Below are 144,179 nucleotides of genomic sequence, written 5' to 3' on the forward strand. Positions count from 1 at the left end.
TTATTATATTTTTCGCAAAGAAAACTTAATTTTACTTTGTAATTTAAATTAAATTGTTAAATTGCTACTTCTATGATCAAATTGCTACTACATAAAGATGTATACCGCTAGAGATCCAATATTTCAATACCATTGATGTATAAATCTGTAAATAAATTATCTGTTAGGGCTCTACTTTAGTACAAATTAATTTGTCAGCATGCGTCGCACTCCGAGTATAAACATAAGTTGGTACATGATTACAACTCCAGGTTTACTAGTATGGAAGGGCTAGCTGTTCCTAGATATTACAATAAATATGGCAAAAGGACACTGCAATACAGTAAACCTAAAATATTTAACATGTTACCAAACAATATTAAAAATACTGAGTTAAATACAGGAGTGAGACGTTTGCTCAAATTATAGCTAATAGAAAAAAAGTTTTTGGTATTCGTGATAGTTTTTAATTTTTGATAATGTAATATGTAATGTTTTTCAAGTAAAATTATTATTAATCTAGGTTAAGTGTGAATAATCGATGTAATTTATAAGAACCTGTTGACGAGTTGTATGTATGCAACTCAGCAGGACTTTAATTTAAGATTATTTTGTAAATATTTTTGAAAAATAAATTTTAAAAAAAAACTTTATAAAATTGAAGATAAATTTTAACTTCCCATTGTAATACGGGCCCTGGCTCACGCGTTGTCGCTAGCCTACTGCCTCTCATAAAAATAATTGCTACCTTTAAAAAGTCCGTTTGGAATAACATTATTATGTCGTGTAAACAATAAGGAAGTTAGTGTTTTTTTTAAATTGGTAAACTAAGACAAAAAAAAAAATTTCGTTTATCGTATTATCAGCGCTATGATTGTTTAAAGTTTTGTATTTCTGAAATTACTCCGTTCTGCCGATTTGTCCCCTTGACGGTAAGTAAATCGGAAATCTTTTACAACTCTAAAAATCTCTGTTATCATCGGTTGATTTATATGAACTAGTGACGTCGTTCTAAGTAATTAGTTTTTATCAAAATATTTTTTTCATACATTTTCAAGAAACTTTGCCGTTTAATTGAATGCTCTAATTTTTACAGGGCGTAAGAAAACATTTTTTGTATCTAATTTCCCGTAGGGCTCAGCCTCATTCCAAGTCAGCATTGCACTTATGACATGGTCCTTTCGTCACATCTCATTGTACCGTGACGCAATCGTACAACTAAAACTAGAATAACAATAGACTGATGTCTCAACCGAGACGAAGGAAATATGGTCGATAGTTATCTCAAGCGAGATGAAGGAATCATTAGGGAATGTGGTGATCCAGGCATTTATGATAAGTTTTTTCTTACTGAAGGCTCTTGTACATGCTGGAGTGGATGGGCAGACCGTGGCTGTCGTAGCCAGTAGCTTCCGTGTACACCCACGTCCCCCCGAGTTCGGAGGCCCTCTCCAGTACCAGCGGCTGGATCCCCGCAGCCAGGAGGTGGCGAGCTGCGCATAGTCCCGATGCTCCGGCGCCAACTACGCATACCCTCATTCTTGAACTGATAGAAACAAAAATTGGAGACAAATAAATAAATCACAAAAAAATTCATAGGTATTGGGATTGTAGATTGTATGTGTACTTGTGTACCGCCCATATATTGTCGCGCGTCGTTACTTTTTCAAAGCTTTTAGAAAATATTCATTTCAATATTTAGGAAAACAGTAAATATTTTTTTTGTATTTTATAATATTGCATATTTTTGACTCGATGGCTATTCTTAGCAAATAATCCGAAAAATGTGAGAGCAGATAAGATAAATAAGGCTAGTTACTGATTGGCGCATTCGCGCCCCGGGTTCAATTCGCGGTATGTGACATATTAGTTTTAAATATTGCAGTTTAAAACAGGTTGTTTAAACTACAATATTTCATTGTTCTAGACTGGCACCTGATGTTTAAGACTGATCACCTTACCTCCATGTTACAGATAATCGAAATACGCTGCATTTGGTTTACTAATGGAGCGCCCTATGCACTACTGGATGCGGAAAGGGGAATAGTGATGATATTATTCGTCCCAACTTAACGCAGGACTATTAGTCCCATGGAGTTTGTCCTAATAAATGTAAATGAGAAATTAATTTGTGAATGTGCAAATAAATAAATAAAAATTGCGACACAGCAGCGAAAATAATTACATTAGGGGAGACCGAGGTGAGTTGTGACAGAGGAGAGATGAAACAATGGCGATTTCGAGAAATGGTGATGGTGAATCGATGGTGAACTGGAAACATCGTGCATTTATTGTTTTTTTGACGTGCCACTTGATGGAGTCGGCAACAGCAGTCTACAGAGAGTGGTTGTGTGTATACCACATCTGGACGGAAAAAAATACCAAAAGTAAGTTTTTGGCCAGTATTTTGATAGCCTTTTATTCGATACGTATAACGTGAACGCTGACGTGATATTGTATCCAATATGCACTGACTATTCCCATTTCAAAGCGTGATATTGTTGATATAGCTCGCCTCTAGTTCAGAGGTTAAATGCTGTTATTCTGAATAAGGCCCGATTTTTCGGGCCTAGGAGAGTTGAAACAAGCTGTTTCAACTCTCTCTTTTATTTATTTTATTACTATAATGTTTAGTGGTGTGAATTTGGATACCGAATTGTTAATTGTTCTTGTTTCAGAATGCCCAATAAATATCTACGAAAGACTCTTTTGCTATTATTTATGTTTACTGCACGATAAAGCCTAATCAACATATTTTTATTGATATTGACCAACGGTTGATTACAGCAGTTAAATTTGTTTCACGCGTATTTTTCTAAATAAATTTTCTTACTTTAAAAAACAGTGTTGTTTTTATTTTGAAGAAAAATCATAATCCCCAAATACCAAACTGTTACAACTTACCTCGGTACTAGGAGAGTTGTAACGCAGGGAGTTTTTTCAGTTTTAGCCGATTTTCTCATTGAACTCGATTATTTTTTCTTGTTATTTTGTTAAGGATATAAAGTGTATAAAATTGGCTACTTCAAGATATAAAGTTCATTGAGGTAGGTCTATTTTAGGCTGAGTAGGTAATGTAAAAACTGTTTCAACCCTCCTCGGTCTCCCCTACTAAAATGGCCCTTTTGAAAAATGGAAACAAAATTATCCGTAATAATAATGACCTATGTGAGGAATTCAGGCTAATTTATAATATGATTTTAGAATAAAGACGTAATTTGACGATTTCGCATGCGCGCTTTACATAAATAGTACAATATATTTATTTAAACAGCCATAGCGGTTTTCATCATAATCATAATTCTCTTTCCGCACCCAATGGTGCAAACGGCACTGAATTGGTACACCAATCGCAGGCATAGCGGTTTTACATCTTTTTAAATACTGTAATAAAAAATACAAATAAATAGTAAAAAATGTAATAAGCGACAAAAATATAAAAATAAAGTAAAAAAATATACGAGTATACATGAATATTATACAATGAAGCAGTAATTAATTATTTTGTTTTACTTCCTCGATATAAGTAATATAATTACGTTATACAACCTAATTAATTTCACATGCGTTTATACGCTTACACATACGTTTATACGATGCCCTTATGGGCATCGTGAACCTTGTCATTGTTACAGTCGGTAAGCTGTTCTGGTTTACATAAAGAATTCTAGGTCATATTTTTTCTATTCAGTACAAATTTAAAAAAAATAATTTAAAAAAAAATTGCGTTCTTATGATTTACCCAAATATTTAATTTTGAGGGCCATTTTCATCGAGTTGTAAATAACTCACTATTAGAAAATGGAATCGAGTTGGGGTAATGTGGGATTCGAACCACGGAACTTTGGTCCGTGAGTCCGAGACACTAGCCACATGTGGTCCTGTGGCCGAGTTGCTTTGAATTCTTTTACGTTTATCGAAAAAATATCTATTTAAAGTTCAACTCTCTTTAAATGTCGGAGGAGACTATCATCTCACTTTGGATTGTTACAGCTTAAAAATTGTGGTAGTCAATTGGGAATGTTTGTTCCGGAACCCGTAGAAATGGATTAGCTACAGCAGTGAAAAATAAATGTTAAAAATAAAAAGCACCCAGGATTATTCCTATATTATTAGTGGAATGACTTTAAAAAGTAGTTTGAAAAAAAACTAAGAATTTTAAAAAGCAGTTTGACACACACCCGCGCTATAAACATACATTCGCAAAAACAAAGGCTCAACTTTATCTATTTGAAATGTTTTCAGAAATAACAATGGCATAATAAATGATCATAGCTCCGCAATTATTTCTCGGATAGTATAACAACGAAATTTTCGTTTGGCCACGTAAATATTTTTGAGAATCATGTCATTAATTATGCGGATAAGAAAGAAGAATATATTTAAGAACACACACTTAACTCAAAAACGACAAATTCGTTCTTGAAACTTGAATGATCTAGTTTCAAAAACAAAAACCATTCCACTGTTTTCCGCAGGGGTAGGTCGAGATGATAGAGCGCCACTTTAACATGCTGCATACAGACCACGCTTCCTCTACATTTATAAGTCTCCTCATGCACCCACGACGGTTATTCCGACTTTTATGTCTTTCTCAGTCTTCGTCGTTTTCTACATCCATCAACATTCTTTTAGCCGTTCTTTCGGTGTCCACTCGGTCTACAAGTCCAAACCAATGCAGACTTACATAATGCGCGAATTCATCGTTCACAATTTTACCACACTTTCACCCGACAGCATTCAGCCTACTTTTAGTTTACTTTTTTAATAGTTTTTCCAATTCCACGCTTCCTTCCACGCATAAGGGTCGTTACCAGAACTCTGTTGTGAACAGCTAATTTTGAACCCTGCGACCAACATTTATTTGCCAAGGCCTGTTCCGTTACTCACTCTCCCTTCAATATATTTCACTGTCTTTCCATCCATAGTAAACACACTTCCCAGATACACAAATTCTTCTACCTAATTCAGAATATCTCCATATTTAGTCATTAGTTTTGATTTATTTGCATTCATCAGCAAATCGCTCTCATTGACTACATCGTGTATTTTTGTTACCAGGATATGCAGATCATCTTTGTTGCTAGCAAGAAGCCCGGCATTATCAGCACAAACGTACAATAATTGGCAGTTAAATCACTCATTTTTGCTCCCATTCTTAAACATTAGAACCAGTTTCATGTAAGAAAATAGTTTTGTTTATTGATTATTATTTACGCACCAAGTTTATTTATTTATTTACATACATAAGTTTATTGTATATTATTTGAGACATAAGTCCCAACTCCATGGGACTAAAAGTCCTGTGTTGAGGTGGGACTAGCAATTCGTTGAAATTTATTGCACAATTATTTGATAACAGTAGTCATAAATTCTGTACTGATTTAAACAAATAAAACCTAAATCCAATGCAATACAGGAATTTATTTTTATGACTTTTTGCTTCAAAGGTTATCATAATATACGATAAAAATACGATTATGATTATATCATTACAGAATTCCCACTTATTTTAATCGAAGATAGCAAAATTCCCACACTCATTATATCTGCAAAATAACAATGAAATCAATCAGAATAATTATAATTAATAAACAATCGGTTCGTAAAAAAAATATAAAATGCTTGTCAATAAATTTTATCAACAATATTTTGAGTTTGTCCAAATTTTTGTAGACAAGGACTGGATTCAACAGATGAAAGAATTGAAGGAATATAGATGTTCAAATATGGGCGGAATGGTGAATGTTACACAGTGTGTAAAGTGGCCACTTAAACCAGCCATTGACAGGTCATAAGCCCTGTAGATGCCTAGACTTCCATATTACCTTCTCTAAAATGTTCTTCATCTCTATTGTAATATGTTAATAAATTTTATCCATAAATTAAATTCGATGGCGAAACTACTTATTCGGTATTTTTTAAATCGCTGAAACTGATCTACGTTATAATAACGTTAAGAAAAACGGACTGTTTTTCTAAATAATGGAGTCAATTTGTGCAATACATCTTATCAAAATGTCTTCTTAGCATTTAAACTGGACAAAAATAGTTTTATTGGTCTACTTGTTAATTTAATTGTCTTGGAAATAATTGATAACGGAAGACAAGTAAATAGGTCAATGGATAAACAACATATATGAAGAACATTTTATAGAAGGGAATACAGAAGTCTAGGCATTTACAGGACTTATGACCTGTCATTGGCTGGTTTAAGTGGCCACTTTACACACTGTGTAATATTCACCGTTCTGGCTTTGTTTGAGCTCAACTATGAATGGGGTTGAATCCAATTCTTGTCTATAAAAAAAAAACCCCAATATATTGTTGATAAAACCAGCTGGTCCAAGAAGTATAAACATTGAATTTTAGGGGATTGCCAAGTACGCAGGTGAAATAATTCAGCCAGAATCTCACCCGCATCAATAAAGTTTTCAGCTCTACTTCACGAAGATCGACAGATGGAAGAACTTAAGGTATACATACGTTCAAACATAGGCAGAATAGTGAATGTTACACAGTGTGTAAATGACAGGTCAGTAGCCCTGTAAATGTCTAGACTTCCACATTTTCTTCTCTAAAATGATCTCCCTTTTTGTTGTTAGTTATACACTGCAGCTGTCAAAATAACGAAAGAACATTAAAAAATGCAGACAGGTCCTACGTCAGAAAATTATGAAAAAAAAAACATATTTCAATTATTGCCTTGTCCTTGATCGGAACGACGCGACCGGACCCCGCGCCGACTAAAGATTATTTTTTTTAGAGAAAAAAAAAAGCTAGCGTTGTAATAAAGGTGCCTCAAAACCTACTAGGATTTTATTTTTTATTAAAACAAATACTGCAGTTGAATTTTGAGGGTTTTTTCTTTTCAGTGTAAAATATGAACACGGAGGTTGCGTGTGGAACACAACAACAACAATCACAACATCCGACAAATGAATGTCCGCCTCGGCTTTGTTGGCAAACGTTCACCCTTTACACGAAATTTCCGATCATATTTTGTCATAATTGTGGGTGAATTTCGTCAATATTCGTCGAATTTCCGTTTTGAGCTCCGGAATGGGGAAATATAACGTTGTTTAAAAAAAAATAAAGTAGGTATTACGGGTCTATAAAATACTGTAGAGTAAAAAAAAAATTTTTACTACTCATTAGTCGCATAAAAAATATTCTTAAATTTGTAATTTGTAATTTTCGCAAAAACCGTCGTTGCATTGGCCACGCTCCTAACACGTCACGATTCATGTTAATTTTTAACTTTGATCCTAATCGTTTAAATTTTTATAGAACATCGTCACGGATCTTTACATCACAATCAATGCCAAACATGTAACGTTTTTCTAGTGACATATTTATTTATTTATTTATTATTTCTACGGCCTAAGCTAAATTGTGAGAGAAATAATGCGTTGAAAGAATAAAAAAGCTTTAAATGCGATTATCTCAGAACTTGTTTTAATGAATTAATGAATTCTGTTGGTAAAGCCTCGATATGTACGGTCTAAGCCAATTACAACAGTTACACGAAGAAACATATCTACAAGAAACTGAACAAAAAGAACATAAAACTATGTAGCAAAGACAAATAAGGGCTATAAAATAATAGTATAAAATATATTCATAAACACGATAAACATATAAGACTTCGAGCTAAACCATGTCAATTTATCTTCATCCCACACTGTTTTAGTGGCGAAGAGATCTACGAAAAGCCGGAAGATCTATCCCAAAGAATTCCAAGTTAGGTGACAAATTGACTAATCTACACATTCTAGAGATTGGGGCATAAAAACAAAAATTGCTCTTAGAAGATTGAATAAATAACAGATTTGTTGACTTTTGGTGACATGGCTGGGAACGTGAAAAGAAGTTGATTAGAATTTATTTTTTAAAGTTATATATGAAAACATTTCTCCACAATATCCAAATTGATTTTGAAAATGCAATGAATTATTCTAAATCTATTTAATATAATTTTACCGGTATTCGTAGTATGTGATATTTCCCTATTGTCTGTGGATTATTGCATACACTTTTCCCTTCAGAAACCCCTAAAAATAGTCCAGAGGTGTCAGATCACACAATCTTGGTGGCCAGTTAGCTTCTCCCCGCCGCGAGATACCTAACTCGTCCTAGACATTTTGTGTGCAATAACTGCATTGTTTCTGCCGCAGTGTGGCAGGTTGCACCATATTGTTGAAACCAATTGTCATCAATATCAATTTCATCCAACGCAGGCCACTAAAGGTTAATTGACATGTCGCGATAACGAAGGCCATCGACGGTAACTGCATTGCCTGTCGCATTCTCTAAAAAATACGGGACAATGATTTCGCCTGTCCAAAATCCACACCACACGGTCACACGCGGTGGGTGCATAGGCTGCTGATAGATCACTCGTGGGTTTTTGGTCCCCCAAACTCGACAGTTCTGTTTATTGACGTACCCATCAAGTTGGAAGTGCGTCTCATCGCTAAAGATGATTTTTTCTCTATGCTCTATGCTGTTGATGCTCTATTATCTAATTGACGAATGTTCTGCGCTGCTCATGGTCTGCTGGCTTTAGATGCTGTGTTTGTTGAATCTTGTAAGCCTGCATGTCCAAGTCTTTAGCCGAAATTCGCAAAGGGCTTCTGGAGACGTTTAATTGTTGATAACGATGACGGATGGAGGTGGATGGGAGTTCATGTACACTTTCTCTCACTGCCGCAATGTTTTGAAGCGATCGACTGGTACGAGGACGGCCACCTGCTTTTAACATCCTGCACGGAGCCAAGAGTTTAAATTTATTTATTAAATTCTCCACAGTTAGATATGGTGCATGACCGAAAAATGTGCGATATTTTCGAACTGTTTCTGTTCTCTGTTGAAGTTCTCTCCATTTCGGTAGTGAATTTTCACAATTTCTATTCGTCGTTCGACTGAAAAACATTGCACGACTTAACCTCAAACTTTGCTGATGACAACTGCCTGACACAACGAAAAATATTTGAAATTCAAAATTCAAATAGGTTTCGAGACACCAAATTAAATCAAAAAGTCTTATATAAAGTAATCTCTTAACGAAGGCTTCTCAAATAAACCAAAATATACTCATTTATTTACGAAATAGGTGCTCAATACGAGTACCAATGTTAAGATATTCGAATATAAAAAATATACTTTAAAATTACCTAGATCGGTACCGGTCCTATTAGATTTTCTGTCGGTCCGCAGAAATACGTTTCGCCCACTTTAAGTACTAAAGAAAGCGTCATTTGTCATTTCTATACCTGTTATAATATATTTTTAAAACAAATAAACAAAATACTACATAAATAAATGTTTTTATGTCTGCGTTATTGGTCTGCTATTTTTTTCTGCTTTTCACCGGTCCGCTTGCTTAAAAAGGTTGGGAAACGCTGACCTAGATTAGCTACGCAAAATTCAAGGCGTATAGATAATCTATTATTCAATATCATTAAAATATAATCACAATGAAGACAGTTTTTAATTATTTTTCAAAATAATAAAACAGATATATAATCAATAATAATTTGTGTAAAATGTATTTATCTAGATCACGGTTGATCATTTTTCTAGAGCAGATTGAGACATTAAACTTTTATAAAACCGGTGAAAGTAAAAAGATAAATTCCCTATCATAACGAATCTCTTATCAAACCCCGCATGAACCACTTATCCGTAGTAGATGCAGCGTTATCTTATTCGTTAATTACACAAAGGTAAGATGATCGGATCACTTCACCTTCCGTCCAGGGAAGCAAATAAATATTATTAAAATATGTTTTTTCATATTTTTTTTATTACTTATTTTTTAAAGTTGTATATATGCTACAGCGGCATACTCTAATCTTATTTTTCTTTTCTTACTTTATATTTTTGAGTCACGAGTATGATTTCTATTCTATTCTGTCTATTCTTGTTTTTTTTGTTAATCTTTTTTCTGTATTTTTTTTGGTAATTTTTCATTTTTACTTATGAACTACAAAAACTTGGTATTTCTTTTTGAATTGGTTTTCTTATTGGCTTGTTGTATCACATTATATTTATGTACTTTAAATACAGATTAATAAAAATATACAAAAAAGAATGGCCCACGCTCAGACGTTGAAGTATTTGTGGACATTTTTTTTAATTTGCGGTCTCTTTATTAGTTTTAAGATGTATTTTTTATGATGCGGTTTTTTGCTGATAATATTATACTGAATTGAAATTGAAATAAAAATTTGTAATATGTTGTACTTAGGATAAATGAACAAAAAAATTGTAATAAAAAAACTGAAACAACACTTAGACATACGTTATATTGACATATCGTCGCTTTAGTTCGTTTTTATCCAACGTGCCATTTTTAACGAGTTCTTAGAAACGCTTTATTCATAAAATTGAAGGGTTTTTTTTAACGAATTTCGTCTTAAATTGTGGTCATTATTAATGCATATTTCGTAAAAAAAACTTTAAAGCTCATTTCCGCAGTTTTGTGTTTTGGTCTGTTGGATAAAAACGAACTGAAGCGACGATGTATTCAAATGAAAATGTTTATGTGGTCACTCAATAAATTTTAAATTTTTCCTCATTGTCGGCATTTTAAAGGGTTAAATATTATAAAATAAATATATTGAGGTGTCAAGTTGACAATCAAACGGCACCCAACGTGTGAACCACAGATTTTAGGGCATTATCATCACCCCCCTTTCCACACCCAGTGGTGCATAGGGCAGTGCATTGGTAAACCAAATGCATCTTAGTTCGATCATCTGGTATATGAAAGTAAGTTGATCAGTCTTACGTTTCAGGTTCCAATACAGGAACAATCAAATACTGTTGTTTAAAAAACCTAATAAATCAATATTTCACATCGAAATGGACTCATCTCCACTCTATTTCCGTTTTCAGGATTTTAACCCGAGAGCAGCCATCGAACCGAAAACACTCGTCCAGGGTTCTGTGGCCTTATTCTATAACTAATTCGTTTCGTAAATTCATTCGTATCGTATAAGAGGGAAAGAGAGAAAAATGCGAAATTTTTTAGCGACCGACCGAAGTTTCAGATGTGTAATTTATTTAAAACTTATTTTAATAAACTCGTGTAAGGCTAAACAACAAAAACACATAATTTTGCGAGTATTGAAGTGACTTTTAACCTATTTAAACAAGTTTCCGTTTCGGTTTCAGCTAAAAATCTTATTTAGGTCGGTAACTATGATTGCGTAAGAATGAGATGGATATTTGACGAACGAACAAACTTACGAATCGAAATTGTGACAGAATAAGCTTTTTGGTTCTGCTTCACACGCAGAACTGTATTCGTTATCCACCCGGACGCCCTAGACACAGAGAGAAAGGTATAAAATCACCAATAAATAAAAAAAGTAAATTAAGAAAACTCACGTGAATTTTTCAGTTAATACACAAACCGATTTGTTCACTCGAGTGAACGAGCTCACAGCTATATGTATAATGAATTGTTATTTTCTAACACACATATTATTGTAAAAGAGGTCGACGTAATTCCTTATGATTTGTTACCAAGTTGTCGGCAAGTAAAGATAACGATATGATTGTCTAAATTACTTTTACATTGAGTTGTAGATATGAACAAACAGATCTGAATATTCTTAGGCAAATGGTTAGCTGAAAGCAAGTTTTCTTCTTAAATACCGTTCACATTTTTTCTATCGCGTGAATGCAGTTTAACGAGAAAATTAACTAACTAACATTGCAGTAGTTTGTGTAAAAGGTAGCAATAACTTTGATGATTATTACACCATCAAATAAAAATGCAAGTGAATGGATTTTCACACCACAGCAAAAATCCACTCAGACCGATAAAATAACATAGGGCGGATTGACTTTTATCGTATTATAATTAATTGAATTTATTAATTGGGAGGAAACGCACTAACCTATACACCACGCCGACTAATCTCTACTCGATTTTATTTGGCAAAAGTTTCACCCGTGAGTTGAAACTAAAGAAATAAAACAAAAAAATAAAATTAATAATAATTATCCACCTACCATGATTTTATTGGGCCAGGTGGATAAAAAGTAAAATGGGCATAACTCATTTATAATATAAATGAATTATTTAACTAAAAATATTACATGACATAACTTTCGTATTTAAAAGAAGTTGAGTAAACTTATTTGTTGTAGGTAACTTTTTTGACTGCGTTAGGTATTTTTCAAATTTAGCCGTATAATTTTCCAAGGTGACAATATTACGAACAAAACTTGTTTACAATTTATTTTGTTTAAATTGGTAACCTTAAAAGAATGCAAGATGGCCGTTTAAATCCCGCCTGTTCTGTGTTTTAAAGTTTGTGAAAAGTTTTATTTTGTTTATTCTGAATTATAGCGTGAAATTCCAAGCTTTAATTGCTTTCGATAATTTTTTTAAGTCCGTAAATAAACTAAAGCTGTCTAAGTAAGTACGTGCAACGAACAACATAATAAAAAACAGGTTTTGTATATGCAATAAACAATGACGCACAGTTAGCATTTTGTTTTTTGTTTAAAATGTCTAAACATTCGTTACTATTTACACGAATGTCAAAATCATTGAATCGTCTCGAGTGAAATATTGACTAGAATATCAGTTTTAATAATCGTATTTCGCTTGAAGGTTTGTTCTTTTTTATACATTAATATGAAATGGGATTATTATTGTTTACCATGAAAAGATTAAAAATAACTTTAGCGCGATAATGGTTCATTCTTTTGTGAAATTGTAGGCTTTGATAGTTTAAGTGAAAATGTTTTAATAAGTATGAACTTAAAAGTTATAAAACTTGCTTACTGGTCAGTAATCCGACTACAAAATATGTCGTTAAATTCAAAGTTGAAACAAAATTTTTAGCCACTTCGAAAAGTCGCTTACACGATTCATTTATTTTATTTATTCATTTTAGTCACAATGACTGTAATAAATGAAGTTGTTACTATTGATTTCTTGAATTTATTATACTTTGTGTGAAGCGAATTGTTTTATTCACTGGACCAATTTTCCAAGTATCGGGCGTGATGAATATCTTCATTTATACATTTGACGTTGATAATAACACTGTATCAATTCAACGGAGTGGCCTTTCTACTGTCTGTCTCCATGATTCTTAAAAATTCTCATTACATTGAAAATCTTTCCAGGTATTTTCACAATGGCAGAGGAGTACATTTTACGATGGAATAACTTTAACTCCATGCTGACTGCGGGTTGTGTGAGCTTGTTGGAAAATGGCGACTTAGCAGATGTAACTATTTCTGCCGATGGCACATGTATTCCTGCTCACAGATTCATACTATCAATCTTCAGCCCCTATTTTCGGAAGCTGTTTAAGGTATAATGAACTCTGGTATATTTAGAATACAATACAACCTCCGTGATTAAACTTAGTAAATAGTAATCCATAATCATAATAATCTTTTAGTAATTCGCCGCTTGATAATCTGACAACTATCGTAATCTGCAATTTTTTAATTACTTAAAAGCTTCATATCAAGTTAAATATATTATTTGTTGTATTTGTATGATTGTATGTCAAATTTAGTAGTTCGTTGTATGCCTAGACTCGAGGAAGTAATTTATTATTTAATAGTTCTTAAACGTAATTCTTTTAAAAATAATAAGATTATTCTAAAGCGTTTGATAAGGTGGATCACCAAATTCTCATGCGTAAATTAGAATATCTGGGAATACGCGGTGACTTATACAGATGGTTCATCTCTTACTTAGATAATAGACTTCAGTCAATTATGTTTGAAGGATATAAATCTGATTTCATCTTCATTTCTTCTGGTGTACTACAGAGATCACACCTTGGGCTACTTCTATTTATGATACTCACTTATAGTTTTAATAGTAAAACCAATTTATGTATGCATGTTTACTAGATATGAAAATATTTTAAAAGAAGGATGAGTGCTGGAAATAAAGTGAATGGTGCGTTAAAATTAATCTTGCTAATTATGTCGCAGGCAGTGAAATTACCAGTTTACAATAGAGTCCTTGTATTAACGCTAATGTATGAAAGTCAAGTATTAGATTAGAAAAACATGGATAGAAGTAGGTGTAATGCTGTGGAAATACTGTCTCTCAGGCTAATGTCATAATCTGTGCAAAATGCTTGGCTGAGATAAGGATTATCAACAAAATTAAGGGTGCTGCTATGGTTCGGATATGCAAACCAAATGGGCAGTGATGGGATGTCTTAAAAGTTTTACGATGTTGATGGATGCAGAAAACGACAAAAACTGAAAAAGACATGGCATGGTCAAATTAAACAAATCCTCGTAAAGTTCTTCAATTTTGATTATGGTTATGAAAATGTTGGAATATTCGGCGTGTGAGTATGAACATGTATAATTGTAGAGAAAGTGAGGTCTGTATATAAAGATAGGCTAGTATGAAATTCAATGAGAATGCAAATCTGGGACGGGTATAATTAAGCATCATTAGACGGTTTAGTCACGTAGAACGAATGGATGATGAAAAAATAATAAAAAAATATGAATGAAGCGAATGATAATGTAGGAAGAGGATGACCAAGAAACGCTTATCACGAAAGTGGTAGAAACTAAGAATGTACATTAAGATGGACGCATGTGGCGTTCCTTCTCATGCCTACCTCTACGGGGAAAGGGTATGATGCTATCTCGCATTATGTTGTTATTTTAAACAGAGTTAGTTTAGAGACGGTTTTTGGTCCACGTTGAGACTCGAGTTTCATACCTTGCTCTGTCAGAGCTTGTTTCTCATTTCATATGACGGTTGATTAATATGCTCCATCCCTAACCTGCTTTGAGTTGGGCAGTCGAGCCGATGTATAAGCATTATGTAGCCTAATATGCCTACCTGTAAAGTACCAAGCAACAAGTTGCAGGATGAAGCTGGGCATAATAAGACGCATGCTACTAGAAGCCAACACCAACGTACACACAGGTTGAAAACATTGAACCAGAGATAGGTTTCTCAGATCTCGGTCATTTAGTTGGCGAACGAGAAGGGCGCTGAATGTATCTTCAGTCATTCGTATCTTCGTGTCTTTTGTATCTCTAGTTTATTCATTGGTCAATATTGTGTCCTTATCTTTGTGCTTAGTAGATAGATTAGGTACCTATGTATACGCTCTGTATCTGTGGTAGGTACCTACATGCCTATACGCCTCCTCTCTGGGGTTTTATGATGTGTTATTCATTATTTATCTAAGGGAATGGGACTTGAAACTAACTTGTCACTAATTATGAAATGTAAAAGATAAAAGTGATATTTTACAAATTATTATTTACATTGAGAAACATTAAGTATTCACATTTCATTAATGCTCCTAAATGTGAACAAGTGGTTAACTTGTTCCCAAAATTTAAATAAATATTTTTATTAATTCATTTCAAATTACATTTGTTAACATACATATTCACTAACCTATCATGGCTATTTAGGCTGTGCCCGTTGTTAAGCCATAATAATTAACATTAAAAAATATAAACTTAAAATAAATAGTGATTAAAATTAAAGAATAACAATCCAAATAGAAGTAATAACACTAAATATATTAAATAATATTTACGTATGAAACAATGTTAAAAATAACAATCCAATTTTAGAATAACTTTTTAGGTCAGTTATCCATTTTGTTCTAAAAGCCGGTTTTAGATTTTTTGGTTTTATTTATGTATTTTTTTTCCATTTGCATTGGTTCATTTTATATTGTATAACTTCGCAGTTTCTAAATAAAAAAATCCTACTTTGAAAAAAAAGTAAAACCCCCTAAAGGGGTTTAAAATATTTATAATTTTAAAAAATAAACAAAACGACAATTATAAAAGTACCTAGCTTGTGCAAAGTAAATAAACCTTTCTTGAAAAAAAATTTCTGTGCGAATTTGTTCAATAAAAAAATGCCTTAGTATTAAAATGCGGTTTTAAATAAAATAATTTATCTGTTTTCTACAGGCGTGCAATATTATAATATGTTTAGAACATTACTGTAAAATCGATGAGAGAAAATCGAGTTGATAAACCAGCCAAAGCTTATTCATTTTGTTGCACCCGTGCTCTTCTTCACAGCTCGTATACATGTCTTTCAAACAAAAGCACTAAACAAACTAGAGACACGAAAGGCACGAAGATACAAGAGATACAAAAGATACAAAGATGCGAAAGATGCGGAGATATGATGACCTGAATGAGTATATCCGTTCAATTGAACTACTTACTACGATCGTAGTAACGTCTGTACTACGATCCTGCCACTTTGGCGATACAGATCAAGTGATACATATCATCTTGGTGACAGGGTCTTACCTACCTCCAATAGCTTCTAGTAATTTATGTGCAACTACTATGGTGAAGGTGTAGAGTGGGATTTGCGTGTTAGTGTAATTAGTGTCTTGAAAACGAGATGGATACATCTGGAAACCGGTAGGCATAGAAAGTCGTATGTGGTTATCTACAAATATGTGTTTTTAAAGACTCGCCTTCGTGTATCGTGATGATAGGGATATTACGCTGCATTTCGTGTAAAAATAAAGCATTCTATGTTCCATAAGGTGGCAGATAATACTTATCAACATTTTTAACATTCTCAATTCAGGATATTCCATCGAATCATCCCTTCATCGTTCTGAAGGATGTGTCCCACGAAGATTTGAGCGCCCTACTGCAGTTTATGTACACGGGAGAAGTTTGCGTGCAGCCGGAGAAGATCAACAGTCTCATGAAAACGGCCGCCCATTTGGAAATTAAGGGCCTCATGATGAACAACGGAGTGAGTATTTATAGTCTACATATTTATTTTCTTCTAATAGAATCTCGTTTAACCGAATTTCCGGATCAAGGATTACCATATTCTATGTTAATAGCGGGTGAGCTCAGCTCCGGTGATGATGATGGGTCATCCCTTCGAGAAAAGAAAGGGCCAAACCATTCAGAAGCAATAGGATGTTTGAAGACTTCACGGTGTACCTCGAACAACAACAGGAAACATCTCCCGCTGAGCCGTTTCTCGAGCTGCAAAGAAACGTTCTTCTCATATGAAGCAAAAGAAAATATCTCATTCTTTTACTTCCTCGATTTACTTTTGTATTCCATCATGCAGGAATGTTTTATGTGTTTTTAGAAATTTCATATTTTTATTCATTCTATGCTGCACATTTTCGCTATGTAAATATTTTTCGATTTAGTCGAATTTTCATTTAATCGAAACCTCATCGGTCTGATCAAATTCGGTTAAACGTGACTGTAGTGTAATTGTGTTAGATATGAGGCGCCGAGGGCCATGCGACACCTTTTAAACTCTAAGTGCTAATATCAAAGCTGGAAACCAAATTAAAAAAAATAAATCTCGAGTAATAGGGTTGTTGATAGTATAAATAAGCTGCCACAAGAGCTGATCTCAATATGTAGTCTTTTAATGGGTTCAAAAATGGACTAGATTTGTTTCGGAAAAGTTAAAGTGCGCCAAAAACTAATTTTCGTTAAAATAGATTTCAGTGTGTCAGGTTTAAGCTGCTCGCTTAAAATTAATACAATAATAAAACAAAAAAATATGTAAGGTCAGGTCCCCACCAAGAGGAACTAAAGCTCACCTATCAAGATTTATAGAATTAAGGGCCGATTTGATCAGTCGGTCAGACAGAGACATGCGTTGTTGTTCAATAATCGAAACTATCATGTTACTATTACGTTCCATTTTTTTTAAAACAGGAAAAAACTTTGGCAGTGCTTTCGTTTGAAAATCTTGCCCTGAATCAGAAAGAAAGCACTTTTTCTCGCTCATTTGAATGATTGATTAAAGGAGATAGTATCTATATTATGACTATATAAGGAGATTACCTGCTCTGCTACCCCGAGTAACGGGGCATTTTCAACAACAATTTATACATTTATTCAGTACATAGACACTTGTGAACTCGTGACTTGTGTCGAGGCACATACGTTTATAATTGTTGTATTAAAAATGTCAATATCATAGGTAAATTTACTGGCTAGAGAATTTAAGCGGAGAATTGTATGTATGAAAAAGAACGAAGGAGCTCGAGTATTTATTTTTATTAAAAACAAATGTTTGTTTTGTGAAAAGTCATAAAAACCACTAAAGCTGTACATTTAGTCCAAACCTCTATAATAAATTTAAAATTACAATTTGAGTATTAGTATAAGCCAAAAGAAATCTATGAATAGTAAAATGAATCACAAGTGTACTTTTCATTTTAGAGTGTAGACACTGAGCATGATATCGAGATAAAGGACAAAGAAAAAACATCGCCCGAGAAGTGTAAAAAGGAGATAGAGATCGAAACCCCCGCAGAAAATAACAACCAGAAACCAGAAATTGAGATAACGCAAGAAGTTTCTACAACCCTGAAGAGGGCGCGTTCCATTTCAATTACCCCCCAGAAAAAAACCAAGAAAAAAGTTAAATCCAGTACCCAGCCATCTACTGATATTCCAGTTATCGATGTTCACAATGCTTTATCATTGTACAATAAGGAAAATGAGAGGTAAGATGTGCTATTTTTTTTTTATAGATTATGTTCGATATTACAGTTATAAAGTTTTACAATTCATCTTCAAATGACTTTGCGTGGCGTGAAAAATTCTGCTGATTCTGTGATGTTTAAATCAGACATTTAAAGTACTTGAGGGTATTAGAAGCAAACTTAGAAATCCAATTGAAGGAGTGAGTTACGGAGATATTTGCCAAAAACTTTGGAAAAAGAATTGTGAAATTTCTGATTATGCTTCGCTAACTCAATGGAGAATGCTACATTTGCGGTGTCAAGTAGTATAATTGAAATCTGTTTTTGCAAAATTTAGACAGTTTTGAATTACACTATTATTTAGGTACGTAAGTTTTTATGTATAGTTTATTTTGGCATCAATAACTAATTTTCCGTTTTTGGTGGAGATTTCTAAGTTTGCTTCCCATACCCTCATTTGCAGTAGCTCTAGCCAAAGTATAAACGCGAATAAAATTTCATCATTCTTCTATCCTTCATAACTTTTGTTCTTTTCTTGTAAGTTAGTAAAAAAAAATCTCAAAGATCATGAAATCACTGAAAACAGTCAAAGTTCAATCCGGTATTTAGGTATATAAACATTGTACGACTTTAATTTTTAGCTTATCGTAATGCTCAAATCTTCTTCTATCCTTCAATAATGCGTTTTTTTTTTATAAGCCATGTTAGATCATTATATCATCCCATACAAAAAAAAACAGATTACGATCGACGCTTCATTCGCATTCTGCACACCGAGGGAGCTGGTCCACGAAAGTTTTTTTTCAAATAAGAAAGAACGGTATTTTTAATTCATTCATGAAAAATCGCACAATGGGTAATCTCATGGCAACAAAAAAAGGAAAAATAGAAGCAAGCTGCTTTTGAGACTTTGTATGTATGCTATTTCTTTTTAAAATTATTTAGAGCAATATTTGATTTAGCAATATTTAATAACGTATAACGGAATAACATATATATTTTTTGTAGGTCAGTGATCAAATTTAGATTACATCATATATATATTTTTTTATTCAAACATTAGAAAGGTTTTTTGTACTTACTATAACAGTTAAATTCAGTCAGTATTCCCTTTCTGCACCACATCGTGCATAGGGTACTGCATTGGTACATTAATCGCAGCGTATATATTTATGTTTTTCTCCTTTTAAAAATGTTATTACTATTTTTACATCTGAGCATGTTTTTCATTCTTTATTTTAATTCTTAACTTTTAATTACTTTTTCAAATTTTCTTCATTTTGAATATCATTTCCATTTGTAAATACTAACTACATACTTTAAAATAACTTTTTTTACCTAAATTTTAACTAACTTACATTTATGTTTTTTTTTTCCTTCTCTCTTTTTTGTACTTTCATTAATAACCTTACATATAATTACTTCACTGGTCCATTAGAGTTAAGTCTAACTGTGTAAAATATAAAACTTTGTAACTGTACTGTATGTTTCCTAAATAAAGGAAAATAAAAATAATAAAAGTATCTTAATAATTTTTGTTATACATATAAAATTTAGAGAGAAACTAATAACTTTTTTACATATTGTTTTTTAAGAAATGCATCTCATTTGCAGTGCCCTATGTATGATAATAATTTTATGGAAGATTATTTCTGAGCTTAAGTTTTGTCAAAAAAATAATCGACAGATGTATGAACTATTTAGAACTAGACTGGATTCCTGTTCCAAATAGAAAATCTCATTTATGCGGCCTCCGGATAATTCTCGGTGAAAACACAAAATTTATGTGATTTTTCTTAAGCCTGGGGTGATTTGTGCTGTAATTCACCACTGTTATTGGGCCTGCTGGCCCGTCAAGGTAGATTTTTGTATTTAAGTGAAAAATAATAATGTTTTCTATTTCTCATACGCTTCTATTATGTTCCAGTACACACAAGGGGGTTGAATTGCAGTTGGAGACGGCAACTATAGTATCAAGTGACGAGTCTTCCAAGGACACGAGCATTACAGGTAAATCAAATCAAGGTACTTATTCTATTATTGTGATGCAAAAATTTCTTTGAAAAATACTCTTTTTTACTCGAGTTTTTTCTTCCTTTACTAAGTGAATTAGACCGTAATCTTTGACTTACGATTTTAAAGATGGTTATAGGAATTCATTTTTCCAAATTTCTATAAATAGATGACAAAGTGCCAAAAAGCAAAATCCGTGGGCCTACTGCGAGACAATTGAACGTAGTTATGCAGAAAGCAGCCAGCCATAGAAAAGTGAAACTGAGATAATGGCACTTTTGTGAAAAGACTGAATAATCAAATCTACGCAACAGTTAGAATGTTTTTGACTTCTACAAATGATAAACAATGAATGCGTTACTTTTTTTTATATTACAAACAAGAATCTAATTATGTATTTGTCAAGTTTTAATGATTTTTAAAGTACCGTGAGATTTTTCTAGTGCTGTGGGTGTTTTCTGCAAATTAAGAAATGGCAAATTAAGAAATTCCATTTTCAGAATGTGTTTAATACAGTTTTTGGTTTGAAAGCGGTTTGGCTTTTAGCAAAACATAGAATTGACCTTACTGCACCTGATAACATCAATATATCATTTTTCAAAATTGTGGACTGGCAGCTTTCTGCATAACTACGTTCAATTTAAACTATTTGCCACCATCACATGGTTTACTTCTCACCTCTTCTGCTATCCCTATGCAAAAAATTATGTCAATCGGTCGCTCTGTTGAGACGTGAAGGAAATTCAAATTAACAAATTAAAAATATTAGTATGGATTGGCTAAAAACATTTTTTTCCTATTGAGTTTTTCATTACTCCCTTTCCACACCTAACGATGCATAGGGCACTGCATTGGTACACCAACTGCGATGAATCTTAATAATTTTGTTACATGAAGGTAAGGTGATCAGACTTATGCTTCAGGTGCCAGTCCGGGGACTGATCCCGATACCTCTTGCATGTTGGGCAAACGCAGTTTAATTGAATGAATAGTAATAGATATTTTTTGTTGTTGTTGCAATTAATTTTCACAAAGTTCGTTAAACTTTTAATCGGTACCATAAAATGTGCTAGACTGAGTTCACATCTTCATTCTTTGAATTTTAGCCGCGAACAAGAATGTGAAGTGTTCGCAGTGCGACAGGATGTTTGCCAACTCTTACAATCTCAAGATCCACGTACGGGACATGCACAACACAAGCCCGGAGAACCCACTCATATGCCCCATCTGCAACAAGCTGATGAAGAACCAGTCTTGTTTGCGGATGCACGTTTACAATCACAAGAAGCAAATCAACATTGACATGGCCAAGAAAACCCAACCCATCAAGTTTGAAAAGGTTTCTTAATTTGTACTTACCTACATTTGTACAGACAGACTAGAAGGTATTGCGCAAGTATTACATGTGTATGCATAGCCATGACAAAATATATATATATATATATTTTTTTACCATACTCACGAGGATACAAGAATTCCCTTTAATAATCATGAATAATGAACCCATGTATATATAAAGGCAGAAATTCTTTTATTTTTTCCGAAAACAATTTAATATTATGACAAAACTCTACAGCTATTTAACTCAACAAATGTTAATTAATATTGAAATCTCGCCCGAATCTAAGCTATTTTGCTTTTTCGATGAAACTGAACACTAAGTCGTATTAACTGTTTTATTTTTTTTGAACTGCTCGGTAATATTTTACCAAAAATTATATTGACAACTTTTATATCATTTTAAATGTGTGTCTGCTCATTGATTGGGTTCTTGAAGTGTGCTTTTGAACAATAAAACTAGGGGTTTCCAATTCTTTTGAAAATGTAACAATAAAAGGCTGTTTATAGAATTTGTTCCGCTTTTTAGAATGATGTTGACATCCAGCATTTACTTGAAAATATTAGACTTTTCATTTAACAAAAAAAAGGTTAGCTTTAATTTTACTGTAAACTTACCCATTAATTTATTATAATGCTATTTTAAAATGTAGACATTCCATACCTATTAAATTAGATCTAATTTCCCTTTTATTGATCTAGGGTTAGCTAGTAATATAATACTTTGATTCCAAGTAATATAAAATTGTTGGCGTAGAGCTCAGACGATTAACCGTCCAAATTTTATATCAATTTTACTTTAATATATAATTTAATTGTAAGGGTATTTTGTGCCTTTGTCTTTGTAAATAAGTATTTTTTTATCCATTATACACAAATAAACTAATTATACATAACTCAATGTACCTAATTAATAATTGTGATGTCTCAATGATTTTGTGGATTTTTTTCTGCAGGTTGTGAAATAATGAACATGACAATAAATGTATGTGTTTATACAAACTTACATGTAGTTGTTTTTTAAAATGATGCATCCGTTTTGTTTTGCAGCCTTATTTTTTAAATAAGTCCCCTTTGCAGTGTTCTTATGTTTGGTTAGGGGCCAATGAGTAAATTTACAAAAAAGCACTGTAATATTTCAATGAATGCAGTAAAATAAATTACATAATATCGTCAGGTACCTTGAACAAGTTGGTAACTACCTTAGAATAATAACCTAATAGAGTCGTCCGTACGGAGAAAAACCACGATTATTGACCCATGACATTAGCTACAGATTACAGCAATACAACGGGCCGGGCCGTAAGTACTCTGGTAGAGAATTGCAACGCTAACCGAAACCGTCCATTACACGTTTGTTGTCAAGCCAAAAATCAAACCAAAAATTTGGAACGCTTTTGTTCTGTGCAATAGAGCTTAAGGGCTTCTCTAGAGAATTATTACTCTGAGTTAAACTACATTTCACTAGTTGCGAAATATTGCTCTTTTATAATTAAAAGCTCATCCCAAATCAACAATTCAAATAAAACTGTATGTTATAAAATATTATTTTTTGTATTTATAAAATATGAAATATTTTTATTTACTTTTTAAATACAGATTATTTGATGCCATTAATGAAGATGTCTCATTTTTCAAAAAATTGTAATTACCAACTTGTGCCAGAAACCCGACAATATGAGGAGGAATTAAAGTTTTAAAAATAAATTTTTGTACTATAATATAGTATTTTAAAATCCTTGATTTAATTGTAACCTGTGACATCACTTTCCTCCCAGTGCCCTGATAACAACAGGAAAATAGCAAAGTTATTTTCAATTGTTTATTAAGTAAAATAGATTTTAAGTATTTTGGTCGGTAACCTTTTATTGAACATGTTAAAAATATAAATTATATTAATACTCGATTTTTCATGCAGAAAATCCGATTTTGCTTTATAGATAATTCAAGATAACTCTGTTAACTTCCCATTGTAATATGTTTTTTTACTTTGGTCAAATAGGCTTTATGATTAATCAATTAATTTGTAAATTATTACAACATAGAGGTATGTATGTGTATTTGAAATGTGTTCAAATTACTAATTATTTTCCGTACATTTTAGGGAAGTTTTGCCGTATAATAATAATCATGGTTTATTAAAAAATATAACAGTTTCTTTATCTAATATGTACATGTTTTTGGTAATATATTTCTGTCTAACTAGGTACAACCTGTTTTAAGGCAGACATTTTTATGCATAGAGCAAAATAAACAAAACAAGACTACCTACTAGTTAATTTATTATACAATTTAATTATACTACTTATTATTGAAGAATGTGTTTTAATACATTTTCTGATTGAATGTTTGTATTGTAAATACGATTAAAGAAACATTTTGATATAATTTTGGGTTATAAGTTTGAGCACTAAAACTTTGAGAAATTAATTTAGATTTTTTTGTCAAAACAATGCAATCAAGATAAGTCTGCAGTTGATCTGATGATGCAGTGCTCTATGCATCATTAAGTGTGAAAAAAGGTAAGACACATTTAACATTTCTGTTTTATGATGTGAAAATCTGAATTCTGCATTAATAAAAAAACTTTTAAACCATTTTGTGTAGAATTATTGTGCTGACACAACCATTGGTTGCTCTGAAGCAACCATTGCAAACATCATTTAGATTATTCTAAATATTCATAATGAAGACCCTGCAGCCCGCCAAGCATTTATGTATGGCCTAAAACACATTTGTTATTAGAAACGTGATTAAAAAAAATATTTATAGTTTTAAATGTATCTTGATATACGTGCGAACAATCATCGCTCGCTTCGAACTGATGCCAGCTTCCCGGGCCTCGCTCTCAACTCGGATACTGTACTCGTAACTCTTTTTTATTTTTTAACAGGCCGGTTGTTTCAAATAGTTTAAACGAATTCAAAAGACGAACTCTTTGTCCAAAATAGTAAAAAAATGTAAAAAATCACTCATTTTTAAATAAACGCTTAAATACTCATTAGTTTTGAGTTTTATTTTTTTTATCATTGTTCTTTGAGGTATAGTATACGAATATGATGGAAAAAATCATATAGGAGTTGTTGTTAATGTTTGAGCTGGTATTGACTGGTACGTTGATAAGCGATAAGTATTATTATCATTCTGTTAATTGATTTATTAAGTGAGGGCGCCTTAATCTTGAATCAAACTGGTTTCAACCTTTTATGATTTTTTTTCTCGTCATATTATAGTATATTGTTGCGGCCCGCGTACCTTAGCAAACATATCTATGTGGCCCAAAGAAAAAAAAGGTAGAGCATGCCTGCTCTAATCCATTCGTAAAGTCAATAACATTTTCAGTATCTCCAAATTTTTGTACATGAGTGAGCATCAAGATAGAATAAATAGTATAAAAAAATAGGCATACATTTTTAGATTTCTCCTAGATTAGATTCTTAGAAGTTAATTTTTTTTTTCAAATTTCATCCACATAAATAAATTTACCTTTCAGCTAAAATACAACGGTTCAAGAAATATGGATGTTCAAACATAAGCACAGTAAGTTCGAATGGTTAAAAGGCCTATGTTAATGTGTTAGTGTCTATCGGTGAAGCAAGTAAACATACAAATTTCGTTTGTGTTATTTGGCAAAGTAGAATATTTTATTTGAAAACATTTTGTCACGCACACGTAAGTAAAGTTTATTAAAGATTTTAATGGCAGTCCATTCTACAGTTAGAATGATGAATGTTGCACAGTGTATAAAATGATCACACCAGTTAATAACAGTTTATAAGCCCTGTAAATAATTACCTATACTTCTATTTTTTTCCTTCTCGAAAAACTTCTCTATCTGTGTTGAGATATTTGTTTATATTTTGTTTTTAAAATATCAATTTGGTACACGTAGAATCTGTTGCACTGACTAAACAAAAATACATCACTTGTAATGGTCTTCTGATTTGTCAATTATAATTGTACGCATTTAAATATGCTTTCATGTACTAGAATGAAATATAATTTAGCATTTTATTTATTCGCTATTTTTAAGTATTTGTATTCATTTCATATTGGTTAATAAATGTTGGAGAAAGGAAGTTAAGTGTTTTCTTTCAATCTGTACTTTGAAAAGTAATATAACTTTAGTTTTGGAAAGCGCTATAATAATTGCTCAATAATTTTTTAAATGGTACTTTGAATGACAATGTCAAACGATGACCGCGAGATAAAATAATGATGGAACTTTCCTTTAATGATTAGGTAACATTGTAACAATTGGTCTGTTCAATTAATGTAGTCATTTGCCAGGTTTATAATTAGCCAATCAATGACAAACTAAACTGCCCATTCAGCAACAAGTTCAATTTTAAAGATTTTTATTGTATATTATAGAAATTTTTTTGTCATATTAATTATTTGTGTTGTTATTATGTCCAAGAAACATTTTTAAAATCTAATTTTGGGTGCACGGAACTTCCACACATTGCAAAGCATTTATAGATAGATAGATTAGTGAATATCATAACCAGTACCACGTTAATTCTTTTGTATGTATTACATAAAGATATGTATTGTATAAACATATGTATGTTAAGTGCCATTAAAAGGATTTTTTACAAAATACATGAGTTTGTTTATTGCAATATTTACTTAAAATGTCCGGCTGTATCAAACCCTGCCACTCCAATATGCGGCACATATATCGCCTTGTCATTCGCCACAATAAAGTCCCCAGGAGTGTAGCCTTCTCTCATCAGCAAGGTGGCTGTCTTCCTGGGTTGCGTCGCAGTCACACAGGATATCAGAGAGCTATCCCCCGCCTTTGGAGATTATGTTTACATTGTGAAACACCCACCCTTAGTCTTTTGTGGGTGATCTATAGAGAGTAGATGTTAACTTACTTGGATACTCTCGTGTGGATCCATCCACGGTATCATTCCAAGGTCCTGTTGCCACAGTTTCCTGTCTGTTGTGAGGATTTGATAGGAGAGGCGACTTTGATAAAACTGTTTCTAGATCTGACGCAAGGCCATTGGTTGGTGGTGGTATAGGATAGGGAATGTCTAAGATCATGGTTTGTTTGTACCTCACTGCTTCTGCGGCTGTCCTTCGTCGAATGTGTGGTGAAAGCATCATGGTTTTGCGCTACTCCGAGGCCAGGACAAATGCTTGTTGGATGTACTCGCCATAGTGATTCCTTGGAAAAGATGACCGGAGTGGTTTCCCGTTGCCTTCTCTGGTGGATTTTTCTGTCGGGATTACCTTCCCTCAGCTAGTTGGTTCTAGTTTGAAGGCGCCAGAAACTCGCCTTTCATCCTCTGTTATCTGCTGTGATCACACCGTTGTGAGTGTGATCCCATTGTCCAGGGTTCGCGATGTGGACGCTAACGAGTTTGACTAGTTGAAATGATAGTACAAATCTTCAAGAAAGATATCTGCCCTCCCAAATGTAGTGGATTTTTTTTTAAATTTTGGCTAACCCATGAACACATATTTTAATGGCAACACTGTTTGTATCTACTTTTTGATCATTTATGATATGTGACATTTATTGGCAGTCAGTGGTTCATAGTTATTTTTTACAAACTTACCCCTCGGCATCTCATGCCTTCGTTTCTGAAGTTCATTTGTACAAAATAGAATTATCTCACTTTATCACATTAAAATTTCACTACATTCGAACGAACACTTTGCGACTCATGGTTTCAACTTTTAAAGTTTGTAACATCAAGAAAGAAATACGGATGTTCATAGGCAGAATGATGAATGTTACACAGTGTGTAAAGTGGCCACTTGGATCAGCCAAGGACAGGTCATAAGCCATGTAAATGCCCAGACTTCCATATTGCTCTCCATCTCTGTTGATTACGTATTAATGTATTAATATGAATAACACACAATGTTAAAATAATAAAATATCTCTTTTTTAAACTCATCGTTTGAAGTCGCTCAGTTAGAACACAGTCTATATTATTAATCAAAGTTTAAATCTGTTTTCAGACGAAATAACCAAATGTGACTTACAGCCATCTTCCTTATAGTATGTGAACTACTGTATAGTACAATCAAAATACATAATAATATTTCCTAAGTAACTTTCAACCAATATATAGCTAACAGATAAAAACATTTGGAAAAAAAGAATATTTTATTTAAAATAAAGAAATAAGATGTAAAGCATTATCGAATCTGAAGACATAAAATAATGAGAAACATATTAGAAAAATTATGGATATCAGAAATCAGCATATCCTGGCATTCCGAATGTTTTACTAAATGTTTCCACTTCGTTCTTCAAATTTTCTACTAGCGCTTTGATCCCCGCATTCTCATTTAAGACCTTGTTAAAGTCGACGAGTTTGGGGCCCGATACTTTGGACACTTCGAGAGACAGTTTAAGGCCCTTGTCTATGTAGTCCACGACCTTGTCCATGTCTTGTTCTTTAAATCCTCTAGTCGTAAGAGCGGGAGTGCCTAAAAAAGCAAAATATTGTAATGATTTATTTTGTCAATGTGCCTATTTATTTCTTTATTTATGGACATTGTCCATTTATAAAATTCATAGGGATAAATATTACAATATAAGATCAGTTAAAAACACCAAAAAATAATAAAAGAAGCATTGACGAACATAAGGGACATCAATACAAGTCTACAAATGCCTATGTTTATGTAGGAATTGTGTAAAGATCACATAAGCAGTCGGGTTATTGTGTCGAGGACTCACTGAAAATGGTTTAAAAATAAAAATATTTGGTTAAATCACAAGAATACCTCGTTTATGAAAAAAAGGAATAATGTATAAATGAGTCACGTTATAAAAATTTACTAAAAATTAGCAAATCAATCACATTTTATTTTTCATTTCATTTCTAATGGTGTAGGTAAAATATAGAGAAAAACCTATCTATCTGTATATTAAAAATGAGTTAAACATGTTTAGGTCCTACATTTGTTCCAGATATAATTATTCTAATTGTCTAATGACAATTTCGATTTTTTCAAAAAGTTACTTCTCGCCTGAAAAACTGTTATTATAATTACTATTAAAAAAATTATATGGCGCCATTTTTGTAATATAATACTCAAGGACGCTTGAAAGTGATTCAACACTATACACTACTCTTTCAGTAATCTGCCGCTCGATAAAAGATACTGAACATTACTTTGTAATTTTTTAATAATTTTAATATACGCAAGATGAAAGTACAAATTTCTCAAAATAAACTATTTTTACGAAATATCTGTTTAAAAATTTGACCATATTTTGTATGTATGTAATCTGTTTTCACTAATTTATTGGACATGTGCCTGGTTGTTAGGGTAAGGGCTGACTGAGAGAGTACTTTAGAGAGTAATTTATTTTTATTTGATTTAAAATTTAAGTAATACTTTTCAGTTCAATTTTTTCTTTACATGTTACGGATATATTCAAATATTGAGAACAGGTTGGTTTTTTTTTTCCCAAACATTACTTCACTATTACAGTTCGGCACTTTTGTTGGGAGGGCGTTCCGTGCCATAGGCCCTGCGAGCGCAGATGTGCGTATAATGACTTTTCCTATCGCTGTATATGTAGCTCATAAGAGTATGACATCAGCTAGTTCACCTGGAATGCATAATTCTTTAGGATATTACGGATCACCATTGTACGGTGACTTATATGTACATGAGCCGACAGAGTTTGTACTCCTTCCTCTTTGTAAAAGCGAATAATTTTATTCCTTTTAATTTCTGGTTATATGTGATAATACTTCAAGTTTATGGTGCGCTTATACCTAGTCTGAATCCTGATGGATTCAAAGCACTCTTGTCTCCAGGGACTGTGTTCTTGTTGCAAGCGATGGAGACAAGCTCCAGGATCCTCTCAGCCTTGGCTCCGGAGATCCCATTCTGGCGGAGGTCCACAAGCACCAAGTGCACGTCAGTTCCTCCCGTCGCGACCTTGTACCCTCGAGACAGTAGGCCGGAACACAGCCGTTTCGCATTCGCAACAACCTGAGGACATAAAAAACACATTCAAATTATTAAAGATTTTTATGTTATTCAAAATATAACATAACCAACTGAAATTTTATATGAAAAATATTTATAAACGTAATATTGTTCAGATTAGACACCTTTTCCCACCTCGATAAGTGGCATTTAATATTAGCTGCAAATATAACAAATGATTAACAAACACTCGACAAAATCTAGGTCTAATATTCCTATTTTCCTTACTCCAAAACTAAACCGGTTTTAAATTTTTTAAAAGAAAGAATATCAGAAAAAACATTCAAAAATATTTATCATATTTTTATACCATACGTCCGAAGATGGCAGATAAAACTATATGCTTCTAAGGGTTTTTGGATGGTCCTAGTTTCTACAAGACAATTTACCAAAATAAAAACCAATGATGGGTTAAAAAATATAATATCTGTACTCACTTGTTTCTGGTAGTTATGGAATTCAGGAGTTTTGGCTAACTTCATGGCAGTGGCAATACCAGCGATGGCATGGTTGTGTGGTCCCCCCTGAAGTCCAGGGAACACAGCTTGGTTTATTTTGGCTTCTAGATCGTACATCACCTGGTTAAAACAAGGACACAAAATTAGAAATAATAAACATTAAGTGTTACCGGAAATTGTGTTATAAAAAATGTTTTAGACTTAATAAGAATACAAACATATTTTAAATACACACACCTATGTCATCATTCATAAATTAGCTAACCAGTAACAAATGCCTGTTTAAAAAAATCCATGGAAGCTTGCGACTTAAATACTTGGGTAGAAACAAATATTGTAAATATTATTTAGCAGTTTATTGGGACAAAATTGTATGTATATATTGTTTGTAAAATCAGTGTGTATTATTTTTCTTATGTGAATAGACAATAAAAATAAATCATTAGTCTGAACAGTCAGAAAATTCTCCATAGTTTGGAACATGCCTCAAACTACATTTTCAAATGGATTGCCAGCCTACAAAACCTTGTTTTAAAAACCTTAAATGTCACAAACCAACAATTTTCCAGGAGTGTTTAAAGTGAATACTACGGTTTTATTATGGTTTTTGTCTTTTAATGAAATGAAAATCATAGATATACTTTAGTGCACTGTATACAATTTGAAGATTATATAAATATTGTATATATATTTAAACATTAAATATAATTCCAGTGTGACATTTGCTGTTTTTTAGACAATATTTGGACCTTTGTGGACACCCGAGTTGAGAGGTGAAAAGGCCATGAAAAAACGAAGAAGAAGAAGGACCTTTGTGGTTTTCAGTGCAAACTATTAAGAAATTAGTATGAATAGTTGAAAGCGGTTTTACAGAAATTTGTCTAGTAGTGGTGTAATAGTGTCAAAATATTCAGTAAACACTGTTTTAAAACAGCTAAAACAGTTTCACAAAAATAAATTAAATTGTTTAAAAAAAAAACTAAATCGAAATGACCAGGCGCAGAGTAAATAAAAAAAAACATTGCTCGCTCAAAAAAATTCAATGCTCGCTCCACTCCGTACTGCGCTCCGCCCTTCAAACTCAAACTTCAAATCTTTATCCATAATGCCTACCTACTCGTATTATAATCCCCCAAGGAAGAGTACACACACATATACACATGAAATCTCCCCGGTCCGTCTCCGCTCACCCCACACCCGTGCCCTTGTCCATCCGTATCTTGAAAATGAAACTTTAAACAGCCCGAAGTCGTTGTCGTCGCACACTGCACTAAACTGTTATTTTTTAAAAGTCTTCACGGAACAGCTTAATTTGTAAAACGGTAACTGTTACTTATCTTATAAAAAACCGAAATGCCCATCTCTATCGAGAATATCTTCTGAACTGTCAGTGTCGAACCACATGACAAATGATGAGTTATAGTGGCGCCACATAGTGATGGAAGTTCAAACAAATTTATGGGGACAATTGATGTTTTCAAACAACTGATGTGGACAATAAATTACTGTTTTCACAAAAAAAATAAAAATATTTTTAACAGTGAATTTGAGGTGCCTGTGATTTTCTTAGAAGTATTTGGAAAGAACGATTATATGGACTCATAAACAGAATTATAAAATCAAATGTTTTTAGATTGAGGTCTTCAATTAGTAGAAGACACAATCTCTAAAATGATTCATAAAATACTTATTTGCTGATACTGGAAATTTTTATAAATAAATTGCAATCCCTATGGTTTACCTAGTGAGGCAAGTAATTTTACTAACCGACTAAAAATATGAGTATCGAATTAAATAAATAAAAATGAGTGTTAAGGAACTAGTCTGTTTTTTTAATTAAGAGTAAACAAAATAAATACCTTGTCTCCGTTAGCTTTAACACTCCTGACTCCTTTCCTAAAGAAGATGACCCCCGCCCGCGGCCCCCTGAGGGTCTTGTGAGTTGTGGTGCTCACAAAATCACTGTGCTCAAATGGACTAGGAATCACACCTGAAACACATTTACGTAGTAATGTATTTTATCCCTATTATAGAATAATGCTTTTTGTACAACTTTTTTTTTTTTTTTCAGTTCACAAACAGTAAAAGAGATCACAATATATATACAGTTCATAAAATAAACACTAAACATCTTTCACCAATTATATGTGAACACCAATAACAATGAAAAAAATAATTTAAATGTTAAATATACCAAAATTTAAATGAGTGTAGATGTAATTTAAACAATTTAAAATAAGTCTCGTAATAATAATAAGTTTTTTTATGTACCTATAACAATAACGGTAATAATAGTAACAACAATAAAGAACGAAGCAACAATAAATCATTTGCAATTAATTAAGATATTTAATATTTACAAATTAATCTTCCTAAAAATGTGCCTTTTCAAATTGTTACAGAATTACATTTACCAGAACAGAAACTTTTGCGGAATCATAAGTTATCGCGTTATCGGTTATAACACATTTTTGAAATCGTAAAAGTGTTACAACCGTCACATTCTTTGAGTACAATTAAAAACAGGGGTCTCCATGTCTCCAAACTATTTAGCCTAAGGGCCACACTGACTTCTCCACAAAATCCCAAGGGCTATAACCTAGCCAGCTGAAGTTGCTGTAGATAATTTCCACTAGTAAACTTGATCTACAAAAGTACAGCTACATGTATCCCATTGATTATAATATTTAATTTTATACCTATGTATGTACTTATTGTTTATTGTACATAAGTTTTAAGAATAAACCTCATATTAATTACTGTTAAAATGTTTGATTTCATAATGTGTGTTAGTTATTGTGTTTCTCGATTTGTTGTTCATTTTGTAATTTTTGTGGTTCTACATTTCAACATTTCATGTTCCCGGACTGGCACCTGAAGCGTAAGGCTGATCACCATATCTTCCTCTAACAGATGATCAATATACGCTGCATTTAGTGTACCAATGCAGTCCCCTATCACCACGGGGCGGACCAAATTGGTGGTCCTCGCGGGCCAGTGTTGATCCGCGGGTCGTATTTTGAGACCCCTGATTTAAAGTGTGATAGCAAGGGTTGAAAAATAATATTTTAAGTTCTATTTTTATGTACTATATGAACACTGTTTTTTAGTTGATTTTGACTTAGCATTAAAGAGCTTGTTCGATTTACCTGCTGCAACCAATCCAGAAATATGCGCCATATCTGCCATCAAGTATGCTCCGTTCTCATCGGCAATCTGTCGGAACTTCTTATAGTCCAGGCAGCGAGAGTAGCAGCTAACACCGGCAATGATGATGCGCGGCTTGAAGAGTTTAGCCGTCTCCGCTAATTTTTCATAATCAATTAATCCTGTTTCAGCATTCACCTAAAAGTTTTATTGCTTTAAACATTATAATACATAAAAATATAATCTCTTCTTCTTTTAAACTAAGTTCTTTTGTACTAAAGGCAATTTTAAAAAATCAAGTTGCTCTCCTGTGAATGCCGAAAATTGGTAAAATGTCAAAAATTAGTTTTCAACATCGACGCAACTCCATGTGCTAGTCGCCTGTACAGTGCTAGTTTCGAGTTGAGCTGCAGTTTCAATATGTTTTTCAATAAATTCACGCCGTGTCCGAGCAAAAAAACATTAAATTAGTTCAGGAGGTTGAAAAATACCCTTGTACTTATGATTACATGTTTTACGACTATGCACATATTATTATTGTTTTTATTCCAGTAAAATGGCTACATAGTGCAGAGCCAATTCAACCATATAAACATAAAATAAAATTTTATATGTGAAGCACTTATGGTGGTCGAACAACGAGAATGAATCCACCCCGCGGTGGCTTGGAGAAGCGCGTTATTAGAGCATTTCAGGCGTTCCCATAGGCTCCAGGCTCTTTGGCGAAGTAGGGCAGCGAAGGTGTTTACCCGTCCAGCTGTGAACATTTCGGAGGCACTACAGCTTGCCCAACACATACCGCACACCGCATCTGAGGACATAAGTCTCCTTGGCGCTGCCCACATACACGGAAAATTTGTTTGTTGTCAAACGAGAAAAGCTGCCCGAAGGAGCTCTCTGTAATCTGGTAGCCTTAGCATCTTTGTGCTGAAAGAAAGCAATCCAGAAGTACATAATATGTACTTGATTGGATTGAGAAAAGAGGGAAGTGAATTCTTCACTGACTGGGATTAAATTGATTTTATTTCGGAGGCAATGCAGTGCCTAGGCAGTCCGAATAATTGCCTGTATGAATTATTATACGTGACCCTTAATTTATACTGTGCTGCTTGCTTATTTCATAGTTCCGCTGTATACATGGACGTCAAATACGAAGTAAAGATGATTTTTTTCACTTCGTCACTGCACTGAAAGAAGCGTCTTGCTAGCATAGAGGCCCTGACATTGATGGCTCTTCTCTGTCTCTCTATGTCCTGATCATCTTTACAATCATCAGTCAGTATGTGCCCTAGATACTTGACTTTTGGAGTTACCGTTAAACTGTTGTTGTCCAGGAATACAGGTGGTGATGGGTACATTATTATTATTAGATATTTATTTATTATTAAATTATTTATTTATTTACGGACTTATTCAGTCTATTCAACAATAACCAGGTATAAAAATAATATACAAAAGATATAACCCAAAATATTATTTTTAGACAATTACGCCATCATTGAAAACAATAATGAAGAATGGCATCTTCATCATCATTTTATTCTGTACAAATTTTAAACCCAATATGACAGTGACACTGCACTGGGAGATGAGATAGTGACTGAAATCATAAAACTTCAGTAGCGTCTTGAGAAAAGCTCGGTCGCCAACTAGTTTGGATCTACTGTTGCTAACCAGTTTTAGTTTGGTTTCGGTTGCCAGTGTGCGAAGGACCTGAGACTTAATTCTATTTAACATGTGATGATCAAATTCGATTGACAAACAAGTGAAGGCATACCTTGTACGGCATGCTTTCGAAGAAAATGGACGTGGCGGATATTTTCTTGGTGGGAGTAAAGAACCCGTGGCTCAAGTGGCCGCCGTCCGGAAGGTCCAGCCCCATGATGCGGCCATGAGGTTCTGCAATAGCCGTGTAGATGGCAAAGTTGGCCGGAGAACCTGTCAGTGTTTAAGTACAAATGTAGAACAAAAGGAAGAAGGTAGAATGATGAAAACAGATATATTGTATTTCCTCGATTATAAGACACATGTTTTTTTCCCATTTTGTTGTTCTGAATTCGGGGTGCGTCTTATAGTCGATAGCATCACACAATTTATGTAAAACTCTGTCTAGTAAAATTGTAATTACATATAATAATAAAAATACGTATGGGTATAGTTTCATTCGTCAGACTGGTTACAATGTCGGCCACGACAAAACCCTGTAAAAATAAAAAAAAATGGTAAAAAGGTAAAATGTAAGCTGGTAAAAATTATAAATAAAAGTGGAATGAAACTATACATGTATTTGTATTATTATAATTGAAATGCAGTTTCATCAAGAGATGTCAGTAGAAAAACTCAATCTATTAATAAAATGGTCCTTAATTACCGTTTTAAATGTCGGCAAGGAGGCTCCATTGACTTCATTGAAAAGAAAAGTTATTGTGTATGAAAAATGGCATAGAAACCGAACTGCAGGATGTAAATTTGACATAATTGAAGCGAATATTCAATGACATTTTGTGGGAAGATGTAAAAATTTCAGACTCTGATGGTGATGAAAGTACATAAATAATATTATGCCTATTCTTAAATACTTTTTTCTATGATTGTACGACTGCATTTATAATAAGGTTTTAGTGGTATTTATTTTTTACTAAAAAAATAAGGGTGCGTCTTATAATTGATGGCGACTTACAATCAGGAATTTCGGTTTTTTTTCTTTCTGAAAGAACAAAATCCAAAACTTGCTGAAAGAAATGAATGATTTTTAACCTTCCTAAATGCTTGCTGTATTTGGATTATTTTTATTTGTGTAATTTTAAAAAAAGTATTGAATATTTATTATTTATTTCAATTATAATTAGTTAAGTTTAGGTTAAATTAACAAGTACTGTTCAAATGTACCTGAATAAGGTTGAACGTTGACTCCCCATTCTTCAGGATTCAAGTTGAAAGCTTCCAACGATCTTTTTTGGCATAAATATTCTATTTCATCAATGTATTCATTGCCACCGTAATATCTGTAATCAAGTATATTTAGATTTCATAGAAACTTAAACATCATGTAGATATCACCTGAATCAATAAATATTTCAAATGGTTGTGGAAACAGCTTGCGATTGTGTAACACAAACATAAGTACACAATATGTACTAAACATACACTACTTCTGATACGTTGATATGATTGTTTTCAATGCAAAATGCAACGATTGTTTTCAAGACCAAGTTTTTCCAACAGCATGTAAATAACTGGATAAAAATAAATACATTGGGTGAAAAGGTTATCAATTAACAAGTTTTTCTTGAATCATCTTAAAAAATATCATCACCATCAATAACAATCATTGCAGTGTATCTCGTATATATATCTATATTTTTACTACAGTTATATTTAAAATAGTTAACATGGATGTTTTGGACATAAAGAACCAAGAAAAAAAGGTCTTTGGAATTTACTGATGACAGAAATGTAAAATAAACAATGAGTTTACTTCACTTTTAAAATATCAGTTGGTTCACCCGTAATGGACTCATATGATAGGAGATGTTGTGTCCTTATAAAAAAACAGTCTACTACAAAAGTGTCCCAGTATGTTAGTCAAATAAGATTTACTTCAAACTATCAACTACAATAAATAAAAAGAATAATAAAGCTACATATGTGTTTATATGAGTGGATCTAGGAAAAAAAAGGGTCCCTAAATGTGTTAATATTATAGATTTTGAGCAGTTAATTTTTACCTTAATCCGGGCAATCCCTCTGAATACTTATTATGCAGACAGGAACTGAGGCATTGCAATACAGCAAGAGAAGTGAAGTTCTCAGAGGCAATCATCTCGAGGCCAGACTCCTGCCGTCTCTTCTCCTTCTGGATGAGGTCAAAAAGTTCAGGATCCGAATCCCACAGGTCGGCGTTCATTGGGTTCTTCTTATCGGAGGTCATTGTGAATATTGTCCTTGCTTTAGAAGCCTGCGATTGAGCCTACGATAATGAACAATTTCCTTTTAATAATGTGATATTTTAAGATCAATACAGACACTATGCGAGTGAATGTTTTTTAAAGTTGTTACAGTTCTTGTTTTTATTTCTCTTATCAGTGCTGAAGAATATTTGTTCAAACTACAAATGTATCTACAGTGCAGAGTTATTAATTTCCACTTTAAGATAATATTATCTCTTTTCTGTTTACCAAAAATACAATCAAAAATACATTTATCTTAAGTTGTTTATTTTAACCTTTAACATACTGTGTGAAAAACTCCCTCGAGTCTCTGTGTGGTGACCTAAAGTTACCTTAGGTAACCTGAGGTTGCGAAATGATCGCCTGATGATCACTGTCTCTTTTTATCTTATTAAAACTGTATATGTCTCTTGCTTAGTGATGTAATTAGATAACATCTATTTCTCTGAAATGAATGTTTTATATATTTGTCTCAGGGTACTCGATATTTTGTCATTTTTGGAGATCCTGATGGGCAAAATATTTAATTAAAAATTCAACAATAAATGTAGTTAAATATTATTATTATTAATAATAATACACCAGCAGCTGATGCGTGTATATCAAGTGTACATGGTTATTAAACATTATAAACTGATGTGTGCATCTAGGCGGTTTTTGAACACATTAACTGAACTAGCACCAATCACTTTCTCGGGAAGGCCATTCCATTTCTCCACAACTCGGTTTGTCAGCAAGTTCTTCCTGGGGTTGGATGAGGAGTTAGTGTTGAGTTTCAATGAATGATTTATGCGAAAAAAATTGTGGTAATATTTATACTATAAACTAGTAATTGCCGAGATACTCATTAATTAAGCGCAATTTTCAACGCAGGTTACATTACAGGAGCGGGCGGGTTAAGGAAATATGTACTCAAATTCTTAATCTTATTGCATAATTTTTGTTTTTTCATGAAAATTTAATTTGAATGCTATATTATTCCATAATTTTAATTACTTTAATTTGATTTCAATGAGTTTATTTAGATGGCATTTTATTTGTGTAAATTTAAGTATACACATAAAATAAAAACAGATTTTAAATCCTAAGTAGGGGCCTACTTAGTTTTAACTAAAAAATATACAAAAATATTCTGGAACTAAAAGAACATTATGTTTTTAACAATAAAATTCAGTGTTTTACACTATAACTCACCATTGTATTTGGGCCCGTTTGGGCCTGTCATAGTGCAAAAAATAACGAAAATAGAATCCAATTCCGAAATTTAAATTTTTAGATTTTTTTTTAATTGAAAATTTAATTATTAACCCTTACGGATTATTACATTCATTTTACAAAAATAATAAATAATTTTTTATTTTTACTCTGTTGATGATAATAATATTTTTAACATCTTTTGAAAAGTTTGTCTGAGTCTTTTGTTTAGTTTTGTCTGGTAGTTTATTTTAGTCCATGATTTATTAGTCTCGATTGTCCTTGTCTTGTTTTGGAATGTTGTATGTGATATTGTTCTGATATTCTTGTATTATGTCCATGTTTATTACAATTTATTAATAATAAAATATCATAAATATGCAATGAAAAGGTGCTATTGTTATTTTTATTTAGTAAGTACTTATTTTTCTTACCCTTTTTAAAAAATATATTTGTTAATATTTTAATATATAGGCACAAGAGAACTCAATCAGTTAAATAGCAAAATGCTACTGAGTGTGAAGATTGAACTGTTCCTAATTAATAAGCTATTTGCAAATATTTGCAGGGGGTGTTTATGTACTTATCAGCAATATCAAATGCAGAGCTCATTATTTTCATTATAAACATGAACTTAGATAAATAGTAACAAATATATTTAAAAAAACACTTATCTGACGCAATTAACTTGTGTATAAGAAAACAAAAATGATAATAATAAACACTGACTGAGTAACAATAGTTTTGCTATGAAGTTTGAAACTTTATTTATTGAAACGGAAAGTTATTTTTGGCATTGTTGCCACATAAAAAAATTATCAGCTGAAAAAGTTATGGATAACCTGTGCGGGTGAAGACAATGCGGTTTGCAACAATATTTATTTGAACTTATTTATCTAAGAATAAAGCGATGATTAAAAAAAGCTACCATTTATAAAAAGGGCAAAATATCCACATTCATTAATGATGCAAGACTGTAAAAGTACGAAGAGATACCAATAGAAATAGGGAACAAAGGAAACATATTTTTAGTGTGTCTAAATGTCTGTAGACGAGTATTGGATTATTTCCCTTAGGGCAGTGATGGATAACCTATTAACCTATGACAAGCCAAGACATTTTGGGTGACGCTCATAGTTTACGGAGGATTTTACTATGATTACGAAATTAAATGGTTTTGAATGGATGCAATGTGATGATTTGGAGTTGCAACTTTTAAGACAGCATCTGGGCTCAAGAGTTCATCGACTTGAGGTCCAAATCCTTGAATCCAGATAAAATTGGCGTTTTTAGGGCTTGTGACCTGTCATAATCCTGGAAAAGGAATAGAGTGGAGATAAGTCTACCTCGTTGTGAAGTGGTTGGTGCAGACTGACCACCTTACTTTCCACGTAACAAAAATGATCTAGATATGCTGCAATTGGAGTGCTAATGCAGTGCTCTATGCACCAATATGTGTGAATAGGGAAATGATGATGACCTGCCATTGGCTGGTTTAAGAGGCCCAGTAGAATTTTACTTCCACTAATAAAGATTCCAGCGTTTACTTCACAAAAATTGACAGCTGGAAGAATTATTGAAGAAATGTGAATATTCAAATGTAGGCAGAATTACGAATGTCATAGTGTTTAAAGTGGCCACTTAAACTAGCCAATGGCGTGTCATGAGCCCTGTAAATGCCCTGGCTTCTATATTCAATTCTTAAAAATGTTCGCCGTGAAACCGATAATTTCATTTATGCCTAGGCATTGACATATTAAATTAATACTTAATATGTCTGTGTGCCTAAGTCTTACAAATTTTGTTCGACAAAATTGTACAATCAACTTATCTAAAACTTTGAAAATAAAACGACACTTCCACTCTGAATTATTTATCAAAATATTTATTAAGATAAATTGACAAAAAAACATTATGTTCCGCATAATTAAGGTATAGAAATTTTAAACTTTGAATCGGTCATGAATTTTTAAATTACGTTTTTTTACTAAAAACATTAAATTTGTTAAAACTTAACGATAGAAAAAAAATTACAGACTTTTCAAATTAATTCAAAATTTTAAATTCAATGTGGGATTGCCCTGAACTGTTATCTCTCATCAACTTCAGGGTGCCTGGAAGAATGACTAGACAGGTGCCACCGTTTCGTAGCAACAATTCACGGACAGTGTATACTTGTAATGCCGTATTGAATAGACTTCATGAACTCAGCAATAGTTATTCCCACGTATTGGATATATTTAGTGTAGGGTATTGTTCCTATAGAACTTTATCAATGATGGTGGATGATAATTATATTGATTTATTTATACATTTCATAATATATACAATTCTTTGTTCACTTTGCCCAGCTGTATGAAACAGTACTTACGATTTTCTTGTTATATTACTTTTATTATTAAATTTGTTTTTTACATTTATTCTTAAATTGTTTAAACTTTCTACTACCTATGTATAATTTTTAGGTTATTTTTTTTTTATAAATCTTGTATAATTTTTAGGTTTAATTTTTTTATAAATCTTGGGTATAAAAATATTAAGCCAAATATGTTAGTATTATAAATTTGTGTAAAAGGTAGATTTGCCGTTTACGTTAATAAAATAATAAAAAAATTAAAAAAATATCAGCGATAGGGGTAAAATAAATTTAAATAAAAAATAACATTCCATTTAAATAGAAAACAAAATATTCCAATAAGATATCGTGTAAAATATGCTAAATATTCTTCATAGTCAAAGAATATAATCAATATGAAAATGTGAAAATGTTTTTCAAATAAAATAGGTCGCTTACGCTCTGTTATAATTTAGTTTATGTATTAAAATTATAATTCTCCGCTATCGGCAATACAAGCCACGGAGATAATTATTTTGTAGGTAGGTATAAAAATAATTGCTCTTACCAAAAGCGTTAAATAAATTAGCACCTGTGAAAATATTAATTTAATTCACATTGCGCTTTTATTTTTTAATATAATATAATCAGCTACAGATTTGACGATGCTAAAACTAAAAACGGGATACTAAACAAAGTTCAAACCAAAAATGCGGTTTCACAAGCTGTTGAAAACATAATATATCATCTAATCAAAATATCCGTATAGTAATTACATACCAAACAAAACCACAAACGAATTAGATTCAAGAATAGATAAACACAACATAAACGACTCTTGAATAAAGTTTTAAAGAAGTCTAAGAAAGTATTTTTTGACGAAAACTTATATTCAACTCACCAAGTCAAATCTCCGCAAAATAGAGACAGTACCACTATAATTATTTTTTCTCCTTACGTGCTGAAACGAGACAGCAAGAAGTGTCAAACAGCGTCGCTCCATATTTCTCGGCAAGAACCACAGATTACAGATATCTGACTCAGAGAACTGACAGTTTGTGAATACTAAATACGTTTAAAAATCATGGTCTATTGGATTTGGTTAGAAAATTGCTCGTAACGATTGATGGTTAGCATGTTGTACATTCAAAACGAAATATTGTTTAGATTACTGATAAATTTCATGTAAATACATTACACCGAATATTATGATAACCTTCGCTCTTTTCTTTGATAATTTTTTTTTAACATGAACGCTGTATCTGCTATTTGTTTACTGCCTCTTCCACTTTAAAAGAATTGTTTGATTACCAGCTGTTATTATTAATGAGAATATGGTTTGTGTTGATCGTAGAAGTATAAATGAAAGTGAAATGATTTTGATTTGACACTGACACAAGTAGCAAACATAACCTATATCCGCATCTTACATCTTACCTCACGTTGACTTTATCAATATACTCAATACCAACTTAGAAGACAATAAGGACTAATCTGAATCATATTGTAATATTTTAAAAGTTACTTGGAGTTCGTAATTACAAAGTATTTTTCGTAAAAAAGGAAAAAACATTGAAAAACGGAAATCGAAAAAGTACAACAATGTAACATTTGGAGTTTGCCGCCAATCTTTGGAGTTGGCTCAGGGTGGCCATAATAATGAATATTGCGGGTGGTGATATTATTTGATCGTTCCTACCTTTATATAGACTGTTTTTTGTTGCCCTTTAGATTCGACTTTACAACTGAGTACCTCAAGTATATTTTAGATAAGTAGAGCACAGCTTGGATAGGGTGTGTTATTGCAGTTGAATGCGTAAATTATTATCATTTATAAAACAATTTTAAAAATTCAAATATAACTGATAACCTAAATTTTTGTGAATAATATTTTGAGCATGCCCAAACTTTTTACGTTTATTTAAGACAATTTTTATTACGCTTACTATGCATGTATTATACCCATTGATTGTGTCTCTGTGTTGCTTTATTTAGAGCTGTATAAAAACCTAACAAGAATCTAACATTAAAATAAATTATTGTTCTTTTAGGATGCACAAGAATAACTGTTTAGAAGAAAATTGTAAAAGAGCTGCAGGTTTATTGCTACAATTTCGTTTTGTAAGTTTGTTCGTTCATCATATATTCATCACACTCGAACGTAATCAAAATCGTAGTTTGCTCGTAGTAGTTCCTTCTCATATGATATAAATAAACTTATGAAAAGAATTAGCTACAGAATAAAGCCACTAATATGTATAATGAGGAAGTTCAGTGGTTTTAAAAAAAAAAAAATATTTGTTAATAGACTATAAAACTAAGCGAAAAGTTTTTTTCTTTAATTTTTATAGATCGTATTATCAGCGCTTTGATTTTTTAAAGTTTTGCATTTCTGAAATAACTCCGTATGTAACGTCAGAGGTTCATTTCCGCTTATTCTCATTCAGTTCTTCTGCATTGGTTCAGAAACGGCAAGCAGACCAGAAATCTTCCATAGCTCTCAGATCATAGGTTGATTCATATGAACCAGTGATGTCATTCAAAGTGGTGCGTTTTTATTAAAATATTTTTTATTATTTTTTCTGTACATTTTCAAGAAACTTTGATGTACAATTTAATGCTCTAATTTTTACCCCGTGCAAGAAAACATTTTTTGTATCCAATTTCCCGTAGGACTGAAGTTCCGCATTGTAAATCACAAAATATTTTGGAGAAACAATATATAAAACAGTTCATAAAATAAATTCATTTTAATTAAAAGTAAAAATATCACATCATACTTTTTTCACACATTAAAAATAATAATAATGCATACAGTATTAATTTTTCATTATATTAATAACTATTATACTGATTATGAATATTATGGATAATTTTGTGTTTTTACTATCACATGTTGAGTACTTACCTATTAATAATTTTAAAGGTAATCAATTACACATATAAAAAACATAATATATTTTTTAATTCTTGCCACTTTGAATATTCAACAAATTAATTTTTTAACTATTATATTACATAAATAACATTTAATTGTCACTGCTAAAATTAAAATCTTAAAGCATTACTTTAATCGTGAAATTCCTCTTTCACCAAACATTACATTTTTTAACCGGATTCATGGGCGTTCCAGAAGGGCAGTTGAAGACTCTGGCAAAATCCTCAGAATTCGACACTGTTCCGATTACTCTAAACTTTCCCGGACTATGTACTGCTGTTTTGAGTTTGTTTTTCATGGCTTCCGGTCTCATAGCTCCACACCATACCTAAAAAAACAACAAAACAGATGTTAAAGAAATTATAATATTTAAAATGTTGGACAGATATTGTACAACTGGACAAAAAAAAAACCTGACATAAATATGTGCATTGTTTCTTTGTAATAATATTTAGTTTGTTTTAATTATATCTTGTTATTTTTAATAAATTATATATATTTTTAAATTAAAACTTGTAAAACAGTTTAAATTTTGATTATTATTAGTATTGATTTGAATTGTTTTAGCATCATCAAATGAAATAAAATTTCAGATAGAAATTCCTAGCTTGTCAATATGTGAAACAAAGAACCTCTGTACATTGCAAAAAATTAAAAATAACATAAGAAAACGAAGTAAACATTAAACTCTGTTTTTTATTTGCCAAAATTCAATATGTTACTACTTTCGTAAAATATAACAATATTATAATCAAAAAATTACACCTTATAAAAAATACAGTTAGTAAGCTCAATTTGAAAAAATGCCCACAAAGACGTCTGAGTGTGGGCCATTCTATAATTTATTGCATATATTTAGGTAAATAAGAAATAAAATATTGTAACAATCAATAAATAGGATTTCATCATTGCGCCATGAAAATCGGCTGTGTTTTTTGCAAAAATGTTCTGGAGAAACAAAAAACATCGCAGACTAATAGAAATAAATGTCTGGGAATATTGTTTTTTTTAGTGAATATATAATTGAACGTAGTTATGCAAAAAGCAGCCAACCATAGAAAAGTGAAACTGAGATAATATCCCTTTTGTGAATAGAGTGAATAATCAAATCTACGAAATAGTTGGAATGTTTTTGACTTAGAAAAATGATAAACAATGTATGCATTATTTTTTTTATATATTACAAACAAGAATGTAATTATGTATTTGACCAGTTTTATTGATTTTTAAAGTACTGTAAGATTTTTCTAGTGCTGTGGGTGTTTTCTGCAGATTGAGAAACTCCGTTTTTGTGATCGGCCTATCAGGTGATTACACACAATTACCAAATGTTTTTCATTTGGGATAGTGTAGCAAATGAGCTTAAATATATTACTAAAGAGAACATAATATTGTGTAAATAATATTATTGGCCAAATTGTTACCTGTGCAAAATTCAAAAAGAATAGTTGTGTACTTGTAGCATTTAATCCTGGCAATGTTTCATCCTTGTCATCATTTTGTTTCAACCAGTGGTTGTATGCTCTGAAAGCTTGTTTGATTCCACCATTATCAGCTATATTTTCTCCCTAAAGTTCAACGGTGAGTGGTTACAATATTTAAAAAACCATCCAAAGTTAGGGGCAGATTTAACAAAAGAAAAAGTAATATCGGTGTTCATAAATTAATAAACAGTTTTAACTTATTTAATTAATTAAAATTTAATTAACATTCATAATATAGTTGTTTTATACCTGCGTATTCACACCGTCAAGTGACATAGAGACTTCTGACACAGTGTATTCACTGTATTGATCTATAAGGCATTGGGCCTTTTTATGAAACAACTTTATATCCAAATCATGCCACCATCTGAAAATAAAGATTAAACAAATATGCAAGTCTTTTAATCAATAAATTTTACAAACTTTAAGATATTAAAAAACATTAACATTAATTCAATTTACTACTTAATTGTAGTAGAGAAAAAGTACTTACACATTTTCTTAAAAAAAAGAATCAAGTCAAGTAATAATAAGAAATTGTAAAAGAGCAAATATACATAAAAGTTTGAAAGTATTAAGTGTTAGAGATACACAAATTTAAAAAATAATTTAACCTTTTATGTGATCCAAATTAATTTAATATTTTTGTACAGCGTGTTTGAATGTTCAATAACCCAGTGTTAGTAACATAATGTTTTCAAATAAAATATTCTAGTGTGCTTATTAACACAAACAAAATTGAAATGTTTACTTGGTTCGCCGACAGGCACAAAAGCATCAACATAGGGTTATTAAACATTCTAATGCACTTAAGGTACTTATGCATAATAAATGCTAAAATATCAACCTATTTTGATAAATTATTATGAAAATAAAACTTTGTTATTAGTGTTACGCAATTTTTATTCTTTTACAAGATTTTATTTTTTCTTTATTTTTATTTATATTATATTTATTTTATTTATATATTTATAAATATATATTTATTATATTTATTTTCATAATAATTTATAATGAAGTGTTACGAAGTGAATGTCGATTCAATTAACAATATTATTTTGATGAACTTTAAAAAAAGAACTCACAAAATGTTGTATATGACTGTAGAATGTTTATATTATAGTAAAAGTAAAGCAACCTGTGCAGATTTCCAAATTTGTCAAACAGTCTTCCTTTATCATCGAATCCGTGCGTTATTTCATGTCCAATGACCACTCCGATTCCTCCAAAGTTCAGGCTCTTGGGGAAATATCTGTGGTAAAATGGAGGCTGAAGAATGCCGGCTGGAAACATGATTTGGTTCTTGTTTCTGCTATAGTATGCATTCACTACCGCGGGGGCAGTGTTCCATAAAGTTTTATTGACAGGTTGGCCAAGTCTTAAAACAAATTTCATCAAATGAGAGATTTATTTAAGCATGTCAGTTATTTTAAGAAATAAAAACCATTAAATATCGCTGGATTAATGCCAATATCACAAACCAGTAAAAACATAATTTTAAGATATCAAGGTTTGAAGTTTAAAACTGGTATTATATGTTAATCTCTTTAAATTGTACTGAATCATCAAATGTGGAAAAGAATAGCAGAGCTAAAGTGAAATTGGGCGGGTCATGTTTCTTAAATGTTGGTTGGTAGCAGAACAAAAATGATGGACTAGAGACCCGAGGACATGACACAAAAGGGTAGGGAGACCCCAGACCAGATGATCCGACGACATTAGAGGGGTTGCAGGTCTGAGGTGGCAAAGAGTGACAGCTGACAGGGAATTGTGGAGGACCAAATGGGAGGCATTTCTTTAAAAAAAGGCTGAGTAAGTAAGTAAAACAGCTTAATAAATATCTGGTAGTAGTGATGGAATAATTAACATTGTAATTTCAAAATATATGATAAGCATTAACAAATAGGTACTAATTAAAGTTGCCAAATTTAATTCATTTGAATGTATAACGAAAACGGTAAAGTTGTAATATGTATTACAAAAGCAGTTATGTAGTTGATTAACCCTTCTCTTACTGTGCCAAAAACATTCTTGGGTTGCAGTGCTGTGTAGGCAATACACATGTAAAAATGAGAGATTTTTAATTGGATAAATGGAATATTCATAGGCATTTTTTTCAATTATTTATAGTTGAAGCCAAAAGTAATAATATTCGAAATATAATTGCTAAAAACATGAAAAACCTCCCTTAACGAAGCTCGGAAAGCTACTGCGGAGCTATTGGCGTACCGTACTGAAGTAATAGCAACTTTGCAATTCATGGGTGTGACGCGTGAAACTGTGTCTCTCGCTCCCGAATAAACCTGTAGTATCGAGAGTGAGACGCAAAGAGTGTGCAAGACAAACGTATATTCGGTACTCTTTTACATCACATGTAAACTTAAGAATGTATCAGTGATTTTTTCTGAAAAAAGGGTTTATCTGTACCCAATAAGTATTTATTATATGATAAAAATATATTTAACCAATACATAAATCACACAAAACACATAACTGGGAAGGGAGGGTTAAGCAAATAGTATTTAGCAGGTAGCATTAAGCAATTTGGGAAATCTATGATGATTTAAAAAAAAAATGGCACTGATCTAAAATGATTAGTATTAGTGCTAGAAATAGCATTTAACATGTATGCTTAGTCTATTGATAGTCCGGCTTCTTTTAAATGAGTTTTCTGTGGTTTTCTCTTCATTAGGCAAATGCCCAGATCCTATAATTTCCTAACATTGGAAATAAAATCCACTTGTGAAATATAAACCTTGTGAGACTGTTCCAGATGGAGAGAGACTGTCTACAGACGAGCCATGCGTGGAGTCAGGCGTAATCACTATTCTCAGACACGAGGCACGGATTGAAGAGAGAGACATTATAAGCAAGGTCAATAATACTGTAACTCCTATTAAAAAATATGAAAAAACATGTTATGCTGTTTTTTTTTTTCATTAGCATGCTAGGCGATAAAATACATAAATTCCTATCACTAGTATTCATTATTCATCCATTTCTGTAGTTTAGCTAACATTTGCAGTACATAAATCTCCAAACTGTCCGAAATACAGATAAGCGACTTTGGCATTAGCCCGACAATTGCTGTAATCTTGCCTTACCTAGCTTGTTCAGTTTTTGTAAGCTGCTTTAGAATATTCAAAGTATTCTCAAAATATGTGTTTGGATGAACAGTTATATCTTTGTATCTTTCATTTAACTCATCGAGATTTAGAATGAAATCCGGATACCCTATCCTCAGGGTCATAGTATCTACTTTATCGGTAGCCAATACTTTAGTTTCTCCGTCGATCCAAGTCGTTAAATTCAAAAGTTCTCTAAAAGATTCCTGGATCTCCCGAGTCATTATTAATGTGTCATTCTTGCTGTTTTCGTCAAAGTATTTCTTAACAAACATGGATCCTAGTGCCATTCCCATATTAGAGTTTACTTGAGCAACACAATTCTTCCATCGCGGTGGTGCTTGCTCACGACCAAAGAGAATATAGTAAAACCTGAAAATATATAATATACATCATCTAATCAGAATATAGACAAAACAGTTTTTTTTATATTTTATTTAATTTTCTGCAAGTTCGCAATTCATAATATGTAGCATTGTAAAATTTTAGAGAGTTAATATTCATCATCATTCCCATTCCACACCTAATGGTGCATAGGGCACTCCGTTGGTACACTAATCACAGCATGTCTTAATCATTTTTGTTACACGAAGGTAAGATGATCAGTCTTAAGCTACAGGTCCAGTCCTGGGACTATGAAATATTCTAGCGTAAAAACACCTTTTTTACTTTCACCTTTTCACCTTTCACTAAATATTTCATGTCAATCACGCCGAGAATCGAACCTGATTAATAATAAATATATATATATGCAAAGATAATGCCAGATATTACGAGGAAAATATTAATTACATTTTTTAAACCTTTTCACCTTTCACTAAATATTTCATGTCAATCACGCCGAGAATCGAACCTGATTAATAATAAATATATATATATGCAAAGATAATGCCAGATATTACGAGGAAAATATTAATTACATTTTTTAAATAATAAAAATACCCATCTATTAATTGAAATATTTTCTCAACAGAGAAGAGCAAATACTTATTGTAATTCAATTTTTAAAACGTGAAAATAAAAAAAAACACTAATGCTGAAAAAACACTACTTTATAAAAACCCAAGTTACCCAAATAATACATGCTTAAAAGTTTGCAGTTGTACTAATTCATATTAATAGCTAAAATAAGAATAAAAATCAAATAAATTTTGAAAATACAAAAAAATTATTCAGCCTTCAATACAAGAATAAATTTTAATAACCTTATAAAAATTCTAATAAAAATATTTGTTTATTTCTTGGTTCAACTTATCAGATAAGTTTGAATTGAATTAAAATAAAGAACATAATAATATGACTTGCCTTTGTTTAGCTTCTTGAAATTTGTCATCTAGATTATTGACCCGGTGTCGCACAAATCTCCACAGAAGATAATTGGCAATTGTTTTGGGCTCCGTCTGCTCTATCAATGATACTAATTCCTGTTAAGTGAAACAATCAATTTTGGCTCGTTGAAGGTATATAAATACAAATTAAAATATGCACACAATCAACTATAAGAGTATAAAGTCTTATACAAATATACATACTCAAATATTTATATTTTAGAGCCATTTCCTACACTTCAATACTTAAATCATTTCAATAGTCGTTTTCAAGACATAACTACAATGTTAAAGCACCTACTGCATTTTAATTATAAATTATAATCGGCAAATGGGGACAGATAAATATGGTAATATAATATAAACTTTATTTTCTATATCCGGAACATGGTCTCGTGGTAGTCATGGAATTACAAATCGGAGGTCCTCAAAGCCCGCATCTACCACAATTTAATTTTCATATTTTATTAGTTTTGAAAATGAATTCCTAAAATTTAAATATTTAGGTACGAGTAAATCACAAGAATGCAAACATCCATTTTTAAAAAATGTGTAAATTTAAGTCTTATTTCACATTTGCATAACTAATAAATTTTATTTTAAAGGTTAAGTACCTACCTACCTATATACAAATGAAATTTAATTTAATTTTGTCCCATGAGTGTTGTAAACATTAAAAAACTAGATTGAAAACGAGACTCCTAGTAATGCATATTGAAGTGCATTCATATTTATTTAAGCACTATACATTCATACACAGTTTACATACATATGCATAAGGGCGCGCATATTTTCTAGAGGCAATTTCTTCCTACCTACCACATTGATAGCTGTCTACTACAAAAAATAATTTCTCACAAACCTCAGCATATTTTAAAGCAAATATAACAACAGTTTCATTGGGCGATACTGTTCTATTCAAAACAACTTCAAGATATCTGTTCCAATTTATTTTGGGTATCAAAGTTGTCAATTCCTTTACAGTCAACCTTTGGTATAGTTCTGATATATTTCTCCTGTCTTCTGGGGCTGACGTTATTTTAGCCAACCTAGAAAAATAATTGAAAAATACTTACGAAACCATCGCAAAGCATCGAGTAAAATATTATTTAAATCGATTAGTTGCCTACCTAGTTTCAAACTCCACAATTTCCTCTGATCCTTTTACTGCGTTCTCATGTTCTGATCCGAGTAAAGCAACTATTTTAATCAAATAGCTTTTATAAGCGTCCAAGTAAACTTTGTTTGTTGGCTGAAGGAAATAATCTCTCGTTGGAAGTCCTAAGCTGGTTTGATCAAACTGTATCACAAATTCATCAGAATTTTTTATGTCCGGTCCAACCCATTCGGAGAGAAGGATGTCATTATTGTATAATCTTAAATATGCCATAAGTTCTAACCAATTAAATTTAGATTCATCCCAATTTGGGTTTAAAATTGGCCAGTCTCCGAGGGTTTTTAATAAATCCAACAATGGCTGGTGTCCCCTTTGCTCCAGGATGTCATAATTCATACATGATTCATATAGGTTTTTTGCTTTTATTGTTGCTATATTTTTACTTTGTTTTTCAATTTTTAACTCATCATTTACTATTGCATCGAAGTCATAAAATGCCTTTCTTTTTACGATTCTCGCATGTTTTTTTCTATTCTTTTTTACTTTATCATTAAACTCACTAAGGTAAGCCTTGTTTGTTTTAATATTATTTTTAAGTTTTTTATTTTCTTTGTTCGAATTCCTCTTGGTTCTTCTGGTTTTATCATAAGATAATGAAAACCCATCTCTATTTATATTCGGAGAAGCACTTTGAGTTGTTTGATCAATAATGGCCCCATTATCATCTAAACTGACAAGGCTATTAAGATTGTCAGAATCTAGATTCGGTCCATCATTAGAAATTTTCCTTTTAAATTTGCTTTTTAAATGATTTGAGTTTCCATCAAAACTGGTTTCCTCTGAAATGTCTAAATTCTCATTGGATAACAAGTCTCGTAAAACAACATCCAAATTTTCCCTCAGCATTTCAAAAGTGTCAAAGCTGAAAAGGATTAAAGAAATTATTATTATTTTTATTTTTTTTCATAATTTAGAATTTTATCAGCATTTAATATAATAATTATTTAGCATGAAATCAAAAACTTCTTCAATGGAATATCTAGTCCATAGATTTTTACAAATATATTATAGTTTAATAAATAGTTTATTAGGGAAATAATTCTCTGGGTAGTAGGCAAAACAGCTTGAAATAAAAATGTTTTAAAAAATAAATTAACTAAGATTTTTTGTTTTGAAAATTTAAATACAAAAAAAATGCTGGACATCGCCTTAAATCTCTGGCAACTGTCTGTCTATGAAAGACGATGCTGATGCAGCACTCAATTTGAAGACAACTGTGACAAACAGCTTTTCCGGTGACTGTAAAGTCCTATATGGGACTAGCATAGTCAGCCATATTGTATTGCTACTCCAGGTTGTGGAAGGGCTCCCGTAGGTAGCTGCTTCGCTCGCTGTCCAGCCAGAATTCATCATTTGTCACTTTGCCCTCCTTTACGCCTCCTTTCCACCATCTCTATCCTCGGTTAGATCTTCTTTAAATAATGGTAAAACATAAGTAATGATTTTGTATTTACCCAGCTTTATCTGCTGGGATGGGATTAAGTTGTGGCCAGTTCCCACAGGCGTACTGGTAAAAGTCTTTGCACGGATCAGCATTATGATCCATGTGACGTTTCATTATATTTGCTTGAGTTCTTCTTATCGCTTCAGGATCACCTTGACTGTTCCAAAAGGATTGATTTTCTGTTAAAAAATACTTGTTTTACCTAGCGCAATAGTATTACACATAATAAATAATTAATGTAGATATATGAATTTTTTGAAAGTTTCTATGCCATACTGATCACCTTTACAAACTCTTAATATTTTTACTAGGAAAATATGCATTACTTAGAACTAATTTTTATAAACAAGATATGTATATGAATATGTTACTTAATTCGGCCCTAAATATTGAAATATTCTAAGTGGGAACTAAAATTTTAATAATACTTTTATCAATCTATTCAACAGACTTAATATGATACAATTTTAATTCAAAGCTATTGTTATACATACTTTCAATAACACATGCACTCAAAACTTCAATAGCTGTGGATTATTTGTGATCTGTAGTGTTTTATCATACATCGTAAATTCAGGTTCTAATTAAAATAATCATACCAATTTCTTCATGCTGGGCAATCTGACCATTTACAGTTTCTATAATATCTATATCTGCATCTTCAAGTATTGTATCTTTATCCTTTATCAATTCATCTCTGAAAATCAATAAAAAAATATTAATTGTCAAAAACCAAAATCTTATTGGCAAAAGGCACCAAAGGCAACACTTGTCTATTAAAGCAAATGTTTTTTTTATCATAAAAAAAAACTATGTGTAAGAATTATTTTATAACTGGAGATCAAAATTGAGACTGCAATATGTTCTTCTAGGCATTTGCAGGGCTTATAAGCATATGCAGGTTCAAGGCCAGATATAGCTGGATTTAGCACCTGTCACTTCTTCTTCTTCTCTGTCGTTCCTCAGTTCTTAGGGTCGTGATCATTGGTACTCTCACCAGCCATTCCATAGACAAAGCGTCTCCACTCTTCACGGCTCTGTGCCCTCTCCAAAGCTTCATATAGGGTCGCCCGTGAGATTGTTTTCACCCGGTCCATCCATTGAGCTGCAGCTCTGCCTCTGCTTCTTTGTCCTGGCACACTGCTCGTGATTATTATTTTCTCCAGATTTTCTGGATCACGTCTAGCTATGTGACCGAAGAACTGCAGCATACGTTGGCAGCATATGGCCAATAGGCAAACTTTTATGTTGAGTTCTTACAGTATAGAGACATTTGTTCTTCTGGCTGTCCATGGTATTCTCAGCATTCGACGCCAACACCACATCTCGAAGGCATCTATTCTCTCCTGCTCACGTGCTTTAATTGTCCACGTTTCTGCGCCATACAAGAATATTGGGAACACAAGCGTACGCACTATGAATATTTTAGTTTTTTTCAAGATGCCCTGATCTTGCCAAATTTTGGTCAGTCGAGTCATGGTCACTTACACGTTTGTAAATGAATATGAGCATATTATTCTCCCCTCCCTTGTAAGCAAGTGTCTGGTTCTTTGTGCCAACTGAACCTATGGTAGGTACGGCTGTGTACAGATCACCTTTTTGTGTACTTATTCTTGGATCAGTTAGTTTGATCAACAATATTTTGAGTTTGCCCAAATATTTGTAGACGAGTACTGGATTTTATTCCCCAGAGAGTGGATCAACATTTAAATTTATATTTAACAAGGACAGAGAACATTTTCGAGAAGGGAATATCGAAGTCAAAGGCTTATGGCCTTTTGATGGTTTAAGAGTCAGATATTAGAAACATCACTTCGTTTCATTCCAACAGAGGCAATATTATTGATGATTGAACTGTTAATGCTATGGGGATTGTTAAATTTATTTATTAACCTATTACATCTGATGAACATGATAGTGTGTGAATACTTTTTGTTATTATTCTGCTTCATCAGTGCAGCCTGACGCCGTACAGATCTCCCCCATCTCTCTCCATTTAAATCGGTTCCTTGTAAGTCATGTTCATAGTGGTCCCGCTATTATCATCTGACCATCTTCTTTAGGTTTTCCTTTTTATTCTTTCCAGTTCTCCCTAGGTATCCATTCAGAGATTTCGCGGTCCATTTTTCTAAGTTATCTCTCCACATGTGACCGACCCAGTTCCATTTTAAATTTTAGCTTTTTTCTATTACATCTTCTAGTTTTGTGATCTTTCGAATGTCAATGGTTCATCGGAGACAAACTTTGAGCTAGACGCACGTCGGTTACAATTGTAAAATTTTTGAAAAATAATTAAGGATGTGGGACTGTGTAAGCTCATTAGTGTCGGCAGCCGGCTAGTTTGTGTTTTGGGCATTAAGTAATAACTTTATCTGTGTAATATTATTTATCATGTAACTCATAATTTATTTTCTATAGTAAATCTTTAAAGATGTTGTTTCTGTTACTGTAGATTGGTAAATACAGTAGCTACTCCAGCATACTTGAAGTAATGATCTCTAGACTAAGAGCGGGCTGTTGTTGTAGAGAAAATAATATGCCACTTTAGCTAAGTGATAGCTATAGATTAATTTATTGATTAGCATTGTGACCTTACAGCACTAGTAAAGGAAATTGATCTTCCAGTATGTAACTCCCAGTAAATGTTTTATAATTTCAGTTTAGTTGTAAAGAAAGGAATGAAATGTAATACCTATAAAAAATAAACAAATCAAATTAATGTTTAGGCGTATAACATACATACCTTGACGTATATTCAGTTTTGGTTATTTGAGTTTCATTTTTTATACTGTCGGGTTCAGATGGGAACACCAAGCTATAAAACAAATCGGTACATTAGAAAACTGTTCGATCAAAATGGTGACCACCATAAAATTATTTTTAATAAATTCAAAATAGACATTGCTTATTAAGAGGATATTACTTAAGAGAGTTTTTGAGTATTAGATAACATATTGGGGACTTGAATAACTTCTTGTTGTTTTTGTTAGATGTTATTATCGGCTCTATGATTTTTTAAAGTTTTGTATTTATTGAAAATGAAATTACTCCGCGTGTGATGTCTTCTTCCCCTTCTTCTCGGTGAGCTCTGCTGATTGGTCAGTTGACTCACCATAAACTGGAAATCTATCATAACTCTGTTACCATTGGTTGATTTAGAAGAACTAGTGACATCGTTGAAAGTACTTAATTTTTTTTTTTTTTTTCCAAGAAACTGCTTTAAAATTTAATGCTCTAATTTTAACTGCGCGAATTTTTTATTATTTTATATCCGATTTCTCATAGAGCTGAACTTCACCATTGGTAAAGGCTTTCAATAAGTTTAAAAGTAAATACATATATAATTCAACTTACTCTTTAGATTCTGGTAAGGCAATCTGTTCTAGTTCTGGATCATTATGATTATCATTCTTCTGTGTATCTTCTACAACTGTCAAATTCTCTGGTGGAGAATCCCTCTTCTGTCGAATATCTTTAAGTTCCGGATTATAAAATTGATTACCGTGTTTTGTATAAAGCCGCGCTGATAAATCCTCATTAAAAATATTAGTGACAATGGCGTCATGGCTAATTGAAAATGCATCATTACTGCTTCCATCATTTTCGGTGTTTTCGAAAAATTGTCTGAAGAAACTTATCAAATTGGTTGACGTTTTGCGGTATTCATCAAAAGAATGATAATTTATTTTATTGATGCTTTGAATATTTTCTTCTCTTTGATTTAAATTGACAAAATCATCAGTCAAACTTTGGTGCACTAGTTTCGAATCTCCAAATGAATTAAGTATAGCTTCACTCTGCCTTTCGTAGAAGTTGATAAAATTTTCAGCTGGTGGTAGCGCTATCGAGCCTGTGGGAATGAAGGATGTACGTATATCGCTGAAGAGCTCTCTGTCTTCCGGAGCCAGGATTTCAGGATGTGTGTAGCGATCAGGAATCCTTCGTGCTGGTTGAGGTGGTTCAGGCTGAGGTGTAATAATCAAAGCACATGTTAGTGTTCCAACTAACACTACAATTATGGTAGCAATTAATTTAACCCTAAAAAAACAAAGCATAAATATTATACAGTATAGTGAATTCTTCATTTTAATCAAGATATATTCTCTTTGAAAACACACAATTCTTATTGATCGACTAGCTCTGTTTTACATCGTGGATAAGTTGTACTTTTTTTCCACACTTCCTCTTTTCAAAATAGATGGTACAGAAATTCCATTCATGACTTCAGTCAAAAACTTAGGTATTATCATTCATAAGCATTTAGAGTGGCACGATCAGGTTAACGAAGTTAGTCGTAAACTTTATAGCAGTTTGCACTCACTTAAAAGATTACAGAATTTCTTGCCAATTAATGTTAAGCAAACATTAGTCCAGAGCTTACTTCTTCCACTCCTTGACTACGCGGATGTATGTTATCCAGATGCTAACTCTGAATTGCTTGATAAGTTAGAACGATTGCAGAATATTTGTATTCGTTATATCTTTAATCTTCGCAAATTTGACCACATAACCGAGTATCGCACGCAACTACACTGGCTCAGTATCAGGCATAGAAGAAACATTCACATTCTATCACTTCTTCACAATATTTTAAATAATCCCACTTCGCCTGTTTATCTGAGAGAGCTCATCCAACCTCTTTCACAACACGGACTATCTCTTCGTTCTAGTAACGAGAGAACCCTTTTAATACCCTGTCATCGCTCTAATTTTTTTGCCTCCTCTTTCACAGTAGTAGCCGCTCGATTGTGGAATAATCTACCCACTAATGTTAGAGACGCCCCTTCTTTATTTACATTTAAGTCGAGATTGAAATGTCACTATCTAAATATTTAAATTGTTACTTTATCCTTCTTCTTTCCTTCCCATCCCCTCTCCACTCTTCATAGTAAAGTGTTTTTTTTTTTTTTTACATATATTTATTTTTGTTAATCTTTGCTTTTAATTTTTGTGTAAAATTGTAAGATTCAATATGTCCATGTATTTATAATTTTCTCAAACTGAACGGTTTGGGTAGGTAGGAAGAAATTGCCTTAAGGCAATATGCCCGCCCTTATATGTATATTTATTGTATACGTATATAAAGTGTCAATAAATAAAATAAATAAATACTTGATTTATTATTTTGAAAAAAAAAAACATAGTCCGTTAGTATAAATTATTAAAATTAGTGCATAAGTATGGTACAAAAAATACTGCATATATATATACTATAACAATTTATTACACGATGAAGGTAAAATGAATGTAAAAGTCTTACCCATACAATTAAGAATGGTCTTACCGTTTGGATGCCAGTCAGAATAAAATTCATACTCTCATTTATTTTTAGCGCTAATTTCCGCGATTTCTTATAACATTAAAGCATATTTTTTACATACGGGTTCAATACTAGACCTACACTTAAAAATGAGGAAAAATAGTCATATTCAGTTGCATATTTGTTTTCATTATAAACATCATAGAATTAAGAATGTCTTAATTCTATGATAAACATGATATTATCCTGATACCTGCATAAAAATATGTTATATTTTAAACTTTGACAGCCGGAAACAAAGACCGAGTGTCAGGGCAGCCAGATATGTTTTTAAAAATTAAAATTATTAGTAATTTATTTTGTCAGAAGATGGCAATAATGAATAAAAATATAAGCGGCATCTAAATATTTTCAAAAATATTATACCTACATACAAAAAGATCAATATTTCAAAACATATGAAACAGTATCTATAGATAGCTGTATTTTTTTTTAAGTATAACATTTTATTTTTAATTAAGGCTAGTTTTATTTCTCATATTTATATTGAATCAGTCACTAATATTATTAATTTATTTTAATACTTCATAAAAATACTCAGTACTCATAAGAAATCTAATTATATTTTTTTGGGCCGGGCATTTATATTTGCAAAAAAATAATTATACGTACCTGTTAGATGGTAGTTTTATTATTTCAAATAAACAATTGAGGACATTAACATATATGTACATGTGCTCTGATCTGCGTATAACATTTGTATTATAAACTAATTATCGTTCTTACCAAAATGGATCATATACGACCATCATTGAGCTTGAAAGATCTGAACTGGAGCTTTCGCAGCGAACAAAGTTTGTTGTCAAAACTCGTTTGGAATTTTTGATTAAGGTATTATAGGTAAGTATTGTATGTAGCAAGTTTAGTATCTACAGAAAATTTGGAGCATTATTTTTAGGACCTCTTCAAAGTTTGTCGGGAACAATCCTGTGGTAGAAATAAATTAATTTCGTACCGAGCACCACAGAACTTTAATAATTTTAAACATTCAACTTATTGATAGGACACCGAAAAACCTTTCAAAAGGAACCTATATCAGTATGTATTTTTATTTTTTAACACCCATGTGGCTTTTACACACAAGTGACAAAACACAGGCGGGCCACAAAAAAACATTTAAAGAAATACAGTTTTAAAAAAGTAGAGGTATATTATCTTTCAATAAATACAAGAAAATAAAAGCGAAAGAAAAATATAAAAAAATCGAATAGAGAAAATTCAGTAAATACATTTTGAAAGGTACATAATATTACAATGAATTGTTTTTAATAAATTAATATATATGTAGTTTTGTTATATAAATAATGTATGCATGCTTTGATAAAAAACTTAAAAAATACATACTAAAATAAAATATTGCAAATATTGTCCGTTTTATTATTTGTATAATCTTCTTTTCTCAAATTCTCAAAGTGTATTCCATTTTATTGAGAAGAAGACATAAAATGCTTTCCTCTAAAATATTGATTTGTTGGTTAAAATGTTTTGGCGATTATGGCTCGTAAATATTGTTATTGAATAGCATAAGATGTATACGCGGCCTAAGTTGAGGCCATCACCGTACTCACACATATGTAAAGCTTGTATACAGTGTTACTTTTCTGTATAAATTATATTTTATTAAATTATTGTAATTTATTAATATATTTTTTTTAAACCATATTTTATGCCCAACATTTGGTATAGTGGTTAGTGCATTTGGTTGCCGTGCGTGAGGTTAACGTGAAATATTTGTTCAGAGTTATTTTTCACAGCAATGTTTCGTGTTAATGCAGAAATATTTTATATGTATTCCTATGAACAATATACTGCACTTTTAATTTAAATAAAAACAATGTGAAAAATATTATAAAATTAACAGTGACTATAAGACCTCGATGGTTCCGGCAGTGCGGTTTTTTCTAGTGTCGCGTCGTAGTTAATATATTATTCTACTGTACCCATTAAATACCTTAATACAATAAAGACTGATTGCGACTATTATCTGCAACTTATTTCGATGACAGAAAAGATTAATTTGATAAAATATAAACGTTTTCTTAGAATTCAGCCATACCTATACAAAGTAATTTATATCAAGTGGGAATTACCAGGGTTAATATGCAAGCAATACACGGAGAGAGTTTATGTTTTTTTTTAAATTTAAATTAATAGTATGTTAACAGAAATACATTTATAAAATCGTTGCCTACTTTATTGTTTTTATATAAATTGATACTTGAATTAATCGTTTTTCATTTCTTTTTTTGCTGTCAGGTCTAAGAGAAGTTTTGTAATAATGTAACTTGTTTTTGGCCGATGTTATCATGTTTTGGTAGAAGGCCCTAATGAAGGAAAAAAAAATTTTGGTTCGAAATTTTTTAGTGCATTCCATTACTTATATTCGATTATTTGCTGAGTAGCCCAATATTTTTTTATAACAACCCGAGTAAACGATTAGAAATAAAATTATCCAGAACCAAAGCACTTGAGCCACAGACTAAAGATATAATACACTCGAGCTTTCCAACAAATGCGTGACGATTGCGAGACGGCCGATTTATAAATATTCATTTGTTTATTTATTTGTTCTTTTACAATTTATGTGCTACTTTTTACAGTAAAGATAATGTCCCCTCACTGGGGTGTCCCGTGCCGAGGGAGACATTTTATATAATTTTAAAACATACCTTATTTAACATAATTAAATCGTGATATCATATCATATAAAATACCCATTTAAACATCAAAATCGCTATGACATTTAGTTTGAATTATTATTAAATTTTGTCTATTTAATCCATGTTTTGTAAATATGATATATTTTTAATGCATACACCAAAATACTTTATTTATTATTTACAATGAATCAGCTCCGATATTAAACTAGATTTATCCGAATTCACTGGAAATGCTACCCCAGCACAGTTTTATTATTTTTATTATTATGTCATTGTAGCTCTCAGCAAATTAAACGAAAAAAAGACGAAAAAAATGTGCTTAATAATACATTTAAATATCATCCTATACCTGCGTTAGAGATTCATTAATTCGGTCATAAATCATACTTGGAAGTACGGCGCATTTCACACAGCGGTAAAAATCCACACGGCACAATAACATTATAACATAGGGTGGGTTTTGATATTTTTTCATTTTCATTAATTTCCTTTTCGCACCTAATGGTGCATAGGGTACTGCATTAGTACACCAATCGCAGCGTTAAAACACAGTTTTAAATCAATATTTCACATCAACTGTCGGGAATCGAACCAGAGACCTCTTGCATGGCAGGCAAATGCGCTGACCGCTACACCACGAGGCCGGGTTGATATTTATAGTATTCTAATTATTTTTTAAATTACATTGATTTATTGAATGACAGGCAAACGCAATGAGTTGACTAATCTCTACTTGAATTAATTTTGCAGGATTTTTTATCTAAGAGTAGCCCCTGAATGAAATTGAAATAAATACAAAATAATATAATAAATGTCAATTCACCCTAATTTTACAGTGCCGTGTGGATTTGGATGATTCATCTCACTCGCACATTAGTGTATTCCTCGGAAGCCTGTAAAGACACACCGGCCAATACTTGACTATTTAAATGTATTGGGTGGCCTCAACTAGAATTGAGTTACCTATACAAACTTGTTTATTTTTAAAATCGCACAAGCGTATGCGTAAAATGAAAAAAATATCATAGAAACTGAAACGTTTAGGCAAATTATTTGCATTTTAAGTGAGTTATGATTTATTCCTGAAATAAATAAAACAAAAAATATTTTTAAATTTGATGGGGCTTTCATCAAGCTTGGTTTGCTTTTATTTATGTTTTGTTTTGCCCTGTATTGAATCTATAACAAGAATTACACGTATAAATATATTGCACAAAATAATCATTTGACACTGACCCGGTATATTGTATATTGTAGTAGTAAAAAAATATATGCACATATTTCTGTGAATCTCCACATTTTCCCTATTCTAACCCTAGAATGGTTACGTGATTATTTAATAACTCCACCTTAAGATTACGTTATATTAGTACTGTAATTAGTTATAAATTATTATAATCATGTAATTATGTGGATATATTAAGTTAAATTAACTTTTGTGGAATGCTTTGATCGGAGCAGTACTTATTTTATAACACTATTCCTGTCAGAATAAAAAAAAACATAATTATATTTATGAAACATTACTAAAAAGCTGAACAAAAATTTGTCGCCTGAGAAAATTGAATAAGTGTCTAATATTTAAAAAAAAGAAGTATGTTTACCTTTTCTTACTGATCTCTTTTTTTTTCTCTTCTTCTTGGATTGCAGATAACTCCATACAGAACGAACGAGCCCTTTTCGCTTGATGTAATGTTTTATCGACACTTTCCATTATTCAGAAAATAAACTATTGCATTATTCACTATTTTCCATAGAGTAAGTTCTCACAAATTCTCACCTACTTAACTAAGCTGGACTTTTTTATGTTCTGTTATATTATTTGCAAAAGATAAACAACGAATTAAACGATACTGATTTAATCTGATGTCAGACAAACAATAGTCCCCCACTTTGAAACGGTTTAACTATTTCAAAAGAACACGCAATAAATAGTTTTACACGGTTATTTCACAAATTATATTAGTGTCTTATCACTGTACAGAAAAAAGATTGTAAGAAGGACAAATACATTCAGAAAGACTTAAAATAATATTGTAAAATAAATGTCTTATCCGTTTACTGGACAAAAATTTATTGGCTTCATCCGGCCGAAGCTAAGATGCTAATACTCAGTAAGGAATTAATATTTGCATTACTATTATGATATTATTATAACTTAGGTAAGTTCGTTGCTTTGAATACACATAATTGAATAGAAATATTCATATATTGATACAAGACGGCACCATTTAAATATGTACATACAAATGTAGTAGGTAGTTCGGGATTACAATAAATTATTGCCAACATTATAAATTTATGTTCGAACTGGTGTTAACGGTTTAAGTTTAATACATTAAAGAAATATTACGGTATTAATGAAGTTTATCCATTTCTACAACGTGTGTCGTGTATTAGAATAATATATTAGAAATGTAAACATCTAAAATAATAGTTTTTTTATCCGCATAATATTGACTCGTTTCTTCCTATTTGGAAATTACTTTTTGAAATAAACAATTTTCTACTCATTTTTATTTTTTGATTAGTTTTATTTTTTTGCAACAACCTAATTGAAAATAAGGTACTGATAAAAACATTGCATAATTTATAAGTTGAGGTTCGATGGCAAAAGTATATAATGCGACAAATTATTATACTTTTGGCATCACCAACAAGAATAAACTATGTATAAAAAATAAAATTGATTAAGTGATTAGTTCAATAAAAGTTTAATTTGGTTACCACTGATGTTATTGGAATAATTGTTTTGCTCACACAAAGGTAATTTATAAGAGAGTAAACAAACACAAAATGATTGAGCTTCAGAGCGCAGGACTGCGAGGGATAAGAACTATTATACTTCTGATGTATTGAGGAAATCCCAAGAGGAAATGGATCTAGTCTCTAGTCTAGGCTCATACTCTTGCTAGTGAGACGGGCTCATTCAGCCAATTTAGATCAATTGGATATTGTGTAAAAAAATTGCTTAGCATCGCATCTGACAATAGCAATCTGGTTGGAATTACTGATAAATGAAGATAGTCGTATTCATTGTGAGAATCGTTACGACGTTAAAATGCACATGGAGATGTAAGCAACATTGTAGGTGCATGTTTACATACAATATAAGTAAATCGCTTTAATAATTTATTTCTCAATTCGAAAATAATGTCTTAAGTTTTTCTGTAAATCAGTATGATATTATTTATTTTAGGCTACCACTAAAGTAAATGCACATCAAATCATCGCCGTAATGTTACCTATGCTACGTGACAATTTATTATTGTATTATTACAGTACAATATATAATATTGTAAGATTCTTTTTGGAGATCAAAGTTAATTTACTACGTGTATAATACAAATATTAATACATCAGTGTTAATTATTTGCTCGATGATGATATTTACTTTATTTTGGATGCAATCGTTCATAGATATGAATAATTATCTTATTACGCATACATTATCTACTTTAAACTTCCGTTGCTTGTCAGTCGAAACATTTTAAAACGCGCGCTAAAATAGTTCCTTTACAGGAAATTTTTCTCATTTGTCTATGGTACTAAAAAGTTACAAAGGTCTTTCTGGAATTTGATAAACGTCAAATTTGCGTCAGATTGTGCAAATGCGTCAAATTTCATCTGTGGTGCGCAGTCTTGTTAGCTTGATCCTATGTGACAATTATTTTGGTACAATTTACAATGTTTTGACAATTCATTCTTTTATCTTGCCTACGTATAAGTATTTGAACGTATTTTATTTCAGCTACGTTGTTCAAAATAATTAAAGTACCATGAGTAAACATATGTATTCGACTGTCAACCTCTCTGACAAAGAGTTAAAGGAACAGGGGAATAGATTGTATAGTTTACGGAAATTTGAAGACGCTCTTAATTGTTATACGAAAGCTATCGTAAGTAAAGATTACAATTATTTATATTCGCTGTTAATACAGTTTTTTAATAATCGCACACTAGATACTTCAGTACTAAAGAAGTCATTTTGGATCTTGAATCCTTCACGAACGATCGTATTTTACGTTTTGAACTTCTACAAAACAAACTAAAATATAAATTCTACTATCAAAATAAAACAATGCATTTTCATCAAAATTTAGCCATAGGTATACATCTCTTGTTGATAAAATCTTATCTTTGACTCATAATTGTGGTCTGGTTAAATATTTTTTTACCACAGAAATTCATTGATTGTTTATTTAGGCAAAGTCTTTGCTGAATTTAAAACATGTTGTTTACAGATTAAGAATCCCACTGTTGCCACATATTTTACAAATCGAGCACTTTGCCAACTAAAGTTGAAGCGATGGGAATCTTCTTGTCAAGATTGTCGTCGTGCTCTGGACATAGACGCTGCTCACGTAAAAGGACATTTCTTCCTCGGGTTAGGGTTGATAGAACTGGAATGTTTTGATGAAGCTATTAAACATCTTCATAGAGGTACAAAATCATTTTATCTTTCCTGTATAAACATGCTACATTATAATCATGATACGGGTAATGTTATGAGTCACATGTTGTTGGCTGGATGCAGAACTATTATTGCAGTCATATTTTTAACAAAAATCAGTTTTTCATACATTCATAACCGCCAACATACTAGTTACGCTGTGCGGATATTTTCTAAGTATATTTATAATATTTTATTGTTAGTTCTTATTTGTGCAAAAGTATTTTAAGCGAAAAATATGTTTGATTGTCTAGTTAACTCTTATCTGGCGTTGCAGCTATGGAGTACATACAGTAAAAAATCTAGCCCCCATTTAAATTATCAAAAAAGTTTAATACAAAGGGTTTTTATTACAAAAATCAACATTTAGAACTAGGAACTAGATTAAGCTAAAAAGAGTAAAGCTATTGTGTCCTTATTAATGTAAATAAAATTACATTGTGAATAAATAAATAAAAATTTAAAAGTGCATGGACAAATAAAATTTTATCAACTTAAAAATGATTTCAATGAATTTACAAAAAATATAAGCACTGAGCACTGTAGTAGATTTGTCAATTGGTCATGATAACAAGTAGTGATAAAATGGATAGTGGTTTGTCCGGATACCAGATATTATGTGTGCCCCTAAGCCGCATAGACGGATGTCAACCATTGGATATCGAATTTCTCTCATAGTTAAAAAAAAAACTTTTAATGGACATAAAATAAAAGAGGTTAAATTATTTTCATGATATTTTTAATGATTACTTATCGATCAATAGTTGCATATCAATATGGTTTATAAGTTTATTAATTAAATAAATAAAATAGTTTTGTGTAGTTTCACCCCTTGCGCTTTATTTTTTTCATCCAAATATATTTTTATTTAAAAAAATTAATTATTTTCTGGTTAAATTCTTGTTCTAGAATGATACTGGTGAATGTTTTTATGCAAAAAAGTAAATTTTTCAAATAGTGAGGGTTATTTCCTTTTCCCAAACACGGTAGATATCGATAGATTAATTTAGTAGCGCTGATTTTGTGAAATCTTGGTAGTTTAATGAATATTAGTCGGATGGGCCGGATATTCGTTTTATCTCTAATAAAAAGTAAGCAATGATCAGGCAGAGAGTCACTCATGCCTTTACACACATACCTCGCTTTGTTTACATTCATATTTCTATATGTAAATGTTTTATTTTATAACTTTGTTTGATATGCAGTTTTCATTACAGCAAATGACCTTGCCAAGGAACAAAAGTTAAACTTTGGCGACGATATAGCGGCTCAGCTAAGAATCGCCCGGAAAAAGAGATGGAATGTTCAGGAAGAAAAAAGAATAGCACAAGAAATAGAATTACAGTCATATCTTAATAAGTAAGTTGGAATTTTTAATTAAGTATTAATATTAAAATATTGTATTTTATGATATACATATATATATATATAATGGAAGAAATGTTAATGAATGCTTCTACAAAATTTTAATATAGTAAGGCATTCATATTTTGAAAATGCTAAAAAGTTTTTATCTGTGCCAAATAATTTTCAGTTTATTTGCTAAATTAATTATGATATTTCATTGATTTATTGCATATGTATAAATTTATACACATATTTATTGCCGGGGAATCTGTACATCTTATTCTTATTCTTTGAGGTGGGGGTCAGTGCTATCTAAGCTCCTGACGTCACTGCAACCTGTTTAGATCTATTATCAATAATTAGTTCTCACCCTCCAAGCCCGGGGCTTTAAAGAGCCTGGCCACTGAGTGAAGGGCGATTGTTCTCATATTGCAAAATCTGCCCCTAAAAGCCCAGGTCCTTGTATCAGGCTATTAGGTAGGGGGCGAGCGCTCTAATATCCTCAGGTTTAACCAGTGGTCCCTCGAGGATGTGGTTTCTTTTGTGATATAAAGCATTAAACAAATATTTAAAAAAAATCCAAATAGAATCAATCTTAAAAAGCTTCAGAAAAGCTTATTCTAGTAAGGTGTTTATTCAATCTGCGGTGATAACGTTCACCTGGATTACGCTAAGTTTCATCTATGCACCACAAGAGTATTAATTTGTATAATACGAATATGTAGTGTTCTCCGTGGCCCGGCGATAAGATTTTCAGGCCCCTGGGCAACAAGGTGTACGGGTCTCTCTAACCCCCTATTTGCACTAGATTTTTTTTTACACAACCTACATATAAATACGCTGTTGTAGCGCTAGTGTAGCAAGAAAAAAAACCCCCGGAAATGAAAAACTTATAATATACAAAAAAGTTTCTGGGGCCCATTGTTTCTATTTTTATTATGATAGTACAAGTGTCCAGCGACAGATTTACGATTTTGAAAATTTATTAAAAAATAAAACAAAATCATATAGGTAGATCAAAACTATTTATTACTATAAATAGAAGACAAAAGTGGATTTTATATTTTAAAGATCACATTTTCTAAATGTCGACCATTGTTTTGTACACACTCCTCCAACCTATTCTGCATATTTTCAAAAACACGCCTACACAGTACACTGGAAATTACGTTTATTTCAGATCGGATATTGTCTTTTAACTGTGCGATACTGGCAGGATGGTTTTTGTAAATGAGATTTTTTGAGATAGTCCCACAAAAAAATCACATGGACTGAGATCGGGAGATCTTGCGGGCCAGGCGATGTCTGGGGATTAATTTTCCTGGGAATAATGCCCTAGCTGCATTCAATGATGGCCAGACTGAGTGGGCAGTTAAACCATCTTGTTGAAACCGTGTGTTTCGATTGAAGAAAGAACCACCTTCAACGTCTTATCTAAAAAACGTGTCAATCATTATTTTTCAGAATTTATAGTTACGGCTGTGGCTCTTTCGTTTTTAAAAAAGTAAGGCCATATTATGGATCTTGCTGAAATGGCACACCAAACAGTGACTGTTTGAATGTGGTTCGAGTTCGATTCCTGGTATGGTTGACTTGAAATATTTATTTAAAAAGATGTTTTTACACTAGAATATTTCATAGTCCCTGGACTGGCACCTGAAGCGTAAGACTGATTATCTTACCTTCATGTAACAAAAAAATGATCAGGATATGCTGCGATTGGTGTACCAATGCAGTGCCCTATGCACCATTAGGTGAGGAAAGGGAATGATGATGATGATGTTTTCCTGTACTGTCAGGAATATGTACTTTTTTGTTATCTAATGATAATCCAAACCCTAATCTGCACCTCATGGTGCATAGGGCACTGCATTGGAAAAGTACATGCAGTGTATCTTAATTATGTGTTACAGGAAGGTAAGGTGATCAGTCTTATATTTCAGGTTTCAATCCAGGGATGATGAAATATTGCAGTGTAAAATTGCCTTTAAACAAACATTTAATGTTGACCCTCCCAGGAATCGAACCGAGCACCTCAAGCGTGGTAGGCACTACACTACGAGGTGGACTTTTCTCTAGTCGATGACCTTTTTCAGGTTTTTTATCTGAGAGTAGTCATCGAATTAAAAACACTCATTCAGGATTCTGGTTTAATTTCACACACAACTGTATTCCTCATCTGTCTGGATAGACAGATTTATCATATCTCTTTTTATATTTAAAACAAGTTTTTTTACAGTAAAAAGTTTATGAGGCGAATACATATTGGGCTTTGTGAAGAAAAGAAGCCATAATTGTGGAGAAATGTATTTCTGTACATGAGATAAAAATTAAGTAAAGGTCAAAACATCAGTTGAATTAGCATTTAAATGCCGTCAATGTGTCAGCAATAGTGTCTAATATTTTTTCATGTTACTATTTTATCCTCAAGTCTAATGTGATTATATCTTTGCTATGATTTGGGATATCGCACTATGCAATTTAATTTTTTCTACAACACTGTGTAAACGATGCAGTAAAATACATTTCTAAGTTAAAAAATAAAATAACGCTTAATTTTTATTTTTTGGAGAGCCTCGAACTGTTTAAATAAAATAGCAGCTATAAAAATGTACGTACGGTGCTAGTAAGATGTGAGTTTTATTAAAATGTCGAAAACCTGAGCAAAATTCTGCTAAATAAATTATTGTAAAGAAACCGTAATCTTATTTTGTAAAACTTTGCACCCCTCCATGTACAGAATATACAAAATAAAACTTACGCTAGCTCGTTGTAATTCAGTTTTATTCGTAGCACAATATTAAATATTCAAATAAACAATCACGTCACTTCTCCATAGGGGTAGATGGAGAGGATAAAACACCCTATCACTATGTCTGCATCCAGATCTTGCTCCCTCTGCATTCATAAATCATCTTATGCATGCGCGCCGATTATTCCTAGATTTGACATGTCCATCTTCAAGTATTTGTTGGATTTGGTCATGCCATGTCTTTCTGCGTCTTCGTGGTTTTCTGCACCCATCGACATTCGCATTTTAAGGAAAAAATATTTAACCCTTAAACTTATGTATCATTTTGTTCTTATTTGATACTTTTGTAATCATCATGCCTCTCGTAGGCAGAATGGATAATTTCCATACGGTGGAATATCGTCAACCCCCATATTCGTAATATTCGACATTCATCACTTTTTGATGACAATCTTCTTCAAATCAATTATGTATGAAATGTCACTTCCTGAATATTTGAGTTTTTCCTTTCTTCTTCCTCTATCCTTCCCTCTTCCCCCCCCCTCTCTTCATAGTATAGTGAAGATATATAATAAATTTTTACTTCTTAAATAAATATATGCGAGCATCAATGTTTTGTTTAAGAGTGAAAATATTATAATATACATAAAATATGTTATTATAATATTATGTAGGAAGATATTGCCTAAAGGCAGCATGCCCGCCCTTATGCATATGTATGTAAACTGTATACGTATATAAAATGTATACGTATATAAAATGTATACATATATTAAATGTTTAAATCATTAAATAATTTCATTTCAGTTATTTCTTATGAGATTTTTTTTTTCTATATTTCGTTAGACCCCCGGGAACAGATCAATGGTGAATATAGAGGTTCCGCTGTATCTCAATTATTTATACACATATTGGATGACATTGTGTTCTTTATATTTATAATTATTTTCTGTATGAATGACAAATATTTTGACCTTTGTTATTTTTAAATGTTTTAAATTAATTCCAGATTAATAAATGAAGACACAGAAAGAAGATTAAGTGCACTGAGAATTATCGATGATAATGTTAATGAAGAAGATGTTCAACAGAAAACTCAAGAAATTGAGCAGCAAGCTGTGAGTTTACATTTTATTTCTTGTTTTTCATAATGAGAAAAACAATGTTTTAGGTTATCTCAACCATAACTAAAAAAATAACAATTTTTCATTTAAAGTTTGATTAAATCAATTTCAACACATTCCACTGTACTGCTAGTTAATAATTAAAGAATATGATTAATTATTATACAATTAATTATAACTGTTTTTCTATTTCTTCAATTTTATTTTTATTTATAGGAAACATATTCGATAGCCATATTTGCCCCAACAAATCGGTTTCTTAGAACAGGCATTTGCCCATATGGGAACCGATCGCAACATCAGGCATACTAATATTTCTGTCTTGCTGACCCTTCATATACTGAGCCTACTCCCAGTACAAGCAGAATTTGTCTAAGTGTTTTTTGTGCCATTTTGTAAAATATGAAATGTATGTATAAATTAATAGAAAAAAAAAAATGAAACTCTTAAGAACTGTGGCGTACCTAGGACGCACCATGGACATACTCACAAAACTAATGGGATCATTACATAGCCTCTTCTACAATTAAAGACCACATACCGAAAAAGGAAAAAAATCATGATGTACAAAGCTTATGTTAAAAGCAGACTGAGCTACATAATCACCTTCCGGGGAACCGGTAACAAGACAGACATGGCAGGGATAATATACAACTTACTCTACTTGTCTCTTACGAGTGAACTGTATGAAAAATCATTCCAGTTTGACACAAAATACTTGGCGAAAATTGAGATGGTAAAAATTGTACTCAATTTTGCATTGTTACCAAAAATGATGACATGTACAAATATAATACCAGACAACAACAACAACACTACAACATTGACTTACCAGTCTACTCAAAAATTACGTTGGAGGCAACTTTAAAATCTACATTTAAAAATACACGATGACTACACTAACTAGACGAGACATAATATGACTTGAGCCTATATGTTTTTTTAACCCTAACACGGGTTTTTAAGATTAAAAAAATGTTTTTTTAAATTCATAAAAAATCAGATTCGAAAACATGGATTCTCGATTAAATATATAATATCATCCTTTTTTCTTTTAGAATAACTACTCCAGTGAATTGAACAATTTGTTTGCTAAAATTGACGATCGGAGAAGAGTAAGTACATTTTATAAATAATTTAATTTATCATTTTGCGAATAATTGGCCACATGTCATTAACGTGGGATTCGGTCCCCCATTGTGTACAAATTTCATAAGAAATATGAATGACTTTGCTTTGAAGTCACAGTTTTTTTTCTCTTTTGATGTCTATAAATTTTCCCAAAAAACTCGTTTAATCTCATCAAATTTTGGATATTTATAATTGTTTAATAACCATAAGTGGTTAGGATAAAGAATTTCTATATAAATAGACAAGTTACACGCGCGTAATAGATAGCATTTTGAGTTGTAGATAATTTCCTTATTAGCCTTCATTATTAGATTCTACGAAGAATAATGCCACCACTTGTGATGAGAAAAGTGCTTTAATTACACCGTAACTGTACAGATCTATTAATTTAATGTAATAATAATTTCATCAATAAATATTGACTAATTTATAGAATAAGTAGATAATTGGTTAGCACCATGCGAAGGAACTACTGAAAGGGTACTCTTAAAGGTGTGCTTTTGACCTAATGAAACCAAATGAAGGTTTTCATTAAAGCCCCTTCAGGGCACTGCAGATTGAATCACCTTGCTAGAATGTATCTCTCTGAAACTTCTAATTTGTAGGTTTTGCAGTGCGGATGATTAAACACCTATGCACATTTGAGGCCTATATTTCCAAAGTGCGCTTATTCTAGTAATTTTAAGAAAGTGAGTTATAAATGTCACATATTTCTTTTAAGAAACTAATTCCATTAAATCCAGTCCAAAAATCAGCTTTAAAGTGCTATTTAGTTTCAAACCAAGCTTATTCCGGGTTCTATCACTAGACATTTGAATTTATTCCAAGTCGACTAATAGTGGTGACGCGAGAGAGAGGCACGAAAGTTATTTCCTCGATAGCCTAGAGAGCGCATGAACTAATCCAAGCTGGTCTGACAAGGTCAGCCAACACACACATTATTAAGGACGTTTACTGCCACCTAATATACAATGGAAATCAACTCGCCTGTTTTGAAGAGTTCCCCTCGCTCCACCAGATATTATTTGTGGGAATGGTGCGGATGTTAAGTTATTATTCTGCTTTGTGTATCAGGATTGGATATTGGTTGCGATGATGATAATAATGCTATTGACACTTCAGCTGTAACTTTTTATGATAGCAGTAGAAATATTATTTTTCGTTGCTAGTTTACCGTGCAGATCACAGAAGACATATTCTTTTGTTTTTAGGAATAATACAGCTGTCAGTTTAATATTTAAATTTGGAATTTGTGAATTGTTGTAATGCGGTAGGTACTGCCAGGCTGCTCAGGTTCCTACTTTTCAAGGAAAAGCCGACAACCAAAACATATAAATGGCTGTAAACATTCACGCGTAACCAAATAGTATAAGCACATTATGTCACGTTTTACGACAGATGAACCTTTTAATTTAATAAATTTGATAACGAAAATAATTATTAAAAAAATATATAAAACATTCATGATTTTGACTGCAACATTCCCCGTGACAGTTTATTTAGTGTTTTTTTAAATGCCACTTATTTTATAAAAATCATTTTCGAATAGACTTTATTCCCTGTTTCACTTCCAAAAACAATTTACTCCAAACGGAAATAAAAAAACATATTTTTGACAAAATGTACATACATTTCGAAAAATTAGTAGTGTCCGACCGAAACAAGATTTTCAGCTGAAACCGAAAATTATTTAAATAAGTTAAAAGTCACTTCAAAATACCCAAAATTAGGCATTTTTATTGTCAAACATTACGAGTTCATTAAAATAAGTGTTAAATAATATACAGAATGAAATAAAAGGCATAAATTTAGTGAATTATATATTTTATTTTTAGCACTTTTTGGTTCATTGTTTTGTTATAAATATAACAGTAACAGTTCTTTAATGTACGCTATAAGATCTTTATCTTATTAACTATAAAGGAATTACAAAAATATAAATATGAAAGATCATAGAACTACTAAGATATTGGACTATTGTCCGTTCAAATAATTAGTTATTGTATTGCTATTGTCTAACATAAAAAATAAAAACTAGACTGATTTTGTGATTTGTAGTTCTAAGATCTTTCATATTCACATTTTTATAATTCCGTCATAGTTCCTATAGTGTACATTGACGAACTGTATAACATAACAACGAACCAAAAAGAGCTAAAAATATTTATTTTATTTCTTCAATTAGATCAATCTATATTTTTCTGTCTTAGAAACGCGACGTGCCAGATTACCTCTGTGGAAAAATAAGCTTTGAAATTTTGAGTGAACCAGTCATAACACCAAGTGGAATTACATACGAAAGAAAAGATATTGAAGAACATTTACAGGTGAGGTTATTGTAATATATGTACATATTATTATGTATGCATGTATCATAATTATTTTTGACATTTGAAATTCATGTATACATTTTTTTTAAACAGGCATTTATATTATCGTACCTTATCTGCACTTTTAATTCCCTTTTTTAAACACCAACTTGTAAAAACAATTATACCTCAAATTTATTCATCAGACTTGTCTATAAAAGTTATAATGGACTCAGTATTAATGCAGACATTTTTAACTGCACATTGCATTTATAGAGAAAATTTCTTCACATACCTTGCGTGGTTTCAAATATATACCGCATTTAATGTATGTGTTTTGTGTATATTTTATATATGCATGTAGATGTGTGTATGCACGTGTGTATATGTATGTATTCATATATGTGTGTGCATAGATGACTCAGAGTGTGCATTTGGTATTTTTATTTATTACCAATAATTACCTTCATGGAAAACATAAATGTTAATGATAATTCTTTTCTCTCTTAAGTTCTTTATTTTTTGTGACATTTTCCATCTTTGATGAGGCTCGCAACCCATCAGGTCGCTTCTCTCGGGGGGGCGCAAAGAGGAGGAATTCTCAGGAATGTAGAATTGCCACTTGGAATGTAAGAGGACGTATGACTGATAAGATGAATGAACTGTGTGATATAATGAAGAATAAATGTATAGATTTATTGTGTGTCTCTGAGACTTGGAAGAAAGGGAGTGGTTCGATGGAGCACGGTGATACTCTGGTCCTCTGGTCCGGTCTCCCTGAGACGGACAGAGCTTGCCGGGGTGTTGCTGCGTTTCTATCGCCAAGAATGATAGAGGGCATGAATGAATATGAATTTGTAAGTGAGAGACTCATGTTTGTCAGATTTAAGGTCGGACTGACAAGATTGCTTGTTATCATAGGATACGCTCCTGTCAACTCCGACTGTGAATCTGAGAAGGACGAGTTTTGGACGAGTCTAATGAATGTGATGAATGGGAAAAAAGATAGCGAAAGGATAGTTTTGGCTGGAGATCTTAATGGTTGGGTGGGAACAAGGAGAGATGGGCTGGAGTCAGCTCTAGGTATGTTTGGGGATGCAAGAGTGAATGACAATGGGAAAAGACTGCTAGAGGTATGCCTGGAATGGAACCTTTTTGTATCAAATACATTTTTCGAACATAAAGGAATCCACCAATACACATGGGAGAGAGGAAATGAAAGGTCGATTATCGATTATGTCATCATTGACTCTAGATTGAAGCCTGTAACTGTCGACACACGTGTGTACAGAGGGGCCGAGATGGAATCAGACCATTTTTTAGTGGTCTCAAGGGTGATTCTGTTTAAGGGATGGCGGTCCCAAACAAACAAAGTTCAGGCTCCTTCTAGAGTCAAAGTTGAAAAACTGCAAAATGCTGACATAAAAGATAATTTTGAAAGATCTGTGAGTCACAGACTGAACGAAAAAGATGTAGAATGTATGGGTATAAACGATATGTGGGAGTGTTTGAAAATAAGTATGTGCGAGGCGGCGAAAGAAGTGTGCGGTGTGACAACGCTAGGGAGAAAGAAAGGTGATGCGTGGTGGGACGACGAAGTCAAAAAACTCGTTAAAGAAAAGAAGGATGCGTGGATAAATTTGCTTGCTGTAAAAAAGAATACAATTGAATATGAATCGGCTAAACGCGTGTATGGTGAAAGTAAGAAAAAGGTTAAGCAGGGTGTATGTGAACGGAAGAAAAAATTGAAGGATGAAGAAGGAATGAAAATGACACACAATTTCCATGAAAACATTAAAGTTTTCTGGAAAGCTGTGAAAAACTCCAGGAGTAGCAGTGAAAGCGGAGGCATGACAGTTGTTAAAGATAAGGATGGAAAAATGGTGACTAGTGAGAGTGGAATAAAAGAGAGATGGAAGGAATACTTTGAGGAAGTTTATGAATCGCACACTGGTAACTCGGGCGGTGCCGATGTATCGACATTATCCGAGGTGTGTCTGAACGCAAATGATGAGGTAAGTCAGATTAGTATGAAAGAAATTATCAGCGTTGTCAAATGTATGCGGAATGGTAAAGCGCAAGGGTATGACTGTATTGCAGCAGAGTTTATTAAGTCGGGTGGCAAATTAATTCTCACATGGCTACATAAACTTTTTAACTTGTGTCTCAAGGAGGAAAGGACTCCACCTGATTGGAGGAGGGCAGTTGTTATGCCGTTATACAAGGGAAAGGGTTCTAAGGTGGAGTGTGGGAATTACAGAGCTATCAGTCTTCTGAGCGCTGTCGGCAAAATGTATGGAAGAATACTGATAGAAAGAGTAAGAAACGTGACCAAGGAGAAAGTATGGGATGTACAGAGTGGATTTATGAATGGTAGAGGATGTATGGATCAAATATTTGCATTACGCAATATGACAGAAAAGTTTTTGGCGAAAAACCAGAAGCTTTTCTGCGCTTTTGTTGATTTGCAAAAAGCATTTGATCGAGTTGATAGGAAAAAATTATGGATGGTTCTATCGGAGTATGGAGTGAGTGACAACCTTGTCCGCGCTATTGCTTCCTTGTACAAAGATAGTGTAGCGTGTGTAAGGGTAAATGGGTCATTAACTTCCTGGTTTGACATCCCTAAAGGAGTCAAACAGGGATGTGTAATGTCACCGTGGTTATTCAACATATACATGGATAAATGTATGAGAGAATTGAAAAGTATGGATGTGGGAGCGAAAATGAGTAATCTTACTGTCAGTTGCCTTCTGTACGCCGATGACGCAGTCCTCCTAGCTGACAGCGAAGAGGAACTGCAATCCTTGGTTACAAAGGTTTACGAAGTGTGCAAGGAGAGTGATTTGCTAATGAATGTGCAAAAGTCGAACGTCATGGTCTTTGAAAGAAATGTAACTATGACTGAATGTAAGATTGTAGTAAATGGAGATAGTTTGAAACAGGTCGAAGAATTTGTATATCTGGGTAGTATGTTTACTAGAGATGGAAATATGGACAAGGATATTGAAAGGAGGGTTAGTGCCGGTAACAGAGTTAATGGTGCCTTAAAGTCTGTCGTAGCAAATAAGTGTCTATCGCAAGAGGCTAAATTAGCAGTTCATAATGGAGTTCTGGTACCAACCCTAATGTATGGAAGCGAAGCATGGAGTTGGAAAAAAAGGGACGAAAGTAGACTGAATGCTGTTGAAATGCGATCCCTCAGGCGAATGTGCGGAAAAACAATGTATGATAGGTGCCCTAATGTCGAAATTAGAGCAGAATGCAAGGCTGAGTTAAGCATTATCGACAAAATTAAGAAAGGTCTTTTGCGATGGTTCGGTCATGTGGAGCGAATGAATGATGAAAGAACGGCTAAAAAGATTTATGATGCGAATGTGTCTGGTTGTAGAAGTCGAGGAAGGCCGAGAAAGACATGGCATGATCAAGTACAACAAATTCTTGAAAGTGGTCATGTGAAAAGTCGGAATAATCGACGTGCGTGCATGAGAAGATGTATGAATGTGAAGGAAGCAAAGGAAGTGTGCCAGGACAGAGTGGTGTGGCGTTCTATCCTCTCTGCCTACCCCTCTGGGGAAATGGCGTGATGGTTAGTTAGTTAGTTAGTTAATTGGTGTTTTTATGTTAGAAAATCTTTGTTTTTAATATTTATTATGTATCACTGTTTGTTTCTGAATAAAATAAAATTATGGTTATATTAAAATATGTCGAGATTATAAGTCGTGAAATGTAAATATTTTTTGGAAAATGACATTTAATATTAGTTGTTGCCATGCATTAGGTTGAAGGCGGAAATATAGTAAAAAATATAGTAATCCCGATTGATGAATTCTTATCGATGTTCCATTGGAATCACTAAAATGATAAACCATCATGGTGAGATATTTTTATCGCATCGGTTATTACCGACAAGTGCGGTCATTGTGATTGAGCTACTGTTCTAAGGAGGGCGGCACAAAGCTAAAAATTTAACTTACACATTTTACATGTCACTCAAATATTTTTTTTATTCCTTTTATTCTAAGTTGATTGAATCTATTGCTAATCTTCTTCATTTTAAAAAAAAAATCTTCTCTTCAAGTTGACTGCATGCATTCTGTAATTTGTTTATTAACTCCATTGATTTTCAAAGTTTACATCTATGTTATATAATAAGTTATTTTTAAATGCATTTATTTCTTACAGAGAGTCGGCCATTTTGATCCCGTGACGCGCGTGAAGTTGACTGCAGATCAATTGATACCAAACTTTACAATGAAGGAAGTAGTTGACTCATTTATCCAAGAAAATGAGTGGGCCCTTGATTATTAATTTCGTTCCTATAAATTGTTATTCAGCCGCATAATATACTTACCTTTAGAGCAATAATAACTTTTTAAAAATATAACAATATATATTATGGTATAAATTGGATTGATAAAGCTAATGCTTTTATATACCTCACACAAGGTTTTACCAGTTGATAGCAATAATATAAACTAAGATTCATAATGCAAAGTTCTCGACAAGGAAAATAAAAAGAGATTGCGTTTAAAATAGTTCATTACACATATTTGGACAAAAATATAATATTGCACCTTTGATAAAATAGAGTCATTACTAAAAAAAACTTATTTTGAGTTAAGTATACAGAATAAATCATTTTAAAACTCTCATATGTTTAAAAATAGACATATTTGCAACTATGGATTTTACTGGTTGATGACTTTATGATACACATATATAAACTATCACTTATTTTATCTTGGTCGTTCTCGAACAGTGTCATATTTGAACTATCTTCTTTGCGGCAATAGAGATGTTCTTCAAAAAATGTAATAGCATTTTTTATGAATCCAAATATATATATGACACATCGGCATTGCTTTAAAAGGTGAAAAGAGAAAAAATAAAAATGAAACCTGATTTTAAGATGACTGTTATTTTAGTTTTTTGGTTCTCCTAGAAATTCTGCTTTTTTTGAGTAATGACTTTATTTTACAGGATGTGCAATGTGTACAGATAATATTTTTTTGGAAAATATTTTACGTGTACTGAAAAATAATTATAGTTAAATTAAAATAGCGTAGCATGTCAAACGCCAATAATATTTTGGGATGGTTTTCCCACAAAAAAAAGTGGATATTTATTGTTTCATTTTTGAAATTTATTTTATTAAATTTAGTAACATAAATTTGCATTTGTTAATGTGTATTTCATGACAATTCACAATGCTAATGCTAATTATTCCATAAATCATGTGTAAAACTTAAGTGATTCTGCAGTATAATTAACCATTAAAAAATCAATAACTAATTTTTAAAATTTTATTTTCTAACTAATACATTATCAACGTCATCTATTCGTATTAAACATTGAAAGCATCCACCACATACCTGAATCCGTTTTAAAGACTAAATGTCTTTCTTCAGATTCACTCATACAAGCAAGCAATTTTTTTTTTCATTACAAATTGATTATATTTCATCCTTTACTAACCAAATTCAGTAAGGAAAAAAGCGCAAACAAATATTTACATTTACAACTTTCAATGCCCCTTTCACTGTCGCTCGTAAACCACCCCTCATCGTCTACAAGGTAGGGACAAAGGGAAGTATAAATAAAATAAATAAATAAATCCTTCACCCATTTCAAACCCCTTTATGTCGACAGTGATAGGAAACGTTAGTTACTACTCTCTGGAGCACCAGAATGCCCCCAGGTGACACGTATTAGACAGTACATACGGCACTGTATTGATATTCTAAATGCAGGTCTCGATTATTTGTTAATAGGGGGACCATAGAGAAATCGCACATTTTCAGCCAAGTTTTCACTCTATTCGCTTTGTCGATCCGCTGTAAATGTAACTGCACAGTTGACCATGGGGATTTGAGTCTCTGCGATAATTCCCCGATGGTTAATCGAGGATCTGACTCGACCGAGGATTTTAATATGTCATCATACAATTTTGAACGCGTCCAGATTTAGGTACATTTTTTAGATTTATATTGCCCGATTTGAACCGTAACCAAAATTGACATCTGCTTGCTGTTAGCACTTCACCATAAACTTCTTTAATGGCTCTCAGTGGCCTTGCTGGCATTCATGCCCTAGTTGAAAACAAGTAACATGCAATGCCTAATGTGTCCCTCGTCAATTGGTTTGGTCATTTTACCCTTAACAATAATATCTGTCCTGGGTCTAAAAGGACCAATGATTTAAATTTTTTCTTGACACATTTTGTAGTGTTGATGTCAATAAAAAAGCTACACATATTTAAAAAAAATATAAACATATACGCATTTTTTTATTGAAAATAGTTTTAAACACTCAAACAGTTTATTATAACGTCGCAAAATTTATTTATTTACTCGGGTTGTGGTACCGTGGCTAGTGTTCGCTCGCTAGGACTCACGGATCAGAGGTCCGAGGTTCGAACCCCACTCTACCCCAACTTGATTTCCATTTTCTAATGGCCAGCAAAATTGAAATATTTGGGTAAATTATAAGAACACTAATATTTCTTTTATCTTAAAAAAAAAAAATTGCTGTAAAATTACTCTGCCGTAATGTTGACATTTATGGCATTGGGCCTTTTATACCCAAGCCACAGATTTAAAAACAGTATTTTTAGAAGGTATGTCCAAATGTTTTCCCTCTCTGTTGTAATAAATTTAGATGATAGAATGGTTAAGTATGTCTGATTATGACAATGAGACTTAATATTGTGCAAAATCCCTCGCTGCGTCAGAGGTGGTTTGTTATAAAAATTGTGGAATTTATTCGGTATCCACTGCTTGAATACCAGCAAACCGTTGAATTTTGTTGAAAGCATGAGTATTATTACTGTACTACTGGTGTTTTAGAACAAGCTGCGCTCAGTAGCTGCAAGACTTGTTGTAATCTTTCTTCTATTGTTAAAATTTGCTTTTTATTTTGTTTTTAAAATATCACTTAAACTTTAAACTTCATTGTTAAATAAAAAAAAATGTAAATAGGGGCTAGATTTCTTACTGTCCATGCGCTCTGTAGCTGCAAGACGTGCTGGGATATTTATTTATTGTACAGCGCCCTTGAGGTGATTTTCACAAAAATGGCACTATATAAATTATCCAAACATATAAACATATATAGATTTAATAACTCGTAAATCATTATTAGGCATTCCAAACAATAGTTCAAAGCAAAAAAAAAAAACTCACGCATGTGTTTGCTTCATCTGGACACAAACTGCACTTGAATGGCATGTTTTAAAATACGTTATTTTTTTATGGTCCCCCTAATGTCTGAGGATACGATGACCCTTCTTGCACTCCATTCCCAAGAACTGTAAAAGACTACAGTTAATCACCACCATTTAAATATAATATTAATGTAGACCTCGCTGGAAATTAAACCCTGGAATGTTAACATCGACCCTAATAGGTGCAGGGTTATTTAGATTCTAGGGCTTTGCTTAAATGCAGTCACCATTTTTGTACCATATTAACAGCTCATAAATATGAACCGCAGCAAAACTAAGTGAGAATACATACACCTAAATTACTATAATAAATGTTTATAAATTGTAAAATTATTCACGTTTTGTGTACATCTAATGTTTATTTTTCATAATTTATGTCATTTTGAAAATAAATCGAAAATCCCCGATCTACGTTTCTAATTTCTTACAATACACAAAATTAATAGGGATTTAAATAAGATCTTGCTGTTCCCCAACAGAGTACAACAGTGTTATCTTAGCCTTTTTAAGCCTTAAGTTAGGGTTTCTTAGGACAATGGCGCTCGTATCTTAGCGGCCGTAATGAACGGTGATGCGGTGGACAGCCGTCGTAGCGGTGACTAAAGAGTGGTTTCCTAGAAAAGCGGTGTTATCAACACCGTTTAACTCCGTTTTCCTAGAAAACCACTCTCTAGTCACCGTTACGACGGCTGCCCACCGCATCACCGTTCACTACGGCCGTTAAGATACGGTCACCGCTGTCCTAGGAAACCTTTGCTTTAGCAATATTACAGCCAACATTATCATGAAGCTCATCAATAGGCTTGAAATGACAGTATATGTTATTCCACCGAAGTGTATAAAACATATTTTTTCATAGCATTAAGGCTGTAGTCAGTAAGTTGGATCATACGGTTTGCCGCCGAATGCGTAAAATATACTGCTTCAAGACAAATCAATTAAAAAAAATATCCCGTTACATTACGTGAAGCTCATCAATAGGCTTGAAATGACAGTATATGTGGAAAAGAGTATTTGTGGGGAATTTTACTGCATTACTTTTTTCAAGAAAAATCTGCAGCTGAAGGACATAGAATTCTTGCGGAGACTTACAGTGATCATGCTCTATCGGAACATCATTGTCATAATCATCATCTCTGCTCTGCACTATGATCAGCTGGCTATAGTGTATTAAGTGTATTGTGTGCGCCTCAAACTGAGGGAGATCACTATCGACTACAATTGATGCGTTTGAGCCGAGCGTTGAAGGAAAAACAGCCGCAATACGAAGAGAGACACAAGAAAGTAATTTTTCAGCATGATAATGCTCGGCCACATATTGCAAGGCCAGTCCAAATATACTTTGAAACTCAAATAGGAAGTCCTACCCCACTCGCCGTATTCACTGGATTATGCTGCTTCCGATTACTACTTGTTTTGATCGATGACTTATGGCCTGGCTGAGCGCTCTTCCATTATGAAGATGTCAAAAAATGGCTCAATTTGTGGATAACCTCGTAAAATGAGTCCTCTTTTGATATGGTATTCGTACACTGCCAGACAAATGGGAGAAAGTAGTCGCTAGCGATGGACAATGCTTTCAGTGACATGTTCTTTACCAATTTTTAAAGCTTTCGTTTTCACAAAAATACTTCGAGAACTTATTCAAGTCCTTAATATATCCTAATGATTTTCTGGTATTTTGCAGTGTTATAAAATATTAAAATTCGCTTAGCAAACAAATTGATTTTATTCCATTAAAATATTTTTCCTATTTTTTTTTTATTCAAATATATTCACGATTCATTAAGTGAGGTAAGACCAAAATAAAAGCTAAAAAATGTAAAAAAAAAGAAAATTTCCCAACTATTTTTTAATTAATAAACCCATCACAATTCTGTGTATTCTCATATGTATAAAAAAATAACATAAAAGGTATATTGTTAAGTTAGTGTCCTCTGCACAGGGTTATCCCAGTGAGGACACATTATTTTTTATGTTTTATAAAATGAAGAATGAATAAATAAATTAAAAGTCAATACTGAACCTCAATTATACAAAATTAAAAAAAAACATGGAACCTTAAAAAACTCATAAGGTATTGTGCTTCACCAAACAAAATAGTTAAACAATTATTGGAGAGAATTTTTTGATTGAGGTGTAATACTACCTTATGATTTTAAATTTTAATCATAACTAGATAAGGCTTTCTTCTGAAGAAGTTACCAAAATTTTATGTTCCTAATAATTAAGCGCTTCAGTAATCATTATAAAATTGTTTTTTTATTATTTTTTATGAATGAATTTTATTTACTGAACAAGTATAATTTAATTAAATATTCCTCATAAAAACCATCTCCGCCCAAAATGGGACTGAAAGTTGATAATATTATTGTACATAGATAGTGTGGGTCAAGAAATAAAATAAATTCATAAAAAAATATTAATTTTTATTCATTATAATTACATAATTAGCAATGCCTTATAAATGCAAAGAACTAAAAAAAACCTCGTAGCTCGTAGCGTTATTTATTTTCACCAGAGTATATTCGGGAGTGGTCTTTTCTGCAGGTAAAGTTTTCCCGAGTTATCTCGGGTGTGGGAATTTCCACACATAATAGTCGCATGAGTATACTCGGGCGTAGTCCTTAAGCGTGTAAAGTAAAGAGTAAGTAAAACATCTAGATTCCCAAAACACGGGTGAATGCTGCGCTTTTAGTACATAGTACATAACATAGTTCTGAATGGCATTACTCCATAAATTATGTTTCAACAATTATTTGAAGTACAAAGTGGCGGCTTTAATTTTGCCTCTGTAAAAAAGGTATTATTTGACATATTTAAAAGTGGTTGTGTTGTTCATACATTGTTTGAACGAAGGGCATTCTGAATTAACACATCTTGGAGTAATTTAAACTCTTCTTTTCGTTAATTAGCTAATTTTAAAATTTATATTAAAGGTGAATAGTGGGTAATTCAAAATTTCATTGTGAAATATGTTTAACCTCAGTCGAGTGTGTAAGAAACCGGTCACGGCCGGAGCGTATTATATGTTCAGTGTGCAAAGGTGTAAATCATTTAGTGTGCGGAGATTTGCCAGAGATTGCTTACAAAAAATTATCTATCGAACGTCGCAGTAAGGTATACAGCACTGACTGTATTTCTGATATCGCTCGGAACTGGTAACGAATAATAATATTTGTATGTGGAGTTGGGACTGAGGCGGTTCCTTAGTATGTGCATAAGTGCGGTGCTTTGCCAAGCAAAAATATGTGGAAATAAATTAATAATTAACAGTAAAAATATACAATAGGAAGAAACGGGTATTCATATTATTGAACATATTATATTCTTCACGAGATTACTGAATTTGTATTAAAAATACAAAATATGTTAAAATCGTGGCTTGAGCGAGATATACTATACTCCATAACGGTGAATTGTGCGTTAGAGGGAGAAGACAATATACATACTATGTGCAGTGCCAGCGCATTCACAGAAATGAAGTTCGTTTGTAATGTCACTTTAAACATGCGTACTGATAGAATATTAGTATGAATTTAGGTGATTTAGTTGCGTGTAATGTGCATATAAAAACAATGGAGGCTTTAGCCTTAGCGGGTGTCATTGCACATATTCTTATTGCTCGTTAACTATGTCAGACTTTTCATATTATAATACTATTAAACTTAATATACGTGAAAACATGTAAAGAATCGCACTGCCAGTGTTGTTGGTCAGGAGCCGCCCGCGACTGAGGGACAGTTCCTTTAAACTCAGTAAATTGGTTGGATGGTGTCAAAAATATATCACAGGGTCACAGGGTCTTGATGACAAAATTGCAAATCTGCAAAACCATTTGTTAAGGTTCAAAATGTGGTCTGCTAGTTGGCATGTTTGACTGCCTTGTGAGAAGTCTCAGGATCGATTCCCAGCCAGCTCAACATAAAATATTTCACCGCAATATCTTGGTTTCACAATTAAAAAATGGTTTAGATACGCTGTGATTGGTGTGCTAATGCAGCGCCCTATGCACCATTACTTCCATCTGTTGACTTTTGTGAAGTAAAAGAGCTGAAACCTTTATCACGTGGGTGAGATTCATCCGGCTGAACCAAATCACCTTTACTATTTCTTAAAAATACGTATGTCCGAAATGTACGTTTATGACTTGGCTGGACATTTAATCTATGTGTCATATAATTTATTGATTTAAAGATGAGAATCACAGTAAGCTAAATCATCCATTGTAAAGTTGGATCGGTGTATGTTTAAAATATTTAAGATAGAATGATAGACACTTGTCCCGAATATATTTTAATATAGCCTTAGAAATTAACGAAACTTAAAGTAAATTAAGGAAAAGGGTGTCTTTACAGTTACAATTTTAATATACATCTTATCTTAATATAAATTTTAGCTTATCACTTATTTCATCGGTAAGGCAAGACGAAATCAAACTTCTGAGTTTTGAAAGAAAGTGCTGGAAGGCAATATTGTGATTGTAGAACAACAACGTAGGTATGTGCGAAAATGCGACATCCACTTTATTTTCCAGGTTTGTATGTTTTACATGTACGTTCGTGTGTGCGTGTGTGTGCATGGATGGCTTGGGGTGTGCATTCGGTATTTTTATTCATTACCAATGATAACCTCCATGGAAAATGCAAATTTTAACACTAATTCTTTTCTCACTTGAGTTTCATATTTATTTATTTTTTTGTCGCATTTAATGTTTAAATCTTTTGCATAATTTATGAAAACTTAATTGGTCTTTTTATGTTAGAAAATTGTTGTTTTCAATACTTTTTATGTATGACTGTATGTTTTCTGAATAAAATAAATAAAATGAAAATAAATATATAACTAACCCAAGTATCAAATGATTTACTTTTGTACTTAAAAAGTTATGACATTAAGATTTTTGAACCGCTCTCATGTAAAGTTGAAGAAAATCACATGTGTTGTTATTCTACAAGCATGACAATATTAGGTATAATGTGGTTCGATTTTATAATTAATATGGATGTTCCAGAACAGATTTTTATTTTTTTGCACCACAACAGGCTAGGAGGCCTAATTAAAGTGGTGAATTACATCACAGAGCACCCAGGCTTGAGAAAAATCACATTTTAATTTTTGTGTTCTCACCGGGAATCGAACCCGGAACCTCCCGTGCGTGAGTCGAGCGTCTTGACCACTACACCCCGGAGGCCGCCGCAGATATAGCAGCCTCATGTAACGCAAGCATTTTGAGGGTGCGGTGGTGGATCTGGCTTGGAAATGTTCTGTGGAAGTCTCAGGAGAGCCTTAACCCGAGTTTTCTCTTCTTCACAACTACCGGCTTTCTTTCGGCTTTGTTCTGCGGAACTAAGGGGCGTGGGATTTACGTGGGAGGAGCCGAGAGTTCTGGGTCGCAATAGGGTCTCCTGGAACGTCTGGTGATGTTCACATGCTCCACTTAGAAAAAAAAGAAGTTAAGAAGAAATAGCCCTAAGGCAATACAATATTCACTCTTTTTATGTTAAAAGGTATAAACTGTATATGGAAATAAAGTTTTTTAATAAATTTAAGGGCTACAAAACAACTTATCCTTAAATATTGCAATTAAAAATAGGTATTGTACTGGTAAAAAATGATTGCATAAGGTTTTTCAATTGATTTAACTTCGCGGCTACAAATCATCCTTGTTAGGATGGGTTGCCTTGACTAATTAAAAAAAAAAACTAAACAGTTATTCATTTTCTTTGATTTGAATTCACAGAGCGAATTTATTTGCATTTCTTCCAGCGATGCTCCAACATTTCTATAGCTTCCTCGCTTCTTTCATTTGTCCGACCACTGTCAGCATTGTCCTCAAAAATTTCATTCCACACAAATGTTCCTTTAGTTTTGGAAAAAGCTGGTAGTCACTGAGGGCTAGATCAGGTGAATATAGGGGGGGTGTTTAACCAATTCAAACCCAGATTTGTAAATAGCAGCCATTGATATCAACGTCTTGTGTGGTGGAACATTTTCCTTATGAAACAGCACTGAAAAGCATTTTGCCGTGGTCAGCGACCTATTGTAACTGAACCGTTGCAGATTTCAACTTGCCGCTCGGTACTTTACAAGTAAGCGTATTAGGCTACACACAATGCTCACACATCAGCTCGACTGGTCAACTCAAAGCAGGTCAGGGGTGGAGCATATCAATCGACCCTCGTATTATTTAACTTTCCCCGCGTAGGGATGGTGGACAAATGGAATTTCAAAATAAAAAGATAAATAAAAAATGATGATTATTTATTCAGTCATGCCATTTGAGGAATTATAAGTTTGACATTATTGACTTATCAACACAAGTTCTCAATATGTTATGAATTTCTATTTGTGAGCGAAGCATATTTCATCGCACAAGATGTGAATGGAATTTATGAACAGTAAAAACTATGCTTAAAGTAAAATCAACAGGTTTTTAGGAAGATAAAGAATAATTTCTTACGTACATTAACATTGTATATATTGAAATCAAAAAGTGGTCATCCAAAATGAAAATATAACTGTACATATAATATAATTATACTTTTACATTTATGTAATGTATTTGAATCGAGATTTTATAATGGGGCCCGACGAACATGGAAAATTAGTATTTGATAATGTTTAAATTGTTTCCTTGTACTAAAAAAAAATAAACATTTTGCCCGAGTTGCTCACATTTGTAATCGTAATGTCTGTGAAATATTTACTTTTCACTGTTATAAATTTATGTTTCTACTTAGTCTATATACACTTTTCAATAAAAACGTACTCATAAAATTTTTGAAACTTGAACCATAAAACCGTCATGTCTTCAGTGTAATAAAGTCGTGTGATGCTTTTAAATTTAATGGTGATTCTTAAATATTATTAATTTTATAGTCAACGTGATACAATTTTACATTTCAGCTTCGTAATTTGGCTGCTGTGTATGTACTAAAGTAGATGCAAGTATTCAACAAATAAATCTGTGGTATTTAGATAAAGAGGTACAAGTTAGCTGTTTGTGCAGGTGAGCTGTTTAAATTTTCTTACTGATTTCATTCTTTATCGTACAATTTTGGGTGCTATTTAAGAATAAATTTAAATGCATACACCACTTAAGGATGAAAAAGGTGAAGCGGAAGAAGTCATATTGTGTTTCTTTCCATATTTGCTTTATTCATGTTGTGAAGTTTAGTGCTACGCGAAATTGTTTACGTGCGGTAAAAAATTGCAGCTTTAAATTGTACGGTGAAGTTTCTTGAAAATGTATGAAAAAAATAATCATTTTAATAAAAATGACTTAACTAGTTCTTCTAAATCAACATAGTGCTGTGATAGTTTCCGGTTTACGGGAACCAATTCACCAATCAGCAGAACTCACCGAAGAGAACTTGTGATGTCAAATGTGGAGTATTTTCAAAATTACAAAACTTTAAAAAATCATAGCGCTGATAATACAATACATAATTTAAAAAACATTTTTAAATTGGCTTAATTTGACAGTCTATTAACAAATAAAAAACCACCGAACTTCCTCATTTTAGTGGCATATACCTCTTTACATAAATGCCCCAGAAATTAGAAAGCTGAATGTAAGAAAAAAAAAATTTTTGGTAGCTGAAAGTTAAGAAAACTATTAATACATTTAATACATTTTGGAACTGCAAGATACATACCTGGTGTATTTTTTATACATATAACACTTGTCACGGTAAGTCGGGAAGGATAGATAAACCAAATTTAATTTAAACTTTGAAAAAGTTTGTCCAAAAAATGCCTTCACAAACCTGCGACCCTTCCCTCCCAAAACCAGCGGCCACCGGCTAGGCTACAACGTTTTTACTAAAAAAAGTCTTGGTTAACAATTTTTCGAAAAAGGTTTTGAGTACCACCAAAAATGAATCTGTAAATACACTGAAAGCAAGACTATTTGCATAAAATAATCAAATCAATAAAGAAAGTCGCGTTAATAGATTCTATACAATGCATATTATATCAAATAATTTATCTAGTTCTATTGGTATGGTTTCACACATATTTGTAGGCGGTGTATTTCTATTTTAAATAAAAATTCCCTTCAACGTGTCTATGCTAAACTACAAGCACTAATTATATTATTTTAAAGACATTCAATGTCTACTTTATTCCCAATTTCACATTTTAATCTTCAGGACTCATTTTAATTTTAATATACATACTCTTTTCTCCACTTTTTGTAAAAAATCCTAAATTATTCATATTCATTACAAAAACACATGATTTAAATAAAACAAGGAGGTAGTGGGAAGAACAAATAAGAAAAGTGACGAGGGGTGGTAGAGGATGAATGAAGGGAAATGAGAGTGTAAAATTGTGCTTGAGCTCATTATGTAAAAACTTGTTACTTGATAATTCACCTATGATTATTTTACTGTAAACTTAAAACTTAAATCTCATGATTCGAATAGAACTTATGGAGAAAAGAGTATAATATATTATTTTATGAACCATGTAACATTGTTGCATTTTTGGGTATACGAGACAAACATGTCATACGGCATTTAATACACAAAACATCTGTGTATTCATTTGTTATAATGTAGGTCGTAATGAAGTAATTTACACATTATTAACTCTATCCTATTATTGCATTAAGGCTTAACTAAAGGATAATGTGAGATTTATGTAGTACAGTTGTATGTTTGAGTTTAAACACAATTGTCTTACAAATGCAATTGTAATAAAATACTATTGTATGTCTCAGATTTGTGAAAAATGTAGGTACTGATGAATTAGCTTATAATTTTAGATAATCAAATTATAAAGTATTTTTTTGTTCTATTCACTTTTGTCATGTGCAAATATTGACCAGAAGTCGTAAATAGGTATACATATTTATCTGGGCCAATTGAAGGTAAACAGAGGAGGGTGTGATGCTAAAATTGAGAGAAAAAATGCTATGGTTTGATCTGCGATGGAGAAGTTGATGAGCAAATAAGTTTGGCAACAACAAAGTGTCACCAAGTCTACAAAAATACATATGGCCAAAACCCTAATTCTTCCTTTATTCTTGTACGCCGCGGAAACATGGACCTTGAGAGAAATCTCCCATTCTCGTGAAGGAAAATAGACGGGTTCGAAATGTGGTGCGGGCGTAGAATGTTACGGATATCATAGACTACCCCATAGGACTTATGTTTCTATAATCCGAGAACAGGGTATTGAACGACTTCTTTCTTCCACTGTGTAAATCCGTGTTCTCAGGTCCTTCGGTCACATTGCGAGGTGAAGAGATAAAATAGAAAAGTTAGTGACTAGAACCAGTAGAGGGAACTTAATCTCGTGGAAGAAGTCCTTCAAGATGGACAGAATTGATGACGGAAGCTACTGGCCTCTCTTTGTAGGAGGCCTCCGGAAGCGCTGCAGACAGAAGCAGGCGGAGGCAAATCCTAACGAAGTGCTTCCCTCCTGCCAACGTGACCACAACTGCTCTGCCTAGAGTAAATAACTAAGAAGAAAATGAAAATTCACATTCCACAGCTTTTTGCATATAGTATGTTTACAATAATTAAATTATTCAATTTTACAATGTCATTTCATCATATTGTGCCAATATCAGATTGATTATTTTTAGTATGTATGTTCTCTTTATGAAGATATTTACACTATAATAATATGGTATAGTGTACATTTTTAGTTAATTTTTGTTTTTAATTTTGTATAAAATTTAAAGATTCAGTATAATTCCTTAGAACATGTCCATGTACTTGTAATTTTCTTAAACTGAACGGTTTGGGTAGGTAGGAAGAAATTGCCTTAAGGCAATATACCCCCCCCTTATACGCATATAAATTGTAATAAAGTGTTAAATAAAATAAATAAATAAATATGTTTGTGCGTGAAGTCTATTGCAAAAATAAATTCCTTGCAGTAGATTTTCTTGATAGCAATTTTTATTTGAACCATAAAATAAAAACCAGCATTTTATTGTTACATTTTTTTGCTGTACAAATCAAGCATTATGAAAATGAATTTATCAACCAATGTGTATTATTTGTATTCTATCCATGTTTGATTATAATGTAGACATTATACACCTACATTGAACAAAAGTGACTAAAATTTTATTTAAATTAAAATTTAATTCTGCTTTGGTTCCATTTGAAATCTGTGTGATATTAATTTATTTATTAATTTTTTTCACATTATAAACAATGATTAGAAATAAAAATAATGCGACCTCACTGTTACCCGTGCCGAGGACACTTAACAATATTATTGTGTTATTTCATTTGTGTAGTTCAATTTTAAACTAACAGATTTGGACGCATTATGATATTAAAAATAATTTAATAGAAACTGCAGTACCTACTTATTACAAAGCTGAGATTAAAATAATATTGTGGGATCAATCGGTTGTAAAAATAAAAATAAACTGTGTCTTAAGACCTAATTGGAATTTTGCACATTTATTAGTTTTAAACATTGCTTTCTGTAGGAATGGGAAGTGTGCCAACAGCAAGACCTGTAGATACTTGTAAAGTTGGCACAGACAATTGGGTATTGTCATGATACATAATACTCTTCTAAATGTGATAGTGAGTTATTACAATAAATTAAGAGTAGGCGTCTTTATACAACTATATTGCGATTCAAAAGGGTGTGGAAAGACCCAGTCCCAAATCACTCGCCTCACAACAACCCGAACAGATATTAAAACTAATTCGATAGATTAAGAGGTTTCGAAGTATCACTCTCACCGATAAGGAGTCCCACACGTTCAAACTTATTTCACAGTTCCTGACGTTACTTCGTAGACCTCTTAAATAAGTATTTGCTATTGTCCTAGTTTGGAAGGAGTCAGCACGATCTCGGTTGGGGGGGGCGGGGCCTCGCTGGGAGGGGTGATGATGTTAGGTGTGTCGGCGAAGGTCACGGTGCGGGGGATGCCCGCGGGGTGTGGGGGGCGACGCGCCAGCAGCGGCTCCCGCGCGCGCGCTAGCTTACTCGAGGTCTCGGCGTTCTCTATCACCGTCAAGTTGTCCACGCTCAACTCGCTGCTCGATATGCTGGAGATGTCGAAGCTGGAGCCGTCCATGGTCTGAAGTTCCACGAGGGAGTCTTCTTTGGCGGGGCGCGGCTGCGAGAGGAGGAGGAGCGCGACGGCGGGTGCGGGCGCCGGCGCGGGTGCGGGAGCGGGCGCCGGCGCCGGTGCGGGCGCGGGCGCCGGCGCGGGTGCGGGCGCGGGCGCCGGCGCCGGCGGATCGGGCGGAGACTCGGCGGGCGCCCCGCGCTCGTGCTGCAGCATGAGCGCGGTGGCCGCTATGGAGAGGCGCCGCGGCGGGGCGCGCTCCGCGAGCAAGAGGCGCTCGGCCGCGGGCTCCTTGCGGCGCGCGCGCGCGCGCGGCGGCCGGCAGCGCGCGGGGCACGCGCACAGCAGGATGCGCAGCACGCAGCACGCCAGGCCGGCGGCGATGAGCGCGGGCCCGGCCAGCCGCAGCTCGTACGTCTTGAAGCCCTTGTCGCCGGTGCCCACGAAGGAGATGACGAGACCCAGCGCCACGGTCCCGAGCCCCACGTACAGCAGCCCCCCCGCGGCCCCCGCCGCCCGCGCTGCCCGCGCCCTCACGCTCTCCTCCTCGTCGGACGATGATCCCCCGTAGGATAGATCGTGAATCTGAAATTTTATTATTTTTAATTCAGTCGTTACCTTATTTTGACAACAAATCAATGAAATTGATTCCTATTTTGTAAAAAAACGTAAGATTTAATACATTTATTAAATGTCCATAATCATGTTTATCGTTTTCGTCTATTTCTGTTATCTACTTTGATATATTTAGTAAATCTTAAAAACTGTAACATTCCAATAAAGAGACTAGCTCTTGTGTTTAGAGAGAGAGGGTGGCTTACACTGTTTTAGTTATTCAGTGCATAATTATTGTAATAATTGTTTGGCCTATTTCACACGTATCGTCCACACACACGGCACGGTAAAATTACGTTGAATTTATCTTATTATATCATTTTGTATGTGATTTTTAATTTATTCAGCGGCAAATAAAAATAAAAATTAATTATAATATAGTAAATATCAATCCACTCTGTATTATTTTATCGTGCCGTGTGGAATTTTGCCATCGTGTAAAATGGGCCTTTATAAGTGGTTAAATAGCTAACGAACCAAGACAAAAATATCATAATGGGAAATATCACTTTTTTTACAATTTTAAAGTAGTAAAGGTCTATGAAATACTGTCCAGTAAAAAAATGTTTGCTAATTATTAGTAGCATTAAAAATACTTTTATATTTGTAATTTTTAATTCCCGCTAAAACGGCGATTCCACTGGCCACGCCCCTAATACGTCAAGATTCATGTTTATTTGTTCCTGGCCATTGAAATTTGTTTAGAACATTATCACGAATCTTGACTTCACAACAACCAAGGCCAAAGACGTCTTCGAAATTTCATTTTTGTATTTATGTATGAAAACACTTCTCCACAATATTCATATTGATTTTGAAAATACAATTAATTATTCTAAATCCATTTCAAATATTTTTATCGGTATTCGTAGTATGTAATATTTCCTTAATGAGATTACTGCATGAAATATGAACAAAAAGCTTAAATTGAATTGTTGACTGCAATAGTAGACCGAGTGCTCGGTTGTCTAGCTTCACCGTCGATGGAGGTGAATGTTTGGAGCAGCCAAAACCAATTAATGATCTTAATTTACAAGAGCTACATTATTGAACAACAAATGCAACACTGCTTCTCTGGTAGCTCAAAATTCTCCATTAGAAAGAGCGATCAGTATTTTTTCAAAATATGAGAACAAGCACGATTTGGACTTGTTTAACGACTCATCTCTCCGCTCAAACGGAAGGTAAACAAGTCTGATTTACATATTCAATACATAAACATGCCCCGAGCCCTCAAAAAATGATGATACTTAGTTCATGCCCGAACGCTCAGTCATGCCCAACGCGTATTTAGTCGTTCTTCGACCGCCAGCTAGGCGTGACGTTTAGAATCGAAACAAATATGCCTACTTGTGTCATTTCATGACACAAGTAGGCATATTTGATGTGTTAGGCATATTTGATGTGTACGATGTGTTTATGTTTTTCTTGTAATAATTTATAGAGATGAAACGGAATCCGGAACTATCGGTATCCGGCCTAATTTTACTCTCCGGTCGGATACCGGATAGTAGCTCAATATCCGGCGGAAACCTAACCCAGATAGCAGTGAAACTTGGTACAAACTTGATTTAAGATTGATGGAAGGTTGAAAAGGAAAATTTGACCCGACAAGTTTTTATCAAAAGTTGCTGGAATATTGTTATGAAAAGAATGGTATTTCAGAATCCGAAAGTCATATAGTGATGATCAACACATTGCCATATATAAAAATATGGAGAGAATTCCTTTTTTTATTATTTTTTATTTAAACTGTTATATTTAATCCCAGGACTTTTCTACTAGACCGATTTTTTTTGGCACCACAACAGGCCGTGAGGCCCAATTACAGTGATGAATTACAGCATGGTACGCCCAGCCTTAAGAAAATCACATTTAATTATTGTGTTCTCACCAGGAATCGAACCCAGAACCTTCCATGTGTGAGCCAAATGTCTTAACCACTACACCACGGAGGCCGCTGAATTAAATTAGTGCATGACAAATATCCAAAAAAGTGGTTAGTTCCAAACAACATTCAGATTGGCAATACTATCAAAGTCATAGAAAAATGATATATTTCACCGTTTTTGTCCGTGGGTTTCATGTCATTTTTAATTACGCATTTATCATTGGATGCTTTTCCGGCGATTTTAAAACTTTTGATATTGTCGAAGTGTTAATACTCAGTTTAAAGGATAAACTATTGATATGCCACTGAGGAAAAAACATTAAAAATGAGTTTTTGTTGCACTGTCACTCGACAAAACCGTCTTGTCAAGAGCTCTTTAAAAGTAAGTATGATATTAATATCTCATCCACTGCATAATGCTTACAATAGTTTAAACTGATTAATTATTAAATATCACAAACATTATACTATTATTAAATTGAATTGATTGAATTATGTTTTATTTACAGAACGAAAAGGCTGTTGATAATATATCGATATAATAAACCAATACTTTAACCCCAGAGGCTCTTATACTTCACAAAAGTTAACAGATGGAAGAGTTGAGGAAATGAAGATGTTTAAACATAGGCAGAACGCTTAATGTTACACAGTTAGACAGTAAAGTGGCCACTTCAACCAGCCAATGATAGTACATAAGTCCAGTAAATACCTAGACTTCCATATATCCTTCCCAAAATGTTTTCCCTTTGTTGCAAAAAAATTTGATTTGAATATCGGATACTTTTTGCCATGAGAAATCCCGCTAGTCGAAAAGCTAGTAAGTCATAAAACAGTTTTATTTATTTGTTTCAGAGTTGAGAGACAAAAGAATGCACCGAACTCTGATCTCCAGTCAATTGACATGAATTATTTGTCATCACATAATCTGACTTTCTTGGCAAAAATAGCCCGTAATTTTTATTATTTATTCAAAATAAATATAAAGAGTAATAATAACAAGATATTTTATTTAATATTTTTAGGAAGCTTCGTGTTTTTTGTTTTTTTTAGTTTGTGTTTTTTTTGTTTCGTTTTTTTTTGTTTTTTTCCTTTTTTTTGTTTTTTCTTGTTTTTTTTTCTTTTCCTCTATTTTTTGTTTTTTTTTGAATTGTTTCTTTTTCTCTATTTTTTGTTTTTTTTTTGTTGTATTTTTTGTTTTTGTTTTTTGTTTTTTTTTTGCTAAATAAATCCAAACTTGCATGATGTTTGTTTTTTTTGTAAAAAACAAACATCACGCAAGTTTGTTGGATGGTAACTAGGAAATTTGCTTTAAACTTGCCTCAAGTTTACAGAGTTGCAATCTCAAACTTGGGTCAAGCTTGAACTCTTGATACTTCAAACTTGATACAAGCTTGAGGCAAGTTTAAATTGCTATCTGGGAATATTCATCAAACTGCGAAAGTTTCATAAAATAAACGCCACTAAATTGAATTATTGATATCGACCGTGTTTGGGAAAAAGTTAATAAACCCCTTTTGTTTGAAAAATTGTATTTTTTGCATAAAAACGTTCGTCAGTGTTCAGCGCCAATAAAAAAAAATCATCAAAAATATATTTGCGTAAAAAAAAAGTGCAAGGTTATTATAATTAAAACCCAAAACCAATATAATTATTTAAGTAACAAACTTATAAACCATATTGGTATGAAACTGTTCCTCTTATTTAGCCTGCAGTCGTCCACTCCTGAACGTGGACCTCTTCCACCCTTCTCCATGCCAAACGGTCTTGGGCTATTTGTATTCACGCTGTTCCCAAATGCTCCACAATATAGTCTCCGATAGATAAGTGATCATTAAAAATATAACGAAAATATAATTAACCCCTTATTATTTTATGCCCATTAAAAGTTTTGATTTTAACTATGAGAGAAATTGCCTAAAATTACCTGGGTGTTTTCAATGTATTTTAGTGTTTCTGTAAAATTTAACTTGGTTTATTGCCTTTTACCTGAACATGGTCGATATATAAAGGAATATAATAAAAAACTATCTAGTTATGTATATAGATAAAATCTTAGAAAAACTGTTCATTATTGAACAATAAAAAAATTAGTATGTACTTATCATTTAATCGGTGGAAAATTAAGATGAATAAACACTAGTTTCTTTGCATTTAGAGGCAATAAGCGATTGCGTTTGTTTTCGTAAAAAATCCTGCTTCAGAAAATAGTATTTCGCTGCATACGCTGCTACAAGAAGCTGAAGGGTAAATTCTGGCAAACTTTGTAAAATTTAGGTACTGGTTTTTTAAAATTACTAAACACGTCGTGACAAGTCAGAGACAATGGGCCAGATATCCGGCTTAGAGGCACGCTGAATATCCGGTATCCGGCCAAACCACTATCCGTTTTATCACTAAATAATTGTTTTATTTTTTATTTTTTTATAAAAACATTTATTGGCATAAAAAAAAACAAAACATACAGTAAAAAAAGGAACACAGAAAAACAAAACAAAAAAGTCTCAAGGCTCTTGTGTTAGGCAAGTTTACAAAATATTATAAAAAAGAAACAAAAAATGCAAAACAAAATAAAACAATAAATAAAATATTAAACAATTGTAAAAATTGAGAAAATTTAAAACTAGTAACAAATAAAAAAATAAATAAAACACAACATTTATGAATTGATATAATTTTATATATTATACAAACAAAGTATTGTGTGTACAACAATAATTACAAATTAATAAATAAAATGTTCTTCCGTGCGAAAAAAGATTGTGCTGTTCAGTTTTCTAATTGATATAAAACGGAAAATTTGAAATGACATATTTTTTCTGAAATAATCTAACGTGAAATCATAAATTCATTAAAAATGCTACACTTAAAATACTGTAAGTACTTTATGCAAATTATTCTGGTTTATTAGGGACAGTTCGTGTTGGAAGTTGAAGGAAAGTACTAACCGCGGAGGAATGTTAAACGGTACAAACTTCATACATTATGTATTTTCTTTATCAAACAAAAGAAGTAATTTTTCAGTAAGTAATGCAAGTCACACCTCCCCACCTTTCAACGTTGGAAATTCAATTAATTTAGAGTTCAATTACAAAACAAATAAAGCAATTAGCACGGAAACTGATTTAATTCTCACACTTTATAATATTTTATTTATTTTTACAATTCATATACATATTTTTAAATAAAACTGTTTATTTAAAAATGCATTTTCACACTAGAATATTTCATAGTCCCTGGACAGCGTAAGACTGATCATCTTACCTTCAGTAACAAAAATGATTTTTTTTTGCACCACAACAGACCAGGAGGCCCAATTACAGTGGTGAATTACATCACGGAACACCCAGGCTTGAGAAAAATCACATTTTAGTTTTTGTGTTCTCACCGGGAACCAAACCCGGAACCTTCTGTGCGTGAGTCAAGCGTTTTGACCACTACACCACGGAGTCCGCCAATGATCAACAGACGCTGCGATTGGTTTACCTATGCAGTGCCCTATGCACAATAAGGTGGAAAGGGAATGATGATGATGGTGATAATTATATACAATATATACAAGGGCGGGCATATTGCCTTAAGACAATTTCTTCCTACCTATCCAAACCGTTCAGTTTGAGAAAATTACAAGTACATGGACATATTCTAAGGAATTATACTGAATCTTAAAACTTTATACAAAATTAAAAACAAAAATTAACCAAATAAATTATCACTTGACTATGAAGAGAGGAGAGGAGATGGGAAAGAAATAAACAACTCAAATATTTAGATAGTGACATTTCAATCTTGATTTAAATGTAAATAAAGAAGGGGCGTCTCTAACATTAGTGAGTAGATTATTCCACAATCGAGCAGCTACAACTGTAAAAGAGGAGGCAATAAAATTAGAGCGATGAAAGGGTATTAAAAGGGTTTTCTAGTTACTAGAACGAAGATATAGTCCATGTTGTGATAAAGGTTGGAAGAGCTCTCTCAGATAAACAGGCGAAGTGGGATTATTTAAAATATTGCGAAGAAGTGATAAAATGTGAATGTTTCTTCTTTGCCCGATACTGAGCCAGTGTAGTTGCGTGCGATGTTCGGTTATGTGGTCGAATTTGTGAAGATTAAAGATAAACATTCTGTAATCGTTCCAACTAATTTAGCAATTCAGAGTTAGCATTTGGATAACATACATCTGCATAATCAAGGAGTGGAAGAAGTAAGCTCTGGACTTAATGTTTGCTATTTATTTTAATAATATTATTATTTCAACAGAGAAGAAGCTGTTGAGAATATGGAAGTCTAGGAATTGACAGGGCTATAGTTATGAGACTGTTCAAAATTTCTGGATTTTTCAGATTTTACACACCGTGCTTAATGAGGAAGTTCCGTGTTTTTTAAATATTTTTTTTAATGTTTGTTAATTGACTTTCAAACTAAGCCAAAAATACGAAAAAAAGATGCATTAGATTTTTTAAAATTACTCAACGCGTGACGTCACTAGTTCTCTTTGGTGAGTTGGCTTCTCCGAAACCAAAATTAAATCACAATTTGTTGATTTAGAAGAACTTGTGACGTCATTCAGAGTAATTAATTTTGATGATTTTTTTATACATTTTAGAGAAACTTCACCATAATTAAATGTTAAATTTTTATTAAACTTCCTTATTGGTGTGAGCATTTTAAAATGTGTATTTTTGCATTTTATATGATCTTTAAAAATATATGTCGGCCTCGTGGTGTAATGGTAAGCGCGTTTGCGTACCATGCAAGAGGTCTAGGGTTCGGTTCCCGACATGGTTGATTTGAAATATTTATTTAAAAGGGTGTTTTTCCACTAGAATTTTTCATAGCTCCTGGACTGGTACCTGTAGCTTAAGACTAATTATCTTACCTTCATGTAACAAAAATGATCAAGATGCGCTGCGATTGGTGTACCAATGCAATGCCCTATGCGCCATTAGGTGCGGAAAGGGAATGATTTTTTAAAATCCGCGATATTTTTTAGGATTTCTTCCTCAAATTTCAAGTTGATTTTAAGAGTGTAAATTGATTTTCGGAAATGATCGCTCAACTTTATTATCAATACGTAAAAACTTATTAATTAGTAACAAATATTTATGTATTATTCGGCACGGGATTTTTCGGCGAAGAATCCATTCAAATGCTACTGATCGTCAACAACCCAATGCATGTATAACAAAATGTGTGAAATAATAATAAATATGTTTTAATTGAAATTCGTACGTAGGAACTATTAGCAGCATGAGTCTTAAAAAAAATACCCACACAAAAAACCTAAAATATTAAATATTTTTTTATTTCGAAAACTAATAGTGAATAGTTTCTCATCGGGTGTATAGACACATGTTAATAATACAAAATAAGAAAGTATTATCGGTCTTATTAGTTATTACATAATATTATTATATAGAGATAAAATAATGAACAAACAAACATATGGTTTTAATGTTTAGAAACAAATAAAATGAAAATCGCGAAAAACTGCAACTTAAACAAAAAGACTAAAAAAATTGAAAATAATATGAGAACATAAGAAAAAATCAAATCACACAAATGAAAATATTGAAAGTGTCTCTCATCTAACCAACCACATTCACAATAAAAACACATTAATTTCTATTAGAATTAAAGCACATTGTTTTCAAATCATTTGGCCGAGATATATGTCACTTTAGCCATTTAAGTTTCTTACTGGTTTATTTATTGGACAAACGATTTCGGGTGCTACCTTGGAATAAACTTTAAATGCGTAAACTTAAAAATATAATGCACGGAGAGGTACAAGTCATATTGAATTTCTTCTCATATTTGATTTATTTATCTTGTTAAATACAATTTTTATACGAGTTACTTGTACTTATTTACCTAATATTATTTTATTTTATTTTGTTTTATCGAAATAAACGGCGCTTAGTGCCTTTTACATATTAGTTAAAAATTACAATGTAAGCATAATTATAAGTAATACAGAGCATTTAAAACAATATGATTAATTAACAAATTAAGAAAATCAAAAAAGATAAACTATATAAAATAATAAAATATTACCAGTTATAGAATTATCGATAAAAAAAAAGATAATTTGGTATTAGAAATACTTTGAACCAGTTAAAAAAAAACACTAAGAAAACAATTTTGAATAACATTAAACGAAAAAAAAATATATGTATTATTATTTAAAACTAATACTTAGGTAAATAGTATATATTTATGTATAAAAATATATAATGATGTAAAAAAAAAATGAAGAAGAGAAATATTTTGTACTTATAAATTAATCCAAGAAAAGAAACGAAAAAAGAAAAAAAAAACACTAATGAAGAAGTTTAAACAATCTTTAACAATGGGCTCCATGCATATGTTAGAAAAGATGAAAGTAATTGATGATCCTGGAAGAAAATTAAAAACTATTTATTTATTTTCAAGTCTAATTTAATTTTTAACCGTTTTTAATTAAAATTTTCGTTTTAAATATTGATTTCTGGCGAATGGATTTCGAACGCATCGTGATTGGTTGTCGTGTTTGTGACGTCATTTATCTTGTTCGACAACGCTGTCATTCATTTCCGCTGGTGTTTTTGGTGGCGACGGTTTGTTTAACGCTTTATTCGCAATTTTAACGAAATGACGGAAGATAATTTTATTAAAGGACAATCGGATAACATTCCTCATGTAAATGAATCCATGTTAATGTTGTTTTTTTCCGAAAATACAAACTTTTGCAGCGCCGAAATGAGGGGAGTGAAAGTTGACAGGTGAGTTTCAAAAATGTTTAACTATAATATATTACTTAAAACTGTCACCTTTCTTTGATATTGAGTTTTTAATATGTTAAAGACGTATTTTATATTCAGCAGTGATACAACTTATCGCCAGAAATGGTGTAAATATACTTGGATACTATTTTTTCCATACATAACCTCCTTTGTTCTGTCATGAGTATTTTAATGGACTTAATTAGTTCTTAATAAACACTTTAGAATTAAAATACTGACTGTTTTATGTCTGATTAATTATTGTCTTAAAAACTGTAACCAAGCACAGAAGGGACAAAATTGTAAATACACTATTTATTTGCAGGTCTTCGAGAGCTGAATATGCGGACAACGCTATTGGATATGTCCAGATCAAAAGAAATAAAAATGTGTGCACTGTAAAATGCCGGGTTACACCAGAGCATAAAATTCGGAAGAAGGCATACTCAGTTATCAGCGTCATTGATGAGGCAAATAATAAAATAATATCGTGCCAATGTGAAGACTGTGCGGCTTCTCAAGGTAAGCATGGTAGTAGACGCATTATTGTCGATGAATAGTTGACATCGGAAGCGTCTTATTTATTTTAAAAAAAGAAAAAAACGTACTGCATTGCATGTTCTTTTTGTATAAATTTGCAGAAGGAAGAAAAATTTTATTGTTAAATTAATCGCGTCGCACATATTTTTTTAATCTGTCAAATTATTAGTGTGTATTGAGCAAGTGCTAGATAGGACGATGTCATGTTTATAAATAACTGTAAAATAACATTTATATTACAGGAGGATGCAAACACTCAGTAGCATTTATATATTGGCTATATCGACGCAGCATTGAGCCCAGCCCTACTTCAGTAGCCTGTTATTGGAAGCGTCCGATAATGGCAGGTATCGGCACCACGATTCCTTTCGTTATGGCCAAGGAATTTGGAAACCACGAGGATTTGCCATCAGGAGATGGCTCGTTTTTGGCAGCTGTAGTCGATGCCAGCAACCAGTTGGGTGATGGTACTTCAAGACGAATGCGTCTTTTTACCCAACATACTGATGTAGATAGGTTATCTTTGCATGTTTTAATGTGTCAATTTCAAAAAGAACAAAGTAATTTTCTCCCAAAAGATTTTTTAAAATATTGTCAGGGTCAAATGAAGATGCCTATCTGCAGAGCTGCTGAACGCTTAACTGTTGAGCAAAACGATATACCTTTGTGGCATAGACTGCGTTTTGCTCGAATCACTGCTTCCAACGCTTATGCTGTGTCAAGGTGCCAGACAAGTGATGGTTCTCTCTGTGAGAAATTGTTGGGAGCCAAGTTGAAAGCAACTGCGGCGTTATTACGCGGCAGGTCCTTAGAGTCCTTAGTTTTAAAAGAAATGCAAAGAAAACTAAATGTAAAGTTTAGAAAGTGTGGCATTTTTTTGTCTCCTGAATACCCCATATTTGGAGCATCTCCAGATGCGCTGTACGAAGAGTATATTGTTGAGGTGAAATGCCCTGTATCTGATGCCACTTTTCAAACATATTTTACAGACGGAAATCCCTCTGAAAAGTATATGGCTCAGGTCCAGCTAGAAATGTTTTTTTCTAACAAAATAAAAGCTCTGTACTGTGTAGCACATCCTGATTTCGAGGAATCTAAGAATGTTACACATTTGTTTATAAATATAAATAAGGAGTATTGCTTAGATTTAATTGAAAAGTGTACAGTGTTTTGGAATTTAGCAATTTATAATAAACTCAAATAAATTCATGTTTTTTTATTACTTACTTATTCTGTTTTATACTTTATAAATACATATTGTTGATTTTGATAGTTGCATTACCTTCGTAGCCTTGTTAACGAACCTAATTTACCTCTTTAGTCTTAGATTCACCATTTCCTCTATTCTTGAAAGGGTTTTTTTTATTTATTTGTTTTATTCTGTATAGTACTTTGTTTTTTTTTTCTACTTGGATTTAAAAAAAATATAATTGTTGATATATTTAGTATAATAATTGCACGTTGATATTTTAGTTACAATTATGTGTTGATATGTTTAGTGATAGATTTTGTTTTGATATATTTAGTTATAAGTTTAAACTTGCTTTGTTTCTTGGTTGTAAATATTTTTTATCCAAAAAAATGTTATATATTATTCAAGTCCCAAATTGAGTTGTTTGTAACTCCTGGGAATATAATACATTACTGTATTATAATTATGAATAAATAAAAAATATATATATTGTACACACAAATGGCCATATTGTTTTTATTTACAGCACTTGCACGTTGTAATACGTCAAGTGCACACGAACACACATTTCCTTCTATAAATACTCCATTCCATGCTTCTTTAACTCTGTTGAGATATAAAAAACATTTGTTTGTTTTGTTAAGCATTTATTTACAAGTTGAGGGTAATATTAGGTTAACAAAACTTTTAATGTTCAAATAATCTTTACATTTATATTGTAAAATAGTGATGGCCAAAAAAAATAAAGAAATAGAAACCGGTTTAGCATAGTCATTGATGATTTTTAAAAAGATTACTGAGAATGCAGAAGGAATCAAGTGCTGGAGATACCGTTTTGTAAATCAACACTAGGACAGAGTCGTGCAAATGTCCTTGCCCTTAAACTGTATAAATCATACTTTTTAGACACAAGAGAAAATGGTAATTTAAGCCTCTCTTCTACTAATGATTCCTTTATAAATTAGGTCAAAAATATAAATGTCAATGTTTTCTTTTCCCGATAAACTTTTAATTTTCTCTTGTATTTTTTCCTAATTTAATTATCAACTTTCATTTAATATTTTTTTGTTCTATTTCTTGTTTTCAGATTCTCTACTCTTACTCAAATTAAAAATTAAAAAAAACAACTTGAATGTAACATAAAATTATTACTCATGTTTTATTTTCTTTTAAATATATTTACATATTATGCATCTACACTTATTGTGCCTCTACACTTATTGTGCCTATGTGGGATTTTTTAGTTTTCATGTAAAGCTGTAAAGTTACAAATATATTATGTAATAAAAAATGTACTAAATGTAAACGAAAAAATTGTAAATAAAAAAATGCTTAAGTCAGTATTAAGTAATTATTGTTATTTTCATAGTTATTAAATTTTAACCAGTGGCTCCTGAAGGTTTATTAACCCACAAGCAATATTAATAATATAATCTAAGAGGCCAACATAATTAATATCGATGCATGCGTGCATTGCCAACATTTTAAATTCCCTTATCCGACTGATTGCACGTTCAACGTTGATTCGTAACGCAGCCACCCTTTTAGCCTCCTTGACCTTGTCACAAGATAGAGGAATGTCCGCGCTCACACTTGGTGGACGAATTAACTTGCATTGTTTTAACTCGAGTAAATGAGCAATGTTTTTAAAACCTCGGTCTGCCATCACATCCATACCAGGTTTCAAATTATCTAAAAATCTGCAAACCTCGAAAATCTTTGTGTCACTGGTTCGTCCACCATATCCTTTTGAAATAAAATTGATGTGTCCGCACGGTGTACAAGAGACAAGGTATTTGATGGTATTGCATTTTTTGTAATCTGACCATGTCGTGGCTTGTCTAATGGGGTTTGAAGGCTTATCGATTTGTATTTCCAAACAATCAATGATAGCTTGGACTTTACTGTATCTTGCAATAAAGGGCAAAGGCAAATGAAGCCGAACGGTATATTGGTCTGGCCAAAATATTAGCTCCTGCAGACAGATCGCTACTAGCTTTACCGTCTTCCTGAAGATCCTGCTTACAGTTGGTTCTGACAATCCAAATTGCATTCCAAGAATTGCATTTGATTCATCCAATCTGATTTTTTTAAATGTTATTAAAATATTCAGGCGCGAGTCACATACTTTTTTGCACAGAAGTGTTAAAATATATGCCATATCATCTGGTATGCCAAGACAAAGTCGATAATTTCTTTCAATACCCATTACAGTAGCCTGTCGTAAAATAACATTATATTTTTGAATTTCAAAAGCATCAGCATTATCGTCAGAAGTATCGTCATGAGGTACAAAGTCCTGGTCATCGGAAGTACTTTTCCATTCTAGTATTTCATCATCATTATCTGGCATAACTGAATCATAGCTTATGGTAAGATCTTTAGGTGTAGGAAAAATAATAGGAGATGTAGCTCTTGTCACCGTTAGAAACGTGGCGTCAGTTGATGTTCCCTTGCTGCGAACAATGACTTTATTTGACCTTAAACTTGCTTGAGTCATTTTACTAGCTTTTTCAACTGTGGGGGATGAAGAAGCGAATTCGAGTTCAACTGCCTCCGTTGCAACATTTATAGATGAAGATGTACAGGGTTGTTCTTCCTCCGGAACTTCAGACGTCATTGTTCTTTCAAGAGTTCCTAAATGGCTTCTTCTGTGTCCCGTTTGTCGTAAAAATTTGATGTTTTTCTTTTGACACTCGAAAATGTGTGGAACAACATTTTTTTTTAAGGACACCCTTCCTCCCATAAGCTTGAATCTGGTAAAATTATCAGCATCTTCTTCAAGCTGTGAAAATAACATTTAACATAATTAGAATACTTACATCACGAAATGGCTAACCATCAAAATAAGTTTATGCTTTTATTACAATATATTGTATTTATTTGACAAATAATATTTAATATGTACATATAATGTATTATCAATCAATAAATAGAAGTATAGAATGTGTAAAATATAAATTTGAACTTACGTTGAAATGATCCTCGCAACAGTAAATTCCGGATTTACAGCTGATTTTGTCAAACTGTCTCTTCATCGCCACAAACCATTTTTTTCTCAGTTTAGCATCTCGTGGAATAGTGACAAACTTCTTTCCCGGTGTTGTATGTGTCGTATTAACACATCTAGGAACTGAACAGTATTTGTACCCAGCCATCGTTCGATAATTGCAACACAATAAGCTTTAATGTTAATATCACGGCAATTAAAATAAAAACAACTCGACTAAACTCAACAACTCGCAAGCAATTAGTTCTGTTTTGACAGATACAGATTCGTACACGCGATAAATGACGTCACACAACAAAAATCGGCAAAAGTTGCCGTTTTAGCGCGAAATCAAATTTTTTAAATTTAAAACCGTAGTACTTTGCTTAAAAGTAAAAAAAAAAAAAAAAAAAGCGCACTCGTGTTTCTCTTTTTTTCCCCTCTTTTTTTTGAGATAAAAAAAAAAAATTCTGCATGGAGCCCATTGTAACAAATAGTTACCTAGAACTATTACCAATAAATACAGAAGAAGAGCCGTTCTATATGTACTAAATTTCATGTGAAATGAGTCACCAACGTCCTGGTACTTATTGCCTAGAGAGTGAAGTCTATTGATGACTGCATTTTTACCATAAGATGTCGAAGTATTGTTGCCACAGTATTGGTAGGTTTGCCGAGTTGTCCTTTTCGGTACATTAAAATTAATTAGTGATAAAATTGCAGGGGTGTCAAACATAGAATGGATTATTTTATATAAATTTAAAAAATCAGTTATAACTCTCCTATCGCTTAGTCTTAATAATTTCAAAATTAATTTCAAATTCAAATAAATTTCAAGTAACAAATTACAATTTTAAAATTCAATACAAACACCTAATTTAAAATTAATAAATCGTAAAAACTTATTTTGGACCTTTCAATACAATATTGGTGCCTAGAATAATGAGGAGCCCAGATTGTAGAGTTGTACTCCAAAATGCTTCTTACAAGTGACGTGTACATTATTTTAAGTGCACCAATATCTTTGAAATCTTTAATGGTTCTGATAATGAAACCCAACATTCTTAGAGATCTATTACTAATGCCATTAATATGACCAATAAATGATAATTTGGTATCGAAAATAACACCTAAATCACGTATTTCGGAAACGGATACAAGTTCAGAATTACCAATAGAATAATTAAACATTATTGAAGACTTAGTCCTGTGAAATCTCACGATTTGGCATTTCTTTACATTTAGTTGGAGTTTATTTGTTTGAGCATTGAGCACCATGAAAATAGTTTATTTAAGTTATGTTAGATTGTAATACAATCATCAACAGTGTTAATTACTCTAAAAATGTTCATGTCGTCAGCAAACAACAAAACTTCGACACCATTAAATATGTCAACAATATCGTTGATAAAAATGTTAAAAAGTATCGGACCCAGATGGGATCCTCGCGGAACTCCACTAGTCGCCTCAATGGTACTGGATGTGGTGTCACAAATTTTTACTGTCAATGATCTACCAGTTAAGTAACTCTGAAACCATTTTAAAATCGACCCACAGAAACCCAACTTGGATAACTTATCGATCATGATTCTATGGTTCACCTTATCAAACGCTTTAGAGAAATCTGTAAACACTGAATCCACTTGTTTACGTAAATTAAAAGAGTTCATAATAACATTTTCATATATTGTAAGATTAGTCAGTGCTGATTTTGAAGGCATAAAACCGTGTTGATTTGGAATTATTATTTGATTGACAATTGAAGACATTTTTTGCAAAATTATTTCTTCGAAGAGCTTTGGTATTGCCTTCGATTATTATCTTCGAATTATACGACGTTAACCAATTTTATTATTGAAATATTGAATTAATATTTTTTCCTAGTTTTTATCTGTTCACCCAACCTTCCGTACACCTTTTAGAGTGGAACAGCATACTTTATTCATCTTCTCAATTTTAGTGACATGTACCTCTTTACCTTAATGACAAAGAATTTATAATTCAATATTTGCTGTCCATATTTATTTTTACTTGGCCCATCAACAGATGTAAATTTCGTTGAATTATTGTGTTCTAATTTTTTGATAGATTTTATTTTCAGTTAGGATTAATTTGGGTTTAGTTAAATAAAAATAAAGAGATACATCATTTGTGCCTAACGTTAATCTGTATCTCTCTCTTTGTCTGACTAAAAGCGAGAGAATTACGGAGCATGTCGTGTGGGCCTATATTAGCGTGACAGTTACTCGCCATTTAATCCAAGTCTCCCTATCTCTAGATGTATGGAGCTAGTATGTGATTCTACAGCCACATCCGTTTACTTCCACCGAATCTTCAGCCTAATAATTTGCCGACCCTTACTGCCATGAAAGAATGTCTAATTTTAATCTTATTGCTAGATTGTCTGAAGCAGTCAAACTTGAATTGGCGTATTAAATTAAAATTAATATATTTTATCCCTCAAAGTCCTCTATTATGATGATTTTATATGTAATATTTTTATAATAGCCGAGAGGAATATTAAACAGAAAAATTGTTTACGTGTGACATGTGTTTCTGATGATTATCTATTAATATATCATCGTTGAATAAACTTAATAATGATGCTTAATAATTTATAAATATGTATTTTAACTATTGCTAATCGAAACATTACATTTATCTGTTTATTAAATTATAAATATTGTACCGTATATGTATTACTATTATCATTTTATTAAGTTATTTTATTTTTATTTTTACTATCAAAATTACTTACTAAATTGAATTATAAAATAATTAAAGAAATAAATTAAAATTTCAGATACATGGTCTTAATTTTGCTACACCATTAAATAACTTCTCTGTTTTGTATTTCTTGACATGTATAAATGTTTATTATTTATTTTGTATACTGATGTGTCATAATATTTGTAAATGTATTGATTTTAGTATAGAAGAGTCCCGACTTAACACGGAATTTTCTAATAAGTCGGGACAAAAAAATATAATTTGAATTTTGTATATTGAACAAAAAAAATATGTATATAAATACATAATGCTGGTATTGTAAACAGTGGAAATTATTTTTAAAAAAAAAAAAAATATTTTTAATGAGTTGTAAATAATTCCCCGTTAGAAAAAGAGGATCAAGTTGTGGAAGAGCTGACATCTCAGACATCCGATTCGTGAGTTCGCGACACCAGCCACGGGACCATAGCACGGTTGAATTTCGGCTGTAGACCATTTTAAAAACATCACATTTGAGAATTTAAGAAAAAAACAACACTCATTCAAGAAATTTCGAACTGGTGGACATCAACAGACCTTTATTTTTGCTTCAAGAGATTGCTCGCACGATGCTTACCCAGAAGTATTCATAACAAAATACTTTCTTGTGATTTTCCAATAACATAATTTTTTTCAGTTGTGACAAAGATGTGACAAAGATGTGACAAAGTTGTGACGAATACCATGGTAATCACAATAAATTTGTAGTAGCAATAAGAACTGCTAGAAATACTTGATAATTAAACTGATTTTCGAAATGAAATTATTTCATGATAATTAAGCACGGGTGCTGTCAATCGTTCATTATTGAAAAATTTTGAAAGATTCTGAAAGGTAAACATGAGAGAAAGATATCCGCTCCTACAGTGATGGCATGTTTTTTGTTTTAAAATACCTGTATTACAAAATATCCCATCTTTGCTTTTTACAGCACCGTTTCCAGAAGAATTTTTTAGCACAGTCTCAGCCTTTTAAGGGGATATGCGATGTGAGACAATTTTGATGGATAGATATTTGAACATTGTTTTGGACGTCGAACTAATTTTACCTATCTAAAATCGACAAAATCGACGTTTGGCTACCCGAAGACGGCGGATAAAACTGGGCGCTTTTTTGGGTTCTTGAATAGCCTTAGCTCCCATAAGAAACAATTTGTCAAAAAAGCAAAACACGCCAACGGTAAATACTTACAGTGTGTAAACAAAATATTATTTTAGTGCCAGAATCCATGGAGATAATATGGGAAAACGTTTCTATGAAGAAAGCGAGACCGCGTTTCTTCTTAAACGTTCAAATGGCACATTCGACTCTGGCAAATCTTCGGCCAGTTTTGGCAGAAACCGAAGGTGCTTTTTTCCGAAGTTACCCGAAGTCGATGTCGAAGCTTCGGTGGAATTTGACTGATGTGTACGTACCCGGTTCCTCTTCATCCAACGCAGATGCGCTTCCGTCTGCTTGACGCGGTAGCCCCCCGGGGGCGGATCCGCCGCCACCGAGCAGCGCCGGCCCCCCGCCAGCCCCGCCGCCTCCTGCCACGCCGCCTTCCCCTGCGCGCACTGAAATCGTACAAACATCACATTATACTATTTTTCATAAATATTATATTATTGATTTATTTACGGACTTATTTAGTCTATTTAAAAATGGTAAATACATTTCTTTATAATATATACAGGTACAATTGAAATAAAATCCAACTAAAGAAAATTAAAGCTTGGACAAGAATGAAATCTGTACCTCAGAGGCAGACGGATGCAAATCCAGAATTTGATGAAATGACCTTTCGATTTTCGTGTCCAGTTTATTATCATATCAATTGATTTTGAAGAAATGTAAGTCTTATAATGAAAGAACCAATGTATTAAGTTACTAAAAATACAAATCAATGTTTTGAATTATCAGAAATCACTTAGAGAAAGTAGATTCTTTAGGCTATTGTTGAACATTTGACGTTTGGATTTGCATCCGTCTGCCTCTGAGGTACGGAAATAATAATTACTACCTCAAGAAAATATCTGGTCTATCTTAGCGATTGTTTAAATGTAGAAAGACTTAGGTACACCAAAAAAGTCACAGATTTTGTCTCGAGTTTACGATGCGACACAATCGGGACATTGGTGAAACAAAAAATAAAAAAAAAAAAAAATAAATAAATAAAAACACACACAAATTTCTATAATAAGACCGATATTCAAATCTGGTGATAAATCTAACGTAACTAACTATAGACCCATTTCAATGATATCTCCTGTACCTAAACTATTCGAATCAATTATTACAAAAAAAATAACACCTATATTTAAAAATGTGCTGATTGAGGAGCAGCATGGATTTAGGACAGCCAAATCAACGACGACCAATTTGCTTTCTTTTACTGATACTATTTTTACAGCGTTCGAGAATAATCTTCAAGCTGATGTACTGTATACAGACTTCTCCAAGGCCTTTGACAAAGTTGATCACAACATTTTATGTGCTAAACTTCGTGCTGTAGGCATTAGAGATCCCTTTTTATCGTTTTTAAAATCCTACCTCTCACATAGAAAACAAAGTGTAAAAATCAATAACTTCATATCAAATAGCTTCCTAGTAACTTCTGGTGTACCACAGGGTGCCCACTTGGCCCCTCTTCTATTTAATCTGTTTGTTAATGATGCTGCTAATGTTTTTTCTTTTACAAAATTCTGGCTTTTTGCTGACGATAACAAGATACTTAAGCTAATTAAAAATATTGATGACTGTGTCAGACTCCAAGAAGACATAAATGCATTTCATACTTGGTGCAAAACTAATAACATGGAACTTAACATCGATAAATGCAAAATTATTTCATACCATAAATGTAAACATCCTTTTATTTTTGATTATAAACTTAATGGCCAAGTTCTTTCGATTGTCACCTCTATAAGAGATCTTGGAGTGATCCTAGATAATAAACTAACTTTTCTGGAACACTTTGATAATATAGTAAACAGATCCTTAAAAATTTTAGGCTTTATTAATAGAACTACGTCTGATTTCCAAAGTATGCTTACACTTAAAACACTTTATTGCTCTTTAGTTCGCCCTATTCTTGAATATGCATCTGTAATCTGGTCCCCTCATTATGCTGTTCATATCAAGCGCCTTGAATCAGTTCAACATCGTTTTATAAGAAAAATTGCATGGAAGATGGGATTGGAAAGAGGAGACTATTCATATTCTGATATGGAGAGGTTTTTAAGCATATCAAGTCTTGAAAAACGCAGATGCATTGCAGATATAATCTGCATGTATAAAATTATGAACTGTCTCATTGATGCCCCTGAAATTTTGCAAAAGATTCTTTTTAACGTTCCCACCCGTAGACTAAGAAATAATGAAATGCTTTTCCTCGGTCACTACAGGACCAATTATGGTGCACAGTCGCCTTTGCCCAGAATGATCAGGCGGGTGAACGATCATCAAGATCTTGATTATTATGGTGTAAGGATGTCTTTCTTTACAAATCAGCTAAAGAATCTGTATAGTTAGCCTATGCTTTTTACTTAACCTAAAAAATCTATCATCTGTCTTTGCTGCTTATTTCTGTTCCTTATATTTTTTTATTCCTTTGTAAAAATTTCTTTTAATTGTAATGTTTATAATGGACTTTGTCCGTAAATAAATAAATAAATAAATAAATAAATAAATAAATTGGTGCATGCGAGCCGTAGTTTGTGCTGTGTTGATCGAGGAACAGCACATTATTATTTCGCAACCGGCGGATCGGAACATTGAATGCCACTTGTTCCAGTAACGATGGTACATCAATTAAGCCATTTGGTAAATTAGGCACAAATATGGAGTCAATGTTTTTTAAACGTTTTTGTAGGCTTGAGATTAACTGTACCTTGTAAAAATTTTCTCGCTAATTCATGTACATTATTTTTTTACTTATGCATACACACACACATACCGTACTCTTAGAAGTACACTGTGATATGCCTAAATCGGCCATTTTGCAGATGAGCAAAAAAAAACTTTTAAAATTTATTAATGCTTGTTACTTAATGTATGACATTATAATGCCCAGTGTTTTTGGTGGTATTTGCTCATTCGACTGTTAAAATATGAGAAGAACACTAGCATTATATTGACTGCAGTCTTCTTTTTGATATTTTACTAAAGTGATTTCAAAGAATAGATAAGTTTGTGGTACATATCTATCAGAAAAAATCTGAGAGATAAGTGAGTGTTCTTCTGAGAGAAAACAAGTAGTAATGCTGCATTCATAACTCAAAACAGCCAAATTTAGGTACACTTACAACGGTTTACTTTTGGGGGTGCGACATCTTCTCATAAACCAACATACCCATTAATTTATGTAGTTGATTTCCATTTTCAATTAGTGAGTTATTTACAACTTGTTAAAAATGGTCCCAAAATTGAAATATTTGGGACCTTACTCATAAACTTGGTATAAAGTTACACCTAGGCATAGTGGTAGAATACGGATGGGAATATCATCCTTGTTACAGTAGTCCAATAAGGATGGTATTCCCAGGCTTATTTTACCAGGAGTAACTTTATACGGCCCTTGGTTAAATTTATTTTCGCTTATACTAATATATAACATAATTTTTTAACTATGATTAATCTCATTTATTTTTTAACAAAAAAAACACAAAAATAACGAGTCTTTCTCGCCAGGGAAGCCTGTTCTGAAGAGGACTGTACAATATTTACAATTTAATTTACATTATTCACATGTCACTCATATATGTTTACATACTTTTTTAAGTAGCTTCAGCCATTTTGAAGTAATTATTACAAAAAATGACTCCTGGAGATTAGATCGAGCCGTCCCCCGTTTGGTTGGGTAAAATTACTACTCCTTTACAAACCTAAATACGAGTATTATAATAAATTATGATAGCAAGTAAGTTTTTTTACTAATATTTTGGATTGCGGATTTTAAATTTATTTTAGTAAATATATCGTGGTGGAAAAATAGCAACTTTTTATATTGTAATTCTCTGACGGTACCTACAAATTTGTACCACTATTTATATAACATTTTTGTTTTAATCTTGAAAAATATGTAATCGTTTTCAAGCTCTAAATAACATAATAAAATTCTAAAAAAAAAAGTTCAAAAAATGTACTAAATTTATGTTCAGGGAAAAAAGATTAAACGTTGGTTGTAAAATACGTAGAAAAAAGAGAACAGACGCAGTAATCTCCGGAGATAACTGTTATCAAGCGGAGCTGTTGCTTGTAGCCATCTTAAATAATATAGTGATTACAAAATGCTTCGGACTTTAATATCTTCAAACTCAAACCGACTTTTTTCTGACAGAATAGCTAGGAACTAACTTGGAGAGGGAACATGAGATGTATTCAAAGTCATACTTTCTGATAGTACCTACCTAGAATTAAAATTGCTTGAAATATTTAATAAAACATTGATGTCTACTATCTCACACTTTCATCACTTCCGTTTCCACCCCAGTGGTGCATAGGGCACATCATTTGTAAACCAAATGCAGTGTATTTCAATAATCTGTTACGTTAATTAATTAGTCCAACGCCTCAGAACAGAAACAATGAAATATATACATTGATATATATTTAAAAATTAAATTATTAATGTTAATATGTGCAAGCCTTATCTCCCAATTGAAAAATAGCTGTTATTTTGAATTAATAAAGTTTTTTTTTAATATTTTATTTTAACACTAATAAATATTTATGGTTTTTTAGTACAAAATTTTGACCAATCTCTTCTCTTAACCAGTCTGTTTTTTGGTTAGCTAGAAGATATTGCTTTTAGCAATAAGTCCATTAAAGTACGTATTCTTTGTACTTGAAGTTTTAAATAAATAAAATAAATATACAGTTTGAACAACTTTAAAAATTAATATTTCACATCCACTTTGCCAAAAATCGAACCCAGGACCTCAAGAATGGTAGGCGAAAACGCCGACCAGTACTCTTCGAAGCGGGGAGAAACCAACAAAAAACTGGATGGGGAAAATAGAACTTGAAGAAGATTTGACTATAAACTGTATTTAAAAAAAATAGTATCTCTGAGAATTTATAAAATATTACAAAATGTATGATTTATTGGTTTAAATGAACATTTCTATACAATTCACAAGTTGATAATATATTTCTGACCCCGATCATTTGTCGTTATTTGTATGAAGAAATCAATAATCCATAGATAACTTTCCTATGTCAATAAAAACGATGAAAAATGTAAAGTAGGTACTTATATAGTTTGTGTTTTCTAGGTAAACAATAAACATTCTTATGGTAACACTACCAACATAATATAATATACCCTTTCATATTTATTAATATACTCGCATGGGCAAAGTTATTACAATATTAAGTTACATTGACTAAACACTTTTTCCATTTTTTAAATATTTTTTCATGACCAATTCTCAATTTCTACATTAAACAAGACAACTTACAATACATTCTTCCGCTTGGGATTGATTATTTAAAAATAAAAAAAAACACATTGTTTTTTGAAAAAATGTTCAAAATATACGGTTTACTCGTTTTACGGTATATTTTTTTTATTCAGAGCAACATTTTTCCCGCGATCTCAAAGTATTGACAAAAAATCAATAATTAATCGTATTTCAAAATATTTTAGTTCTAAGTAGATTTATTGTGAAGAAATTCAAAGGATAATTTTAAACATAAAAGAGAATATCCGGTATTCCCTTTTAGCAAGACATATAATTTGTTACGTTTGATACCGACTATCTGCATATTTCAGTTATCTTTGAGTCATTATTATGCATTTTCCTACTACACAATTGAGGGCAGAAAAAAAAAAAATAGAAATGAAAGTCGTTATTTTAGATGTCGGAGTTTGAAAAAATACGTATTTTTATATTTATTAGAACGGTATTTTGAATCCGCCCCGACTTTAAGAATACCGTTCTATCAGTGAAATAGAACCAGACTGGATGAGTACGCTCGACCTGATGGCTGCTCTCAGGCAGAGGCGTATTTAAAGATTTGGCGCCCTGAGCCTACATGGTTTTCCGCCTTGTGAATTAACGAAAAAAAACAAAAATCGTTTGACAATAAAAAAGCCAAACGCAATTAAAATGTAAAAGAATAAAGATTATTCACTGAATATTTACATTTTGTTGCGATGCGCAAATTGGTTGAGAAATTCGTCAGAGAAACTGTTATAATTGACGGATTTGATCAAATCTGCATCTACGAGTAGTATATTGCAGATAACTAAACTGTTTAAACGTACTTTGCTTATACGGGAAGGTAGATATTTTTTAAATTCTGTTAAGTACAGCAAATTAACTTTTTGTACTGTAATTTGTCACTGCAGTTCACAAGAACATAACGTAATGCTATTTTTTTTATTTGGAAATGCTTCCTTACATGATTTTTTTAATAAATAGGTTAAGTTGGCTTAAACTCATAACAAAATAAAAGGTGGGTAACGATTATGAAAGGCGCCCAAAGCAAAGCGCGAGGGGAAGTTATGTAAATGCCTAGGCCTCCATATTCCTTTCTCAAAAATGTTTTCCCTCTCTGATGCAACAAATTTAGATCCAAGCAATATGTGGACAATTTGAATCTGAGAAAATTATCAGGGCATACCTGGGGCAAACCGACAGGGGGACATACCGATCCATAGTTAAAGTTTTGCTTCTAAATCTTGCCGATAATCAGCAATAATTCTGTTATTTTATTCAAATCATACAAGATATACTCGCTGGTTAGTACGCTCTGGTTAGTACTCGCCCACTAGGTACTGACCTGTACCTAGTGGGCGAGCATTCATAGTATTTAGCGATATTTTTGAAACTTCCATTGAAAACATTCTGATACTAAAATTTCGAATCAAGCGAGGTTATGTTGTAATCGAATCAATGGCATGTCTGCGTAACTCTGAACGGCAATTAAAATGATATAGCCTGAAACATATTTTTTCCACACCACAAACAAAAATATAATATATTTCCTCCCTAGGCAAACGGACAGCAATAAATACGGGAAAACGGAAACTATTTTGATTTGTGTGGCTAATGTATTCCAAACCAAGTTATTTTTTTTAAAGCCATGGTACGTGACTGGTTAAGAATTTTTCAATGATGCTTTTGAAAAAAATACATAGCAGTATGTAGAATTAATAAAATATTTCTACTGACTGCTGCTAATACCTTAATAATATTATGCTTTAACTACATTGTGGGTTGCATGGACAACTACACTAACTAACCACCGATTGGCGTGATGGCGTACACGTTAGTAGATACCTAATGTACCATAGTAAATATAGAGTAATGATATTTCCCATAAAACTCCATTCAGTTTGACACGTCGTTCAAAATGGCGTTTTTATGTGCGATCGATTCGGTCAGGTGAAGCATTTCAAGACTTGCGAAGGTCTTGAATGTTTAGCCTACAATAATTTTATTTTTTGATTGGATAGGCGATTGACATTAACTTCGTTACACTCCTTTACAAACAATTGAACGTATTTATGCTGAAAACAGCTTGCCATAGAACAGGGAAACTGAGCTAATAGCACCTTTGTGAAAAGAGTGAATAATCTAATCTACACAGCAGTTAGAGAGTTTTTGACTTTTACAAATGATAAACAATTGATACATTAGTTTTATCATATTACAATCAAGAATCTAACAATGTATTTGACTGGTTTTAATGATTTTTAAAGTACCGTAAGTTTTTTTTAGTTGTGTGGGTGTTTTCTACAAACTGAGAAATGCCGGTTTTGTGATCGACACTGTTTTCATAATTTGTTTATTAGAGTTTTTTGTATTAAAGCGGTCTGGCTGTTTTTAGCAGAACGTAGAATTGACCTTACTGCACCCGATAACACCAATATCTCATTTTTTCAAAATTGTGGACTGGCTACTTTCTGCATAACTGCGTTAAATTAAAATAAGATTAAGAAAGGGTCACTAAGATGGTTTGGTCATGTAGAACGAATGGATGGCCAAATAATGGTAAAACAGAGATATATGTCTAGAATGAATGGCAACCTAGGACGTGGATGACCAAGAAAGACGTGGCGTAAATCAAAATCTCAAGTCTTGTCACGTCAAAAGCAGACAAGCCCAAGGGCATTTACGACCTAGTGTGTAGGTACAATAATTCAATCAGATAAATCTCACCCGCCTCAATAAAGGTTTCCGCTCTTGAATTTCGCAAACATCAACAGATGGAATAATTGACGGAATATGACCGTTGAGTTGTAGCTGATTTTTTATTCTAATTTAAAATTGACATCCCAGCTCTGCTTGAAGTAATTCAAATTCGAATACCTGGTAGGTGCACTAGAAGTAAATAATATTTTTTTTGTAGCAATTCATGAACCAACTTCGAAATGCATTCACCTATACCCAGGATATATAGGTGTGGAAATCAGTTTGAACAAATATTCGATATTTTCTATACAAATTCTGTCAATGAATTAAAATGTAATCTCACTCGTTATTTTTTAGAAAAGTAATGGATTTATTTTTAAATATATTATTTAAAAATACGCTTTGTTTTCTTGAATACGTATTTAAAAAAATAAAATTCTAACGTGTTGTGCATAATATAAATTGTACATTGGTGGATTTATTGCCAAATGGCAACTTCTTCCAACCAACTGATAAAATAAAGGTGTTATTTAGATAATTCAAGTTTTCTTATTGGTCTAAAAAACTTATTAATTATAAAGTATTATTGTGCATTTTTTTAAATTACTACCTAGTTGAATACTAACCATTTTATTTGTATGTTAAATTGTTCTCAACTTTACTTTAATACATTTATATTTAGAACATAAGATTTTATCATGTTAATTGTTATCTTTTATTAAAAGATGTTATGTTTCTTTTTTACTTTTTGTTTTTTTTTTTTAATATTTTATATTCTCTCAATTGTTTAGTTATAATTATTCTATTATATTCCCAGAATCCTGAAATTCTAGAGTTATAACTGCTTTTTTTTCTTAAATACATTTTTTTCTACCCTTTTTCTTTCCTTTGTTCCTCTTTCTCTCGCCTTCCAAACTCATTATCTGATCCCACATTCCTTAACATTTAATACCATTTCCTTACATTTTTTCTAAGGCATTTGACAAAGTAGATCATAAAATTCTCATGTATAAATTACATGCCTTGGGAATAAGAGATCCATTACTATCATTTATTAAATCGTATCTAACTAGTAGGACACAAAATGTTCGGATAAATAACTATTTATCAACCAGTATTGATGTTACATCGAGTGTACCTCAGGGTGCTCATTTGGCACCCCTGCTTTTCAATTTGTTTATTAATGATGTTGCTAAATCATTCTCTTACTCTCGTTTTTGGCTCTTCGCGGACGACAACAAAATTCTCAAAATAATTCAAACTTTACAAGACTGCTTTCTTCTTCAATCAGACATTAACTCTTTTAACCGATGGTGTAAAGTCAATAAATTAGAACTAAATATTAAAAAATGCAAAATAATGTCATTTCATAGAACAAAGCAACTAATTTCCTTCGAGTACCTATTAGAAAACTCCAAAATTGATGTAGTCAAGTCCATCAGAGATTTAGGAGTTGTTTTGGACTATAAACTGACATACAACGAGCATATAGATAATACAGTAAATAAATCACTGAAATTACTTGGCTTCATAAACAGAATATCCTCTGATTTTACTAATGTCCGTACAATCAAAACTCTTTATTGCTCAACTGTTCGCCCTCTTCTTGAATATGCCTCAGTGGTCTGGTCTCCATTCTATGTCAATCGCATAAATCACATTGAATCAGTCCAACATCGCTTGCTTCGAAAAATAGCGTGGATGCTTGGACTAGAGAGAGATAATTATTCTTATGCTGAAATAGAGTCAATGTTAAATATTTCTAGTCTACAAAAACGTAGAACTAATATTGACTCCATATATATGTTCGGCATACTAAATGGTATAATCGATGTTCCATCATTACTGGGACAAGTAAAATTCAATATTCCGACTCGTAGATTGAGAAACAGTGAAGTACTGTTCATCGATCAGCATAGAACAAACTATGGCCTAAATTCTCCAATGACCCGCCTTTGTCGTATTGTTAACTCAAGACAGGATCTGGACTTTTTTGGTTTAAGTTTACAACGATTTAAACGAGCACTAAATAAATAGTCCAGATCTTGTCTCGATGTCCCTTATGTTTGTCAATGCTTCTTTCTTTTTTCTTTAAATGTTTTAAACTACTCTTTTATTGTAATATTTAAACCTTATAAATTGTATACATGGACTATGTCCGTTAATAAATAAATAAATAAATAAATAAATAATACGTATAACATAGTGTACTTAAAAGAATAACATATTAATGTTAAAAATTATTAATGCAAGTCTTATTTCCTAATTAAAAAACGGCTGTTATTTTTAATTAATTAGGTTTTTAAAAATTTTATGTTAACACAATGAATGTATCTTTTGATATATATTTACGGTTTTTTAGAACAAAATGTTGACCAATCTCTTCTTTTGATCAGTCTGTTTTTTAGTCGGCTGGAATATATTGCTTTTAGCAATAAGTCCACCAAAGTACTTATTATTTGTACTCGAAGTTTTAAATAAATATTTTATAATATGTATTACATAATAAATTGTTCACTGCCTTGAGTATTTCGGTAAAACATTTTTTTTGTAAAAGGTTCTTTAAACCGTTGATGTATAAATAAATATAGATGTTCAAATATAGCCAAAAAGGTGAATGTTACAATGTGTGTCAACAGCCAATGACAGGTTATGAGCCCTGTAGATGCTTAGACTTCTATATTCCCTTTTCTAAAATGTTCTTCATATCTGTCGTAATATGTATATAAATTATTGAAATTAATGAGAACAATTAAATGATTTGATTAATAACTATATACATAATCTTGTCGATAATGTGTGTCAGACTTACATAATGCACGGATCTTATCATTTGCGCACCTACTGTGCCTACGTTTTATCACACATTCGCCTCAGAGATAGGCGTATTTAGTGAGTTTAGCAATATGTGACATTTCCTTAGACAATATGTCCTCCGTCGGATATGTAAGGCTCTTCTAAGGCCATCTTAAATCGGAACCCTCGTCACTAAAAATCACCCCGAGAAGACATCCTTTTGACGGATTGTGTGAAATTAAAATATCCGAGAAAATCACACTGGAAAGTGTACTATAGGCAGTTCATGCAAGTTGTCGGAGGGTTGTCAGGGAAACAACTTTATTTTGAAGTAATCTGTGTCATGTCGTTTCCGTGATAAATTATGTAAATAAAGATAGGTATGTGTTTTGAAAAAACATCAAAGGAGGAAAATAAATCAAGAATTCACGCCATCAAAATAGCTGCCGCGAAATTCATAGTTACTTTATTTACTTTATTTACTTTATTTACTTTATTTACTTTATTTTATATTATTTTATTTCTTTAAAAAAAACAACAGTCAATACAACAAAAAAAAATATTTACAAATAATCCAAAATTATAGGCCAATTAAGTTTTCTATACATTACTAAACACAATGTTAAAAAAAGAAGAAAAAAAGCGTACATTGAAATAGCCACTCCGCATCATTCCACACGTAAAAAATAAATGAAATATGACAATAATAATAAAATAATAAAAATAAAAAAAAAGTTTTTTGTTTACTCGGACTTAAAAATCCTTTCGCCGGCGCCGGCTGATCTGATATGATGAATACGGAGCTATCAGTCCTCCATTCTTTCTTCTTTCAAACCAGAGAAAATAATTACAGTATTAAAGTGTACAAAAAAATAAATTAGGTAGGTACAGTTAGATTAAATTAAAATTATTATTTGTAATAAAATTAATACAACCTTCGGTCAAAGAGGATTGGCCTACTACTCGGTTAAAGTGTACCATCTACTTCCATTATCCATAAGGACAATTAGTAAGTACTCATAGTATAAAATTGCTATTAAGAAATGGATAGTGGAGGTGGGTTGCACACGGATAAATGAGTGGATCAAGCCAAATAGGTAAAATGTGTGTACTGTTTATGAAATTTGGTCTGTATAAATTGGTTATGTTTTTTATGATTATTTTAGTTTATATTGTTTATTATGTTTATGCTAATTAGGTTGATTAAATTAATTACGTTTTTTATTTTTATTATTATTATGTTAACTTTGTTAAATAACTAATTTAAGGCATGTTTCACATTTTGTAAAATGTTTCCCTCGGCACGGGACACCCTAGTGAGGAAACATTATTATGTTTTTAAAAAAAGAATACAAACAAAGTAAAAGTATAAATTGATAAATAAATATATATATGTATATATATATATTTATATACACATAAATATATAATATATATAATTATAGAGATATCTAAAAATAATATAAAAATAATTTATAGGCTTTACAACATTATAAAGTCAAGTTATATTATTTCTCGTCTGTTTAATGTAGTCGTTATATTGATTTATTTATTCTTTCACGGCGTATAGACGATTTTTTTTAATTAAAGATAATGGTCCCTCAACAATATTTTGAATTTGTAAAAAAAAATTGTAGACAATTTACCCAAATATTTTAATTTTGGTGGCCATTTTTAACGAGTTGTAAATACAACAATGTTTTGAGTATGTTCAAATGTTTGCAGACAGGCTGGATTTCCTCCCTAGGGAGTTATTCAGATCTAAATTTGTTGCAACCGAGAGGGAAAACATTTTTGAGAAGGGAATATAGAAGTCCAGGCATTTACAGGGCTTATGATAAGGGATGCTTAAACAAATGTCAACAGATGTAAGAACATAAGAATGTAGATGTTAAAATAAAGGCGAATGGTGAAGGCACAGTGTGTGAAGTGTCCACTAATACCAGTCGATAACAGGTCATAAGCCCTGTAAATTGCCTGGACTTCGATATTATATATATTTTTTAAATATCAACCTGTAAAAACAATTATACCACGAATTCATTCATTAGACGTACCTGTATAAATAATAATGGACTCAGTATTGATGTAGACATATTTAACTGCACGTTGCGTTTGTACAGAAAATGGCGGCCTCCGTGTTGTAGTGGTCAAGACGCTTGATTCACGCACGGAAGGTTCCGGGTTCGATTCCCGGTGAGAACACAAAAATTAAAATGTGATTTTTCTCAAGCCTGGGTGCTCTGTGATGTAATTCATCACTGTAATTAGGCCTCCTGGCCTGTTGTGGTGCAAAAAAAAAAAAAATGTTAAAAAAATATAAATGTAAAAAATTTCTTCATGGAGTTGATTATTTGGGATAGTTGCTGAATGTACATCTTGAGTGGTTTGTGCTATGTATATGTACCGCGTGTAATGTATATGTTTCTGTATGTTTTATATGTGCGTTCATGTGTGTGTGCGTGGATGACTCGGGGTGTGCATTCGGTATTTTTGTTTATTACCAATGATAACCTCCATGGAAAACGCAAATGTTAACAATTATTCTTTTCTCACTTGAGTTAAAAACAAAAAATAAATAAAAAAAGAATTTATTTATTTTTTTGTCACATTTAGTGTTTAAATCTTTTGCATAATTTATGAAAACTTAATTGGTCTTTTTATGTTAGAAAATCGTTGTTTTTAATACTTTTTATGTATGACTATGTTTCCTGAATAAAATAAAATAAAATAAATAAATTAAAATTACCTTCTCTCCCCTCTCTGTTGCAACAAATTAAGGGTTGTAAATAACTCATTATAAGAAAATGGAAATCATATTGGGGTAGAGTGTAGTTCGAACCTTAAACCTCTGATCCGTGAGTCCGCAACACTAGTCATGGGATCACAACCCGACTCAAATTAATATTAAAATAGTACTAAAGAAATTTATGCAAAATGTTGATGGTGTTAGAGCGATCTCGTGTTGTTTGAGACCGTGTCATAAGAAGGTTGCCTGTAAATTACAAAGTGGTCCCAACTAAATAAATTCCATTTATTTATGTCCAAATGTTTGTAGACTAATATTGCAAATTTCTTATAATTTCATCTACATATATGAATATCTAAACACAGACAAAAGAAAAAACTTTTTGATGGATATCTTAACCCAGATCTGGAAAATGAAAATTTGATTTGATCATGATGGTCTGATGCGGTTTGCTCAGGATAGGGGCAGGCAGAGGGCTGATGATGAAGTGAAACTTTAAGCATTTGCAGAGACTTACCATAAGCGCTGTAAATACTTATTTTTAATTATGCGGGAATTTTAATTTTAAGATCATTTCGAAAACATTTTGTAATCTAGATGAACCAATAATATAAGACTGAAAAATAAATCAATAGCAGTGTCCCAGAATTGCCTTTTTAATTTATTTTTTTATTTTATTTTATTTTTTTATATATTCAGGAAACATACAGTACCGTTACATAGTTTTATATTTTACACAGTTAAACTTAACACCAATGAACCAGTGAAGTTTCCATGTTATGTAATAATTATATTATGTGAGTTTATCAATGAAAGTACAAAAAAGAGAAGGAAAAAAAAATCTAGATGAAAGTTTTTTAAAAAATTAAAATTAGAGTAAAAAAGTTATTTAAAAGTTTGTAGTTAGTATTTACAAATGGAAATAATATTAAAAGTGAAGAAATTTTTTTGTGAAAGTAACTAAAAGGTAAGAATTAAAATGAAGAGTGAAAAACGTGCTCAGATATAAAAAAAAACATTTAAAAAAAGGAAAAACATAAACATAAACATACATATTTTATGGGATTCAAAGAAACGACGAGAAGAATCTTTAAATGAAATGAAATCTTAAAATGAATAAATAAATAAATAAATGCTTTATGTACAAGGAAATAAAGTTAGTCGAGGAAATGCCAGAAAACATAGAAAAAAAGTCTAAATATATAATATATAAAATTAAATGTAAAGAGTATATATGTAAAAATAAGTAATATATATAAGTCACATATATGGCGAATATGAACAGTAACGTGAGACGAAGACGACCAAGGAAGACGTGGCATGATCAGATAAACCAAAAGCTTAAGTCTGGTCATGTCAAAAGCAGACAGAGCCGAAGGGAATGTATGACAAGATGTATGATTATGGAAGAAGCTAGGAATATATGCCAGGATAGACGTGTGTGGCGGTCCATTCTCTCTGCCTACCTCTACGGGGAAATGGAGTGATGGTAGTAGTAGTAGTAGTAATAGTAGTAGTAGTAGTAGTACTATAAGTGTATATATAAAAAAACAGTTTGAATATTATAAATTAGGATAAATAATCAATAAGTAAGTCTACAATAGTTTTAAATAATGTAAGAATAAGTATAGATGTAAATATTGTGTTGTAATATTAGACTATGTTTCTTTTAGAACTAACTAAAAAACATAAAAAATCCTTTATATTTGTTGGGCTTATAATTCTCTTCTTCTGTACAATTTTACTATTTTAAATATATTTAATAAAAAGGGTTTCTATTTCAATTCAATTATGATTTATTTATAAGTGACTTTGTCGATAAAAGCAAGAATCAGGTAAAAAATAAATGCACAATTATGTACAATATAGCCATGACCTTTTTTTTGATAACCGTAAAAATAAATAAATATTTGAAAAAACTTATTGTGTTACTAAAGCAAAACATATCTAAGGTCAGTTAATAAAAATATACATTGTTAATATTATTGTCAATAAAATAAAATAATTGATAGCGCCTACAAAGTAATGATTTGATATCTATTATATATTTTTTACTGTTTTTGTTTCAACGCTTAAATACTATAGATAAAAACAATTAATTGTTACTTAAATCAAATACGAATACGAATTCGCCGTCATTACTTTCGCATTTATTTATTTACTGTGGATAATATTTATAGCACCGTTTTTGTAAAAATCACCTACTTCCACTACTACTGTCATCACGCCATTTCACCGTAGGGGTAGGCAGAGAGAATGGACCGCCACACACGTCAATCCTGGCATACAATTCTAGCTTCTTTCACATTCATACATCTTGTCATACATGCCCTTCGGTTCTGCCTGCTTTTAACATGACCAGACTAAGGATTTTGGTTTATCTGATCGTGCCACGTCTTTCTTGGCCGTCCTTGTCTCACGTTACCGTTTATTTTCACCAAATATACTCGTTTTATCATTCTTTCGTCGTCCATTCGTTCTACATGACCAATCCATCTCGAAGACCATTTCTTAATCTTATCAATTATACCTGACTTAGATTTACACTCTCGCCTGATTTCATAATTAGTAACCCTGTCATACATTGATTTCTCAAACATTTGTCTACGAGATCGCATTTCAACCGCGTTCACTCGGCTTTCATCCTTCCTCTGCCAGTTCCATGTTTCACTTCCATACATAAGTGTTGGGACTTAAACTCCGTTGTGCACTGCCAGTTTAGCTTCGATTGACATATTTTTATTAGCAATTACTGTGCTTAGTGGGCCGTTCATTTTGTTGCCCGCCTTCACTCTCCTTTTAACATATTTTTCTACTCTTCCATCTCTTGAAAACATGCTTCTCAGATACACAAATTCTTCAACTTGTTCGAAACATTCGTTATTTGCATTTATTATGCAGTCAGTAACCTCAATTCTCCTTTCAAATACCATCACTTTTGACCTCCTTCCGTTCATCACCAATTCGTTTTCCCGGCGAACATCATACCTTCTAGAGACTATCTGTAGCAAATCATCCTTACTGCTTGCTAACAGAACTGCATCATCAGCATATAACAAGCAGTTTACTGAAAAGTTATCCATTTTTGCTCCAATACCCATACATTCTATCTCTTCCATACAGTTGTCCATGTATAGATTAAACAACCATGGTGACATTACACATCCCTGTTTCACGCCTTTTGAGATTGCAACCAAGATTTGAATCCCCCATTAACTCGTACACACGCTGAACTTTCATTATAGAGAGATGTACTCGTAAATATTTTATTACAATTCATTTATTTAAATATAACATATACATTACAAACATATATTCAATACGTACATATTATTAAAAAGAAAAAAAATACACGAAAGAGACTCATGTCAAAGTAGTAGGAGAATCCTGCTCCGGAAAACTCCTTCGGATACATGGAACAGATCAATATCCAGAGCGATATTGTTCAGCATAGCAGTAGCCCTTCCAACAGGCATAACCATAGGCAGGTTGGTCCTGAATATCGGAATATGAAACAATCTGAGCTGACGCTGTCTTATTATCAGGAACATACAAACCAATGCTCATCATAATCTCAGAATTATCGATCATACCGCACAACAATCGATAAAAATGTGTAGTCAAATACACATTCCTTCTAGTCTCTGAACTGTTGTAGCCAAGCATACCCTGGAGGAACTCGGTCGGGTAGAGCCAAGTATAATACCCGCACTCTCTTATGTAGAGATATCTCAGAAACTTCTTTTGGATTTTCTCTATCATAAGAGAGTACTTCAGTTCATGTGGCCCCCAAATCATCGAGCCACTCTCGAGTCTACTTCGCACCAAGGAGTTGTAAAGAGTTCTCAGTACGCGGGTATTTTCGAAAACCCTGGCAGTACTCAGAACAAATCCTAACATCTTCAATGCATTACCACTGATTGTCTCTATGTGTTCATGAAATGTCAGGGTGCTCACAAATCTAACGCCCAGATCCTTAACATTCGATGTTCATATTAGATTCTGGTCATTCATTTTGTAGCGAAAAAAAAGAGTTTTTTGTATGTAAATTATTAGTTGCTATTTGCCAACTCTCAATAACGTAAGCTAAAGTGTTTATTTAGTTGTTATTTTAGAATATCAATTACTGGTACTATAAGGTACATAATAAGGTAATTGTGATTAGGTTTCATTTAGAACTATGTTTTTTATTAACCTATGTCTAGAATTCTTAGGTCTGCCAACAAACATACCAGTCTTGATTTATTTGATAACAAGTTGTCTTCTTTCATAAGATCACTGAATCAAACTCAATTGTAAACACCTCTCTCTTGCTTCCACTCCCCACTAAGTCTACTATATACCATTGTTTCTTTCTACTTTCTTTTATAATAATTTTCTATGTATACATTTGTCCTTAAAAATACCCACTGGGCGTATATTTAAATAAATAAATAAATTTCCCATTGAAAGAAATTAAGATTTTCGATTTTTTTTACTATTAAAAAAATTTTTTTTTTTTGTAACGTATTAAATTGTATTTATTATAGACTAAAATGTTAATGACTTTGACAATTTGAAATATATAGAGTTAAGATAAATGTGGACAATACTGGAAGTGAATTTAGCCACGCACAAATGGATGGTTCTACAAAATGAATTAAATGTCTGTTACGATGTTGTGGACAGGTGAGCAAACGGCGATGATCGAAAAACGTCTAGGCGCTCTCATTTGGCGGAAGCTGGTTAAGTTTACGCGGTGCATTTGTTAACCTAGACGACCTTGCGTTGTTAAACTGCATTGTTTGTAGTCCATGGTATATAAAAACAGTGTTTTTAGTAGGCTCGGCGCTATTTTGTCAGCTCCTAATTGACGTTTCTTCACCATTCTTTTGTGGGTTCTTTTCATTTCCAGAATCTCTTTCATTTCTTCTTTGTCTTCCTCCGATTGATTAAGTCTCAGTACCAGGGCCCGCCTTCCATCGGACATGGGCAGCGAGTAGTTCAGCAATTTCTTCAACCTCTCGGCTGGAGCCACTCCTCTCTCCACGACCAACACTATGCGAGCCCACTGCCTCTGACACTCGTTGCGGGTTTCGGCAATCTTCTGGTACGTGTTACCCGTCATGGCGATCAGCATGTTGACCAGTAAAATGGCCACTGTCACCATGTAGATAACAAACATCAATTTAGCCTCGATTTCGTAGTCGGTTCTCTCAGAGACACCATAATAGTCTCCAAAGGATGTTAGTGACATCAGAAACATATCCATAATGCTCTCCATCGGGCTCGGCATTGGGTTGGTTATGGAGTCATCTATTCCCTCGGGCGTGTTTGGATTGTCAAATGATAGAAATATTATGTAGTACGCTTGAGAGAATCCCATGACGAACACTAAATAAATACACAAAAATCTGAGTAGGTCTCCCATAACCATGCGGTAAATCATCACGACGAAAGGTCCCACAGTTTTAAATCTCATTGCATACGCGTGTTTCAGGGCCAGACCGCGAAACTTCAAAGATACATTCCTCATGGTAATTTTTTTCCAAAAACACCATTTCGTGATTTTTTTATAATTTCAAAATGGAGTAAATCCTTAATTTATCGGATTAGCATCCCTTCCACAAACCCCTCCCCTACCCTAACCAGCCGCTTCCCTTGTCCGCGTCCGGTACGTTTCGCAAATTATTTAGGATTTCGAAGACTTTAATGAAACGGACACCAATACGTACAATGAAATAGACACCAATAAGTACAGTGAAACGGGCGTAGTTTATGTATTTTTTGTCTCCGTTTTAAGAGCATATTTTTGTAGTGTAAATTATACAATACATGCTATTTTTTACTTAAATCATTACAGACCACGAGTTCGGAACAAAAAATGGGAAAGGACCACAGATATATTCAATTACTCCGTTCGTTGGTCCTATCAATTGAATAGATAAAACATATCTAATTTAATTTATATACATTAATAACAGAGTAATTGAGTGAGCGTTTAGAGAAGTATTTGAAAAAAAGAGTCAATTAGAGCTACTGAATTATCTGAAGATATAATAAAAAAGGGAATGCTAACATATTCCTAATTCGGGTTCATAAACGCATTAGGTGGCATATTGCCACCTGCTTTTATTTTCTTGAGTGTTCACTTTAAGATTGTGATAGTCTCAAAAAAACCTCGGGAAGCTCATGAAGTCACCAATAAACTTGACAAATTAGAAATTCTCAAAATTAATAGATTAAAAAAAAAACCCGTCGTAGAATTACGTAATGAACAGATAGCACACGTGTATTCTCCATTACTTTACCCATTGTAATATATTTTTACTAATGACTTTTTACCCTTTGTGTTTCAGAAATCATAATTGACAAAAATCACACTCACGAAGAATGGGGCACTAAAAATAAAATACTTAAACTCATTAAAATAGCATTAGATCGACTCATTAGTTAACCAAGAAAAATTTGATAATGATCCTTAAGATAAAAATAACTTTATTTAATTTACTTTCATATAATTTTGAATTATCTATCCTTACCTATATTTTGTATAAATACATTGAACTCCTTAATAAAGATACCAGTCATGAAGATGTCGCGAAAGCGATGAAACCGGTCACTGGATAGTCCAAATTTGTCGATTTAAGTATCACTCGTCTTTTATTTATACAATAAATATAATTTAATTATAATCTAAAGGAATTTTTGTGAATTTTGGTGAAGTCTGGCTGACTATACAACCTAAAATATGCATTTTGCAACACCCAGATCGAATTAATACTGAATGAAACCTCACACAAACTGTGAATGTATGATGTAACATTAATTTTCATGACATTTTGACATCATTGAATTTTCAAAAGGTGATTAAAAATTCGATTGATTAATTATTTTGTGTTTTAAGCAAAACACAAAATTGACCTTCCTGAACTAACACCAATATGTATTTTTTTTTTAAATTGTGGACTGGCTGTTTTCTGCATAACTACCTTTAATTGTTCTTCGACGGGTAGAAGCATTTTTACTGTCAAACCTATGGACGTATCTCTACGTTTATTTTTATATTTTCCATTTTTTATGTCTTTATTTTCTTAAATATGTTTATAATTTTATAAATTCTATTCACACTACGTAAAAAAAATAATTGAACGGGAAAAAAAAAAGAATATTATTTATGTTTAAATTTGTTGCAACGAGGGAAAACATTTTTGAGAAGGGAATATGGGAGTCTAGGCATTTACAGGGCTTATGACCTGTCATTTGCTGGTTTAAGTGGCCACTTTACTATTAAACTAGCCAATGACAGGTCACAAGCCCTGTATTTTCTCTTCTCAAAAATGTTTTCCCTCTCTGTTGCAACAAATTTAAATATGAACAACTACTTAGGGAGAAAATCCAGCCAGTCTGCAAGCATTTGGACGCACTCAAAACATTGTTAAATATTATTCACAAAAATATTTATTAGTGTCCACTTCATTGTATCCTATGTCCGTTTCATGAGACCGTGTTCATAAAACGGACATTTTCCAATCATCTTTTTTTTACTATGTCAAATGTCTTTATTTCGGATTTTTTCAACCTGCATTTAGAGGAATACTGTAAACATCATTTGCATTGTTTTACCAATATTTGTTGAAAATAAACAAAGCATCTTGTTTGTCTATTTCACGCACTTAAGTCAGCAATATTACTTTGTAAATACAAAACGTATTATTTTATAAGTTTAAGTACCTAAATCAATATAATTTGTAGCACGCAAAACGAATAAAATTTTTGCTCACGCATTTCTCTAATAATTGTGAGTTAATTGGGTTTTTAAGTATTGCTATTTTACTGCAGTTAGCAATCGAGATTGATATAATTGTAACCGAACATGATACACACATTGTTCTGAAACTTTTAAATATAAACAAACTTTATAAATACAACTATTTGTATAAATAGTATGTTCAGCAAACATTTAGACATACTCAATATATATTTTAAATATATTAATGAATTCTCAGAACGCAAATATTTATTTTTATGAAAACAGTACATCGTTTTTGCAAAAAATATTATTTTGAGTCAATCAATATACAGGTGTTCTTCAAATCATGTCACATCCGAAACCACGATAGTCAGTATGGGCAAGAGGGCATAGCATATTAAAAAAAATATTTAGAAAGAACAATTTTTTTTAAAAGAAAATATTAAAAAAAAAATGGTTGCGCACTTCTGCAGGAGAGAAGCGAGGGGGGCGCCGCCGCGCAGTTGACGGTATATTAGACTCCCCCCTCCCCCCTCCTCGTTTCTCCCTGCAGAAGTAAGCAACCATTTGTTTATTTTTGTAAATTTTATTCGTTCTAAAAATTAATTTTAATGTGCCTATATGTCTTCTTGCTCATACTGATCATCGTGATTTCGGATGTGACAGGGTTTAAAGAACACCTTGTATATCCGTTTTTGGTGGAGATTTCTAAAGTACCCTTTCTAAATACCCTCATTTGTTCATTTAGTCAACATAGTTAGGTCATTGTTTATGTCTTTGTTAGTTGATGCGTCAAATTGATTTTCGGAAAATAGTCCTATGTCGTCAGCATACATAATTATTTTTCCTAAAAAATTGTACAATGATATGTCATTAAAATATAATGCATAACAGAGGACTCAAAATCGACCCACGTGGTACACAAAAATTAACTTTTTGTTTTTGACTTTTTTCTTCGTTTCTAGTTATTAATTGATTTTAGAAGCCAGTGTATAAAATTGAGAAGATCTGGTGTAAATAACCTCAGATTGGAAAGAACTTATTTGAAACGTTTTCACGCAACACGCCAGCGATTTTCAGTAAAGGTGTAGTTTTTTACGGAAACTCGTGGAAAGAATCACGCACGTTGTGAGTACAGCCATTATGCGTCGAAATATTATTTCAGGGTCGCCTGTAGTCATTCATTGCGTCACTTTTTTTACGAAACACGTGTGAGGTAAAAAATATAATGAAGTAATGACCATCAATCTCAGCAACGTAATTTTACTAATTATTTTTAAAAAAAATAACTGTTGCAATGCGTTGCTTAAAAAATGCTACATTTTTAAAAACTTTAATTTCGTTGTTAATATTTTTGTTTTATTTTATTAGTACTTAGCCCCTTACTGCATGTTTATTTTTTTTCGGTTTAAAAAAAACGTATGTTAGCTTTTTTGAAAATAAAGAAAAAATACAATTTTATGCATCAAGCCGGATATGGCTCTATTTGCGGTGAGGGGTTTAAATTTAATGAGAAAAATCCCTGCAAAAAAACTGCGTTTGCAATTTAGCGGGAATTCAAATAAGTGATAATTCTCCTTTTCGTACCGAGCGGTGCGTAGGGCACTGCATTGTTACTCTAACTCTAGATTCTCTAGATCATTTTTGTTACATAGAAGTTAAGGTGACTACTCTTACGCTATAGGTGTCAGTCAAGAAACATTGAGGTATTGCAGTGTAGAACCATAATAAAAACAATATTTTACGCCCTAACTACGAGGAATCGAATCCAGAACCTCAAAAATGGTAAGTAAATGCGCCAATCACCACACAACGAGGAGGACTTATCTTAACTCGGTTACGTTTTTCAGGATTTTTACCTCAGATCAGCCATCGAGTCAAAAACACTCGTGCAGGGTCTGATTCTATTTCACACACAGAACTGGATTCTTCATCCGCCTGGATAAAGGTATTCAAATAAGTCATCATCATCATCAGTAGAGCTGTTGGGGGCCCTGGCCTCCTCCAGAATTTGTCTCCATTCCTCCCTGCACAGCGGCTCTTCTCCAGTTCGTCAAGCTTATTATTGCTCTCACGCATATTCAAATAAGTGCCTACATGATATTGTAAACATGAAACATTTAATCAAAAGATTATTTATTTCTATTGACGCATCTATCGATCAAGCTATGTCATCATCATCATCAGCCTTCTCGTGTCCAATCGTAAAGATAAACCACCTTGCTGGCACTTCTTCTGCCTGGGTCTCCATTTAAGGACTTTTTTGATCAATGTAGAGTTTGTGGTTCTAGCTTTATGACCAGCCCAGCTCCATTTCTGGACCACATCGATGACCTTAAATTTTGCTCTTATCTATGTAGGTATTAGTTTTTCTGTCTATTAAGAGGATATGCGGTGGTGGACAATTTCGATGAATAGGTATTTCAATTTTTTTTTTCTGTCACTCTCTCGCAAATGCCTTTCCGATACTGTGCGAAAAAGACAACCGCTTGTCGGACTAATTATACCTAAAAAAATCGATAAAATTGACGTTTCGTTGTCACGTTTTCCACACGCCAAAACAGAACCGATTTTGTTGTTTTTTATTTTGGAAAAAAAATCGGAATCGAATTCGCTCTTTCCATGATAAGTCCGTTTTTAAAAATTATTTTTCATATTTGAATACCGTCCGTCCGAACACAGCAGATAAAATTAAGTTCTTTTATGGGTTTTCAGATGGTCCAGTTCCTCTAAGAAACGATTTATCAAAAAAGTAAAACAATAGAGACACGCTAATAGTAAATATCCATAGTGTTTAAAAAAATCACTGCTCTAGTGCTATAACCAAGGAAGAAAATAGGGGAATACGTTATATGAAGAAAAGCCAGACCGCGATTCCTCTTAGCAAAATGCCCAGCATCTTTTAGTTGTTTTCGATGTAAAATTTCTGTATAAAATATTAAACTATAAAGTAGACACTAACCTCTTAAATAAAATACAAATAAATGCGGGATTGAGAACACTCAGCCGTCGGGAAATATTTAAACTGCCTTTTTTTAAAAATAATGCTACATACCACACACCTATGGCCCGCATGTGTCGGGAATATAATATATACTGCCGAAACAATAAAATTGTCATTTTTCATAATACTCTCGACTTTTGCGAATAATCTCTTAGGAATAAATCTTATTTAATAAGTACACACGTACAACTTATTTTTTATTTCATCATATTATGTATAGAAAAATATTCACAAATATGTATTACATCTTAATACATTAATCTATTTTGTGCAATTCTATAATTGAAGATATATATGCACGTAAAATTGTATCGACGAATGCTTTCAAATTGTAAGTTTTCGAGTATGTATCTTTGTTGAATTACCTAATAAAATAAAATAAAATAAGTAGCATTTAATAAAAAAAATAGTATGTAAATGCATGTTCAAAAACATGTTTTTTAATTGAAATAAAAAAAAAATCATATTTTCATAATTAAATTGAAAATAACTAACACTTTAATACGGTGTTATACTAAAGGGTAGCATAGCAATGTTTTATTGATGTTTGCCGCCCTTACATTCGTCAGTTTCGGTTCCCTTGCCCTGATTTCCAAACGCCTCCAGTTCAAATAGGTAACACATACTCCCCCTGCACGTCAGGTCAGTAATTTAAAAGCAATTAAGACTAGTAACTAGGGGTTGAATAAGTTATTATCCAGATAACCTGGTGCCGGTTCACCGCAGAGTATCACTCCTCGCTAGAGTCTGAATGGCTTTATGCCAGTTATACCCAGAATAGATCGGCCTTACGATCACGTAACTATTCAGCGTCACAGTTAATTGCATGAAAACAACATACATGCCTTATTCCTCAGCATAAATAAACAGAACTAATTTAATTTATCGTGTCCGTCTCCATTTCTTTGTGTGAAATAGAAACATAATAAATTGGGCTAATATTTTCGAGTCGATGGCTAAGATATTCTAAGGTAAAAACCCCGATAAATTAATATATTAATTTTTAAACTAATAATTTAGGGATGTCTGACCAATAAACTGGACTAAAGGGGTAAAGGTTAAATAAGGTCAAATAGGCAATTTTTGCGTTTTCGTCAAAATGGGCAAAACGTGTTGTTACTATTTTGTCCATTTGGAGGATAACCCAAGAATTTTTTTTACTTTAAACTTTTTAAAACTATTTTTTTGGTGCAACTACCCACCCCATCGAGAAATCTGTATTAGTTAGTAGATTTCAATATTACACGAATATATTCAATTTTCTGTGTCCGGGTGGGTGAAGAATACAGTTTTGTGAGGGAAATATAACAGTAACCTTGTATTAGTGTTTTCGGGTCGATGCCGATGGTTGCATTATCATCATTCCATGTTCGCTCCCTAGTTGAAACATATGGTGTCCACGAAGATCCTCTAGGCATCTCTGTCGGCTGCCAGTTCCTGTGCATCCCCCTAAGTCAGGTTCACGTCCCATAGTTCCGACATGAGCTGCTGACGAATCGTCAGCAGTGGACGTCCATGACGTCGATAACTTAATCCTTGTAAAGTAGGCAAGCGTGGTTAAAGCTCTCAGGAGGCATCCGCAGTACATGGCCAAGCCAACCGTATCGCCTCCGCTTGATGACAGCTGTCACCGGTGTTTGCTGCGTCAGTTCTTTTATTGCTTTATTCCGGAAAAAGTCCATCCACCGCACACCCAAGATTCTTGTGAGACACCTATTCTCAAAACTCAGTATTTTGCTGTTTTGGGTCCTAGTGAGGTGCCACGATTTGCATCCATAGAGTAGAATAGGCGTTATGCAGGCGTTATATAGACGGCATTTGGTTTTCACCGACAATCTCTAGATAGCCTTCATACTGTTGAATGTGACGTCCCAGTTTTTTTTGAAAGCCGTCATTTTACGTAACATATACTCCCAGGGCTGGTATTCCAAACGCTCTCGTGGCCGTATTATCTCGTGTATTTACATACAAAATACACGACAAACTGTTTTCTCTTGCCACGAGAGTGGTTCGGATTAGCACCCCAGATATTTGAAACTCTCAACCCTTTCGATGCCTTAGTTTGATAGTCAGGGGATTTTGGGCTTAAATGAAGTGTTACACAGTACATGGGTTTTTGCAATATTGGCAATATAAATTCTTATGTCGAAGGCTGCTCTCAAGTCAAAATCCTGATTAAGAAATCTAGTGGAGATAAATCCGCCTTAATTTTTGAGGTTCTAAATTTGATTCCTGTCGGGAGAACGTGAAATACTTGTTTTAAATGGTGCTCTACACTACAATATTTCAGTGATCCTGCACTGGCATTTGAAGTGTAAGACTAATCACCTTACCTTCCATGTTAAAAATGGTCTAAATGAATATTTTGTAATCTATAGTACTGTAAAATTTGCATTTGTGTATCTTAGTTTTTATAAATGAAATAAACATAATGAATTATTCATAGATTGAAAAAAAAAAAAAAAGGCGAGATACCTTCCATGTAACAAAAATGGTCTAGATTATAGATACACTGTTGTTGGAATTTTATTTTTTAAAATTTTTTATTTAATGCACAAAATACACAATTTTACATAGAGACAATTATATGTTTTTTATGCCCCGACTTGTTAGAAAATTCCGTGTTAAGTCGGGACTCTTCGATATATTAAAACAATATACAGGTAATCAAAACAATATGCAAAATAATCAAAACAATATACAAAATAATAATCGAGAAATATACAAAAAAATATGTGGAAAATAAAAATAATAAAAATTTATAATACATGTCGAAAATGGAATCAAAAGTTATATAATGATACGTATGACAGTGATGACATACACATATACGATATACGTATATGGATAATAATGAAAACAGCAGCGATGTTATGTTATGCATTTATTCCTGAAGCAATCTCATACAGTGGTCTCTACCCCTCGATACAATCCAATTATGGATCTTCATCTTAAATATAGACGTTGTTTTGGAGAACTTAATATGTTCATCCAAGACGTTGAACACTCTTGGAGCTATATATGAAAAGTGTCTGCGAGCAAACATCGTACGCGTTCTCGGTATTAAGAAGTTTAGGTTACGCGAAAACCTCGTGCGGGCATTCTGATGAGACCTCCTTCCGTAGTCGCCTGACCAGAAAATTGTCAAAACATTCTTGATATAGATTTGACGAATATCAAGAACTTTTAACAATTGAAATAATGGTTCGGATGGGTAGGTCGGAGGGCACCGAAACATAACTCTAAGAATAAGTTTTTGCGTCTTGATTAGGGGGTTCATGACTATTGTCGAGCAACCTCCCCAGCCAATTATGCCATAAGCATCCACCGATTGGAAAAGCGCAAAGTAGACATTTTTAAGAGTGCTAACGTCCAGGATGTTTCTGAGTGAGCTAAAGACATGACACAGTTTTCTTAATCTAGATACCAGGGACTGAACCTGTGTCTCCCATCGCAAATTTCTGTCAATTACAATGCTTAGATATTTTATATTATCAACTGGTTTCAATAATTGGCACGAATTTCTAGAGTTTATATGAAGCTTTAAACTGGCTTCAGGTGGTGACCCATCTCTTATACTAAATGTAAGATATTTTGTTTTATCCACATTCAGCGTTAACAGATTGTCATCCAGCTAGTTTTTGACACTTCTCATACCACAATTTGATTTTTGAAACACAGAGTTCCAGTCACTAGCCTCAAACAAAACAACTATGTCATCAGCAAACGCTATTGTTTTTCCACCATCACTCAAATCACACAAAGAGTTTATATATAGGAGGGAGAGAACAGGTCCCAAGACACTTCCTTGTGGAACTCTATAAAGGATATTGGAACCCTCACTTCGTTCAATTCCCTGTGGTGTTTGAAGTATTGTTGATTGTGACCTAAAAGTAACAAAATTCTCTAGCCACATAAGCGCCTTTTCTCTGATACCAGTGTGTCTGAGTTTTTTTTACAAGTAATAAATGAGACACAGTATCAAAAGCCTTGGTGAGATCTAGAAATATTGCGATGACTCTTTTACCACTATCAAGACCTTGAGTGATTTTAAGAATGACAGCAGCTATAGCGTCGGCAGTGCCTCTGCCCTCCCGGAAGCCATATTGGTTCTCCGACAGCAAACCATTTTTTTCAAGAAAGACAAGGAGTCTAGTTTTAACAATCCTTTCGAAGATTTTCGATACAACACTCAAGAGAGATATGGGACGATAATTTGAAATATATGTTTTTTCACCTGCTTTGTAGATAAGATAGGGACTATTGTCGCTTCTTTTAGGCAAGTTGGGAAACATCCAGATTTGAGACTGCTGTTGATGATGTGCGTAAGAGGCACACTTATATAGAGTTTTACTTGTTTCAGTATTTTGGTTGAGATCCTATCTTTTCCCGAACAACATGTGAGATGATATGGTATCTATTACCTCCCGAGTGGTTGTGGGTTGAAAATCTTCCAAGAGATTGGAGATGGCAGATGATGAGTTATCAATTTTTCGTGCGAGTTCAGCTTCTGTACTTGTAGAGTTTTTTAGAATATTTGATGCTAGTGTGGAGCCCACGGAAGAAAAATACTCATTAAAGTGATTTGCCATTTCAAGAAAGTTATCATTTACATTTGTCATTCTGCCATTTATGTCAACGTGTTGTATTGACGAGCTACATTTACTGGTATGAGAAATTTCTTTTATTATATTCCAAATCTGTTTGTTATTATTACCGGCTTTGGAAATTTCATTTTTGTAATACTTTTATTTAGTGCTAATGATAATTTTTTTGCAAGTATTTCTAAAATTTTTGTAGTAATGAATGGAAACATAATCTGTTGGATTTTTTTTACAAAATCTGTGCAGTTTGTTTCGTTTACGTAAACATTTAAGTATTCCAGTTGTTATCCATGGTTTTAGTAGTGCTTTTAGATGTTCTACAATTAATGTATGATGGTGAGTTTTCAACATGTTCACGTAATGTATTAATAAATGAAAGACAGGAACGATGTGCGTTAGTACTTTCTAGAGTGGAAATCCATTTTTCTTGTGATACTAGATTACACAGAACTTTGTAATCAATTGTTTTCTTAATAGAGGATTTAGAAGAGACTTTTATAGATTTTTTAGGGGATAAGGATGCAATAATTGCATAGTGATCAGTTAAATCGCATTTGTATATAAACGTACAAAGACTATTCTTAGATTTAACAAAGACGTGACAGGTAGACAAAGTTCCCACTTCGCGAGTGGGGACATTTACAGAAGGAGAGAGACCATGCATAGTAAGTAAATTTAAATAATCATTTGCTCTGGGATGCATATTATTAATTATATTTATATTGATGTCTCCCACCACAATTACATTTTCAGTGGTTGTGTTGGTAATGAGAATATTATTCAACGCTTCTATAAAATGTCTTACATCTGATGTGCTAGGGGATCTATATATAGCAAATATTTTATTCGAGTTGTATAGGTCACTTTCTAGGCAGTTTGATTTGACGATAGAGATTTCATTTATGGAACAAGTTATGCCATTTCCATCATTTTGTGAGTTGTTCTTTTGCGTGTAGTGATGAGTGTATTTATTTAATTGTTTGGGTATAAGTTATCTCCAATCCAACACTCGAACTAATTTTGCGAACGAATTTTTTCAACAATGCTTAAGTATGTCCAAATACTTGCAGACTGGCTGGATTTCCTTCCTAGGGAGTTATTCATATTTAAATTTATTTCAACGGAGATGGAAAACATTATTGAGAAGTGTAGGCATTTACAGGGCTTATGACCTGTCATTGGCTGGTTTAAGAGGCCATTTTACACACTGTGTAATATTCACCATTCTGCCCATGTTTGAACATCCACATTTCTTCAACTCTTCCATCTGTTGACTTTTGTGAAGTAAAAGAGCTGAAACCTTTATCACGTAGGTGAGATTCATCCGGTTGAACCAAATCACCTACTAGGCAACGCTTGAAAACAATTTTCCATCTTTTTAAAAATGAATGCTTTAGTATTACCAAAAATTCGATAAAAATAAATAAATGGGTAGAAGTTATAAGGAATTTAAGGAAAGAATCTGATTGAGATCCACAAAAAACAATTGTTGTTTGTAAATATTCAAAAACAAACTTTTTTTATTCACAAAAAAACAACATCTTACCATTTTTTATGCAAATGCATTCTCCTCGAATGCAACCCTGGTAGATTGATGAATAAAACATTTATGCTCCTAATTTCTTTTTTACATATTCGATTAAAGATTCTATATCTATATTTCTCTGAAAACCGCATGTAAATCGGTTAAGCCGTTTAGGAGGAGTACGGTGACATCACACGTACAGATGTAGGTGCATATAATAATATGTTTGCATAATGTGTACGTTTATTTTAAACCAGCGCAGCACAGCGTATGGGTATTGTCATACCTACCTTGATTATTATTGACAATACAGCGCATGCACTGCATTTTGTGGTTACCGACTGTACTCGTATTATATGCGACTCGTTGCACATTATTCATTCAATATGCACCAATTAAATTTTAAAAGAAAATGCTTAATTCAGAAAAAGGTTTTAAAATTTACCATACTTTTTAAAAATACAACCAAAGCATCATAACATTACCTTAGAAAAATATTTTTAAAAAGGTTTCGAAAGGAGGTATTTTTTATATTTTTTATTATTATTGTTATAATTATTATTGTTCTTTACATAGGATTCATCGAACCTCTTATAATCGTCAATCAAATATAAATCAATAATTAGTAAATTTAACCTATAAAACAAATAAATTTGAATCAACAACACAATTCAAATCAACAAACTAAAATCAATAAATTGAAATCAATAAACACGAATCTAATGCCAAGCTGTCTTGTCCTGCAAATATTCTTCGACTCTACAGTAGCTCTTTCCAAACAACCTGCGTTTGACAAAATCTTTAGACTTTTTTGTTGGCAAAGCCTGAATTTCAAGAGGTACCTTGTTGTACAATCATATTCAGTTTGAGGCAAAATAATCATTAATTTTTTGCAGTCTAGTACTGGGCACAACTGGCATATCTTTATTTCTAGTGTTGAACCTATGGAAATCTCTGTTTTTCCTCAAATCAACAATATTTTTATGTACATACATCAAGTTTTCATAGATATATTGACATGTGACTGTCAATATATTGATTTTTTAAAACTTATCTCTAAGCTTTATTTTCTTTAATAGTCAAACCTCCTGACAAGTTCATTTCTATACCCTTTTCAATATAAATACACGTTTTAAATTACATTTTTTTTTCTTACGCACCCACTTTCATTTATTCACATACACACCCTCTCATATACACCCTCACACATCCTTACACATACATTTACGGACAAACACATGAATACAAACGTTGCATACATACAATCTTGTTAACTGTTTTCTCATATATTATTAGATTTACAGTGGATTTTTTCGATTGGTTCTAGTATTGTCAATATATTTCTACTTATTTTATATGTGATAGCTGTAAAAATCCCGAATAAAATAAAAATAAAAAATAATAAAAAACAAACTTAAATGAAAACTCCTTGTGATTAAAATATTGACAGAAAAACTTTGATGATGAAAAACACATTTTTTAAGGTAAGGCATGAATGGTTGAATATATATACTGAAATAGCTCCAGAATGAAAATCATTAAGGATCACTCGATCACAGTCCTAAACTCGCACGAAGGGCGTATACGTCAATTAACAAAAAAAGGTTTCACAAAACGGAAAATTTTCTAAACTGTATTTTGTTTCATTAAAAAAAACAAATGGGCACTAGCGCTTTACAATACAAACACAAGTCGTTTTTAAGAAAGAAAAAAAATTTTAATGCTTCAAGGTACAGAACGCCACCTCTCGTGACTAAACCCAAGGAATGTTGATTTACTGAAAGTTATATGAATCAGTAAACGAAAACCTAGCTTACTAGTTTTTCAGAATACATATTGGCGCTGTATTATTTTTTCAATGAGTTTTTAATTTGACGAATATTTATTGTTATTGGTAGCATCAGATTGAAACAAAAAGGGGGAAATATTAAGGTCGGGTAATAAAACTATCGCTACCCTGCGCTGCTTGGATTTGTGAATACACGTAGTATATTATATGGTTGGAAAACAACAAGCATTGAACTAAATTTCATTTAAAAAAAATATATATCATTGCAAAAAAACGTCGAAAAACTGCGCTTACTGAAGCAGAAGACTGCATGATCATCTTAAATCAATAATAAAGTATGCATATTATATTTTCATTACATTAATTGTAATTAATCTATTACATTAATTTAATTATACATTGATTAACAAACATTAAATATGTATAAAATGTTCAAAATGCACTTGTCAAATTGATTGCTCCCAATTATGTATACAATCAGAGACATAATACTCTATTCATGTATAATAAATGAAATGTTTTACCAGTTAAGGGTATTTTATGGAGCAAAATTATTATCCAACAGATGTTTAGCTCGATATATAAAAATAAATAAGAACACAGCTATCTAACAAGATTTATACATGTTGATGGCCTAGTTGTATTAAAATTTAAAAACAAATATGGACAACGTACGTTGGATTATACTGTTCCAAAAATATTTAATATGTTGCCACTTGACATGAAAACATGTCATAATAAAAATAAAATTATGTTTTTATTACGAAAGTAGTTAGTAGACAGAACGTTCCTATATTGATTTTTTATTTATGTAAAACATTTTTTATCTAACATTTTTTATCTCTTATTGAATACATTTTTGTTGTTTTCTTAGGTTTCCCTTTTCTTTCCTATTTTATTTACATTTTTTAGATCTTAATTTTAATAGGTACTTTAAATTTTCTTATTTTTTTTATTTTTTCTGTAGATATGAATTGAAATTTTCGATTTACTTTGTTTTATTTTTTATCGTGTTTTGATTACATTTATGAGCACACACTATTTAAATATGTGTCTATATTTTTTTCCTTTATTAAAAACATATTCAATTAAATGGCTATTCTTTAATTTTAATTGTATTATTTTACTCCATTTTCTTACTTTAAAAAAAAAAATTTCTTTAAACCATTTTTATCTGGTTTTGTTGAGTTTTTTTCTCCTTAAAAATATTTTTCAAAGCATCAAAAACAAAATAATATATGTTCATTATTTTACACGTATAAAGTATAATGTATGTACTCTTTTGTTTGATTATTAATTAAAACTAATGTCTGAACACACGATGACAAACTATTATTTAATAGTTTATCGGGACAAAATACATTTTAATACTTTGTTTTCTTTATAATGTAATATTGTAATAATTTATATATTTTATTGAATAAAGACTATGAAAAAAAATATATGTAAGATGTTTTGTTTTTCAATATATTGAGTTTCTCTTCTGCCATTTTTTCTAAAAGCTTTCAGATTCATGATTTTCCAGTCATGATTGGCAAGTCAAGTCTTTTTTAAAATTATATTGCCAAAATGTACACCACGGATTGTCTATTTTTCACTGATTGAGTAAGGGATGGAATATAATCATGGGGCCATTCAACCAGAACTAATATTTAAATGATGCAGGATCTACAGTATTCCTTTATTAAGAAAGTTGTACCACTAGAATTATTAAATCAGAGAGATCCCAAAAGACTCCTTTACAAATCACTCAAAACTCTGCGAGTTCAAGGAATTATGTGGTTCTGCATCATTTTAGAGCGGTATAAATAAAAAAAAATTAATGTATCAAAATCACAATCAGAACATTCGCTTTAAATATGGTTTAGTGATCCCTAAAATTAGTAATAAATATGGCATTAGAACATTGAATTATATTGTACCTGACATTTTTAATTTAATTCCTACTGACTTTAGATTTCATAATATATGTAATAAAAAAAAAAGAAATTAGCTTCTTAATCAAGAGTTTTTATATTAATGTTCTATTAATAATGTGTTCAAATTTGATTTATAGGTATATTATTTTTTTCATACCATATTTGTTTTTTTAATTATTTTTTTCTTTTTTTGATTGAGCGGATACAGTCTAACTACAGCTCCTTATTTCGACTGTAATTGTTTATGTAAAGTTATTCATTTTTAACTAGGATTTAACTTTCTACTTTACACACGCATCCCCACACAAAAAAAAACTCGCACACATGCACTTCTATGAATTATATCTAACTGAACTGGATTTTTATAATTGTATTTATGTGGAAAACTGATTTGGCTTTATTTTATGTTTTTTTTTTTTTAATG

The 144,179-nt window shown here is 32.3% G+C and overlaps 6 protein-coding genes and 3 long non-coding RNA genes across 29 annotated transcripts; 4 read left to right on the forward strand and 5 right to left on the reverse strand.

Annotated features, from left to right (window-relative positions):
• Nucleotides 1-6: 6 nt before the first annotated feature.
• On the reverse strand, nucleotides 7-11,667 carry LOC148276184 (uncharacterized). The gene is made up of 2 exons (XM_088234609.1): nucleotides 11,377-11,667; nucleotides 7-1,525 (listed from the first exon to the last, which is right to left on the reverse strand). Exon 2 carries the CDS (start codon nucleotides 1,516-1,518, stop codon nucleotides 1,327-1,329), a length of 192 nt encoding a protein of 63 aa, XP_088090735.1. The 5' UTR covers nucleotides 1,519-1,525; nucleotides 11,377-11,667; the 3' UTR covers nucleotides 7-1,326.
• A 573-nt stretch (nucleotides 11,668-12,240) lies between these two features.
• Nucleotides 12,241-26,421, forward strand: LOC148276185 (uncharacterized). 4 transcript variants are annotated; one of them, XM_088234619.1, is made up of 6 exons: nucleotides 12,241-12,415; nucleotides 13,135-13,325; nucleotides 16,580-16,753; nucleotides 18,202-18,488; nucleotides 20,395-20,477; nucleotides 21,587-26,421. In XM_088234619.1, the coding sequence occupies exons 2-6, from the start codon at nucleotides 13,146-13,148 to the stop codon at nucleotides 21,826-21,828; spliced, it is 966 nt and encodes a 321-aa protein (XP_088090745.1). In that variant the 5' UTR covers nucleotides 12,241-12,415; nucleotides 13,135-13,145; the 3' UTR covers nucleotides 21,829-26,421. The 4 variants fall into 4 exon arrangements, with proteins under 4 accessions (XP_088090745.1, XP_088090746.1, XP_088090748.1 ...); XM_088234620.1 differs by having other exon boundaries at nucleotides 12,245-12,613; XM_088234622.1 differs by having other exon boundaries at nucleotides 12,266-12,451.
• A 1,508-nt stretch (nucleotides 26,422-27,929) lies between these two features.
• Shmt (serine hydroxymethyl transferase) lies at nucleotides 27,930-41,906 on the reverse strand. Of its 4 annotated transcripts, none has more exons than XM_088234614.1 (9): nucleotides 41,781-41,906; nucleotides 37,129-37,370; nucleotides 36,290-36,405; nucleotides 35,178-35,338; nucleotides 33,403-33,598; nucleotides 32,113-32,243; nucleotides 30,233-30,373; nucleotides 29,579-29,798; nucleotides 27,930-28,274 (listed from the first exon to the last, which is right to left on the reverse strand). In XM_088234614.1, exons 1-9 carry the CDS (start codon nucleotides 41,880-41,882, stop codon nucleotides 28,036-28,038), a joined length of 1,548 nt encoding a protein of 515 aa, XP_088090740.1. In that variant the 5' UTR covers nucleotides 41,883-41,906; the 3' UTR covers nucleotides 27,930-28,035. The 4 variants fall into 4 exon arrangements, with proteins under 4 accessions (XP_088090740.1, XP_088090743.1, XP_088090744.1 ...); XM_088234617.1 differs by having other exon boundaries at nucleotides 41,660-41,795; XM_088234618.1 differs by lacking the exon at nucleotides 41,781-41,906 and adding an exon at nucleotides 41,448-41,466.
• A 14-nt stretch (nucleotides 41,907-41,920) lies between these two features.
• Nucleotides 41,921-48,385, forward strand: LOC148276187 (uncharacterized). 10 transcript variants are annotated; one of them, XR_015823849.1, is made up of 4 exons: nucleotides 41,921-42,008; nucleotides 42,931-43,000; nucleotides 46,942-47,113; nucleotides 48,075-48,385. It is a non-coding gene; the product is annotated as an uncharacterized LOC148276187 (long non-coding RNA). The 10 variants fall into 10 exon arrangements; XR_015823843.1 differs by having other exon boundaries at nucleotides 46,939-47,117; nucleotides 48,075-48,376; XR_015823841.1 differs by having other exon boundaries at nucleotides 46,942-47,117; nucleotides 48,075-48,362.
• Nucleotides 43,444-63,379, reverse strand: Nep4 (M13 family metallopeptidase neprilysin 4). Of its 4 annotated transcripts, none has more exons than XM_088234610.1 (14): nucleotides 63,083-63,379; nucleotides 61,960-62,331; nucleotides 55,730-56,413; nucleotides 55,119-55,190; nucleotides 52,975-53,072; nucleotides 52,386-52,554; nucleotides 50,885-51,793; nucleotides 50,617-50,803; nucleotides 49,732-49,850; nucleotides 48,406-48,798; nucleotides 46,440-46,679; nucleotides 45,551-45,668; nucleotides 45,242-45,385; nucleotides 43,444-44,145 (listed from the first exon to the last, which is right to left on the reverse strand). In XM_088234610.1, exons 2-14 carry the CDS (start codon nucleotides 62,067-62,069, stop codon nucleotides 43,969-43,971), a joined length of 3,420 nt encoding a protein of 1,139 aa, XP_088090736.1. In that variant the 5' UTR covers nucleotides 62,070-62,331; nucleotides 63,083-63,379; the 3' UTR covers nucleotides 43,444-43,968. The 4 variants fall into 4 exon arrangements, with proteins under 4 accessions (XP_088090736.1, XP_088090737.1, XP_088090739.1 ...); XM_088234611.1 differs by having other exon boundaries at nucleotides 61,960-62,165; nucleotides 63,083-63,199; XM_088234613.1 differs by lacking the exons at nucleotides 61,960-62,331; nucleotides 63,083-63,379 and adding an exon at nucleotides 59,569-59,926.
• A 542-nt stretch (nucleotides 63,380-63,921) lies between these two features.
• Nucleotides 63,922-78,766, forward strand: STUB1 (STIP1 homology and U-box containing protein 1). Of its 2 annotated transcripts, XM_088234624.1 has the most exons (8): nucleotides 63,922-64,030; nucleotides 64,107-64,254; nucleotides 64,600-64,798; nucleotides 66,026-66,167; nucleotides 69,917-70,025; nucleotides 71,090-71,146; nucleotides 73,373-73,489; nucleotides 77,657-78,766. In XM_088234624.1, exons 2-8 carry the CDS (start codon nucleotides 64,135-64,137, stop codon nucleotides 77,780-77,782), a joined length of 870 nt encoding a protein of 289 aa, XP_088090750.1. In that variant the 5' UTR covers nucleotides 63,922-64,030; nucleotides 64,107-64,134; the 3' UTR covers nucleotides 77,783-78,766. The 2 variants fall into 2 exon arrangements, with proteins under 2 accessions (XP_088090750.1, XP_088090749.1); XM_088234623.1 differs by having other exon boundaries at nucleotides 63,938-64,254.
• An 8,177-nt stretch (nucleotides 78,767-86,943) lies between these two features.
• LOC148276190 (uncharacterized) lies at nucleotides 86,944-93,726 on the reverse strand. Its single transcript, XM_088234626.1, has 2 exons — nucleotides 93,718-93,726; nucleotides 86,944-92,370 (listed from the first exon to the last, which is right to left on the reverse strand). Exons 1-2 carry the CDS (start codon nucleotides 93,724-93,726, stop codon nucleotides 91,498-91,500), a joined length of 882 nt encoding a protein of 293 aa, XP_088090752.1. The 3' UTR covers nucleotides 86,944-91,497.
• Nucleotides 93,727-100,554: 6,828 nt separating this feature from the next.
• LOC148276191 (uncharacterized) lies at nucleotides 100,555-105,087 on the forward strand. Of its 2 annotated transcripts, XR_015823838.1 has the most exons (3): nucleotides 100,574-101,022; nucleotides 101,348-101,544; nucleotides 101,805-105,087. It is a non-coding gene; the product is annotated as an uncharacterized LOC148276191 (long non-coding RNA). The 2 variants fall into 2 exon arrangements; XR_015823837.1 differs by having other exon boundaries at nucleotides 100,555-101,544.
• On the reverse strand, nucleotides 105,056-106,219 carry LOC148276192 (uncharacterized). Its single transcript, XR_015823839.1, has 2 exons — nucleotides 105,727-106,219; nucleotides 105,056-105,539 (listed from the first exon to the last, which is right to left on the reverse strand). It is a non-coding gene; the product is annotated as an uncharacterized LOC148276192 (long non-coding RNA).
• Nucleotides 106,220-144,179: the final 37,960 nt, after the last annotated feature.

This window comes from Micrasema longulum, unplaced genomic scaffold (genome assembly GCF_059751315.1).
Source record: "Micrasema longulum isolate JH-2025_06_02 unplaced genomic scaffold, ASM5975131v1 h1tg001262l, whole genome shotgun sequence".
In the NCBI taxonomy this organism is placed as follows: domain Eukaryota; kingdom Metazoa; phylum Arthropoda; class Insecta; order Trichoptera; family Brachycentridae; genus Micrasema; species Micrasema longulum.

What these genes read in the sequence shown, in the direction of transcription:
- LOC148276184 (XM_088234609.1), bottom strand. Translation starts at nt 1,518, where the DNA reads ATGAGGGTATGCGTAGTTGGCGCCGGAGCATCGGGACTATGCGCAGCT.
- LOC148276185 (XM_088234619.1), top strand. Translation starts at nt 13,146, where the DNA reads ATGGCAGAGGAGTACATTTTACGATGGAATAACTTTAACTCCATGCTG. An exon ending in TACAATAAGGAAAATGAGAG is followed by an intron (nt 18,489 to 20,394) that starts GTAAGATGTGCT and finishes ATTATGTTCCAG; the next exon opens with TACACACAAGGGGGTTGAAT. An exon ending in CAAGGACACGAGCATTACAG is followed by an intron (nt 20,478 to 21,586) that starts GTAAATCAAATC and finishes TTTGAATTTTAG; the next exon opens with CCGCGAACAAGAATGTGAAG.
- Shmt (XM_088234614.1), bottom strand. Translation starts at nt 41,882, where the DNA reads ATGGAGCGACGCTGTTTGACACTTCTTGCTGTCTCGTTTCAGCACGTA. An exon ending in CAACGTTCAACCTTATTCAG is followed by an intron (nt 35,339 to 36,289) that starts GTACATTTGAAC and finishes AAACACTGACAG; the next exon opens with GTTCTCCGGCCAACTTTGCC. An exon ending in TTAAAGCTAACGGAGACAAG is followed by an intron (nt 30,374 to 32,112) that starts GTATTTATTTTG and finishes TGTTTTAACCAG; the next exon opens with GTGATGTACGATCTAGAAGC.
- Nep4 (XM_088234610.1), bottom strand. Translation starts at nt 62,069, where the DNA reads ATGGAAAGTGTCGATAAAACATTACATCAAGCGAAAAGGGCTCGTTCG. An exon ending in TTGCTTTAAAATATGCTGAG is followed by an intron (nt 49,851 to 50,616) that starts GTTTGTGAGAAA and finishes TTCACTTAACAG; the next exon opens with GAATTAGTATCATTGATAGA. An exon ending in AAATTTGGAAATCTGCACAG is followed by an intron (nt 45,669 to 46,439) that starts GTTGCTTTACTT and finishes CTTTATTTTCAG; the next exon opens with ATGGTGGCATGATTTGGATA.
- STUB1 (XM_088234624.1), top strand. Translation starts at nt 64,135, where the DNA reads ATGAGTAAACATATGTATTCGACTGTCAACCTCTCTGACAAAGAGTTA. An exon ending in ATTGTTATACGAAAGCTATC is followed by an intron (nt 64,255 to 64,599) that starts GTAAGTAAAGAT and finishes TGTTGTTTACAG; the next exon opens with ATTAAGAATCCCACTGTTGC. An exon ending in AAATTGACGATCGGAGAAGA is followed by an intron (nt 71,147 to 73,372) that starts GTAAGTACATTT and finishes TTTCTGTCTTAG; the next exon opens with AAACGCGACGTGCCAGATTA.